This window comes from Sarcophilus harrisii, chromosome 4, assembly GCF_902635505.1.
Source record: "Sarcophilus harrisii chromosome 4, mSarHar1.11, whole genome shotgun sequence".
Classification (NCBI taxonomy): domain Eukaryota; kingdom Metazoa; phylum Chordata; class Mammalia; order Dasyuromorphia; family Dasyuridae; genus Sarcophilus; species Sarcophilus harrisii.
In genome coordinates this window covers 163,624,699-163,768,877 of record NC_045429.1, presented here as the reverse complement: position 1 = coordinate 163,768,877, position 144,179 = coordinate 163,624,699, and the positions used below count along the sequence as shown (strand labels likewise).

The 144,179-nt window shown below is 33.9% G+C and overlaps 3 protein-coding genes and 1 pseudogene across 4 annotated transcripts; 3 read left to right on the top strand and 1 right to left on the bottom strand.

Moving 5' to 3' along the window:
* Nucleotides 1-45,910: 45,910 nt before the first annotated feature.
* On the bottom strand, nucleotides 45,911-94,392 carry STX7 (syntaxin 7). 2 transcript variants are annotated; one of them, XM_003769441.4, is made up of 10 exons: nucleotides 94,261-94,392; nucleotides 84,332-84,489; nucleotides 64,003-64,072; nucleotides 55,414-55,507; nucleotides 54,194-54,331; nucleotides 53,035-53,087; nucleotides 52,370-52,466; nucleotides 50,357-50,429; nucleotides 49,154-49,236; nucleotides 45,911-47,216 (listed from the first exon to the last, which is right to left on the bottom strand). In XM_003769441.4, the coding sequence occupies exons 2-10, from the start codon at nucleotides 84,414-84,416 to the stop codon at nucleotides 47,118-47,120; spliced, it is 792 nt and encodes a 263-aa protein (XP_003769489.1). In that variant the 5' UTR covers nucleotides 84,417-84,489; nucleotides 94,261-94,392; the 3' UTR covers nucleotides 45,911-47,117. The 2 variants fall into 2 exon arrangements, with proteins under 2 accessions (XP_003769489.1, XP_031820109.1); XM_031964249.1 differs by lacking the exon at nucleotides 94,261-94,392 and adding an exon at nucleotides 94,062-94,227 and having other exon boundaries at nucleotides 46,670-47,216.
* A 33,727-nt stretch (nucleotides 94,393-128,119) lies between these two features.
* Nucleotides 128,120-129,139, top strand: LOC111720691 (trace amine-associated receptor 7a-like). Its single transcript, XM_023503210.1, has one exon. It carries the CDS (start codon nucleotides 128,120-128,122, stop codon nucleotides 129,137-129,139), a length of 1,020 nt encoding a protein of 339 aa, XP_023358978.1.
* Nucleotides 129,140-137,343: 8,204 nt separating this feature from the next.
* Nucleotides 137,344-138,054, top strand: LOC100928902 (annotated as a pseudogene).
* A 4,875-nt stretch (nucleotides 138,055-142,929) lies between these two features.
* Nucleotides 142,930-144,003, top strand: LOC100929157 (trace amine-associated receptor 9). The gene has a single exon (XM_003769446.2). It carries the CDS (start codon nucleotides 142,957-142,959, stop codon nucleotides 144,001-144,003), a length of 1,047 nt encoding a protein of 348 aa, XP_003769494.1. The 5' UTR covers nucleotides 142,930-142,956.
* The last annotated feature ends 176 nt before the right edge of the window (nucleotides 144,004-144,179 follow it).

Below are 144,179 nucleotides of genomic sequence, written 5' to 3'. Positions count from 1 at the left end.
ATGGTTATTTCTGGTTAAGCCACCAGATGGCACTTCAATTCCTAAACTATTATCTTGATTAATTGCATATGGGTGGACAGAAACTAGGAGGCCTTTGCTTCATGTCCCCCACCCTCATTCTTTCCCCTGCTTTTTCTAAAGTCCTTTCCTTGTGTGGACAGGATCTATTTGATCTCATTCCCCCAGCTTTTCTAACTAAAGTGATGAGTATTTCCTAAAGTACTTCATAATATCAAATGGACTTAACCTCTATTTCTATAAGTCCCCCCCCCACCTCCTCATTTGCTTAAGCCTAAAAGGATTATTTACTTACATACAGATCAAAGTATCTTTATTTAATTAAAATTGAAAGTAAAAGAAACAATGTTTGAATTCAAGAATAGAGGGGCTGCTCCTAATCAGTGAAGTTTCAGCTTCTCTAGTAAGACCTAGAAGGATTGGGGCTGGAGATGGGAGGAGTGGAGTTCCATTGGTCTCCCTTAGTAGGCCGCTTCTTTGGTGACTATATATATATATATATATATATATTTTTTTTTTTTTTCTCCCACTATTTCTGCCAACCAGATAACCTTCAGCTTTGACCCTCCCTTTCCCCAGATATGTCAAAAGTCAAGAATCCTTGATAGAAAGGGAAAATGTATCAATAGGTGTCCCTTTAAATTTTACTTCATTGTAACTTTTCACTATGAATCTCTGATGCTTTTCAGCCTCATGCTTCCTATCTCTTTGCATACAGACTATGCACAGTTACATATGTCTAGATCAAAGTGTAGAAGTCCATTAACACAAATATGGCATAAAAGTTTTTATTTCTGTTTCTACTCAATTTTCTTTGGAGGAGAAGGGAAGAGTAAGGAAAATATTAAACATATCTTAAAGCCTTAAGGCATTTAATGCTTTTTAAATGTTAAATCTCTTAAGAAGTTAGGAATATAGGATTGGCCTCATACACAAATGCTACTGTTCTTCCCTAAAATGACATATATGCATTATATATATTTTCTTTATTCACTCTTTTCCATTTCTTATGTTTTTAAAAATGGTTATAGAGTCCTTACCAAAGATATTTTCTTTGTTCCTTTGATTGAATTTTTAAATGTTCATAGAAGAAATGTTAATTCAAAGTGCTAAATTGTTGATACTTTCTTTTTTAAATATATCTTTATTTTGTTATATAGTTCATAATTACTAGTAAGACAAATTTTAAAATTCATTTTTAATATTTTGAGTTCCAAGTTCTGTCCTTCCCTTCTACTCCTTTGCCCTCCTTTAAAAGACAAGCTTTATCAAATTGCTTTTACATGACATCATTCAAAGCACTTTCATATTAGCCAAGTTGCAAAATAATATACAGGTAAAAAAAAAAAAGAGAATTTTTTTTTAAAGTATGTTTCAACGATCAGCAGGATGATTGTAGAGAGAACTGGAGAGTTACATGAACTGATGCTAAGTGAAATGAGCAGAACCCAGATTTCATTGTACACAGCAATGGCAAGATTTTACAATGATTAGTTCTGATGGATGTGGCTCTTGTCAACAATGAGATGATTCAGACCAGTTCCAATGATCTTGTGATGATGAGAGCCATCTACACCGAGAGAGAGAACTGTGAGAACTGACTGTGAATCTCAATAATGCATTTTCATTTCTTCAGTTGTTGTTTGCTTGAATTTTATTTTCTTTCTCATTTTTTTTCTTTTTGATCTGATTTTTCTTGTACAGCAAGATAATTGTATAAATATGCATGCTTATATTAGGTTTACATATATTTTTACCATATTTAACATATATTGGATTATTTGCTATCTAGGAGAGGGAATAGGGAAAAGGGGGGGAAATTGAAACACAAGGTTTTGCAAGGGTCAATGGTGAAAAATTATCCTTGCATATGTTTTGAAAATAAAAAGCTCATTTAAAAAAAAAGTATGTTTCAATCTGCATTCAGAGTTTCTCAGTTTTCTCTCTGGAGATGAATGGCATTTTTCATGTGTCTTTAAGAATTGTCTTGGATCATTGTTTTGATTAGTCTTTTACATATGATTTTTATTTGATAAGTCTTTTACATATGATCATCCTTATAATCTTGCTGTTATTGCATATTCTCCTGCTTCTACACATTTTAATTTCCATGAATACATATAAGTCTTCCCAGGTTTTTCTAAACTATACTGCTTGTCATTTCTTATAACACAATAGTTTTCCAGTACAAATACAGCTTGGTTAGCAATTCCCCAAATGATGAGCATTGCCTTGATTTCAAATTCTTTATCACCATGAAAGGATCTGCAACAAATCTTTTTGTACAAATATATCCTTTTTCTCTTTGGGATACAGATCAGTAGTGGTATTGCTGGATCAAAGTGTTTGCACAGTTTTATAGCCCTTTGTGCACAGTTCCAAATTATTGAACTCGTTCACAATTCCACAAACTTTTAGGTTAGTATTAATTTTACAACATTCATGTCTTAATTTTTCAACATGTCCACCAGCATTTGCCATTTCCCTTTTCTGACATATTAACTAATATGATAGATAGAAAGTAATGTTGCAGAATTGTTTTAATTTTCATTTCTCTGAGCAGTAGTGATTTAGAACATCTTTTCATGTGTCTATATACATAGCTTTGATCTTCATTTATTTTTTTTATTGAGCCCTTTGATATTCTTGATTCTAAATGAATTTTGTTATTATTTTTTCTAACCCTATATAATAATTCATTAATAGTTTGATTGAAACAACACTGAATAAGTGAATTAACTTAAATAGAATGGTCATTTTTATTATATCGACTTGGACTACCTATGAGCAATTGATATTTCTCCAGTTGTTTATATCTGTCTTTATTTGTGTGGAAAATGTTTTATAACTGTGTTTCTATACTTCCTGGGTTTTTCTTGGCAGGTAGACTCCCAGGTATTTTATATTATCTATAAATACTTTAAATGCAATTTCTCATTCTATCTCTGGATGCTGGTTTTGTTGGTAGCTTATAAAAATGCAGATAATTTATGTAGGCTTATTTTATACCCTGCAACTTTACTTAAATTCTTAATTGTTTCAACTAGGTTTTTAAGTCATCTTTGGAGTTTTTGAATGTGACCTGAAAAATTACAATTTAAAGAAAGCTTCTTTTAACTTTCAGCCAAAGGCTCAACTTTTTCTTATTAGTATTGTCAGACCAAATGGAACAGTTAGTACATGTTTTACAATCTACAATTATATATCAGAGACTAGAGTTGTTGGTTTTTTTTTTCCTTTTGAGGATACTGGTACTTAAAATTTATTGAGGTTCATTCTCTTCTCATGGGAGGAGATGAAGCTGCCATAAACTCCTTTGAGAGTTTACACAGAAATTGTATGTAGGCCAAAAGTGTGTGAGTATATCTGAGAGACTATTTGAATACTAATATCTTTTATTTCACATCTATAATTTAAGATAGTAGTTCCCTCTTTTCTACAAACTACTTTTTATCATACAGGTTTTTTTGTTCAGGTTCTATGTAGCCAGAATAATTCAAGTGATTCTTCTGTTATGATAAAAAAAAAATAAAAAGCCTACAAGTATATTCATGTTTCTGCATGCTTTTATCTGTTCTGCAGTCAGCATGTGTACTTTTCTGGGAGGAAAGAGTGTCTTTTATTGTTCTGTTCAAAGCTATTTCTTCTTTAACTTATGTTCTCTCATTCCCTCCTACTTCTTTCTTCATGAATTAGCTATCTCTTCCTGTAGCTTCAAAATCTCCCATCCCTTTTCTTCTGTCTAAACAAACACAAACATACCTATGCACATGTTTGGTATTTCAAAAATAACTTTTTGAAAGTGTGGTTTATATCTAATGCCTCTACTCCCTCACTTATTCCTACACTCCTCAAATCCTTGTCATCTGGCTTCTACCTTCCTGCTCCCCACCAACATACCACTGCAGTGATACAAAGTTCACAAAGTCTTTTCCCAGTCACCAATCTTCCGGGAGGCCTTTTTTGCATTTGATGTTGATTATTCCTTTCCTTGAAACTCTCTTGCTGAGTTCTTGATCAAACAAGGTATAGAGAAAATCATAAAGTTAGAATTACTTAAAATTGAAATGTTTTTGCACAAACACTAATGCAGTTTGAATGACAAGTCATGGAAGAAAAGTTAACAAGTTTATTTGATATCTAATATTCAAGCTATATAAGGAATTGATATAAATATATAATAGTTGTTATTATAAATATAAGTATTCATAATTACAAATTTCATTTTCCAATAGATAAGTGGTTAAAGTCTATGAAAAGTGATGTTTCCAAAGAAAATTGCAATTATTAAACACATAAAAAAGTGTTCCAAGATACTGTAAGAGAAATGAAAATTCAGGCTAAATGCAGATCAAAGCTTTTTTTTTTTCTTTCCCATGATTTTTTTCCCAGTTGTTTGGATTTTTCTTTGACAAAATGACTAATGTAGAAATATGTTTAAAAAGATTGTACATGTATAACCTGTCTTAGATCATTTGCTGTCTTGGGGAAAAGGGGAGTAAGGGAAGGAGGGAGGGAGGAAAATTTAGAGCTCAAAATCTTACAAAAATGAATCTTTACATGAAATTGGAAAAATAAAATACTATTAAGAAAAGAATTTTAAAAAGATAAATACAAATTCAAACAATTGTAAAGTTCTATAACATCCCCATCAACTTGCTAAAAATGACCCAAAATAGAGAAAATAACAATTGTTGGAGGACTTATGAAAAGGCAGATACAGTAATGCTCTATTGGTGCAGCTGAGATTTGGCTTTGGAAAACAATTTGGAACTAAATCCTGAAGGTCATTAAATTGTACATATATTTTGATCCAATGATATTACTAGTTAATTTAATACTAGTTACATATTGTAGAAATCAAAGACAGAATAAAAAAATCTATATGTACCAATATATTTATAGCAGTATTTTTTATTATATCAAAGAATTAAAAACAAAGTGAACATATTTGTCAATTAATAAATGGATGAATAAATTATAGTATAAGAAAGTAATGGAATATTATTGTTCTAAAGAAATAATAAAAAGGACAGATTCAGAGAAAAGTTAGAACTTCATGAAATGATAGAAAAGAGAGCAGCATGAGACAATTTATGCAACAGTTTCAGTATTTTGAATGAAAAGAATTTAGAAAAACTTAACTTTCAATGACTAATCATAAATCAGAAAGGCTCATGATGAAGCATGTTTTCTACCTATCGGCAGAGAAATGATGGACTGAAAGTACAAAAGGAGACAAGATTTTCAGATGGCCTATATGTGAATTTGTTTTGCTTGGCTGCACTTAATTGTTACAAAAGAGAGCTGCTTTTTTTTTTTTTTTTTTTTTTTTTTTTGGTGGGGGGAATTGTTTTTGGAAGAAAGAGTTGAGTAGGAGAATGAGAGTTATTAATAGTAATACTAGAAATTTAAAGAAAAAATTAAAAATCATTAATGAAACATTAAAATATATAGAGGGAAGCAAAAAGAAGTTCAGAAAGGGAACAAATAAGTGGAGCAATGAAAATAGTATTGTATTAAATTGAATATATATAGCATGTCTCAAAAATCTTAGTGCAATTATAAACTCAATTTAAATTTAATATCTTTACATTTATTTTTAAAACAAGCTATAAAAATAAGGAGAAATAGTTTTATATACAAAGCCTCTTTCCTGTCCTTTGTGTATGAAATGTACATGGTTTTTATCAGTTTTATAATATAAAAAAAGAATTCTCTTTTCCCTTGGTTCTCCTCCCACTTGTCAACATCATCATCATCATCATCCTCTTCATCATTACCACTAATATTTATTTGGCACTCTAAGATTTCCAAAATGCTTTTCATATTATCTCCTTAGTTTCTTAGCACTACCCTGTGTAATAGGTACTACCAATTTTATCCACTTTACAGGTAAGGGAACTGATGTTAAGAGAGGATGAATGGCATGATTTGGGTTGTATAGAGAACAAATGTCTAAGATAGAATTCAAATTCGCCTAACCCCAAATTTAGAACTCTAACCATTATGCCAAACTTTCTCAATGATTCTTTGTATTTTCACTGATTCTTTTTCCTCCTCCCACAACTTAATGTCTAAATGTTGGCTTCCCCTGAATTCTATTCTTGTCTGTTTTCTCTTCACATTGCTTTCCATTCTTTCTTTGTCTCTCTTTTTGTCTCTTTTTTTTCACTGACTGTCTCTCTCTGCCTCTGTCTCTGTCTTTGTTTTTCTGTCTGTCTCACTATCTCTGTGTCTCTGCTTCTATATTTCTGTCTCTGACTGTCTCTCTGTCTCTGTCTCTGACTCTCTTTTTTCACTCTGACTCTCTTTTGTTGTCTCTCTCTCTCTGCCTTGGTCTCTGTCTTTGGGTCTCTATCTCACTGTCTCTTATGTCTCTATGTCTGTATCTCTGTCTTTTACTCTCTCTGTTCCTGTCCATCTCTTTCCACCTTTTTCTGAATCACTCTTTCTCTCTCCCTCTCCTCAGCAAAGGAGTTAAGAGAAAGCTTTGCTTAGGTGAAAAGTACAAAGTAGATGGAGCTAGAAAGGGAATACAGGGACAGCTAGTTGTCAAATTTGGCCTTAGGCACTTAACACTTCTTGATTGTATGATGTTGGGCAAGTCGCTTATTTTGCCTCAGGAAAAAAAGAAATAAAAAGAATACAACTTTTCATTTAATCAGAAATAGACTGAATCCCAGTCTCTAATTAGAAGCATCTCAAATTTAGGGATTTCTAAGTAAGACATCACCAAAGCTGGACAAATTTGGACTTTTGTATCTACTCGTTTTATTTAGTGGTCTATTTATGCATAGTTTGTCCCATTAAGAATCTTCATGTAATTCTATTAATATTTCTATTTATTGTTGCTATGAGCTGGCTGGAGCTGGGGAGACCTGAGTTCAAATCCAGTCTCACACACTGACTGTGTGATCCTGAGCAAATTGAGTCATCATTTCTGTTTGTCAGTTTTCTCAACTATAATATGAGGATAATAACAATCACTTACTTCACAGGGTTGTTGTGAGGACTAAATAAGATATTTGTAAAAGTACTTAGTTTCTGGTACAGAGGCTGTTATTTATTCCTTGTTTTTGAAGAGGACAAATCCATCATAGGTGATGTCTTGACTCATGCATGAATTGCATAAAGTCATCAGCCTTACTCTCCTAAAGTCAGTAAAGGCCAGTGACAGTTGGGATATTAAGATGACTTGTGATGACCCATGATGCAGCGGATGACCCTGGCAACTTCAGTGTCTGATCAAACTCTAAGCACTCTAAGTATCTGCTTCAGCTACTTCTATGGTCATTGGAAAAAAATATTTTCATCTGCCTTTTGTGAAAGGGAAGTCTTCAGATGCTTGGGGTAGACATCTCCCTACTTCGCTAGTGGGTTTGAGGCTAGTTGGTTACCCTCAACCTGATTTTGCCTGTTTTTTGACAGTTTTATTTGGGGGTGACTGCTTTGCATGTTACAGCTTCTTGGAGCTATACTTTAGAATTGAGTATCAGATGGACAGCAAAAGTGGATTGGTAATCCTGAAAAAGGCTCAATAAGCCCTCACACCAGAGGTGCTAATCCTCCTGACTTATTCCATGGCACAGTTATCACTGTATAATTATTTATTCCTTCCTTTCCCCCATCCTTCTTTCATCGCTCCCAAAATAACTGTTTTAGAAGCATTAGCCTTGCAGGCAAGAAATAAAATGCGTTTACATTTCTGAAGGCTAATTGCAAGAGAGTTCCAATCCATTGGGTGATAGCAACAAAGATAGGAAGCAAAAGAACCTAATACCCATCTCTCCTGGTATAACTGAATATATATCTCAACTTCCATGAAGATTCCAGAATGTATCATAAGAAGGATAATTTCCCCCCTTTATAACTTTCAGGGAAGAAGAAAATGGTTGTTGAACCCTGAAGAACCAAAATAAGAAAAATAGTTACCTAGAGAGCTGCATAGTAGGTATAGGTTAAAACGAGCCTTAGACATTCAATTGTCACTCCAAATTGTGCATTCTGATTTTAGTGGAAAAAATTTTAAAACAAACAAAAAGTCAGGCTTCAATTACTGCACTCACAGATTATTTTCCCATTCACTAGAATTACTGGCTTCAAATCAAACTGGAAGAGAAAAAGCATGGATTGAGGGACAGTATTAGAATCAGAAAGTTGTGAGTTTCAGTCTTATCTTTGGTAACTACTAATTGTATGATCTTGAGCAAGTCCTTTAATCTCTTAGTGACCCCAAGCAACTATCCAACACTATAAATTAGAGACAAGTTGGCACTCCACATTATCTTTATTGATGGAAAAAGTTTTCCTCAAAAATAAAAATACAAATAAATGGAATAATGGAATTATTCCTAAAAATGGAATAATAAGTTTAGCAATGTTAAGTTTTTCTTTTTTTATGTCATCCATTTCAGTCTACCAAATCTTTGTATTCAAATTTATTCATTTATTATGAAGTATTGCATCATCATCATTTTAAGTTAGTATACTTTTAAACCTCCTCTTATTTTAAAAATCTTTTTGCTTAATTTTAATATTCTTGAGCAACTTGCCTAACATCTGTAGGCCTCAGAACTCAGAACTTATTACACTACCTATAAGGGTCTTTCCATCTCTGAATTTGTGATCTCTATGTTTCTTGAAAAATTAAGATGTAAATTAAAATGTGAGAGAGAATGATACTGTTTGCTTATTCTATGCATATGGATTCATTTATGGTGCTGATTATTGTTGAGCTTTGGGAAAAAACATAATTGAAGCAAAATAATATGAACATAGACTACAGTTTATATAAATGTTTGTGGATCTCATTAAATTCATTAAAACAATTGACAGCACATTTTCTTGAATGTAAACAATATTGGTTTTCCAATGTCAAATGTTGTTCTGAGGTAGTCATCATATCCATTCAAAAGGAGTTAGCCCCTCTGAACCAGCAGTTAACACTGTGCAATGTTGCTATGAATTAAGTATCATGCTACAATCTTCAATAGATGCTTTCTCATTATTTATTCTTTTCATTAAAGATTTCCTTTTTTTAAAAAAAAAAAAAAAGGCTTTTAAGATAATTTTGGAATTTTTTGAGGGTTTTGGGAACCATTTTTATTTAGTCTTATTTTAGGTATGTGGCATTTCCTAATTCTCTGATGTTAACCCAGTGACTATAAATAAATATACACATGTTGCAAGGATACACACACATAGACATACATATACACATCTATCTGCAATAAATGCTTACATAATTTTGTAGATTAAATTTATTTATTTTCTATAAAACCATTTTATTAGTTTTTTTCCCTGTTTAATCCCAGTTTGATAGTAACTACTATTAATTTTCAATCTTAAAAAAATGTAGGATTTATGATGAGAAAGGGGCAATTTAGCTCACTATTCAAGTTTTCAAGTTTTGTTTTCAGGAGGAAACAAAAGATCATTTTATGTTTAAAGGTAAACTTTGTATTAACTATTCTAATAATTTTACTCTATTCTTCCTAAAAAAGATCAATTTTGTAGATCACCTTGGTCTCAGGAAGAGTGTGCTCAGATTTAATATGGTTTCTCTATAATATCATTCCAACAAAACTTGTGTTCAAATATGACATTATGGCTAGAATTCCTTCTTAACTACCATTGGGATGAATCTGCTCCTTACTCCTCAGAATATAAATGCTGTATTAGTTGCAAAATCCATCATGAGGTTGGCTTTCAAACTTCCAGATAATCAGGCCTCTGGAAGACCACTCTCCTTTTCAACTTACCAACTGAATTCCCTTTGTTTAAAATGGAAAAATAAATTGATGTTTTTTTAAAATAAGACTCATGTACTGTGGTACATGTAAAGGGGTTAAAGGATGAAAGCTTCTCCCTTTATAACATTATCTATCACTGGATGCCATCATTGGAATTAACCTGAGAGAATATGTCCTACCCAGAATAGAGGACAAGAGTAAGATCTTTTGAAGATGACTCCACACCCAAAAAGTTTCTTATTTAGTTTGCAGCCAGGACTATGAGACACTCTATCTAGATAGGGAGTTAACAAAATACTGCAAAATGTCCTAGGTTAAGATTAATCCTATTTTATAAATTGCTTTTGTCTAATGCTGATTCAAGATGCATGAACATTGAGACTTTGCATTAGAAAATTTCTTGTAATCCTTTTAAATTCTCCCCTTTTGGACCTGTGTGTGCACGAATGTTTGTGGAAGCTTTCTTTGTAGTGGCTAGAAACTGGAAACTGAATGGATGTCCATCAATTGGAGAATGGCTGAATAAATTGTGGTATATGAATGTTATGGAATATTACTGTTCTTAAGAAATGACCAACAGGATGATTTCAAAAGGCCTGAGAGACTTACACGAACTGATGCTGAGTGAAATGAGCAGGGCCAGGAGATCATTATATACTTCAACAACAATACTATATGATGACCAGTTCTGATGGACCTGGCCATCCTCAGCAACGAGATCAACCAAATCATTTCCAATGGAGCAGTAATGAACTGAACTAGCTATGCCTAGAGAAAGAACTCTGGGAGATGACTAAAAACCATTACATTGAATTCTAATCCCTATATTTATGCCCACATGCATTTTTGATTTCCTTCACAAGCTAATTGTACAATATTTCAGAGTCTGATTCTTTTTGTACAGCAAAATAACGTTTTGGTCATATATACTTATTGTGTATCTAATTTATATTTTAATGTACTTAACATCTACTGGTCATCCTGCCATCTGGGAGAGGGGGTGGGAGGTAAGAGGTGAAAAATTGGAACAAGAGGTTTGGCAATTGTTAATGCTGTAAAGTTACCCATACGTATATCTTGTAAATAAAAGGCTATTAAAAAAAATTAAATTCTTCCCTTTTGATCTGTCTTTTGTCTACCCTAGCTTCCTTCAAATCTAGGTAAAATATCACTCTTTACAAAAGTCTTTCCTAACTGATGCTGAACAAAACAAGCAGAACCAGAAATACATTGTACACAGTAATAGCAAGATTGTGCAATGATCAACTATAAAAAACTTCGTTCTTCTCAGTGATTCAATGATACAAGGCAATCCCAATAAACTTTGGAAAGAAAACACCATCTGCATCCAAATAGAAAACTATAGAGATTGAATGTAAAGCAACACATACTATGTTTACTTCTTTTGTCTTTTTTTCTCTAGTGGTTTTTCCCTTTTGTTCTGATTTTTCTTTCCCAACATTGTTTATAAAGAAATGTGAATTTAAAAAGTTAATGTTCTTGTATAACCAGGAAAAAAAACCAATTAATTAAAACAATGTGTTTCCTAGTCTTCCATAATTGTAGTGCCTTCACTTTGTTCATTATTCCTAAAGATCAGGGACTGGTTTGTTTTTTGTTTCTATTTTGTTTGGTTTGGCCTTCTCTGTATTCCTAGCAGTTATCATAATTCCAGGCACATAGTAGTCACTTAATAGACACTTTTAAATGCCCCAAATTTATTTCAAGCACTCAATCTAGAAAACATTCATAATATCTGAGTGGATCATGCAACACAGAGGTAAGGCTTTGTTATCAAGGTAGTCTGTGACAGTTTTGCAAAAAGCGACAAGTGAAGCAGAGTTCACATTACTACCTGAAGTGGGTGTAGCAGGAAAGCCTCCTTTAGGGTATGGTGATTTGGGCAACCCTAAACCTGGCTTCTTTCCATCCAGTTATCCCAGTTGCCTTATTTAGTCTTTCAAATACATTTTCATAAACATGTTGACTGCCGCTTTCAACTTTTTTTTAAACTTTATTTTTATAAATAAAGCTTTTTATTTTCAAAATATGTGCAAAGATAGTTTTCAACATTGACCCTTGCAAAACCTTGTATTCCAAATTTTTTTCCTCCCTTCCCCCAATCCCTCCCCTAGATGGCAAGTAATCCAATGTAGGTTAAACATGTGCAATTCTTCTATTTATCTTTCCATAATTATTGTACAAGAAAAATCATGTCAATAAGGGGAAAAGGAGAAAGAATAAAAAAACAGCAAAGAACAACAACAAAAAAAAAATGTAAAAATATTATGTTGTGGTCTACACTCAGTCCCCCACTCTTTGGATGCAGATGGCTCCCTCCATCACAAATTTATTGAAATTGGCCTGAATCACCTCACTGTCAAAAAGACCATGTCCATCAGAGTTGATCATCACATAACCTTGTTGTTATGTACAATGTTCTGGTTCTACTCACTTCACTTAGCAGTACTTCATGTAATTCTCTCCAGGCCTTTCAGAAATCACCTTGCTGATCATTTCTTTTGGAACAATAATATTTCATTACATTCATATAGCAGAACTTATTCAGCCATTCTCCAACTGATGAGCATCCACTCAGTTTCCAGTTTCTTGCCACTATTAAAAAAAAAAGGCTGCTACAAACAGGTCCTTTTTCTTTCTTTTTGATCTCTTTATTTATATATAATTATAACTTTTTATTGACAGAACCCATGCTTGGGTAATTTTTTACAACATTATCCCTTGCATTCACTTCTGTTCCGACTTTTTCCCTCCCTCCCTCCACCCCCTCCCCCAGATGGCAAGCAGTCTTATACATGTTAAATATGTCACAATATATCCTAGATACAATATATGTGTGCAGAACCGACAGTTCTCTTGTTGCACAGGAAGAATTGGATTCAGAAGGTAAAAATAGCCTGGGAAGAAAAACAAAAATGCAAACAGTTTACATTCATTTCCCATTATTCTTTCTTTGGGTGTAACTGCTCCTGTCCATCCTTGATCAATTGAAACTGAGTTAGATCTTCTCTTTGTCGAAGAAATCCACTTCCATCAGAATACATCCTCCTAATTTATGACCAAAGAAGAACTAGAGATCATTACTGATCACAAAATAGAAAATTTTGACTATACCAAACTGAAAAGTTTTTGTACAAACAAAACTAATGCAGACAAGATTAGAAGGGAAGCAATAAACTGGGAAAATATTTTTACAGTCAAAGGTTCTGATAAAGGGCTCATTTCCAAAATATGTAGAGAATTAACTCTAATTTATAAAAAAATCAAGCCATTCTCCAATTGAAAAAATGGTCAAAGGATATGAACAGTTGATGAAGAAATTGAAACTATTTCTAGTCATATGAAAAGATGCTCCAAGTCATTGTTAATCAGAGAATCAAATTAAGAAACTCTAAGATACCACTACACCCTTCAGATTGGCTAAGATGACAGGAAAAAGTAATGATGATTGTTGGGATGCGGGAAAACTGGGACATTGATGCATTGTTGGTGGGTTTAGATGAATCCAACCATTCTGGAGGTAGTTTGGAACTATGCTCAAAAGTTATCAAACTGTATACCCTTTGATCCCAATTTATACTGGGCTTATTCCAAAGAGATCTAAAGAAGGAAAGGGGACCTGTATGTCGAATGTTTTGGCAGCCCCTTTGTGGTGGGAAACTGGAAACTGAGGGATACTTGGAGAATCTGAATAAATTGTTAAAATATTATGGAATTTTGTTCTTAAAAATGACCAACAGGATGATTTCAAAAGGCCTGGCTTTCACAAGAACTGGGTGGAATGGCAGGACCAGGAGTCTTATATCTTCAACAAAATCTATATGTGCCAGTTCTGATGGACCGCCATCCTCAAATGAGATCAACCAAATCATTTCCAATGGGAATGGAACTAAGCCACCAGAAGAAAGAACTTGGAGATGACTAAAATCATTACATTGAATTCCCAATCCCTTTATATTTATGCCCACCTGATTTTTTATTTCCTTCACAAGCTAATTACAATATTTGGAGTCTGATTTTTTGTACAGCAAAATAAAGTTTGCATGTATACTTATTTATTAATTTATATTTTAATATATTTAACATCTACGGTCATCCTGCCATCTGGGGGGGGGTGGGGGTAAGAGGTGAAAAAATTGGAACAAGAGGTTTGGGTTTTTGTGTAAAGTTACCTATACATATAACCTGTAAATAAAAGGCTATTAAATAAAAAAAATAATCCTCCTAATTCATTGTTGAGGTATATAAATTCCTGGTTCTGCTATTTATACCAGTTCGTAAGTCCCCAAATCCCTCTGTATTCATCCTGCTGGTCATTTCTTCAGAACAATAATATTACATTTCAATACACAATTTACTCAACCATTCTTCAATTGATGGGCATCCATTATTTTAATTTAAAAAAGGGTTTCACTCCACAAACATTTCTTTGGGTCCCTTCCTTCTTTGTATTTTTTTGGGTAAAGCCATGAAAATGTGGACAAAGGTTGTCATTTGATCTTTGACATATTTAAATCCTCTAGTGATGGATTTTCAAATTCACCCAACAAAATTGTCCCTGTTTTCCCACATTTCAAATTTTAAATTATTTTCCCCAAATTTAATCCCCATATGGAAATATCTCAGATTGCTTAAATTTCATTTTTTTCTATTTTGGAATATTTTGTGGTGTAAAAATTTCTTTCATTTAAAATTGCTTTCTATTTTGACCATTTATCAATTGGAAATTTTTTCTTAAAATTAGAGTCAATTCTCTATATTTTTAAATAGGCTTTATAGAACCTTTGACCTTAAAAATTTTTCGTTTATTGTTTCCTTTTTCTTCCTCTTATTTTTTTAAAAATTTTCAATTGATTTAAATCAAAATTTTTTTTTGTAATCAATGGTTATTTGTTTTCTTTGGCTAAATTTTCCTTTCCACAGGTCTAAGGTAAACTTCCTCTGCTTTAATTATTTTAATCTCATCCTTTATGCCTAGGTCATTGAACCCATTTTGACCTTATCTTGGTGTACGGTGTTAATGTCAATGCCTAGTTTCTGCCATACTAATTTCCAATTTTCCCAGCAATTTTGTCAAATAGTGAGTTCTTATCCCAAAAGCTGGGGTCTTTGGGTTTGTCAAACACTAGAATATTAAAGTTATTGGCTGTTTTGTCCTTTGAACCTAACCTATTCCATTGATCAACTAGTCTATTTCTTAGCCAATACCAAATGGTTTTGGTAACCACTGCTTTATAATATAATTTTAGATCTGGTACAGCTAGGCCATCATCATTTGATTTTTTTTTCATTAATTCCCTTGAAATTCTTGACCTTTTGGTTTTCCATATCAACTTTGTTGTTATTTTTTCTGGGTCATTAAAATAGTTTTTTGGGAGTCTGATTAGTATAGCACTAAATAAATAGATTAGTTTAGGTAGTATTGTCATCTTTATTATATTTGCTTGCCCAATCCAAGAGCATTTAATATTTTTCCAGTTGGTTAGATCAGACTTAATTTGTGTGGAAAGTGTTTTGTAGTTTTGCTCATAAAGTTTCAGATTTTCCCTTGGCAGATAGATTCCTAAATATTTTATATTATCAGTAGTTATTTCAAGTGGAATTTCTCTTTGTAACTCTAACTGTTGTATTTTGTTAGTGATATATAAGAATGTTGATGACTTATGTATCCTTTTTATGATCTCTTTGGGAGAATCAATTCTCTATATATTTTAGAAATGTGGGTTTTATCAGAATCCTTAGATGGAAAAATTTTTCCCAGTTTATTGCTTCCCTTCTAATTTTGTCTGCATTGGTTTTGTTTGTACAAAAATTTTTTAACTTAATATAATCAAAATTATTCATTTTGCATTCTACAATGTACTCTAGTTCTTCTTTGGTCACAAATTCCTTCCTTTGCCACAGATCTGAGAGGCAGACTATTCTTTGTTCTTTTAATTTGTTTATATTATCACTCTTTTGTCTAAATCATGGACCCATTTTGATCTTATCTTGGTATAGGGTGTTAGGTGTGGGGCAATGCCTACTTTCTGCCATATTAATTTCCAATTTTCCTAGCAATTTTTGTCAAATAATGAATTCTTTTTCCAGAATCTAGGGACTTTGGGCTTATCAAACACATAGATTACTATAATCATTAACATGCCTTGTGAACCTCACCCATTCCACTGATCAACTATTCTATTTCATATTCAGTACCAAAATTTTGATGCTCCTCTGGTACAGCTAGGGCACCTTCATGGAAAAAGAGTATCTTAAGAACAAAAGCATCTTATTTTTAGAAAATAGAAAAAATGAGTATTTTTTTTCTTTTGAATATTCCTTAAAATTGACAACCAATGTCAGTGTGGAAAACATAGTTACTATTCTATTTTAAACCAGTACTATTATAGATAAACCAATAGATAGATAGATATAATGTATCATATATTATATGTTATCATATAAATAATGACTTTTTTGTTTTGCAACTTTTTTTTTAAAGACATGACTGAATTGAGTTTTTAATTTGGGTTTTCAAGTGTTCAGATGATTGCTGTCTTGTGCCTGAGGGAGAAAAACATGTTGAGGCATTTGTCATGCCTGGAATGTGATGAAGGTTGTCTTGCTAGTGAAAAACACAAATGTTCTGGCAAGGAATCAATGTGTGTAAGTGATTGTGGGAGGCAGTTAACTAATGTGGAAAGAAGCCTGAATGCTTCCCTTTGTAGGTAAAGATGATGCTACTGATCTTTCTATAGCAGATCATATGCTTTTAATTACTTTTTAAAAGGTGATGATGGATTTCTGTCATTTCACCAAAATGCCAAACCCACATCCACATTTATAAGCCGGCCAGTTGAGGTGAAAGGTATAAACTATCATAAAAGCAAGTTAAGCCAACTTTCGCCACTGAGAATCAATTTGTACTTTTAGTTTCATTAACACCAAGCTCTAGCTAACTAAATAACTGCCCATAGAAGCAGATACATCCCCACCTAATCATTTATACCTTAGTTTGATAAAACGTTTAACTCTTTATGAACTATATGGAAGCAGAAAAAAAATCTGGAAAACACAATGTTCTTTGCAAAAGTATTATTCATTTAGAACCAGAAAAGAAGGATTTATTAAATTCCTATTATGTGCCGAACACTCAAATTCTTTACAAGGATTTTCTCATGTAATTCTCATTAAAAAAAAAACAAACCACCTGAGAGATTGGTGCAATTTGCTATCTCCATTTTACAGTTGGGGAAACTGAAGTAAGTAGTTATTATCTATTTTTTCTCAGATATTCCTGATTCCAGGGTTGCCATTCTTATCACCTAACTGCCCCTAGAAAAAAAAGTAATTTCACTCTTAGGAAGAAAATACATTTTACACATTTAGTTTTAGAACTGGAAGAGACCTTGGAAGCCAATTGAGGTCACCTTCCACATTTTATGGATGAGTAAATTGAGGCACTGGGAGCCAGAGGCAGGATTTAAACCTAGGTGTCCTTACTCCAGACTCAGTACTCTTTCAATTGGTATCATGTTGCTTCTCAGATGATAACATAGGGAATGCCTTCACATTATTCTGTCAAAAATGTAGAATTTTTTGTTGATTTGTTTTCCACTCTCCAGAAATAATGTGAATGAAAAATACATTACCTATGGAACACAGACAGGCATCCCTTTGAGTAAAACCAAAAGTATGTATAATTTGCCAAGGTGGCACAGATGGATCCAAAGTTGAGGAGAAGGCTAGGTTGGATTGCATTCAAGAAATTACACGATGTTTCACTGATCACAAAGTAGCTCTGCATGAACTCATCTCTTTTATATAAATATTCTACCAGGGATGGTTATGAATCTCAAAACATAATGATCTTAGGAGAATCAAAATTATATATAACCCAAAAAGAAGGAAGCACAGTGTACATAAGTAGGTTACAAACATTAAAATATGTTGATGATGTGGCATAAAATATGTTATCGGTTTCACATGACTGATAAATAATATGACTTCAATATAAGACAAGAGTGAATAATAGACAATCTGGATGACACCTAAGACCTCCTTTTTTAATAAGAGAAAGACATTCACATTTTGGGTGGGAAATTTGTGGAAATACAAGAACAAGAATTACACAGAATGATGAGATGTTGAGATGTTGCAATCTGCATTAGTGAAGGGAACATGCAAATATCAAGCATATCTACCCAAATATCAAACATTTTTACAACATAATATTATTTCCAATTTTCCTTAATTAACATTTTGTTCAATATTTTCAGTTACTGTTTTGACCCCAATTCAAGAATTTTATTCTTTCCTGTTATTAAAAAAAAAAAAAAACATGAGCAACTAATTTGAGATTATCCCTCAAAACTTCACAATTTTTTCCCTGTGAAAAATCACTACTGAAAATTTATTTATTAAAAATTGATGCTGAAAACTATAATTTTAATGATCAAGCTCAGCACAATAGAAAAAAAAATAAGAAAAGGTATCTCCTTCTTTCCTTTGAAGAGGTAGGAGACCATAACTGAATATAGTACATGGGTTAATTTGGTTGTTGGTTAATTTTGCTGACCTATTTTTTTTAAATTTCAAAACAAATCATTGTTACAAAATATGGGCTGAATAGAAGAGGGGAAAGAGATTAATTTGTTAATGAAAGTCATGTAAAAATAGGATATTTAATAAAACATGTAGCTAACTATTAAAAAAAGAAAAAAAAATAGCTAATTTTAATAAATAGAGGAGTATTTAGTTACTATTCATTCTAATAATGCAATATTGTTTCTTTCAACTAACATAACTGCTAAGATCTTTGAGTCTATTTCTTGTTTGAACTCTCTTTAATCTTTATTTTCTTACCACATGAAAATAAAGAGGTTAATTAGTACAAACAAAACAGGTCTGGAAGTCAGGAGATTTTTGTTATTACCTTGATGAATGAATGACCTTAGACAAAGTCATTTATTCTCTGGGAGTCTCATTTTCCTCATTAATAATAAAAAGCTTACATTTAATAAACATTTGTGATTACAAAGCATCTTAAGAAAATATATTATCCTACTTGATACCTATAACATAGGTTGACATAGTTAGGGAAAATATTATTACCATCATACACATAAGGAAACCTAGTCTTAAAGAAATCCTAGGTCATAATGACTAAGCATTGAAGCCAAGACTTCACTTCAGTCTTTTGAATCCAAGTCTTGGCCTCTTTCCATTAGCTAGTACTTTTCCCATAAAATTGTAAAGAGGCAGACAAGGCAGCTAGGTGGCACAGTATATGGAGTATTTGACCTAGAGTCAGGAAGACTTAAGTTCAAAATTAGTCTCAGATACTTACTAACTGTGTGATCCTGGGCAAGCCAGTTAATACTGTTTGCCTCAGTTTTCCCTCATAAAATATGATGGAAAAGGAAACTGCAAGCCATTCCAGTATCTTTTCCAGGAAGATCTTGTATTAGACCAGCTAGATGATGCAGTGGATAGAGCACTTGTCATGAAGTCAGGAGGACCTGAGTTTAAATGTGACATGAATTGCTTAACACTTACTAGCTATATGACTCTATGTGACCCCTATTGCCTCAAAAAAAAGAGTTAGAAAAAAGAAAATCTAGTATTTTTGCTCAAATGGAGCTACAAGGAATTGGACATGACTGAAACAATTGATCCACAATTTCAATATATACAAATACAAAATTTCCACAAAATGAGATTCTAACTTTCAGAATATGAGTCTATGAAATGAAATATTCTATGAAGTCAAAATTTTGATTTGGTTAGCACATTAATATATCTACACGAGCAAGAAGAAACCATAAATATCAAAGACCAATATAACTTCCAAATGAAGATATCCAGGAAGAAAGAAGATGATGATGAGCACAGATTTAAATGTTCCACTTGTCCCATTTTAGTTAACTTTCTCCATTTTCCATTTATATTGGAAAATTACAGTGTAAAAAAAAGATCTAAATATTATTGGAAGAGAAACTGGAAACAGAGGCCTGACTCAAAGATTCTGACTGGTTTCCTACTAGTAACTAGTTACTGACAAAACAAAATGGACAGCTCAGTGAGAACAAGAAGTTTGTACCTTTCAAAGAAAGGTTGTACACTATGAATCCTTGATTCAATTTAGATGGTGGTTTATTTCTAAATAATCTGACCCTTCACATGATCTAGTGCCTTGTTCTGTTCTTTCCTCTTTCTGTGGGAAACAATCTGTCTGTACATTCTATTCCTAGGGTTCCTAACATCTTTCAGCTTTAATGGAATTTGGAACAAAGCAGTTCTAACAAAAGAGCACAGAATTCATTAGACTATCTACTTCCTGTCTTATACTCTATTCTGCTAGATACATCTTATTTTCATCTCAGCAGTATGTGCACCTTATCACATCACATTTCTGGATCAATCACCCTTGTCCAATTTGACATGATCCAAGATTTCTTGATAAAACAATTAATTGAATTAAATCATTAACTAAAAGTTACTTCCTATGTATAAAGATACAGCCATCATCATTTCCTCCTACCAGTTTGCTTACGTGAGAGGTACTGTGACTGGAGATGGCATCTTTAATGTCTAACCAAGCTCTAAGTATTCTGCTGCATCTGGTTCATCTGCCTTCACATCCACTGGAACAAAATGTTCTCATATGCCCATTCCACTGAGGAAGTCTTCATGTGGGTAGACACCCCCCCTCCTCCAATGAGTGTAAAGATCATTGATTACCCTCAACCTAGTTTTAACCCATTTGCTGAGACAGGATTACTGCTATGCATATTACAGCTTCTTGGAGGCACACATGAGAGTTTGGAGAAAGGTGAATGCCAAAGGTGGATGAGCAATCCTGAAAAGGTCTCAGTAAGCGCTCACATCACAGGTGTTAATTCTCCCGAGCCTCAGAAGACCCCTACTACCTCATGGTATCTACATGGTAGCCAGTGTTTGAAAGCTTATTTCCCTCCTTCCTCATTCTCCTCTAGAAAAGTCATTTTATGTCAGTCTCAGTTTCCTTATCTGTAAAGTAAGGAAAATATTAGCTGTAGTATCCAATTCACAGGGTAGTCATGAGATTCAAATGAATAATGTATATTATAATGCATATGGAACACTTTAGAAAGAGAAAGCATGCTATATAAATATAAGTTGTTAATTTGAAGTATGCAGATTTTTATCAATCACTGTGTGTATGTGTCAGTTGATATATATATATATATATATGTATATTTATACACACACATATATGTCAATTGATTCAAAGAATACAATAATTTGATCTATTATTGTGTTTATCTGTCACAGGATCTCAGAGTTAGACAGGAATTCAAAGGTCATCTAGTTTAGCCTGCACCTGAAAAAGAGTACTCTCTACCTCATATACAACAAGGGATCTTTTTGAAGACTTAGCAAAATGAAATCTACTACCTTGCAAGTGATAACTCCAATTTTTAAAACCAAGGCTAAATTCATCTCCTCACAACATCTAATTATTAATCCTAGTTTTGACGTCTAATTCCTTTTCAGAACAAGCATATTTCCCCTTTGTCATGATAGTCCTTATATAGTTGAAGATGACTATCACATTCCTCCTGTCTTCTTTTGTTTAAACTAAATATTCCCTATTTTTTCAACCAGTTCTCATAAGAAATAAACTCCAACTTCTTTTTTCTATTTTATTTCCCTCCTCTGGACATCATCTTCTCAGTTTCTTTTTGTGTTGTCTTTCCCCAATGGATGGTCATCTTCTTCCTGCCCTCCTAAGGGCAAGGTCTGTGTTTCTTTTATTATTATTATTTGAATTCCCCAGCATTTTGTGAAGCGATACTACAATGATTCATTGTTAGACAAAAACTCTTGGGAAAATCGTATAGTAGAACAAAATAATTTAAGACATCCAAAGTCAACAATTGATACAAATTCTCTAATGATGAGATCAAATAAAAATAATCAGTATCTCAAATGATTTTTTAAAAGAGATAGGCATACTTAGAATGGATTTGCAAAGAAAAAAAATTTTGAATTTGATAGTACAAATCTAATTATACTAAAATCATCTGTATCAGTGATCTCCAATTTTTTTTGATCAAATACACCCCATCAGGAAAACATAGTTGAGCACATATCCCATTCATACATATATAGATAGATTAATAAATTGTATACATGTACTATTTTCTAATATATTAAATACATTTTTAAAACTAAATAAAATATAATTTTAAAAGGATGAGATACATCTTAAAAATGGTTTTATATTTCTTAAAAAAGTTATTAATAGCATAAAAAATCTTTTTTGCTCTTACTAAAATGACAGTGTTTTAGTGTTCATGTATAACATGAGGATATTGCTCTATGTATTTGTGTATGTGTGTATGTGTCTCTCTTTTTTTCTCTCTGAAAGATAGATTTCTACCATGCTTTGAAATGTCCAATGAGTTGTTGGCATTCTGGCAGTTAATCTTAGGAAAGAGTACTGGTTAATGGCATCACAAGTCAACGCAAATAGTCCCTATGAATTTGGGATAGATTCTCTAACTTTGTGCATCTCACATTTCTTCTGAGCTAATTCAATTCTGCTTTGCTCATCGAGCACAGCACCTTCTCTGATGAGGGTCATGCTAGATAGTTCTATGCCAGTGTCTCCCAAATCATATAGTCAGTTCTAAAATTCTTAAGAGGGACTTTGAGAGTGTCCTTGTATCACTTTTTCTGACCACCCTGTGAGCACTTGCTACGTGTGAATTCTCCACAGTCCTTTTGGCAAGAATACATTTGGCATTCAAACAATGTGTCCAGTCCAACAAAGTCATGCTCTCTTCAGTGGGTTTAATGCTTGGCAATTTAGATCAAGAAAGTACTTCAGTGTCTGATATCTTATCCTGCCAGGTAATTTTCAGAATTTTCCTGAGACAATTCAAATGGTAGTGATTCAGTTTCCTGGCATGGTATTGGTATATTCTCCAGATTTCATAAGCATACAACAATGAGCACAACATCTCTGTAGACCTTCAGTTTGATGTATTGGGCGGGTTCAGAAAAGACTAGTACCTCTGGGGTGAGCTGCCAAATTCTTTACAAGGCTGCTTTCTACCTGATCCACCTAACTCTCACACGAAATCATAGTTGAGACTTAAAGGAAGATAGAGAGGTTAGCAGCAAAAGAGGAAGAGAAAAAAAGTACTAGAGAACAGCCAGAAAAAAATGCCAAGAGCCAAGAGATGGAATGTCTTAATTATGGAGCCCAGTGTCAGGATACAGATCAAGAAGAAAAAGTAAAAAGACTGGAAAGACAAGAGGGGACTAGGTTATAACGTGTTTTGAATGACAAATGGAGCATTTTGTATTTACCCCCAGGAGGCAATAGAAAGCCATTGGAATTTATTAAGTAGAGTGGTGACATGATTGAACCTGTGTTTTAAGGAAAATCACTATAGTAACTAAGTGAATAGATTAGAATGTTGTGACTTGAGGCAGACTCACTTACACACTGGCTATTGCAAAAACAAAGACATAAGGTAATGAGAACTTGCACTAAATTGGAGGTAGAGTCAGAGGAGAGAAAGGAGAATATTGAAGAGATGTTGCAAAAATAAAATCAACAGGCCTTGGCAACAATTTGGATATGGTGGATGAGAAATAGCTGAAGAATGCAGGATGACTCCTAAATTGTGAATCTAAGGGATTGGGAACATAGTATTTCTCTTGACAGTAATAGAAAAAAATAGGGAGGAGGATTTTGGGGGGAAGGATAATAAGTTATGTTTTGCTTATACTATGTTAAAAATGTTTACTGGAAGTCTGGTTCAAAATATTTGAAAGGCATGTGAAGATAGAATTCACAGAGAAATTGAGGCAGGAAAAGATGAGCATCGATATAGAGGTGGTAATTAAATCCATGGGAGCTTAGGGATCACTAATTAAAGTAGTGTAGAGAGAGAAGAGAAAAAGGTACAGAAAAGAATCCTAAGAGACACCTATCAGTAGAAAGCACAATCTGGAGGATGTCCATAAAGCCTAAGGAGAAAAAAATAACAAGGGAGGAGTGATCAACAGTATTAAAAGCTACAGAAGGATTGAGAATAAGGATTGAGAAAAGGTCATTGGGATTCAACTAAAACTTCATTAACAATTTTGGAGAGTAGTTTTAAGGAAAATAGGTCAGAAACCAGATTGTAAAACGTTAAGGAGATAGTGTGAAGAAATTAGACAAGTCTTTTCAAGGAAATGAATACAGAAAGGCAGAGCCATATACCTACAATTAGGGAGTGTGACATGTAGACTGGAAAAGTGTTCAAAGAGATAGAAGGAGAATCAAGAGAAAGGAGTATCCCAAAAATCCAAAGAGGAATATTCTGTTGAGGACAGTCAGCAATTTCAAGTGCAAGTCAGAAAGCTTGAGGATGAGCCACCCTTTCTCCTTTGGGGAATCTTTTTAATTCAATTCAACAAGAATTTATTTAATTTCCTTAATATTTATTATCTACTGTATGTCAGGAATTCTGCAAGGCCCTGTGAATATGAGTACAAAGAATAAAACCAATTATAGTCTTGAGCTTACATTCTCCTGAATGACAGAGGAACAGTATATATTCAAATAAACAAACATAGAATATAAACAAAGTAAAAATGCAAAATACACAGAAAATAAATAATAAAGGAGTGTAGCATAGTGAGAAAAAGCTGGCCTCAAAGTAGGAAGGTCTCTGACACAACCTGCCTGGGTATTCTGGGTATGCACTTAAATGCTCATTGCTCTGAACAACTCTCTAAGCTTATATATTTTAGTAAAGGGGGTATTTTGCTTTGGTAGAATTCCTACATTTAGAGATGCCTGAGGAAATCACAAGTTTGGTCTGCCCCCCCAAAAAATAATAGTTTTGTGATATATGGGATAGCAACCACTAACCCAAAATAATGTTTCTCAGAGCCAGAGCAGAAAGCAATTTATTCAATTTCTGCAGAAAAAAGGCTTCACCTCCATTAGTCTAATGGAGTGAGGCAAAACATAGGTAGTAAAGCATGTTTTTATACCCTAAAACATTTTTTTTACCCCATCTTGGCCCCTAGCTGTCCCTGATTTATCAAGGCTCACAGTCTATCTGAAGAATCCACTTCACTGTCAGGGTAAAAGAAAGGGGGACTATAGATTACAAAGTGGTTTGTGCAAGATTAAGCAAGGAATACAAGCAAGGGGAGTATTCCTGGAACTGTAGCTCCAAACTATGGCGAAAGTCAATACATTGAGAAGGCCTCAAGTCCATCCCTCATAATCTCTCCTCCATTTTGAGCATTTGAGGACTTCTCAAGTCAATCCCAATACAATTTTTCAACTTCTGTATCTATTTCACTTTTAGGACTTCCCTAACCTCCTGATTTATAGGCTTTCATTTCTGATTCCTCATCAATTGGATGTCATAGAAGTCACAGGACATGAATCTCCACCTTTCACTACATAGCCAGTCCCTGCTCCAAGGAACCTACATTCTTTCGGGGGAAAATAAACTCCACTCTTGATTATTATTTCCTGATGTCCTTGTGAGCTTCAGCCTTCCAATTCAAGCTTCATCTCTCCAATCCAGTTTTCACAACCATGAAAAAACAAATGCCCATCCTCACAATTCCATTTTTTTCTTTTTAATAATTTGGTTTCCACATTCTTTTCTAACCCCTCACATTTGGCTAATAATTTTTTTACATCCCACTTCATAAAAGTCTATTAACCCCTGCACAGATCTTCTTACACAAGATGGATAATTAATTCCTAAATTCTCTGCTAATTCTTCTGTTAGGGCTGTACTAGAAGTGAAATTTCCAGTTGTAACACATGTTCTTCCTCTTCCTGTCATTAAGCTTTCTAGAGTCATTCTATTTTTCCATGCCATGTGCTAGTGGCTTCTAACTAGTCTGCTATTCTCTTCACTGCTTCTCTGGTGTAAGTTATCCAGTAATACATACTCACCAGAGCAGGAATGACCCAAATCCAGAACTAGATTTCTAGCCTTGAATTCATCAGTTAGTATCCTTGACTTAATTATTCCTGATTCAGTCTTTCTTTCTTCACCGAATGCCAAGGTAAAAGGAATAGCCAATTGGATCAGTGCATAGGTGGCCCCTCAGTTCCCAAGTAAAGCAGGTGTGAGAGTGCTGCCTCCACAATATCAGATTTGCTTGGGGTATGCTCATCAGAGAAATTGCCAGAGCTACCCTCAGTTACATTCCAGACACTACTGTCCCTAGATTTTGGAATCTTTCACCTTGCCATGAGAAGCAAGCTAATTAATTTCCAAGGGTAAGGGACTAGTATAAAGCATTGCAATTCTCCCCAGGAATGGTACTTTTGGAACAGGAAACATTCACTCTTGTATTTTTTCATACCCAAAGGGAATGGTATTATCTGGCCATGGGGCAACCTATAGTACAGGTATAGTAATTGCTTTTTGTTCAGATTCTTTTATAGAGTACTTTACCAATTCTACCCAGGCATTGGTGTCTATTACTTGCCTTAAGTCCTTAACTTGATTCCAGAACTTTCTAAAAGATCTATATCTATTACATGTATAATCAACTTACTCTCTGATCAACATTTTCTAACTGTCTAGCCCTTGTAGCAAGCCAAACATTATTTCAAATTGGACAGGCAGTTCTATAAAAACTCCTTTCTCTATTAGGACACAACTATACTTATTTGTCAAGGCTAGTCAAGCCTCTACAATTTTATAATTTGTCAAACATCAAACTTAATTGTTTGTGCAATATCCTTTCCCAGTAATATTAACTCAAATCTTAACCCAATGTCCCCATCTTAGGCTCCAAATACTATTGCAGCAGGGGATAGCATTAACCTCCCCCCTTCACAGGATTGATGGACTCCTCACAAGGAACCCATTCAGACACTGAGTAGTTTCAGGTCCATTCACCAATCAGTTCCAGTTCCTTCCCAAACAAATGGAGCCCAAATTCTTTTAGGATATAGGGTGATGATCTCATCTTCTGAAACTACTTCCTGCTGAGAATGTATGCTGAGCTGAATCATCCTACAAGATCCCATTTTAAGGGGCTTGAATTTATTGAAGATCCAGTGAATTGAGTAAGATCCCAGAAGCTTTTTAATACAGATTCTAGGGCTGGTCTTTTGAAGAAGAATTGCTCAAACCCTAGAGGAAAACAAATCTAAGAGAACTAGAGAGAGAGCAAGTATAAAGAGCAGAGCTTTTATACTTGGGAGCTGTCCTTATACCTTCCCTGAAGAAATGTAAATAGTTAGGCAACCTCTCTTTTATAGAGACTACATTATACCCCAAAAGTAATTTTCAGAAAGGAGGAATTCCATCAGAATAACAGAAGTATTGATAAAATCCTTCATCAGGTCTCATTTTTCTATCAAAAGCAAGATTGTGATAGAGATTAACTCAGACTTCTGCATGAGGCATATGTGTAAAGTCTCTGCATATATATAATTTAAACAAGTATCTCTATAATTCTAAACAGGTATCAGAAGGATTGGTTCTATGGAATTTTCAAGAATCATTTGGGCTCTTAGCCTGAGACCAGTGAAAATAGATTTCACAAAAGCTTTGTAGACTGCTGTAGGTTTTAAGAAGTTCCACTAATGGCTCTGGGATTAGAAGCTGGCCTGAAAGTTCTTAAAAATCACTCAGAAATTTTATCTGAATCATTCAGAAAATTAGAAATTTTCCCATTGGTGTAATGAAACATATCTCTCTAAGAAAACTTGAGTACATTAAAATCCTCTTCTCTAAAACATATGAAAGATAGTTCAGCTTCAGTTTCAATAATCAATAAAAATCAAAAAAATAAAAATAAAAAAAATCAATAAAAACTGTTTCACAAACAGTTGTGTCACTTGTTTTTACATTTATATAATATTCTTTAAAGACCTTATTTCATACAGACACATCCATCTAGCAACAGATAACCAGGTCAAATACGTGTTTATCTAAGTATAAGATATAATGACTACCTATTTCCAGATAAAAAAAATAACAAAACATTATATACTTGATCTGTGCTTATGGCTTCTATTGACCACTTACCCTGTAGAAATTAGCTATAACAAGAAAAATCAGGGGCATGGTTATAACAGCATCAAAACTGATTCTTCAGGGCCTCCGTCTGAGGGCAACAGTTTGACAACTAATCGTGTAGTAACAATCCTATTTTAAGCCAATTCAACTTTCAGGTGGTGGGTTACTAACAATTCATCAGATAATCATTCCCAAATTCAAAACTCAAGATTTCATCTCAATAGCAAGTTTCACTAATCAGATTTTAAATTCTAAAATATCTACCCCAAATGCCAAGATCAAGAAAACTATAGATTATATTCATTAAATAATGAGACCATGATGCACTTAATAAATGTTAGATAATTTGCTGAACAAGTGGTTTTGAAATAACCACTTTCAGAGAGATTGCAGTTAACTAGAAATCTCACAAACATCTCTTAGAAGTTTCTTGCATTGCTAAATGGTTGAACCTTTGATATAGCATCACACATGACTTCATCTTAAAACAGACTTGAAAAATAAAAATGAATATTTAGTTATTAACACTATGTAAGCTATTTATTTAAACAATAAAAGCAATTAATGTTAAAGTAATTTCATTTAACCAGAAAGGAGGATAGCAGAAGTTGGGAGGGTGAACTCCACTGAGTGGGTTTGTTCTGTCACTTCTAAGAAGCAGATACACCCAAAACTTATAGTTTTAAAATAGTTGTATGACTGTTCCTCTCACCACCACTCAGGATTTTCCTCTTTTTAGTCTGTTGGAACTTCTTCTGGTTTCTGCTCTGGTGAGTCCATCTCTTCAGGCTCCTACTTTTCCCATAGTGGGATCCCCCCCCCCCCCTTCAAGTCCAAAGACTATCGGGGCTACTCCCAACAGGTGCCTGCCTCGGGGAGGGATGCCAGTGAGAGAGAGCACAATCCCGGATGAGCTCCCAGAAAACTGTGTGAAACAACAACCACTAACCCAAAATAATTCAAGTTTTAATAATAAATCTTAAAATTTATATATGTCCAGTAGAACTGAATAAATTTTAAAGCATAGCTTATAATTTTCACAAATTATTCAATATACAATTTTGAAAGCAACATATTTTATCTATTTAGGAAATATATACATGTGACTTCTTTAGGTGTTACCAGAGAACTTTGTTTTAATAACCATTTTTTTTAACTTAAGATCAAATCAAATACAGATTTAAGCTTCTAGTAGTAATACTACAATATTAATGCTCACATAAAATCTTATTCTAAATCTAAATCTAAAAGTAAATCTAAAATCTTATTCCCAAATGTATCCATTGAAAGTAATTCTAGGGGGCAGCTTGGTGGCACAGTGGATAGAGCCCTAGCTCTGAAGTCAGGAGGATCTGAGTTCAAATCTGGCCCCAGACACTTAATACTTCCTAGCTGTGTGACCCTGGGTAAGTCACTTGACCCCAATTGGCTCAGCAAAAAAGGCAGAAAGAAAGAAAGAAAGCAATTCTATCATGTAACATTTAAATTTAAACCCACAGTAGTTTAGGACATGTTTTTGAGAGAAAACTCCTCTTCTCCCTCAAAAAACTCTATTCTCCTATACTGCCTGAAATCTCTGAAATCACATTAAACTATTTGAAATCTGAGATGGAGACACCAGCTCCTGGGAACAAAATGGCAATGGCTTCTATGCCCCCCCCCAAAAAAAAAATTAATACTCTTCCTTATGTGGACTGCTGCTATCCCCAAGACACATGGAAATAGACCACAACCTTTTATGGAATCCAGAGTCCCCTGAGAAATTGGGACTCTGGGGGGTTGGGAAACACAGGGACTCATCTAGAGTGAAACTGAAGCTGACTTCAGAGTTTTGGGGGAGCCTACTATTCTTTGGAGAGGCTGGACTGGATATAAGTCTACACATTGCAACCCTGGACATTCCCAGTCCCTTCTAGTGAAAGAGCTTGAAAGCTTAAGAAAAAGTCAGGTTACTTTGCATCAAGATGCCTTACAAGCACTTTTAAATACCCAAAATGCCATTTCTTTTACTTTGCAATTCAGCTGACTGACAAAAACATTGAAGATAAAACACAGACTCACACCCATATGCTGCTTTCAAATTCCTTATATTACATAAGAATTTAAGTTTTAACATACCCAATCCTTGGAGGATCAGTAATTGGGCCAAATAGTACCTCCTCCTAGCATACACCTAGGGGATTCATCCCAATTTTCAATTTGTTTCTTAGGTTCATGCTCCAAATTTATTACTGAAGGTCAATTATACAGGGGTCTACATCTTACCTCAAAGAAGCTCACTAGATGTTGCCCCTTTCAAAGGCCCTTTTAAGCTTTTATACTAGACTATACATGTATAGTTGCATGACTGTTCCTCTCACCACCACCCAGGATTTTTCTCTTTTTAGTCTGTTGGAACTTCTGGTTTCTGCTCTGGTGAATCCATCTCTTCAAGGTTCCTACTTTTCCCATAGTGGGATCTCTCCCATCAAATCCAAAGACTATCAGGGCTATTCCTGACAGGTACTTGCCTTTGGGAGTGAGGAAAGAGAGTAGCCAGTGAGAGTGCACAATCCTGGACAAGCCCCCAGAAAACTGTGTGGGACAGCAACCACTAACCCAAAATAATTCAAATAAACATTTCTCAAAGTGAGAACAGAAAGCAGTTTATTCAATTTCTGGGGGAGGGGGGGAGAAAGGACAGTTAGCATAGTCTAATGTACAGCAAAGCATGTTTTTATATCCTAAACAATTTTTTTTTAACCTCATTTTGGGCTCCAGCTGTCCCTGACTTATCAGGACTCACAGTCTATCATGGGAATCCACTCCACCTTCAGGGTACAAAAACAGATTATAGTTTACAAAGCAGTTTGTGTGAGATTAAGCAAGAGTACAAGCAAGGGGGATTTTCCTGGAACTGGAGCCCCAAATTATGGCAAGGGTCAGTTTTCTCGGATGGTCTCAAATCCATTTCACATGGTGAGAAAACAAGAAACTGGGGAAACCATGTAAAGATTGTCATGGTAAGTGACATTTGAGCTGAGGTTTGACCAGAATTAGAGATTCCAGGAAGTGTTTTTGTTCAGTCATGATTTCTTCATGACATCCATGTGGGTTTTTGTGGAGGTTTTCCTGGGGGCCAGCCTTAGTCTTAGTTGAAATAAATAATTACTTCGAAATCGCAGCCAGCTGCTAAAAATGCAAACGTTTATTTCTCCTTACAAATTAGCCCGGTTAGTTGATGCCTATCTCTCTGCCTGGCTCCAAGAGATCTTGCCACTTTGTCCTTGGCTTCTGCCTCTGCTTTCTTCAGCCTCCAGCCAGCTCTGACTCATGGCTTCTCAAACTCCAGTCTGAGGCAAGTAGTCTTTTCTTCCAGAGTGTTCTGTCTCAGAGCCCTGTTGATGTTCCGGAGAAATTCCCCTTTTGCTCCAAGAGCTTCCTTCATTTATGTGATCTCCCAAAGGTTAACTCCGCCTTCTGGAGGGAGAGGGATTCTGGGTTATCTCCCAGAATACTCTCTGGTCCTGAGAGAGGTGTGAATTCAGACTAAGCCAGCCCTGAATTCTCATGTGAACTCCATTGAGTACTTAGATACTTGAGCTCTCTAAAGGTGTGAACACAAGCATTGTTCAATCAGTTCCACTTAGTATCTTGTTTCAAGTTCTGGCCCAAAATAACTCTAAGATTAAATTAACTCCAATGTCTTTAACACTTTGTAAAGAAATGTCTTAACACTTAGTAAAGATTCCAACAGGTTTTCTTGGGAAAAATAATGGAGTAGTTTGTCATTTCCTTCTCTAGCTCATTTGACAGATGAGGAAACTGAGGCAAACAGGATTAAGTGATTTGCCCTGGATCACACACTTAGTAAGTGTCTGAAGACAGATTTGCACTCATATAAAGGAGTCTTCCTAATTCCAAGGCTAGCACTCTGTTCACTGCATCAGCTGCCCCTGTTTCAAAGAAAAGCAGGGAGGTGGCATATCAATCTAGGCAGGAGGATCTGGAGATAGGAGGTGATATATGGAGAAACTACAAATTGGTCAGTTTGGCTGGAACACAGAGTGGGTGAGGAGGAATGTAATTAGCCTGGAAAAATAGGTTGTTCTTTTATTATGAAGGGCTTTAAAAGACAAATAGAACTTGTAAATAATAGCAAATTGAGATGGTCAAACTAGTGCTTTAGGTATATCAATTTAGATGCTCTCTTGGGGGTAAAGTGTATATATCTGTGAGAAATGATGAAGATAGATCAATTAGGTTTCTCTCACAATGAAAAGGCCATTTCTATTGTTCCTTTTTATGATGAGACTGTTGTCTGGAGCTTAGAAAAAGATAATACCTTGGATTATTTCTCTACTTATAAAGAATGAGCCCATTGTTCTAAAGGTTCAATATCATTCTAAAAGAAAACAAAGAGAATTATGGTTCATGTTCCTGGCTAAGGAAAAGTTTATTGCAAAATGGGGGATTCTCAAATTACCGAGAAAAAAATTGGGCAGAGACCAGAAAGTGGTTTCAACAAAGTAAAAAGACTACCTCTGATTTAGAACAAGCTAAATCTTAATTGAAACAAAGATCAATAGAAAAAAATGCTATAATACTTGTGCATACGTACAATTTTCTTAATAAATCTCCTTAAATTTCTCACAATGAAACATTGGTGAAATATCAGAACAAGATAAACTTTCATGGAGATAAATATAATTTGGTAATGTGAAAATAAATGAGTTGTAAATTCTTTTAAAATATTCATCACTAATCATGGCACCTAGATCTGGGCAGAGAGAGAAAATAAAGTATTCAGCTCCCTGTTAATTGTACTTTGGTCCTGTGCTCAAAATGTCAATTTTGACCAAAAGTATCTGTTTTGGCCTGAAAATTATTAATAATTTTTCAGCTGAAGAGAGCAACAACTTCTTGAAATGTAAATTGGAAAAGGTTAAAAACCTCCCGAGAAGTACAGGGAAACAGAATTTATGAATTGGAAAAAAAAATAAATAACTCACTAAAAAAAAAAAGAGTGAAATGGAAAAAAATTCCATAGAGCAACACAACTCATTTTCAAAACTCAATTGGACATATACAAAAAGAAGTAAAAAAAAGAAAAGCTAATGAAGAAAATAACTCACTAAAAATCAGAACTGAACAAATACAAATGACTGATTCATTGAGACATCAAGAATCAGTCAATCAAAACCAAAAAAAAAAAAAAATGAAAAACTAGAAAAGAATGTCAAATACTTACTTGGAAAAACAACAGACCTGGAAAATAGATCTAGGAGAGATAACCTAAGGATCACTGGACTACCCAAAAATTATGATTAAAAAAAGAGCCTAAATACTATTTTCCAGGAAATCATCAAAAAGAACTGCCCAGAAGTAATAAAACCAGAAAATAGGCATTGAAAGAATTCATCAAACACCTACTGAAAAACACCCTAAAATAAAAACTCCAAGAAATATTGTGGCCAAAATTCAGAACTATCAGACTAAGGAAAAAATATTACAAGTAGCCAGGAAAAAGCAAATTTATTTATTTATTTGTTTTTAATAACTTTTTATTGACAGAACCCATGCCAGGGTAATTTTTTACAACATTATCCCTTGCACTTACTTCTGTTCCGATTTTTCCCTTCCCTCCATCCACCCCCTCCCTCAGATGGCAAGCAGTTCTAAACATGTTAAATAGGTTATGTTAGATCTTAGATACAACAAAAGTGTGCAGAACCGAACAGTTCTCTTGTTGCTCAGGGAGAATTGGATTTAGAAGGTATAAATAACCCAGGAAGAAAAAAAATGCAAGTAGTTTACATTCATTTCCTAGTGTTCCTTCTTTGAGTATAGCTGTTTCTGTCCATCCTTGATCAATTGAAACTCAGTTAGATCTTCTCTTTGTCGAAGAAATCCACTTCCATAAGAATACATCCTCACACAGTATCGTTGTTGAGGTATATAATGATCTCCTGGTTCTGCTCATTTCACTCAGCATCAGTTCATGTAAGTCTTGCCAATCCTCTCTGTATTCATCCTGCTGGTCATTTCTTACAGAACAATAATATTCCATAACATTCATATACCACAATTTACTCAACCATTCTCCAGTTGATGGGCATTCATTCATTTTCCAGCTTCTAGCCACTACAAACAGGGCTGCCACAAACATTTTGGCACATACAGATCCCTTTTCCTTCTTTAGTATCTCTTTGGCATATAAGCGCAGTAGAAACACTGCTGGATGAAATGGTATGCACAGTTTGATAACCTTTTGAGCATAGTTCCAAATTGCTCTCCAGAATGACTGGATGTATTCACAATTCCACCATCACTGTATCAGTGTCCCCGTTTTCCCACATCTCCTCCAACATTCCGCATTATCTTTCCCTGTCATTCTAGCTAATCTAACAGGTATGTAGTGGTATCTCAGAGTTGTCTTAATTTGCATTTCTCTGATTAATACTGATTTGGAGCATATTTTCATATGGCTAGAAATAGTTTTAATTTCTTCATCAGAGGATTGTCTGTTCATATCCTTACACCATTTATCAGTTGGAGAATGGCTTGATTTCTTATAAATTAGAGTCAATTCTCTATATATTTTGGAAATGAGGCCTTTATCAGAACCTTTGACTATAAAAATGTTTTCCCAGTTTATTGTTTCCCTTCTTATCTTGCCTGCATTAGTTTTGTTTGTACAAAAACTTTTCAATTTGATATAATCAAAATTTTCTATTTTGTAGTCAACAGTCATCTCTAGTTCTTCTTTGGTCATAAATTCCTTCCTCTTCCACAGCTCTAAAAGGTAAACTATCATATGCTCTTCCAATTTATTTATAATCTCATTCTTTATGCCTAGGTCATGAACCCATTTTGATCTTATCTTGGTGTACGGTGTTAAGTATGGGTCAATGCCTAGTTTCTGCCATACTAATAGGAAAAAGCAATTTAAATACCGAGATGCCACAATAAGGATCACTCAAAATCTGGCTGCCTCCACATTAAAGGATCGATGGTCTTGGAATCTGATATTCTGAAAGGCAAAAGAACTTGGAATGCAGCCAAGAATAAACTACCAAGCTAAGCTGAGCATTTTCTTCCATGGAAGAAGGTGGACATTTAAAGAAACAGAGGAATTCCATTTGTTTCTAAGGGAAAAAACCAGATCTAAACAAAAAATTTGATCTCCAACCATAGAATTCAAGAGAAGCAGAAAAAGGTAAAAGGAACTCTTGAGAACTGTATTTCTGTCATGGATATACCTAAAGACCACATGTATAATTTGATTTTACGGATATAACATTTAAAAAAAGGGAAGTAGAAATTAAAGGGGATAGTGTCAGAAAGAGGGAGAAGGGGAGATAAAAAGAGGGAAACTACATCCCACGATAAGGCAAAGGAAACCTATCATATCTGAGGGAACTTAGAAAGGGTGAGGAACATTGTGCAAATCTTACTCTCATCAGAGTTGGCTCAAAGAGGAAATAATTGACATGTTTGTTTTACAGAGAATCTTCTCTCACCTCATTAAAAAGTGGGAGATGAAAAGGGAAAAGGATAAAGATTAATAAGGGAAGGGTACAAGAAAGGGGAAGGGATTCAAAGGGAGGAGGCAGGAATCCTAAAGAGGGAGAGCTGCATGACACAAGTGGAACCCGTAAGTTTCATACTAGGAAAGGGGAGGGGGGGGGCAAGAAAAAGAAAAAGCATAATCTGGGGATATTAGGATGGCAGGAAATGCAGAATAGTAATTTTAACCATAAATGTGAATGGGATGAACTCTCCCATAAAGCAGAGGTGGATGGCAGAGTGGATCAAAAGTCAGAACCCTACAATATGTTGTTTACAGGAAATACATTTAAAGCAGGGAGATACATACAGAGTAGAGGTAAAAGGCTGGAGCAGAATTTATTATGCTTCAGGTGAAGTCAAAAAAGCAGAGGTAGCCATCCTTATCTCAGATCAAGCAAAAGCAAAAATTGATCTGATCAAAAGAGATAAGAAAGGAAACTATATCTTGCTAAAGGGAACTATAGACAATGAAGCTATATCAATACTAAACATATATGCACAAAGTGGTATAGAATCTAACTTGCTAAAGGAGAAGTTAAGAGAGTTGCAAGAAGAAATAGACAGCAAAACTATAATAGTGGGAGATCTCAATCTTCCACTTTCAGAATTAGATAAATCAAACCATAAAACAAATAAGAAAGAAATTAAAGAGGTAAATAGAATATTAGAAAAATTAAATATGATAGATCTTTGGAGAAAACTGAATGGTGACAGAAATACTTTCTTCTCAGCAGTTCATGGAACCTATACAAAAATTGACCATGTATTAGGACATAAAGACTTCAAAATTAAATGCAGAAAGGCAGAAATAGTAAATGCTTTCTTTTCAGATCACAAGGCAATAAAAACTACATTCAACAAAAAGCTAGGGTTAAATTGACCAAAAAGTAATTGGAAACTAACTAATCTCATCTTAAAGAATGATTGGGTAAAACAGCAAATTCACTCAAGATAAAGACAACGATGAGATATCATACCAAAATTTGTGGGATCCAGTCAAAGCAGTAATAAGGGGAAATTTTATATCTTTAGAGGCCTACTTTCATAAAATAGAGAAAGAGAAGGTCATTGAATTAGGCTTGCAACTTAAAAAGCTAGAAAAAGACCAAATTAAAAAACCCCAATCAAATACTAAGTTTGAAAATCTAAAATTAAAAGGAGAAATTAATAATATTGAAAGTAAAAAAAAACTATTGAATTAATAAATAAAACTAAGAGTTGGTTTTATGAAAAAAAAAAAAACCAATAAAATAAATAAACCTTTGGTAAATCTGATTAGAAAAATGAAAGAGGAAAATCAAATTGTTAGTCTTGAAAATGAAAAGGGGGAACTTTCCACCAATGAAGAAGAAATTAGAGCAATAATAAGGAGTTACTTTGCCCAACTTTATGCCAATAAATTTGATAACCTAAGTGAAATGGATGACTACTTCCAAAAATGTAGGCTTCCCAGAGTAACAGAGGAGGAAGTAAATTGCTTAAATAGTCCTATTTCAGAAAAAGAAATAGAACAAACTATTAATCAACTCCCTAAGAAAAAATCCCCAAGACCACATGGATTTAAATGTGAATTCTACCAAACATTTAAAGAACAATTAGCCCCTATGCTATATAAACTATTTGAAAAAATAGGGAATGAAGGAGTCCTACCAAATTTCTTTTATGACACAGACATGGTACTGATACCTAAACCAGGTAGGTTGAAAACAGAGAAAGAAAATTATAGACAATCTCCCTAATGAATATTGATGCTAAAATCTTAAATAAGATATTAGCAAAAAGACTACAGAAAATCATCCGCAGGATAATACACTATGATCAAGTACGATTTATACCAGGAATGCAGGGCTGGTTCAATATTAGGAAAATTATCAATATAATTGGCCATATTAATAACCAAATTAACAAAAACCATATGATCATCTCAATAGATGCAGAAAAAGCATTTGATAAAATCCAACATCCATTCCTATTAAAAACACTTGAGAGTATAGGAATAAATGGACTTTTCCTTAAAATAATCAGTAGCATCTGTTTAAAACCATCAGTAAGCATCATATGTAATGGGGATAAACTGGAACCATTTCCAATAAAATCAGGAGTGAAACAAGGTTGCCCACTATCACCATTATTATTCAATATTGTATTAGAAATGCTAGCTTTGGCAATAAGAGCTGAGAAAGAGATTAAAGGAATTAGAGTAGGTAATGAGGAAACCAAACTATCACTCTTTGCTGATGATATGATGATATACTTAGAGAACTCCAGGGATTCTACTAAAAAGCTATTAGAAATAATCCACACCTTTAGCAAGGTTGCAGGATACAAAATAAACCCACATAAGTCATCAGCATTCTTATATATCACTAACAAAATCCAACAATTAGAGTTATAAAAAGACATTCCATTTAAAGTAACTACTGACAGTATAAAATATTTAGGAATCTATCTGCCAAGGGAAAATCAGAAACTTTATGAGCAAAATTACAAAACTCTTTCCACACAAAGAAAGTCAGATCTCCACCAATTGGAAAAATATTAAATGCTCTTGGATTGGGCAAGCAAATATAATAAAGATGACAATATTACCTAAACTAATCTATTTATTTAGTGCTATACCAATCAGACTCCCAAAAAACTATTTTAATGACCTAGAAAAAATAACAAAGTTGATATGGAAAACCAAAAGGTCAAGAATTTCAAGGGAATTAATGAAAAAAAATCAAATGAAAGTGGCCTAGCTGTACCAGATCTAAAATTATGTGATAAAGCAGCAGTTACCAAAACCATTTGGTATTGGCTAAGAAATAGACTAGTTGATCAATGGAATAAGTTAGGTTCAAAGGACAAAATAGCCAAGAACTTTAATAATCTAGTGTTTGACAAACCCAAAGACCCCAGCTTTTGGGATAAGAACTCACTATTTGACAAAAACTGCTGGGAAAATTGGAAATTAGTATGGCAGAAACTAGGCATTGACCCACACTTAACACCGTACACCAAGATAAGGTCAAAATGGGTTCATGACCTAGGCATAAAGGATGAGATTAAAAATGAATTGGAAGAGCAGAGGATAGTTTACCTCTCAGACCTGTGGAAGAGGAAGGAATTTATGACCAAAGAAGAACTAGAGATCATTATTGATCACAAAATAGAAGCATTTGATTATATCAAATGGAAAATGTCTTGTACAAACAAAATTAATGCAAAGATTAGAAGGGAAACAATAAACCTGGAAAACATTTTTACAGTCAAAGGTTCTGATAAAGGCCTCATTTCCAAAATATAGAGAATTGACTAATTTATAAGAAATCAAGCTATTCTCCAATTGATAAATGGTCAAAGGATATGAACAGCCAATTCTCAGATGAAGAAATTGAAACTATTTCTAGCCATATGAAAAGATGCTCCCTGTCATTATTAATCAGAGAAATGCAAATTAAGATAACTCTGAGATACCACTACATACCTGTCAGATTGGCTAGAATGACAGAGAAAGATAATGTGTAATGTTGGAGAGGATGTGCAAAAACTGGGACACTGATACATTGTTGGTGGAATTGTGAATACATGCAGCCATTTTGGAGAGCAATTTGGAACTATGCTCAAAAAGCTATCAAACTGTGCATACCCTTTGACCCAGCAGTGTTACTACTGTGCTTATATCCCAAAGAGGTTTTAAAAAAGGGAAAGGGACCTGTATGTGCAAGAATGTTTGTGGCAGCCCTCTTTGTAGTGGTCAGAAACTGGAAATTGAGTGGATGTCCATCAATTGGAGAATTGCTGAATAAATTGTGGTATATGAATGTTATGGAATATTATTGTTCTGTAAGAAATGACCAGCAGGATGATTTCAGAAAGTCCTGGAGAAACTTAGATCAACTGATGCTGAGTGAAATGAGCAGGACCAGATCATTATTTACTCCAATAACAATAATATATGATGATCAATTCTGATGGACGTGGTCCACTTCAATGAGATGAACCAAATCAATTCCAATAGAGCAGTAATGAACTGAACAAGCTACACCCAGGGAAAGAACTCTGGGAGATGACTATGAATCACTACATAGAATTCCCAGTCCCTCTATTTTTGTCTGCCTGCATTTTTGATTTCCTTCACAGGCTAATTTCAAATATTTCAAAGTCTGACTCTTTTTGTACAGCAAAATAACTGTTTGGACGTGTGTGTGTGTGTGTGTGTGTGTGTATATATATATATATATATATATATATATATATATATATAATGTAGTATTTAACTTATACTTTAACATATTTAATATGTATTGGTCAACCTGCCATCTGTGGGAAGGGGTGGGGGAAAAGAGGGGAAAAGTCAGAACAAAAGGATTTGCAACTGTCAATGCTGAAAAATTACCTATGTATATATTTGTAAATAAAAAGCTATTAAAAAATAATTTTTCTGACATGTTTCAAATAATATTTAACAATTTTTACTGTCAACTTTTAATAATTTGTTCTTAGGGTTGCTACCCTTTAACATTTACTTAAAAATCCAGTTTAGTACTAAAAGCTCTCCTTCTAAAGCAAATCAAGGTTTTCTTTACACACAGAGTGCACAGGAAATTGTGTTTACTTTCCACCACTCTGACACAAAAAATGCTTATCCTACACAAAACCAACAAGAAGCCAACTCTCACCAATTAATTGACCAACCTTTTAAGAGTTTGCCAGGAGCATTGGTGCCTGATTTTTCTTTTCTTAAAAGAAAGCACAGCATGTTAGTTATTCAATTCTCATATGGGTGGTGGTTTTTTGTTTTTGTTTTTTGTTTTTTTTTTTTGGTACTATTAAAATGTTGTGGAAAGATTATTACTATAGATAGTAGTTGCTTGTAATTGGTATTACATCTGCAAAGTGTGAAAAGAATGTCATTTCTTTCAAAGGTGTTGTAATGCTGGAGAAACTGAGGCAAAACAGAGATTGGAGGTTTTTAATATTTTATTAGTGGAGAGCTTTAACTACTTGGCTGGATGGGACTCTTGTCTCAAAGCATCCAGCATCTAGCAATTAATTTCAGAGACTTTTATAGGGCTCCAACTTTCAGGAAAACAAAGGCGGAGGGGGGGTCGGGGGGGGGACATTTAGTAAGTCATAATGTCAGGAAAGACCATAAATTCTGAGAAGTTGGAAGTGAAGAAAGTGGTCAAGCAGCAGTCAACAAGTCTGGGCCAGGAAAGATGGAGGGTGCTATCTAGGTATTTGAGATAAACCATCTGGAGTTTTAAGACTCTTTAGAATGCTGAGTGGCCAGAGCTCCACAAGTCCTAATTATCACAGTCTTCATGGTCAGGAATGGAGGACATAGCATACTAATTCAGGGAAACTGAGATATAATCCAAGGAAACTAATGCTGGTGATGTAAACTGTCTTCCTGGATCTTTGGGGGAGGAAGGGTTGGAAAGGCTCTGAATCAAAACTCCTCCCAGCTTTCTCCTACTTCCAGATAAAGTAATCTTTTCCTAAGATTCAATTGCAGATATTAGCCTGGGGCCTAATCACTACCCTCTATTGGATTGAAAATTAGTCCCTCAAATTGCTCCCTAGCTGGGGTAAGCAAAAAAACAAAAAAACAAAAAACAAAAAAAAAAAAAACAATAAAATCAAATGCTGTGTGCCCAGACCTTTGCAAATAAACCTAACAGGATTTTGCCCGTTAAGAAAGCTGTTTTCTTAGTGTAATAAACCTACTTTTGCCACAAACTTCACCATTTGCAAATTCTTTCACAAAGAATCTGCAACATTGATCAGGGGAATCTCTCAATCCTCATTTTTCACACCTCAACTGAGGTATTACAATTCAGGGAAACTGAGGTATTCCAATGCAACCAAAAAGAGTCAATATTATATGTTTTGCATTGAAAAGGGTCAATTGATACAATGTTTAATTGAGCAAAATTAAATTGCTATTGGCTATCATAAATATTTATTTCATTTCATCTTGTTTAGACAAAATGAAAATATATCTATCCACTTTAAAATGTTAACCAAAGTAAGTTAAAATAACTTTAGGCATATTTTGCTAATAACTTATTCCAATTGCTATGCTTGTATATTTTTGTGCATATTTTTCAAAATTCAATGTAACAATGTTATTCCTGGTCCCTAATACTGTACCTATAACTGTGAAAGCTTTCAGTAAAATCGGGCTCTAACAACCACAACCCTCTAAACCTAAATTCTGGCTACTATCTCAAAACAAAATTATAACTAATATAGGGCAAATGGCCCTTTTTCCATAAGCTCCAAAATCTAAGAGAATGTTTCTTCCTTCCAGTTACTATAGGGAAGAAACTACCACCCTTATATCCCCATTCCTTTCCTCACAATTTTCTAGCACACTATTCTCCCATCCTAGAATTCCATCACCAAGGTACTTCTCTCAAGAATTCCTCCTTACTATTTCATTTTCCCTAAGGTAGCAGGGGCTGAACACCCCACCACCACCCATTTCCTTGAAGGAACACTATCATTATTCAGATTGTTCTTCATGTACCACTTCCTCAACTGTTTTTGCTTCAGATGAAAATATGGTCCCATTTAAGATCCTAGTGGGGGTCTGTTACTGCAGTCAGTAGGACTCAAACTTTACATGCAAATTATCATTTTAGGAAAGTTGGTTAAAAAAAAGTAATATCTACATTTTGATTTGTTATATGCGGGGAATTAAAGCATTGAGCTATGTGACCCTGGGCAACTCACTTCATCCCATCTACTTCAGGTTCCTCATCTGTAAAATGAACTGGAGAAAGAAATGACAAACTATTTTACTGTCTTTGCCAAGGAAATGGAGTCATGAAAAATCAAACATGATGGAAAATGAACTGTACAACAACAAATGCAGAAAATTAACACTTATCCTAGAAATTAAGCATATAAAGGAAAGAATTTTTCATCCAAACAACCCTCTGGTCTCAGTGCTTTGAAGGGCAGGGATTTATCTCAGAAAGGGCTTTTGATAAACAGAATTACAAAAACTCAGATTTGGAATGGACCTAAACTAATGCATATTTGAACATAATCACTTCTACAAAATTTTCCCAAAGTAATCATTTTGGCCTTTGTTTTAAAGATTTTAAAGGAGAGGAGGACCCATTTCCTTCAAAGACTCCTCATTCTACTTTTGTATCACTCTAATGATGAGGAAGGTTTTCCTGGCTTTAAGTGTACATTTGCTTTTTTGTAACTTTCACACTTCTTACTTCTTACTTCTGCTCTCAGTGCCTGAGAAAAACAAGCCTAATCCTTCTTCTAGGTAACAGCCTTTAAATACTTGAAGACTGCTATCAAGTTCCCCAAAACCTTCTTCTCTTCAGGACTGCCCTAAACTCAAAGCATAAATGTTTGTCTTAAGTGGAAAATTGAGTTTAAATTTGGATCTCAAAGTAAAGAACATACCTTAGTTTTGGCCACATAGCTAAGATACTGTTGAGGTTGGGCGCAGGGCAGAATTGTGGTGCAGTAAATAGGTGCAGTAAAAGAATTTATGAACCCCAAAAGTTAGACTGACAAAAAGAAGTTTATTGGCACTGAGAATTCAGCCTTTGCTAGGAAGACTGACTTCCTTTGTGGCAAGGTCCTGACAGAGAGAGATAAAGTAGCTAGCTGAGAAATCCTGACAGAGAGGTAAAGAAGGGTGTAATCCTGTTAGGGAAACAGGTGAGAAAGATAAAGAGAGGTCAAGGATGAAAAGAGAATGCCTTCTCAGCGGACAGAGGGTCCTCAAAGGCAGCTATGCCAAGGAGAGAGAGAGGTTCCTTGGCATGGCATGTTCCTACTTTGGGCTTCTGCAAAGATTTGAGCTAGCAAATTATCTTGACTGGGAGCTGGGGGCTGAGTTGAAATCAGACCCAAATCTTCCAACTGAATAGAAGATTTTCAGTGGAATGAGTGTGCCTGGACTAATCTTCAACTCAATAAAGGGTGTAATCAGTAGTTTTATCAATGGGGGTATGGCAGTCTCTTCTAGGATAAGAGAATGAAACTACTTATCTTGATTCCCTAGGGTGGGTCTTTCTCAGGGAAGAGCTTCTCCAAGGGTTCAAAGAGTTTCTCGTGTTCCACCCGAAGTCAGAGATAGTTTCAGGGTTCAGGGTTCAGTGACAGGGTTCCCCTGTCAATACCACCAGGATACTATAATTACAAAGTATGGGAAGATGATATTAAAAACACCATCATCTTAATTAGACCTAGAAAACTGACAATGAAGAGTGATATATAGAATTATAGAACACAAGACCATTTAAGTAGTCAAGTGGAAAGGTTGAGGATCAAGACATTCATGTTTTAGGATATCCACATTTTCATGTATTCAAATCCTGCTTCTAACACTTAAAAGCTATGAAAATGGGAGAAAGTCACTTAACTTTCCTGAATTTTCTAATTCATAAAATGATGATAATAACTTTGTAGAGTTGTTGTAGGTTTCAAATGCATGTGCTCTGCAAACTTTGTGGAATTCTATGTTGGTGACTGTGATCAAATGGGTGGATTGTAGGATTCAGAAACAGAAGAAGATCACTAGCCTTGCTTTCTCATTTCACTCCTTGAGAAAACTTCAGCCCCAGAAAGGTTGAAAGGCTTTCTGAAGATCACCTGATATTTACACAGTAGGGATTTACACAAAAGTACTCAGAGAACTTTGAACTCAAATATTCAAGGTGTAATCGAGTTGGAATCCTACTTCCTGTGTGACATTTCTGCTCTCAATTTCTTTATCTATAAGGGGATTGGACTAGATTGTAGTCAAAGATTCCTTCCAGCTCTAAATTTTTGATCCTATGATCCTCTGATTCTGATGTAAGACTTTCTTCTATGTCATGCGATGGCTACTCTTCCAAGAGGTCCTATCCATGACTAGAACATGACTAGGTATCAAGTCTTGGGAGCAACTTTTCCTTATGTTTACTTGCCCAGGAGCAACACCAAAAATAGAAAGGGAAAAGGTATATATAATTTTAATGCTGCAGAAAAGGGAACTATGAAGAGGATCTGCACCCAGATGCAAAGAGAGTAAAATACTCATTTTTGTAAAATTAAAATACTGTAAATATAATTCAAATAATCTGGAGTTTATGATTTTAATGACTTTTAAAAATTTGATATGCTAATTACATTATTAGGTTTAGAACTTTTAAAAATGTAAAAAAAAAAAAAAAGTGATAATTATGCTTTTTTTTTTTAGCTCCTAATAGTCAATCCCTAGTGAACATAACTCTGCATGAGAGGGAATAATGTACAATAATGAAAGAGTAGTCACTAGAGTAAAATGTGGCTAAGAGTTTGTGAAGGATTGAGAATTGAGGAAAAAAGCTGTTGGTTTTGGCAACCAGATGACCACTGGTAACTAGGAAAGACTAATCAGGGTTAATTGAGTTGTTAGAGTCACATAGCTAAATGTAAAGTGTAAGAGGCTGGGTTTGAACTCAAGTCCTCCTGACTGATTCTAGGGCAGGTACATTGCTTCACGCAGGTGCCCCTAGATCACTAATACCTTTGAGCACTTTCAGATAAGTGATAAACTCAAGAATATAAAAATATTTACTGTAAAAATTATCTTAAAATGCTTTTAGCAGTATTCATTTGATTCTAGGGAAAAATATTAAATGCCTATCTGTGCTAAGCACTGGGAATACAAAGATTAAAAAAAGAGTCTTTGACTACAAAGGGATCAGAGTAGGGACATATTATATATACATATATACAGATACAAACACATATGTGTATAGGTATCCCTATTGTGAGAAAGTCATTTCAATATGTGTGGAAAGTTCCAAGCATGGGAGAGAATTTGCATGTATATCTGGGACTGAAAGAAAGCAGGAGGAGACTGGAGAAGGACACAGAGTCCAGTTTGAGTGATACAGAGTGTGGAAAAGGAGGGAATTTTCCAAAATAAGGCTGGAAAAGATTTGTATAGAATTCATTTCTGGGAACAAATTAGCCTTATTATTAAAGTATGTACAGTGGAACCTATTTAACAACATTTGGTGATTGTTTTTTTATTTATTAGAAAAAAGTATATTTCTAAAAGCTCTATAAATTATCTTCCTAGTTATTAAATGCTTTACTCTTAATTCAAAATAGTCAAAGAGTTTTACTATGTCCTTAGTAAAAAAACAACAACAACAACAACAAAAAAAAACAAAAGCAAAAGATTTTTAAGTAAATTAATCCTGTTATTTATTTTTTTGTCTCTGCCAGCTTCAGCCTCCAGCCAGCACAAAGGTGGAAAATGGAATGAATCTGTCTCCGCCTCCGAGAGCGGGCTTCTGCTCTCTGACTTCTGAATGTCCCAGACTGAATCCTGGTTGAGGCTCCTAGCTTACATATGCTCTCTTAAAGATGTGAATCTTGTAGAACTCTAATAAATACTAAGTACATTAGTGAACTAGAGAACTATTAAGTACCATGCTAAATTAGATAACCGACTTAGCACCTTGTAAGAATCCTAATACCCAGCAATGTTACTTTTAAAGAGAAAAAGAATCAAGAAACTGATTCCAAGACAATGTAAATTATTTTTATTTTGGCTGCATAGTTATATTTCACTAAATTAATTTTGTTTCCAATTAAAGTCTCATAGCTTGCCATGTAAACAGTGCATTCACTGTTAAACTGCTGTACAAGAACATTATAAAACACAGAATCAGAATAGAAAGAATCCACTTTACAATATTTCAGATAATTGCACTAAAACAAGATTGATCAAAAAGGCTATTGGGTTCATTGGCAAAACACTCAATCCCCATTCTAATGAAGTCTGGTGAAAAATGGCACAAATGAGAAAAAGCAAAACAAACCTGGGAAAACTAGCCATTGTGTTAGTCAATGATGACAATTTTGATCATGAATAATCAATCCCCAGTCAGATATGAGGAAAGGTAAATAAAAACCCATCAAAAAAACTTGGGTCGCTGTTTTCAGTGTAGTCAGTTATAAAGAAAGTTGAGCTCTCTGGAATCCAAAAATTATTAGCTACAGCATTTTCATAATTTTTTTTTCTTCAATACACAGTAAACATTTACAAAAATTATACTTCTCCAAACAGAGTTAAGAGTTAAATACAGCCTAAGTAATCACCACCACTCTTCACAGTAGAGGTATTTACCAGGTACACTACAGCAAATGCTTAATAAATACACATCATACCTTTGAGACAAATTAAAAATGTGTCCATATATTTTTTTCTGGGTTAATACAGTTATCAAAAGAATTAATCATCCAAGAAAGAGTGTGTTAGCATTTTATATCTTGACCTAAGCAATGCAGAGATCTGTTAATCAAGTTTTAAAAGTTGTTTGACAATATTTCCTCCATTAGCCCAAACTAAAATCAAAACCAGGTATTTTCCTTGGGCCAAGATAAAATCAGGTACAAGCATGTACAGCAATACAGATGCACACATGATACAAGAGTTTGTAATAACAAAAACTAAGTTAACTGTCAACAACTTAAATAACGAGCCAACAGTAAATTTAAATATGGACAAAAATTCAGTTAACTGCTAAATTTAAGAATATGACAATGGCAGAAAAATTTAGAAAACATTTCAATATTAGAAAATATTGTATTGAAACCAAAGGAAATGTTCCCTCAAATAAAAATGACAAAGTGTTCATCTACTCAATAACTATACAATGATAAAAACTACAATTAGAGGAATTTTCCTACATAATTTAGATGATATAGTACAACTGTTCTCCTTTTAACTTTTTTTGAGAGATCCCCAAAGGATGAGTCCAAGAATCACCAATCCAATGACAACAATAAAAAGGATGATGCACAGAGTTTTTCGGGACTTGCGCTGCAGGGAGAAAATAAACAAAAACACAAGATGAAAACAGTCATCTCGTGGCTTATCTTTGTAAACTTAGCATATATTCCTTATATTGCAACTAACAGAAAAATAAGCCTCAGGTGTTGAGCCTATTTTATTTGAAGAAAAGATACCTTAATTTTGGTATTTACTTCTTCAAATATTTTGAACAACTCTGTTCAATTTCTATATTATTCTCATTCCACCAAAACAGAAATTATGCTTCAATCAAAATTATAAATCAAGTTTCTAGTTCTTAATTGCAACAGTTTCTTCAAATTTAACGAACTTGTAGGCAGAGATTGAATAGATTTAAATAAAAAAAAAATTAGGAAATATTTGAATGGAAAGTGGACCTAATGAGATCAGATTTCAGACTATATTTAAATGAAATAACCATCAAAAATAGTTGATACTGGCTCACAAACAGAAAAGTTGATCGGTGGTAAAGATTAGATATGTAAAAGAAAGCAACTTTGAAAATCTTCACAAGGCAATAATAAAATTAACCTATTTTTAATCTTAACTTTTTCTTCTGTGAATTTTTTTTTTTGCATTTTATTGATATCTTTTTTTTTTTTGCAACTCTGTCACTTCCTACTATTTCACCTCCTGCTCCTAAATAGAAGTCTCTTGTAACAAGCATAAGTAGGCAAACACATTTCATTAGCCTTGTCTAAAAATGTATGTCTTGTTCTGTATTCCTAGCCTATTGCATCTTTGCCAAAAGATAGGAGAAATGGTTCATTTCTCATCATTTGAAGTGAAGCCATGCTTGCTCATTGCATTGATTAGAGTTGTGAAGATTTTCCTTCATTAGGGAAAATCCTTGGCTATTATTGTAATGAGGATTTATAACAATTTCCAAATCACCTGAGAGTAAACTTTCATAGCAGAATAGGTTTAAAATCTGGGCTCTAATGGAAAAAGATGAAAAGCCTTCTTTCTCCCTCTTCTCTCCCAAATCTTAAAATGTTTTTTATCTTCCTGAATTGCTTTTAACCACTTAGAGAATTGTTTTCACTTCAGGATTTTAGAATATATATATATTTTTAAATAAAAGAACTGTTAGCTTGAACATCAGGGCTTTGAATGAAACATTGCATCAGATTCAAAACCTTAAGTGAGAAAACCTCCAATAAAATAAATATGGCTTTCTTTCCAGGTACTTTTTAGGACAGTTTAGGATCAAATCTATCAGGTTACAACATAGTTCTCTGTATATGTATGGACCAGAATTCAAGCCCCTACATTGCAATGATTCACTGATGTGCTCTTCTGCCTTTGGACACTGCAAAGGATTCTAGAATCAATGTAGTGGTGACTTTTTTTTTTTGAAAGGGGGAGGGCACTAAAAAAATTAACTAGTAAAAAGTTCACCATTCAATGACCAAACTAGTAATACTTGGTTGGGTACCACAGAATTTATCCATTTATCTGTCTGCCAGGGTGATCTCTGGATAGCTAGAGGAATCATTCTAAGAAAGAAAGTAACAATCCCTTTAGTCCTTCAGGTTATTAAACAATGCTGTGAGTATTAATATTAGACCTAAGGGGATAGGGAAAAAAAAGAAAGGAGAGAAAAAGAGTAGAAAAAAAGAAGAGAGAAAGGGAAGAGGGAAAAAAAAGAGAAATAAAAATGATTTATTAACAATGAGTTTTGGAGTATCACCTGTATTTGCTAGAATTAAATAAGCTACCCTCATATATATATGAGCTTTGTCTTCCAACCAACTACTGTTAATAAGTATATTTATAGTTAGCAGCATGACCAGTTCTTTTTACAGGCGTTTTTCTATTTTATTAAATTCTAAATCTCCAAATCCCCTACTTCAAGTTTAAATTTTTTTTAAAAGAAATAAATATATAATTAGAAAGATTAATATTGGTTACTGTAACAGAGATAGGTAAATTTGCATTATTACCTGATAATCCGCAGCTCTTGATAGCTGCTGGTTTGCCTGCTGGATATGTACCTCGGCATTTTCTACATTGGCTTCTATGCTGTCTTTAGAAAAACACAGACATGTATAAATTTGTTATGCTCTCCAAATGTTTGTTTTCCAATGCTGGAGTGGCCCCAAGCATTCCTCTTTACTCAACCAAGTTCACAGAGATCTCTGATTTTCAAAAGCAGCAGCTTTACTGAAAGCTGACCTAAATTTGAGGTAATCTGGATATCTGGTTTTCAAAATCTAATCCTTATTGTTGTCACTGACATACCTTAACACAAATACTGAATAAACTGAATAGAAAATTTAAAAAATATATGATCATTCAGATTTGTAATAAAGTCTTCATTCTCAATCTTCAATAACTCCTTCAAAATAGAATATTAAATGTGGTAATTAATATCAGGGCTCATCACTACCTGCAACTATTTATTCCCATCTCTTTTCCATCACTGAAGTCTTTACTGAGTAGAAATAAAATAATAGATTCCTTCCAAGAATAATACCTCATTCAGGACAAAATATGGACATCAAATGGAAATGTTTAATTGTACCAAACAATAAAATATGTAATATTCTCTGGTTTTTAATAATAATCATTAACAGCTAGCAATTATGTTACTCTTTAAGATTTGCAAAGTGTTATCTTTTAAAGAACTAAATGCCTATCTATTAAATGTAGCCTATTTCAGATGACAAATTCCGGTATTCAAAGGATTATATTTTATTTAATTTGCTCTCTTTCATCACACACAATGTATATATGTGCATGTATGTATGCATGTATATATTGGGAGATACCCTATTTTTCAGAGCTAAGGCACAGCAAGCAAGCTATGCTCTTCAAAAGACCTGACTCCAAGCTACTTAAAGTCAGTTAAAATTGTGCTCTCTTAGAAGCAGCAGTAGCAAAAAGCTCTCTCACTGCATCTCATGACTGATGCCATTCACTCTGCTAGGAATAATTACTAATATCTCCAACAAATACAAGCCTAAACAAAGTCAGTCCCAATACAAGATAAGTGGTGGAACTAAACAGAACAATAAACATAAAGTACTGTGAGATTCAAGAATGGAATTGATATATTCCCCCAAGGAAGCCAAAGAAGAAGGAAAAAAGTCAAACCATTTGTGAAATCAACCTTATGTTGACACATCTAAATTGCATGTGCTTACCTATCACATCTCCTTGTTCATGAATCATCATTCCTAAATCCTTAAATATTTCATTTATATCCATAATATCAGCCTGATGAGGAAAGGATAGAGTAATTGGTTAACAACAGAAACTAAGATCTCACACCACCCCATTCCTATTACCTTATCCCACAAAATACACACAAAAACACATTTTTTTTTTTTTGTATCAGCATATATCCAAAACCTGCAATCACATAGATAATTCCAGAAAACTACTGTACTGATTAACTGAAAAATTCCATTAGATTGTGTTCCTTGAAGGCAAAATCTTTGCTTTTCTTTGTGTCTCCAATGTTAAGCCTCTGGTGGGGCTTAATAAGTGCTTTGTTGTCATCGTTGTTGGAGATGAAAAAACAAACAACTGAGGTTATGGTCTATGTGGGAACTCCCTCTAAGAACAAAGATTACTCCTTATCTATGAATCAGGTAAATCCTAGATATATAGAGACTGAATGATTCACCTAGAATCACAAAATTAGTATCAATAGTAAAATATGAATTCAAATCTTACTGATTATTAGCTTATGCTAGATGCCTCTATTATGAATTAAGACTAAGGCAATATTACCTGTAATTATTTTAAATTAAGTGATTTTAAGATAATTAGTACATTTAGAACATAAAAGTTCATTATAGGATTATTGTAATAACAAAGATCCTAATAATTCAGATTTATATAGTATAACAAGGTTTACAATGTATTTTGAATCTTTGAGGAATCTTAGAGATCATCTAATTCCCCTCTGTATTTCACAAAGAAAAAATAAAGATGCCGAAGACAAATAGTTTGCTCAAATTCACATAGAAAGTAGCAGAGATGAGATTTGAGGTTGTGTTTTTTGATTCAAAGTCCAGTGCTCTTTCTACTATCCTATCCTCTATGTGATATCTTCCAAAGTACCTTAGTTTTTATTATTAATAAAATTAAGACACCAAAATGTCTTCTGATCTTATTAATCATCACAGTTATAAAATGCCCCTCAGATAATCTACTCTTTACAACTGTTAAAAGGTTTTCAAAAAAGAATGTTTTAAATCTATAGATTTTTTTTTTTTTTAAATTCACCTAAGCACACACATTCTCTATTCCTTAAAGATCTGACTCAGATACAAGTTTCCTCATGAAGTTTCTTCTAAGGTTTCTCCCTATCAGCTTCTCCCTCTTCAAAATTCTCCTAGCATTCTCTGGAATTCTTTTTAATCTCTATAACATTCTACTCTGTACCATATTTATTTACATAAATGTCCTATTTTTCATCCCACACCCAAACTCCTCACCATTAGATAATAAGCTTTTTGAGAATCAAAGCTACCTAATTTTTCCATTTGTGCCTCCCCAATACATACAATACTGTTTTGTTTTGTTTTTTAATATAGTAGGTGCTTTAAAAGAATGTTTGGAAATAATAACTAGTAGAAGAAAAATAGATTCCAACAGGGGCCACTTGGAAATTTTTATATTTCTTTGTACCTTAGTTAAGTTATATACATATATAAGACAACATTGTGCTGAATAATTTGTAGCACTTGTAAAGATACAAGCATATATATGTATATGTATATGAAGCATCAGAAGAATTATACAGTAGCAACCCAATGTAGATAGTATAAACTACCTAGGAGTCACAGATTTTTCATTTGTACAATTATTTTCTTGTGGCTTTAAATCACTAGGGATTACTGTGCTCAGCTGACTGAAAAATATCCAATAACATGACTCTTGCATTTTTTTCCATAAATACCCTAAGGCCTTGCATCTTTTGTCTAAGTCGTGCTTGCTTTCAAAGAAAAACAGTCCATTTCTTCAAAAAGGAATTATTTTAATGCCTATACTTTAAAGGTGACTTACTTATGTTTTTTCCCTGACACCATTTTGCATCCCTTCCTTTCTTAACTCACTGCTCATTTTTAAGGCAATAAAACAGCCCTGAGAAGGCCTTACTGCAAGTAGATTTGGCAGTTGTAGATGAAGAGGGAAGCACAGCTTACTTCAAGTTGTCTAATAGAGGATTCTCTCTCTTGAATAAGGTGGAGATCATCTTCTGTAATGTCTTCATCCTGCAGCTGAGCTTGAGGTTGGGTTTGACTAAAGAAAGAAAGAAGAAAGACAAGTGAATTTAGGGGGAAAAAAACTAATTTGATTCATATTTTATGTATGAAAATTTATTAGTTTAGAATTCTTTATGTAAAAGTTTTGTTAACATAATGTAAACATTAAACAGGCCAAATTAATCTGTTTCTCCAAAGATGACACATTAAGCTATTTCAATCCACGTTGATCTTAAGTCTCATTTTTGTGATTCTAAAAAATATATCTGAAAATGGTATATTTCTTTATGATTTAATTTACTGTTGATTTATTTATTTATTTATTTATTATTTATATTTAATGAAACAAGGTCAGTTATCAGTTTGTCAACAATTATTTAGGCCTTATGAATTTTCACTAAACCAAAATGTTTTCATCCAAGTTTTTAAAACTGATAATAGTTTCTGAAAATTTTTCTTTAAGGAATGAAAGCTTGATACTTCTCTTCAAGTTATTATCATTTTTGTAAGACATGATATTCAAAGTTTTAATTTTGGATCATTTCAATACAATAGTTACAAATTTGAACATATTTTTTAATTAGCATAATGGCATAATCACTTACCTTTCCCAAGATACAAGATTTCTCTCTTTAGAACTATCTTCAGGAAAACCACCCTGTGTGATTTAATGATAAGATGGAATGACAGAAGAGAAAAAAAAAGGAAGAGGGAAGAAAAAGTTATAGTTCTTATGAAAGTTATTATAAATTGAAAGTATATGTTACAAACCAACATTTTTTTAAAAATTGCTATTCTATAAAAAGAAACACAAAAATTTTAACTCAGCAATGTAATTCACAACATATGCTATGTAGAACAAGTGATAAATATTAATTTGTTAAACATGAGTACTTCTATGAAACCATTATCACCACTGGTACTATCACTTCTTTTCTTTTTCTAGAACAACTTAAAATCAGATTAACTCTGAAATGTTTTGAGCTTTTTATTTTGGATTACCAATCTATCAAAAGGAGTCTTCATGATTATATTAATTTTATTTGAATCTAGGTAATATCTTTACTCAATTTACTCGAAAACTTTTCATAATAATCATCAAGCAAAAGGGCAGCTAGGTAGTGCAGTGGATAGAGCATCAGCCCTGAAGTCAGGAAGACCTGAGTTCAAATCTGGTCTCAGACACTTAAGACTTCCTAGCTGTGTGACCTTAGGTAAGTCATTTAAACGTAACTGCCTCAGCAAAAAAAAAAATCATTATCATTATCATCATCATCATCATCATCATCATCATGCAACCTGGAGAAACAAATGTTAGCATCATTAGTTTCATGCAGAAAAATCTTCACTGTGAAATTCAAGTTTTGGGCTGAATCATCTCCAAGCAAGTTGTGCTCTATGAAGGACAAGTTATTTGAAAAATTCTGAAATGTACTGACAAAGGAACAGACAAACATAATACATATAAAATACATTTTATTCCCTTGGTTCTGTAATTAGTCAGGGAAGAAGAAAAAAATAAAGGAAGATGAAAGGCTTTAACTTTCAGGATGTACTTAGTCCACATACTTCTGAATTTGAGAACTTGATTAAGAATAAATTCACTAAAATCTTCACTCTGCACATGGTAGATGCTCAATAAATATTTTCTCAACAGATAAATTTTTTGTTACCATAGAATGATAAAGATGGATATACACACTAAGCAATCCTCAGAAAGGCTCATAATATTTTTATTCTACTCATGAATTTTTAGATACTTACAGAAACCCTGGAACTGGCTCTTACTCTGGCAACAAAATCTTTCTCTTTTTCAGCAGCTTGTCTTTGGACCTTCTGGAAATTTGTTAGTGAAGCTGTGAATTCAGCAACTAGGCGATCTTTCTGTATTTTCCTTTGACGCTACAGAAAAGAGAAATAGGTTTACTAGAATTAAGTTGTCCAGTCTACTCTTCAGTCCAGCTGTGCTAAAATTTTTGCCAAGTTTTGTTTTATTTTTTTTTACTATTTCCATGCTTATAGTTAGTCACCTAATGAAACAACTTTCCATTGGCAAAAAACAAAGCGATCCTCAAGAGCATGAGGTCATCATTTGGCTTTGAAAGGTCTCTAGCACCTAGCACATTCTTTGTATGATTTAGTAACTATTAAATGAAGAAATGAATGAATGGCTTTTACTAGCACCTTCATGTACTATTCATTTCCACATTGTTGGATTTTTTTACCCATTGCCTACTATGCAGCTAGGTGTAACAGTGGATATAGTGCTGACTCTGAAATCAGGAAGACCTAAGTTCAAATCTGGCCTCAGACACTCTAGCTGTGTGACCTTGCATTAGTCATTTCTCTGTTTATCTGAGTTTTCTCAACTGTAAAACAGGGTTAATAACAGCAAAGTTTTTGTGAAAGTCCAATGAGATAATGTTTATATAACACTTAGCACAGTATGTGGTACACAGTAGGCACTCTATAAATGCTTATTCCTTTCCCTTTCCATCTGAGTTCAAATTTTGCCTCAGATACTTACTAACATTACTAACATAAGCAAATGACTTAACCTCTCAAGTATCAGTTCCTGCATCTGGAATCTGAGAATAATAATTGTACCTATCTCACAGATTTTAAGGATCAAATGAGATAACTCATAAAACTCTATGGCAAACTTAAATTTTCTATGTAAAAGCTAATTGTTAATTTATTACTACAAAACAGAGTAAGCACCTTTTTCTTAAAGACAAGTTTTTAATAAACTTATCTTGGTGACACCTTCCAATTCCACATTATACAAAAGCAACAAGTGAAAAAACAAACCCTATGGAACAGGGCCACTGCTTGGTATAAGATTTTTTTTTTCAACTGTGAATTAACCTGCAATAATATTTTTTTTTAAATGGTAGTCAATATTCTATTAAAATAGATCACAACACATTTTAATAATTAATTTTATTGTAAATATATTACCAACATATCTAAAAGTTCAATACCTGTTCACTTGGGGTTGTGGGCAGAGATCCAAACTCTTTTATGTACTTATCTGTTTCTTTGGCAAGTTGGTTTGTATACTGTTGCTTCTGTTGCCTAGTGAAAAAACAAAATTATTAGCCTAAACCAACTCAAATTAATAGTTTTCTACAGAACAATTATTTAAAGATGGTCCCAAAAGATTGCAGAAAAACATATTACAAAGTCTATGTATAGTAAATACTGTTGCCATGCTGGTTAAGGTTATTAAGTATCACAAGGTGGAAATAAAAACTAACCAGTAACCTAAGAATCATAGAATATGAGAGGTGGTAGGGGCCTCAGAGTTTTCCTAGACCAGCTCTTGTCATTTTACAGATAAATTAAGAGGCAGACAGGACAAGTGACTTACCTCAGTACAAGTATCTTGTTACTAACAAATTCTGGACTAAATCTCATTACTCATAGTGCAGTTTTCTTTTTCCTACATGATTTTCAGAGAAATTGTCAAAATTTTCATTTGATTTGTGCAATGTTTGCTAATAAAAATTACATTAATATTATCTGTATATAGACACTGATAAAAGCAAAATTACCTTATAAGGAGATGAGACTCTGGAAAAAGAGGACAGGGAGCTGGAGATTGAGGTGTTAAAAATGCACATGTAAGTAATTTTTTTCAACTACCTCGTAGTCTTCCTGTAGTTAGCCAAAAGTATCTAAAACCTGGCCCTTAGCTCCATTTGACAGAAGGAAAACATTCAGGAAGTTTACTCAATTTCTAAAGATTAAGTTATTTTGAATTGGATTGTTGTTCCAATGGAAAATATTGTGGAATTCAGGGACTTAATATTATAACTTTCTCTGCATTTCTAAAGACTAAATTATTTGAGTACAAAGACTGGCTCAAATAGAAACCATGATGATACTAGAAAATTCAAAGTTATGATATTCAAGGATGCCAGTAACTGTTATGATCTGAACAGCTGTTATGGTGTCAGGGAAGTATTTCAGTTGGTTATAATTGAGTATTTGGGGGTAACAAATGATGAGAACCGACATATGCATTATCAAGTTTGCTAAAAAGTTTATATGCATTGTCTCAATGAATCTAAGGGAGGCAGTACTATAGATATTATCCTAATTAAACAGGAAGATGAAGAAACTGAGGTTTAAAGAGTTTAAATGACTCACTCATGGTCCCTCAGATAGTATCAAAAGAAGGACTCAATGGCAACTAGGTGACACAGTGGATAAAATGCAGAGCCCGGAGTCAGGAAGACTTGAGTTCAGATCAAGCCACAGATACTTACTGGCTGGTTTACTGAGATACTGGTGGGCAAGTTATTTAGATAACCATCTATTTGACTTAGTTTTTTCATCCCATTACAAAATGGGATGGAGAAATGGCAAATTGATCCAGAATCTTTGCCAAGAAAACCCCAACAGGGTTATAAAGAGTTAGACATAACTGAAATAACTCACCAACAGCCAACAAAACTTCCTGACTTCAAGTCTAACTATCTATCCATTATACCATGTTGCTTCATGTTTCTGAGAAGTGGCTATATATATTTTGCTTAAAAACCTCCAGTGATAGTGAACCTATTATCTCCAAGACAGCTAACTTTACAAAGTTTTGTTAGTAAGTTTTTCTTTACATGGAACTTTTTCTCCAAGCCTCTTATCACTTAATTGTGCATTATGGAGCAAAGAAGTACAACCTATTTGTCCCTCTTGCACATGATAGTTTTTTAAAAATACCTATATTAAATACCTACAGAGAAAACCTTAGTTTTCTCATCTCTATTCTTCAATTAAAGAATGCCCCATTCTTTAAATTAAATGAGATGATTACAAGATCTGCCTCATTGGAGAGTGGTAGAGACTGAAAACAGACAAAACAGAAAAGCTGTTTTGTATGGTGTAGGTATTCCTGAATGGACCAATGACATTAAAGCCTGTAGTGCAGAGTTGTAAATTGTGCTGAGCACATGGGTTTTCTTCCCTCACATGTTTCCCTAACAAAGTCCTATACGTGTGTGACCAGTCTTCTCCATGGTAGCTAAGTAATAATAGGAGAATGTGAAGTAGGATTATATGCAGATCATAATGCCCTTATTACTGTATCTGCTTTAATAATTATCTATAATATTTTCTTTGCTTATTGTTAAAAAAAATTATGTTTAAATCCAAGAATGTTATTGTATCATCTGATATTTGTAAAAAGAAATTTATCAGTAAAGATTTAAGGGTTAAATTGAAGAAATTGAGGGATTGTATTTTCCCTTAACAAGGTTGCTTATCCCTAGGGCCTTGAGAAAATTCAAATGATTTTTCTTTGGAAAATCAGACCTGCTAGTGAGATAGCAGGTTGGAATGACTGAGCTATCCTAAAAATAGATAACCACCTCTTCTTATGAGAGAAATAAGGCAGTATACAGTGGGTATAGATGTCTCACATACACAAATCTTTTACATGGAGTATTTTAACTTTTTTTTTTTTTTTTTTTGCTGTCACATTATTGAGATTATAGTATACTTAAAATCCCTTAGATTCTTTTTTCACTAATGCTACCATACTTTTCCTATATTATACCTATGTATTTGAGATTGTACTAAGATGTTGAACAGGTAAAATTTGATTTTTGTCTTATTAGACTGGACCTTTCGGTTGTAGCCTATCTAGGTCTTTTGGGAATACAGATTTTTTTTTTACTAATGTGGTAGCTGTCCTTTCTAGTTTTGTGCTATATGAAAATAAGATAAACACACCATCTATATAATGACTAACAACACAGGGCCAAGAAGAGATTATGATCATATTCTGCTAAGGCTCAGAATGCAATACTTAAAGAGATTATTCAGTGAGATGATTTAAGCCACAAATGACTATTTTCTGAATCTCACCATTCAACTAATTCCAAGTCTACTTAAATGTATAGCTGTCTTTCCACATCTCTCCATTTCATGAAATAATTATCAAATGCTTCAGTGGAGACTAGGTATAATATCCCCCTGATCTTCCAATAGTCAAAGAAAAAGGATTGGTCTGGCCTACCATGTTCTTGAAAAAGATGTAACATTTCTTTAGAATCTCATTAACCATTCCTTTACTAATATACTCTGCAATTTTTTTGAGGAATTGAGCCAATAAGCAAATAATGTATAGCCATAGAAAAAGAAACAAATGAGTTGGCCAGTTCTTCCTTCTCTTACTCATTTGTTATTGACACATTGACCCTGGGTAATGGCCCTTTGTCTTTCACTCTCATTTCCCCCAAAATACCATTGTTTTTTCCTGGTAAGGCAGTTGGGATTAAATGACTTGCCCAGGGTCACACAACTAGAAGTGTTAAGAGTCTGAGACCATATTTGAACTGAGGTCCTCCTGACTTTACAGCTTATGATCTATCCACTGCATCATCTAACTGCCTCTAAAAAAGCATTTTACAAGTATTTTCATTCTTTAGGTTTCCTTGCCAGCTACAGTTTATTTCTGAATTTACTAAGCCTGCTATTATTATTATAGAACCAATTCAAATTTTTGTGAACATCTTCCAATGACTGCTATTGCTTCCACCTTCTGTATAGGTCCTTAAAAACTACCTAAGATTGGAGCGGGTAGGTGGAGCAGTAGATAGAGCACCAGCCCTCAAGTCAGGAGGATCTGAGTTCAAATCTGATCTCAAGACATTTAACACCTATCTGTATGATCCTGGGCAAGTCACTTAACCCCAAATGCCTCAGCAAAAACAACAAGCAAACAAACAAACAAAAACCTTCTTAAGATGATTGAAGATTTCTCAGTGAATCTTCACCATCTCTTTAGATTTATTTATTTTTTTTATTTCTTCTTCTTCTTCTTTGTCTTCAGAATCTCATTCTTGAGAGTTTCTCATTCTTCCCAACTAATATCCCTGGCAAAAATTCAGCACAGGAATCCTACCTTTTCTTTATTTTTACTTTTTGAAATCTGATTTCCCAAAATCTAGAGTGAATATAACTATACTGTATCTATTAATATTACATCTGCATATATATTCTTTTTCTAGCACAAATTCTAAAGTAGAATGGTTTTTTTCCTTGCCTATATATTAATATCACCCCCAATAATAATTTCCTTGTTGAGAATCAAACCCAAAATAAATTTACTCATAGTAGGCAATTTTCTATTTTTTGAGGGATAATAGAATCATTAAGGAAAGTTAAATAATTATTAGCTAGTATGTTACTGGTAATGAGAACTCCAATTAATGTACTGGTAACTGAAGTCCATCATCACTATCTATCATTCCTCTCTGTTGGGCTTGTGATCTGTTTCCCAAATTCATCTACTTTTTTTTTTTTTCCTGTCAAGATATATCTGTAAACAGACAAATGAGTTCATGGGACTTACTGAATTTCTTGGAGTTTTACTTCTATGAACTTCTGGAAATTACTAATGGAATTCTCCCTATAATAGTCTCCTTCCTCTTTTTTTTTTTTTTTTTTCCTTTAGTTTAAAAGCTTTTTGATTAAATTTCAAGGCTCCAGGGTAAAAATTCTTGGGAAAGATTTCCACTCATTGTCACATGCATTACTAAACACAAGATAAGTGACTGATGAGTTGCTACATGAAAATGTTAATCAACTTGCTAAGGCTTTGTTGGTGTTTCCTAATCATGCCAAGAAAGCCCAACAGGAAAAAAAGATGAAAGATAGCTTAAACAACTTCTAAGAAACATACCATCAAATATTTCTTGTCACTTACATATATTTTACTTGTCTAATACGCCAGAACCTTAAAACTTGAGAGTAGATTTTTAAAAAGCCCCAAATAAATATTGCTTTAGACAATAAAAATGAATATATATTTTAATTAGTTGGAATGCATGTTCAATGTGAGTAATCCTAAGAGAACTGCTGACAATGTTAGTTTTTCAATAGAATTAATTGTATGTAGAAAACTGATTTTCTGATTTTGAGGTAGAGCACAGGGAATTTACTCTTTATGTGCTCATATGTAATTGTTATCTCCTCCATTAGAATGTAAGTTCTTAATGGGTAGAGATTATTTTATTCATTGTATTTTTATCCCTAGTGCCTGTAGTCACAGACCCTATTCACATTTAAATTTCTCATACATTATAAGAAATAATATGATTGGATAAAGATCTGGAATGCAAGGCTAGCAATAACCCATCCTTCTATCTTGGTATTATGGTAAGCTCATTGGTGCTATCTACCTGCACAGTTAGTGTCATAGCGATAACAGATCAGGAAGAACAGTCAATGTTGTAGAAATAAGAAACTAGATTCCCTGGCACCCACCTGTATTTTTCAAGGCCAGATTTCTTCTAGTCATATAAGGGCAGCTGATGGTACAGAGATAATGATTTTCTTTCAATTAAAGTGATTTATAGAGAAAACAACTTTTAAAATGTAACTCAAAAAGGAAAATTGAACTTCTGGACTCATGAACTTCTGAACTTAATTCAGAAACAAAGAAACATGGCTCAGGCAGTTACAGAACAGAATAAAGTATAAAATGGCAACAAATATAAAAATCATTGTTTGATTTTCTCATGATATAGAAGATAATAAGTATGTACACATACATATACAGAATAAACCACCCATTTTCTATATCAAATAGGATTCTATAAGTAATTCACTCTCTTGGAAACACTAATAATATTAAACCAGAAATTCTCTTGGTATTATTCACATTGAATATGTTTCCAACTAATTAAAAATCTGATGACTTCTACTATCAAAAGCAACATTTTGGGTTAGAATAAATCCACCAGTATTATAACACCACAACAATAAAATATATGAAAATGGCAAGAAATATTTAAGTGTGTAATTAGTGAGATGGCCACCAGTTGTCTCCTACTCTTCTTTGTGTATGAAGAGAATACAAGTAGTCTTTTTATTCCTATTATCTACTGAATGCTCCCATTTGACCTTTAGATCCTTGCCCAGAATCTAATTACATCCTCATAAAGTGTATAGCAGCCTAAATAGAGAAAGCCCTTCATTACCTTCAGGCATAATGGGTTTCTTTGGAACCTGCCAGAAATCTTCTAAATGGTTCTTCAAAGCAGTCCCTGAACAAGAGGAGAACTTACACGGAAGGTGACTCAAGATGCATGTGATTTTACTATAAGAATAAGCACCTGTTTCAAAAGCAAAGACCTACTAATGGCCATAGGTAACACAATCATTTGTTTAAAAAGACTGTTTAAGAAGATTCTGGGAAAATGGTGGATTAGGTTGGTAATCTCAAGCTTTCCTGATTTCCCCCACAAATAGAACAAATTTACACCTAAAGGAAAACATAGACTGGTGAAAAATCAAGAAAACTTGGGGCAGAACACCAGTCTTCTGGACACGACTAGAGAAAATTTGATATGAAGACTTTTTAAGTGTGAGGTGTAAACACCCTGGGGCTATCTGGGTTTATCTCGAGTCTCAGCAGGAACCAAAGAAACTTTAACCTCCCTGACAATTTGTTGAGTTGGGGCCTAAGTTTGGAAAGACTGAGTGAAGCTTGGCCGATTGGGAACAGCAGGCCAAGCTATGCTGCTGAGACAGCACTGGGAGAGAAGAAATCAGCACACCAGTGAATGCAAAAGTAGTGGGGAAGGGAGGCTTCTGGCTGCAATCACCTGCTAGAGGGCGGAGCTTTTCATTTGGGGTTCTAGGTCAGAGGAGAGAGCTGAAGTGAAGACAGAGACACTATCTGCCCCAGCGCCGCTGTCCCCCCCTCCCCCCGATGAGATTCTTATTAGATTCTTATACTAATACTTCTTGTTTAAAAAAAAAAAAAATGAGCCAGCAAAGAAACATACTAAGGAAATAGGGAAGACCTGGGTTCATCTTCACACAAGGACACTGAAGTAAAAAAGCTTTCACCACAAAGAGTAATGTGAAATGGCTCCTTGCCCAAGAGAGAATTTATAGAACTCAAAAAAAAAAAAAAAAAAAAAAAAGGAGTCAAATAAGAGACACTGAGGAAAAAACTAAAAAACTAAAAAATAAAAACCATTCAAGAAAAACAAAAAGATTATGAAAAAACAATTAACCAACTAGAAAAGAAGACAGAGTCTCAAAGACAAAAGTAACTCTTAGAAAATTAGAATTGGACAAGGGGAAGCCAGTGGAGCTATGAGAGATAAAGAAATAACAAAACAGGGGGTAGCTAGGTGACACAGTGAATAGAGCACCAGTTATGAAATTGGAAGGATCTGAGTTCAAATCTGTCTTCAGACACTTCCTAGCTGTGTGACCCTGGGCAAGTCACTTAACCCTAATTACCTCAGGGAAAAAAAAAAGAAACAAAGAAATAACAAAATAGATCATAAAGAATGAAAAAAGTAGAATAGAATGTGAAACATCTTTTAAGAAAAATGACAGATCTGGAGAACAGATCAAGAAGAGAAAATATAAGAATAATTGGACTGCTAAAAAAAGGACCTTTCACAATAATACAAGAAATAATCCAAGAAAATTGTCCTGGAGTGACAGAGCATGAGGGGAAGATAGAAATAGAAAAAATCAACGAAAGATCCTTTGTGGAAAGCACATAGAAACATTATTGCCAAATTTGGAAATCCCCAGATCAAAGAGAACATTTTACAAGAAACAAGAAAAAAAAAATTCAAATATTATGGAGCTACAATTAGAATTATATAGGACTTAGCAGCAGCCATAATAAAAGACCACAGGTCTCATAATCATACCTATTGACAATCAAAAGACCTAAGCCTGTGGCCAAAGATATCATATCCAGCAAAATTATCTATAATATTGATCAAGAAAAAGTGGACATTTAATGAACTTGCAGTTTTCAGGACTTTCTATCAACCAAACTTGAACTTAATAGAAAGTTTAACATATAAGAGCCAATTTCAAAGAGCATTTTCAAGTAACTCAACACGGATAAATTGCTTTTTTTTTTTTTTTTTTTTACACTGGAAATTTATAGCATATGTTCAAGACTGACATCAATAGTATAACAGCTCAAAAGAAAGATTGGGGCAGAATTAAGGTAAAAATAGTAATTATGTCATACAAATGAGGTGCAGAGACACTAGAGACATTAGAGGGTAGAGGAGGGCTCACAGTTCGGAAAACCTATTCACATCCGAAATGGGTTAAGTATGTAACACTACATATGAAGAGCTTAACACCCTCCAAAATCTATAAAGAAATATGAAGGTGACAGATGGGCAGACAGGAAAGCAAAGGATTAGGGAAGGAGACAAGGGTGGGATCCATGGGTGGGAACAGGTTAAGTAACAGCAAGGCAAGTCAGGAGCAGAATTACAGCAAAAGGTCAGCAGGGATAGGAAAAATATGTGTGTCTATGTGTGTATATGTATATGCATATGCATATCTATATATGTACTTTATCCTAAGTCATTTCCTAAATAAAAGCTTTGTAATCCATTTTGGAATCATGTAATTTTAAAAGGGCAATAATGGATTTCAATGAAAAAGTTTGCATTTAATTTCATATATACTTCTCCTTAAATTAAGCCCAAAATAATATATACTACAAATAACAAAAACATGTTATTTCTTTGGTTATTGGGACAAAGGAAAAAAAAAAAAACACTTACAGTTGTTGCCTCAATTCAGGTGAGTCTTGAGGTGTTCCAAGTTGATTCAATGATCTTTGTATTTCCCCAGCTATTAGAAAGAATGAGGGAAAAACCCATCAATAAGTTATTTTATATAGAATATTGCTTTATTGTAGCAACAAAAAGCTTTTTGAATAATAGCTTTCAAATTATAGTTATCAAGCAAATGGCACAAGTCATGTGAAATATTCAGTTAAATAAATGTTGAAACACCATGTTGTATTATGAATTCTCTTTCACTGAGGTCTCCATTTTGCAAATAAGCCAACTGCTAGTTAAAAAATATTACTTCAGATTCATCTTAAAACTATAAACACACAAATTTAACTCTGAACTAAAGCTCAAACAGGCAGGTTTTATGTCTGAATCATTAAACAGAACTAATTTTCTATTAATACTAGGATTGTAAGCAACTTTGAAATTTATGGAGTTCAATCTCTCATCAACCCCCCCCCCCCCCCCCCATCTAATTCCTCTATCACCTTGATTCCATTTTCTCCTGTCTTTTGGGACCTAACTATAATACACATATTCTTCTTCTTTGTCTGTCTCTCTCACATACACACACACACACACACACACACACACTCACATTCTTAATTTCAATTCCTGTCTGCTTCTATAATATGCTCTTTTCTAGAAAAGGGGAGAATTTTCTTCCAACTTTTCTATGAGATCAATTGGCTGCCCCCTCCCCCACACTAATAAATCTAGTTTCCCAAAGATCACCAATAATTTATTTAGGAGTAAAATAAGAAGTAAATATCATCCTGGCTCTCAATTTCTACATTCATAAACTCAAGTAATGTGGTAGAATGGAAAGAATATTGGATCCACTTACTGGATTTTGAAGTAGGGCAAATCACCATTTTACTATTTATTATTATTATTTTTTAAAATCCAGCCTGCAGGTGACAGACAGAAGCTATACAAAACAAGCTCCAAAGTTGCCAGTGATCTTCCATTTACTAGCTGTATGGCTAGTCCCTTAACCTCAGTTTCTTTGGGATAGTAATAGCTGTATTATTCATAGGGTTATTGGAGAATCATGGTAAAAATGGTGAAGAAGAAATATATTTGATCACTTCCACTTAGGGTTGGATGACACAAAAAGAAATTTAATTCTGTCTAATTTTGCTATTTTTTAGTGTTTCACTTCATCTGTGTTATAAAGAAAGAATTTAAAACTAATAAGAGTTTTGAGTCCTTGTGGATGTGATTTCTTTGTTACCTCTGAGTCCTACCTACCACAAATATAAAGTTGGCAGATCAAAACTATATGAATGCTCAGACACATTTCTTATAAACTTCCTTCATCTTTTTCATTGTTTTTTCTTAAATAGAACTTAAAATAGATATTACTGAGCAGTGATGCAGAACTCATGGTAATAGAAAATTGGAACATGAATGTTTATATTTGAGGAAAATAATGCAATGCTTCCATAATTAATGCCAAGATTATAAAATATATAAATAAGACAATCTAACCAATAGTAATAAGGTGACAGTTTTGCATTAGATGCTTGTGTGCATCCTGTATCTTATGAAAGTTAAACAGAGTAAGAGAATTTAAGTTAAAAATAGCACTATGCTTAGGTACCTATAACTTACAAGTGTTTCACCAGTGTCAGCTCTCCAGTAAATGGCAAGCCTTCCAGTTTTATATGTGCATAAATAAAATGTCACATGGAAATAAGCTGTTAAAAACCATCTTCAAAGTAGTTAGATTTCACTCATTTCTAAGAAAAAAAATTCCATACCACCTTTTCTTTTGAAATAAGTGATTCATATGGCTGAAATACTTCATAATAGTCATTACCTAGTCATTCATTTGTAAGATAGAGGGAATGGTAATATATTAACTTCCATTTTTCCCCCTCTCTGAACACAGGGCAGAATTTTTTATAAAAAATTTTGCCCTATTTTTATGTTTAGTATCTTTCCTTGTGACCCTAATATATATATATATATATATATATATATATATATATATATATATATATATATATATATCTTTTGAAAGATTGGTATTCTACTATGCAAAATGGTACCTTGACACACATATAATTTAGAGCCTTCATATAGATACTATTCCATACTATTTCAAGATGGGAGATGGTTGAACTAGTCTTTCATTCCAACATGAATTCCAACAGGTTTTTCTCCTTGTAGTACTGACTTATAACATGATCATTATCCACAGACAAGATAACGACTATATAATTCCATGGGGGAGAGGGGGCTGAGAGGGGAGGAAGGGAAGGGAATCAAAAACAATAAAGGCCAACATATAATACTTCAAAGTTTGCAAAGCATGTTACAGAACTAGTTAAAAAGATTAGGTTTCCTTTGCCATTCCAATCAACCAAAGAATAAAAGACCTCTGAGACAGTACACTGATTAAATCAATTCAATAAATATTTATTAAATGGCTACTAGGACTCCCACTCTCAAAATTGGAAAAATATGTCTACACCAATGCTTAAAAGCTCTATGATTGTGTTATGCAGATAGTTCTAGGTACTTCAAACATTAATATTATCAAATATAACTACAACCCTGCTTATATTTACTCAAAACACCCCTTTTCTTTTCATCCTTAATATTTCCAAAAGTAATATCGCAATTCACTCAGACATTGTTGGTCAAAGATCTGATCTGAGTTTTTTTCTTTCTTACCTCTCAGAAACTATCTACTTCCACAGTCTTTCTCTTATCTTCCCCAATATCTATTCCCACTGCCAAAAACAAAACAAACAAACAAAAAAACCAAAACAAAACAAAACAAAAAAAAACTGGTTCATGTCTTCCTCACTACCTGCCTCATGTTAGGTGAGGAGGGTTCTGTTGCACTAGGTATGGAGTGGACTATATTCAGCCTTCTCAAACTTTTTCTACTCATGACCCTGTTTCACCTGAAATGTTTTTATGTGATTCTGAATATAGGTACATGTAAAACAGGCTTACAAATCAAACATTTAATGATAATAAATCAGAATTTCATTAACTTCATATTCAAATATGATTTCCTATATGGGGTCATGAACCACAGATGAAAAAGCTGGGGACTAGATGGCCTTTCATCTCTTTCAACTCTGAGATTGTCTTTCTACTTTGTAATCTCATTTACTACTCACCTTCCCAATCAAACTGCTAACAATGTATGGTCCACACTTTCCTCTAAATCTTTGTTCATATTGTTCCACTTGCTTAGAATGACATCTCTACAATCTCCCCACTACTGAATTTTTACTTGTAGGATTAACGTCAGCTCAAATACCACTTCTTCCATGAAGCTTTCCTTAATTTCCTGAGAGTTGGCAAAGTTAATAATAATAGCTACCATTTATATAATGCTTTATTGTTTTAGATATTACTTCACAAATATTATATAATTTTATCCTCATAACAACCTGGGGTTTGGGGTGGGGGAGAATGTTATTATTTTTTTCTATTTTACAGATAAGAAAATTGAGTCTGAGAGTGATTAAATGACTTGCCCAGAATCATACAACTAATGTCTGAGGCAGGGTTTGAACTTAGGTCTTCCTTATTCTAGGTCCAGAATTCCATCTACTATGCCATTTAGCTGTGCTCTATTTTTCTTATGCATTTATGTAATATTTTACATGATAGTTTATTCTGTATATTTGTTACATTACCTATCTACTATGTAGTAAATTCCATTAGGGCAAGGAACATGTGTTAGCTTGATTTGATATTTTCACCTAATGCCAAGAACAATTTTCAGCACAGAATGAGCATTTAATAAATGTTGAATTCTTTTAAGTGAAAAGTTTAAAATGCCTGACAAGTACACCAGATACATACAAGAGTAGTGCATGATTAAATACTACATGAGTATTGAGAATAATAAACATTATATTTTCTAAAGGGACTAGAGAAATAGTAAACCATTCCAGTATCCTTCCAAGAAAACCCCAAATGGGGTTGTGAAGACTCAGACCTTACTGAAATGACTGGACAACAACAAAATGTAGTAGATACATTCTCATTTACCAAAAAGTTGCAAACCTAAACTTACATCCTTAAGTAATGAAAGGTTTTCACAAGAGGTACCACATCTTACCCTGAAAATCTTTTGCCCAATAATTCCCCTCGATAAATCCTTGCCTAAAAAAGTAATATAACTTTCATATTAAATTCTATAAGAAAATTATCTTTGAACCCATGTCATTCTTAATAAGGGAATTAACTTCACCTACTGATTTCTCTAAATAACAAAGACCTTTAAGATTTCTAATAGATCCATCACACTGACCTTTACATTTCTGCCTGTATCTAAATATCCTAATAAAACTAAAAAACTCAAGTTGTTGGCAAGCAACTCTGATGGGCCACATAGAATCATAGAATTTAGAGCTGAAAGAGGCTCAGAAGCTCTCTAATCTACCTCTTTCATTTTACAAATAAAGAAACTCGGACTGCATTATGTTACTTGTTCAAAGTCACACAATTGATAAGTATTGAGAGCTTCCAGCAAATAACCATACACAGATAAATACTAATAAGTTAATAAATTATTATCATCAACAAGCAACAAATACTTATTTAGCTTCCACTATGGATATATACATCCACATGGATCTATATGTTGTTAGAAATAAACAGATAAATTCAACTTAAACTGCTACTGTTATTGTTGTTGTTCAGCTGTGTCAGACTGTCATTCTATTTGGGGTTTGTTTTATAGATGGACGATAAATCCAGAACGGCAAGTTATGCCCGGAGTGTTGTCTTGAATGACAGACCAAAGAGTTTGGACTTTATTCAAAGTGGGATTATCCATAAAGAAACTGATATTATCAGAAAGAGTAGTGGGATTATCAATAAAGAAACTGATATTATCAGAAAGAGTACAATAAAAAAATTAACCTACAGAATAGAATACAGAAAAAGGGTAAAAGAAAGGACAAGCTAGGTGGTAGAATAGATAGTGCTAGGCCCAGAATCAGGAGAACTCTAATTCTTACCTTATTGGATTGTTGTGGGAAAAAAAATACTTTGTAAACTGTCAAATACTATATAAATATAAATTATTATGAATTCCAGAACAGATTTATTCAAAGTATTAATGAAAATTCTAATGAAATCTAAGAAAATCAAAATTTGCAAATAAAAAACTTAATTTATTCATATGGACACAAAAAATCCTGACCTTACAGGATTCACCATTGGATTCCTTTAATTAGCAAGCTCTTCAATGCAGTGATTTAATCTTTCTCTACAAAAGTTAGTGCAACAATTCTAATTTTTATAAGTCACTGTTTTACACCAGTTATATCATTACTTCCTTTCCATTAAGAATTTGCTTTATAAATGGAATCACTGAAAGAATATTTTTATGATCACAAAGCAATCATAGCATTTGCTACATAATTATTATTATTATTATTTTAAAACCAACATTATAAGACAGGAGTGTTTAACTTGGGATTCACATCTGTGTATTCATGTAAAGATTTTCAGGAGTTGGTGAACATATATCAGAAAAAAATACATCTTTATTTCAATATAGATTCCTTTGTTATCTTAGATATTTTATTTTACATATTTAAAGATATTATTTTGCGAATGTGTTTGTAGATTTAATCAGACTGACAAGGAATCACATAATTCAGCCCCCCCCCCAAAAAAGTTGAGGAATTCCTGCTTTAAGAGATTTTATATATATATATACATATATAAAATGTCAGTGACTTTTATACTAGGCAGAATAATATTCTTGTGCATGTGTCTGCTGCCACCTGGTGGCACAACTAAAAAACACATGCTAGCTAATAGACAATTTGCTACTAATAATTGTAACTAGAATAAAGGCCTCAAACACTAAAGTAGATCAAAGTACATACAATCCCTGGACATATTCCCCTCATCTCTACAAAAGCCTGGCTATAATATCACAGTATATAAAAATGGCATTAAATTGTAGGGAAAATAGACTCTTTCCCATGATACTCTACCATTTGTACCTAAGCTAACTCTGGCCTTAAGTAGGCTCCCTTAAGCAGGATTTTGCTTTTGGAAATTCCAAAAAAACTACCACAAGATAAGACTTCTCCAAATAAATAAAAGGAAACTACACTGATTATCTTAGATTATCTTATCTTCCATATTTTAGAGCAGGGGTCCTCAAACTACGGCCCATGGGCCAGATGTAGCAGCTGAGGACGTTTATCCCCCTCACCCAGGGTTATGAAGTTTCTTTATTTAAAGGCCCACAAAACAAAGTTTTTGTTTTTACTATAGTCTGGCCCTCCAACAGTCTGAGGGACAGGGAACTGGCCCCCTATTTAAAAGTTTGAGGACCCCTGTCTTAGAGAATTGTGGGGATTCTATGAGAAGACACAAACAAAGGTCCTTGGTAAACCCTCAAGTAACAGAAATTTCAGTTATTAGCAGTGCCTCTGCTCCAGAGGTATGAGGGTTAGCCTTTCCTTGATAATATTTCTAGAAGCTTTCAGCCACTGATAGAAACAGAATTCAGGTGCTTTGCTTAAAATATATAGTTCATAGTGAGAACCAAGACTGAATCTAGGTCTTTTTTGACTCCTAGCTTGATGCTGTTGTTCTTTCTTCATAGCAATCTATCTTCTATTTCCTCTCTCACGGTGTTAATGAAGATTAAAGGAGATAAATGTCCTTGAAACTATTTTGAAAAATACATGAAATGAAAAAAAAAATATTCATAATAACACCTAGCATTTTATAGGTATGGTACCTATATATTGTGCTAAATGATTCACAAATATTACCTCATTTGATCTTCCTAACAGCGCTAAGTGTAAGCTGCATTTATTATCCCATTTTACAGTTCAGAAAACTGAGGCAAACAGGAGTTAAGTGACCAGCCTAAGGTTGTATAGTTAGTGTCTAAGCTCAGATTTAAGAGCAATTAGGTGGCACAATGGATAAAATGTCAGGATTGGAGTTGGGAAGATTTGACTTCAAATACAGCTTCAGATACTAGTTGTGCACATCAGTTAATCCTATTTGGCTAAGTTTTTTCAATTGTAGAATGACCTAGAGAAGGAAATGGCAACCACTCCAATCTTTGCCAAGAAAATCCACAAATGGAGTAACAAAAAGTTAGACATGAATGAAACAAATAAAGAGCCACAACTAAAATTTGAACTCAGGTCTGCCTTACTGCAGGCCCAGAGATTTGTGCCAACTTGTTGTCTAGAAATATATCATTCTTAATAGTAATTTTATTAACACAGAACTTCATGAGCAAGTCCTGGGGTTTTATCTAAGAAGAGGGGAAGGGAATAAGCATTTCTGTAGTGTTTACTATGTACCAAGCACTATACTAAAGGCTTTAATAATATCTTGTTTAATCCTCACAACAACTCTTTAAGGCTGGATGATGTTATTAACCCCATGTTATAATAGAAAAAATAAAGGAAGACCAGAGACAAAGTGATTTGTCCAGAGTTATACAGATAATAACTAAGGCTTAATTTGAATTTAATTAGTCTTGCTGACTCCAGATCTAGTGCTCCTGCCATTGAATCACTCATCTACCTCTAGATATCTGACTGAAAATAAGAATGAGACTATTAATTTTTCTAATGTGGATTAACATACAATAAAATTACAACTTGGCTACAACTTAAGTAAAATCACCATGGAAAAGCAACATAATTCTGATCAAATATAACATTAAGTACTATGTTATCAAAGTTAAGGGACATGCTCATTTTTTGTTGTTAACAATTAACTATACTTTTCCTGAAACATATTCTATAAAGGGGATTGTTAAGAGTTATTTTCTCCTCACCTCTGCCTCATAAAGTTTTAATTTCCTTCAAAACTCAGTACTAGGCCTAACCCAATAAAAGACCTACACTGATTTCTACTCCCCTCCCTTCCCTTGTAAGTCCTCTCACCTACAGAAATTACTTTGCATTATTTTGTATTTACTCTCTTGTTATAGCTCAGAGTTCCTGTTCCCCAATTCCTTACAATGTAAATATCCTGAAGAAGCTGATGATAGTGCATTTGTATCTTTCAATACTTGAAATAGTAACTTAGACATAATAATTGCTTTAAAAATATCTGAATGGAATTTGTAAGACATCTTTATAAAACACAATGTATCAAGTTTAAAAAAAACCCATAAATTAAATGAAGTTAGCATTTTTTAATTTAAAAAATCTGGAGGTAATAAAGTTAAATTAGGAACTAATTCAGCTATTAATTTAAGAGAAATGAATTCCACTTTGAAAAAAAAAAACTTTGCAAGTAGAAAAACTTTTCAAAAACATAGGAGCATTTGTTAAAGAACATGAAAGCTTTCTATTCATACAATTATAATTCCTTCATACTATCTCTATCCCATGACAGGTCTTATGACACTATCAGGGAGCAATAACTTCGCATCTTTATATCTCAAAAGAACTGGCCTGACTTGTTTAGTGATAAAAAGAAGCAAGCTTGAATAAGGAAATGAGTAGAGACTTGCAAAATCTCAGCGTTCCGATTCACTGAATTATAGGTTCCCATCTAACATGCAAGACAACCTCAAAAGGAAACATCTAGCTTTTTATAGCAATACAATATTACAGCCTGAGCCTTGTTTCACTGCCACCCCCAACTCAAGCAATCTAAATATTGTCATGGGAGAAGGCTTCCAGTTAAAAGTTACTTGATTTTTTTTTAGAAATTCAGAGTGGAGAAAGAGATTGTTGGAAATGAAAATTTTTTTAAGCTTTAAAGTTATGGTTTACTAAGATAAGAGGCATATATAAGACTTATGTATAAGTCTTTCAGTTAGAAATATCTTAGGTTCAAATCTTGCCTCTGATCCTACAAGGCAAATTACTTAACCTCCCACGTCCTAGATAAATTTCTAAGACTATAAATTGCAGATCTGTAGATGTGCACTAGTAGAGAAAATGTCTTAAATCAATGCAATTCCAGATCCAGATAAAATAAACAATAAGAATAATATATGACAGGATTGAATCCATTAGGAAGCCTATGTCAGAACACAAAATTATAGAGAACTAAGGCTTATAGAAAAAGTTACTGAAAACCACACAAATTGGATGTTTACATATGATGACTGCATTTCCTCTTAGTATGAATATTCCAATTCTAATGTTACTTTGAACCAACTTTTAGAATTCATTGGGGAGGGATAATCAGGAAGGGAACAACAAAAGGTATTGGATGACTGTTATTAACAAGATGTTTAGGTGATTTAAATGTATTTGAAGGATTGGAAGCAAAGGATACATGATTTACACATAAAGGTTGATATCATAAGCAAATTAAGAGAACATAGAATAGTTTACCTGTCAGAATTATGGAAAGGACAGAATTTAGAACCAAAGAAGGTGCAGAGAGCATTACAATATGTAAAATAGAAAATTTTGGTTATAAGAAATTTATAAACATTTTGTACAAAAAATGCCAATGCAACCAAAATTATAAGAATAGCAGAAAAAAATTTGTAAAAAAATTTCTAACAATTATCTCTGATAAAAGCCTAATTTCTCAAATACATAGAGAATTGAGAAATTTATATTTTTGTTTATAGAATTTTTTTTACATTTATATAAATTAATAAAATTTATAAAAATACAATTCATTCCCCAATTGATAAATGGTCAAAGGATATAAAAATAGTTTTCAGACAAAGAAATCAAAGCTATCTAGAGTTATATGACAAAGTGCTCTAAATCATCAAAACAACTTTGAGCTATCACTTCACATCTTGGCAAATATAACAAAAAAGGAAAATGTTAGCTGCTTAGAGAAGATATGGAAAAACTGGGACACTACTACACTGTTTGTGGAATTGTGACCTGATCCAATCATTTTGGAAATATGCCCAGAGGTCTATAAAACCATGAATACCCTTTGATCCAGCAATACTACTTCTAAGTCTATATCACAAAGACATTCAAAAAAAGCAAGGGAGAGAACCTATTTATACAAAAATATCTATAGCCGTTCTTTTTGTGGTGGCTAAGAACCAGAAAATAGAGAAATACTCAACAATTGGTGAATGGTTAAACAACCTGTGGTATATGTTGTGCTATTAGAAATGACAAGTAGGATAATTTCTGAAAAGTCTGGAAAGGTGTACATGAATTGATGAAGTGAATAGGAGAATGCTATATACAGTAACAGCAATATTGTTCAATGAAAAACTATGGATGATTTAGCTATTTTCAGAAATGCAATGATTCAAGATAATCCCAAAAGACTAATGATGAAGCATACTATCTGCCTTCAGATTAAAAAGTGATATTCTTTGAATACAAATTAAAACATGCTATTTTTCCACTTTCATTTTTTTTTCTTTTGAGTCTTCTTGTACAAAATGACTAATGAGGAAATGTTTTATATAATTGTATATGTAGAACCTATATCTTATTGCGTATTGTCTCAGGAAGGCATGAGAGAAGGGAGGAGGTGAGAAACAGAATCTGGGACTTAAAATTTTAAATGAAAATATTAAAAAAAGATGGATAGGGAAGAATGACATATCTAAATATGTGGCTCAGAGAGGTGAGTGACCATCACATAATAAAAAAAGCTGGAGCTATTTCTAGGAACAAAATGAAGGTTTATTATACAGTTTATTATACATTCTTGCAAGAAGCGGGTGTCACTCCAGTCAAGCAAGAAATTCAAGGGAGAGGGCAACTTAAGAGACAAAACAGCAGATTCAATGGTCCCAAACACAAAAATAACTTCCACCATTGACCCTCATCCTCATTGGCTGAGGGTCTTACATTCTAAACATGGGTACTAACCCAGGAAACTGAATTCTGGCCAATAAGAGCATAGCAACTAGGTTGAGGTAGGAAGCAAATGATGTCATGGAAAAATATCAGGAAGGGAAAGTAATATGTCCTAATGGGTGTTGGTTCAGGCCTATACCAACTCCGGAGTTGATGAAGCCTTACTCAATTTTCACAATTGTCTTGAGAGATCTTACTCCATTTCATCCATAAAGATCCTTTTGCTTCTTGTTCTTGATCTTGAGCCTACTCCCACCAAATCCATTAAAATGTAGCTATCACTAGGCTTATTTCTGGGATGGATTTGCTGTCAGAAGAAAGGATTACAATTTGTCAAACAAGATTCAACTACTATCTCTAATGAGGGCTGACAACAAGGAAAAAACATTATCTTTAGTTCTGACCTTTTACCAGTTCTTTAATTCTCAAAAGTACTCCAGTACATGGAATGACTGAAAATATGGTACATACTTTATACATTTATAGTACTGTACAGATATAGTACATACATAATACTGGTAAGAAGCATGGAGATTATCTAGTTTTAAAATAAAGGATAATAACCTCCTTGCCAATGATAAGAGTGTATTTAGCAAGAGTTGACTAAAAAAAACCTTTCTATGTATTTCAGCTAAGTGATACAATCAATAATTACAATGTACAAAGAGAAATCAGAAATGTCGAGTATTTCATTAAAAAATAAACATAAGGAATAAGCAATAAAAAACCTATGGATCAAATTTCCATATGGGAATGTACAAAATAGAAACTAGGTGAACTGTGGTCAATACAAGAAATAAAATTTGTTTCCTTAGATGGCACTGATACTTATGAAGAAAAGCAAAAAAAATGACAGCAATATTTCTCTAGGAGCATATAATTTATTCAAAAGCAAAAGATTTTTAAAAGTGGCAGGGGGAGTAGAGCAATTGCAAATCAAGAAGGTTTGCTCATATAAGTAATCTAGGTAACCACAATGGGGAAGCATAGAATTAATGGCTTAGGAGATAAATACAAACAGAAGTGAAGTGGCTTGTTCAGGTTTACAGAAATAGTGTCTGAGGCTGGATTCTGAATCAGGTCTTCCTGACTCCTGATCCATCAAGCTACTTAGCTACCTCCTAGGCAAAAAGAGGTGGAATAACTTGTCTTGGGTCACATAGTTAGTAAGTATAGAAGTCAAATTTGAATTCACTGCTTCCTGACTTCAAGTCCATCTCTCTATCTACTGAGTCATTTAGCTGCCCCAAATGTACAGACTACTACTATCAGATTGGCATAGAGGGAAGGACTTTAATTCATTCTCTCTCCCCATTCCCATCCTTCTTTTTCTATGGCTAGCTCTGTCACTTTATCTCTCTGTATTGCTGTCTATCTTTGCCCTTTCCTCTCTCACATCTTTTCTTTCTATCATCTTATACTGGTGTCATTTTTTGGACAAAGCTTGGTGAGTTAAGTAACATATAAGACCATAGCTAAGATTTGAGTTCAATCACCATCTACTACCCACCACCCACCCCAATATAAAAGCGATAAAATAAGGCAGATTATGTCTCAGAGGCACTGAGGAAATCCTATGCCAACCTGTTTGCTTAGAATGCCTTCCACAGCTTACAAAATCTGTGACTTGGAAGGGATCTAAGACTTCATCTGGTCCAACTTATACTTGAACAAGAACAACATTTGCTACATCCCCAACTGCCTCCCAAGGCAACAGATATCACTTTGGAATAGTTACACTCGGAAGTTTTTCCTAGCATTAAACCTAAATCAATTGCTGTAATAACTCCTACTCACTAGTCTCAATCTTGTTCACTGAAACCAAGCATAACAAACATAGTCTCTCTTCCACAGAACAGGCCTTTTGGTATTTGAAGTAAGTTAATATCATCCTCATGGAGCAACATGGAATATAATGCTAGCCTGTGAACCAATGACAATAATTAGTTGTCATTAATTAAATGCCACACAACAATCTCTATTTTGTATGAAACTTTCCTGAATTGTTTAAACATAAACATTTGTTCAGAGTACTTATACTTGGATTACATTTAACTTAGATTTAATAATATAAAAAAAAATAGACAGTTTAAAAAAGTTTCCCTACCTAAGGATTGATTAGCTCTGAAAGGAAATGATATGTCTGTGTATGTATACATATTCATGATATGTGATCAAGCCAATTATGGAACGATTCAATAGAACAATGCTTTCTAGACTTTGTTCTACAAAACTCCTATATTCTTGGATAGTAGGAAATATAAAATAATTGCCATTTATATTCAGTTTTAGATTTGCAAATACTGTACATGTCATTTCACTTAATCCTAATAATAACATCCTTTTGTAGAACATTGCCAATCCATTCATTCTTATCTTGCATGATTCTTGTCCATATCTTTCTAATAATCTTGGATCTTGGTAAATCAATTCCTTAACCATTAAGTAAAAATTGCACATTCTAAGTAGCTACCATTGGCTGTAGATGATCTAAGAACTCAGTAGTTCTTAGTATGTGTCTTGTCCTTTCAACAACACTACTTACCAATAGATAAAAACTATTATTATAATTATTATTATTATCCCAATTTTCCAAATGAGAAAAAAAACAAAGATGATAGTTTAGATGATTGTGCCAGGTTCACATAGTTAATCTAAGGCAGGACTCATACTTGGGTTCCCCTAATTCCCAATCCAATACTTTACTTGTTCTATTACCTGTCTGAACAATGTGAATAGTGACTCTATAAGAAAACTTCTATGCAAATAAAATCTCTCCTCTCTAAAATAATAAATGTAGAAATTGTGTGCATATCAAAATGTTTGTTGCATAAGCCATTTTCCCTCAAGATAAAAATGAAATTCCTTTCATCTATTGTTTCAAAATTCCTTCATTACTTCCTCTTTTCTAAGGCATGTTTCATACTCTTAAGAAAAGCACCTGTAAATATACTTCAAACTGAGAAAAATGCTGTAGAGTCAAAATGGCTTAGGAAATGATAACTTAGAATTTTCAAAGAAATTTCAAAGACAAATAAGTGTATAATTTGCCAGAGTTGGAGGCTAGAACAAGAAAATAATTCTGATGAGGTAGAGGTAATTTTGTTTTTTGTTTTATCTTTGCTGGGGTGATGATGATGTAACTTTTTTTAAGTCTAAAATTAAATCAATATGTAAAACTAGATTGAGGTGTAATTAGACTTATTTCTCCCATCACTTTTTAAGAGAAAAAAAAAGTGCTGTCATTCTGGAAATGTGTAATCAGATTGCTTTGCAAATGCAACAAAGAAATTATGTAATTGGCATTTTAAATAAAATCTCATTACCACAGTGAAATTAAAATTGCATTAAAAAGTAGCTTATATTCAGTCATAAGCAATTTCTGAAGAACCTAAAGTATAAGGCACATTTACAGAAATCACTCAAATATTCCATGTAAGTCATCTGACGAAGTATCCAATTTGCTAAAAATTCAGATTGCCATTTTCTCTTTAAAATTTCCACAGAATTAAGATAACAGCCTTTATTTTGAGGTGTATCAAACTGATTATAAGACAATGAACTAATTAAGTAAATAAAAGGGAATGAGAATACTTGGAAGTCAAACTCTACTGATACTGTCTTAGTATAAAATGAGCTCTTTAGCCTATCATGAAATTTGCAAACTGAATTTCATCAATTTGCTGCTGCATTTGAAATACAAAGAACAAATAAACAAAAATCATATATTCCATGTTATTGTATATCTCTCCATTAAATCTGAGTATTTTACAAAAGGTAATATGTCAATACATCAATGAAACCTTGATCTCATCATAGTCTCTTCAATTTATGTAGAATATTATCAATTCATTCATTCTTATTGAACATGATTGTTGTCCATATCTTTTTAGTAATCTTATTTCTTGGTGAATCAATTCCTTAATCATTAGGTAAAAATTGCACATTCCATATAGCTACCATTGGCTGTAGATAATTTAAGAAATCGGTAGTTCTTAGCATGCATCTTGTCCCTCACACTTTTTCAACACCACCACTACCATCACTGTAAGAGTTGATTAGGAACTCCAAGAGACTGAGTGCCATTTTTTATGGTTGCCTATTTTATTCCTCCAATAAGTATATAATAAATAACTGTTGCATTCCAGATACTCTGCCAGGTATGAAGGTCACAAAGAGAGAAATGAAACTGTTCCTGATCTCAAGGAGTTCACATTCTCTTGAGGAAGCAACATATACTCAGAAAAGCAAACACAGTTTGACTTTAAATGTGATACAGATGTTTGTATTTTACTCTAGTAAGCAAAGGAAACTAATAAAAATTCTTGAACAAGGGAATGACATGGTCAGATCAATGCTTTAGAAATATAAATTTGGGGATATTATTTTGGCAGGATGATTTGGGAAAAAGTGAGAATGGGGACAAGAAAACCAATTAGGAGAAACCACATAAAGAGGACAGGGAAATATAGGGATGAATTTAGGTCCTCCCTGTACTTCCCTGTCCTCTTTATGTCATTTAGGTCATAGTGAAGGTGAAAAGTCCAAGACCTACAAAACAGTGATGATATTTACCCCATAGTTTATCTGTCAAAGTAAAAAATTCAGTGATAAATTAAATTCATTTCCTCTAGATAATATGTCTGCTAATACAATTAAGAAATGATTCAACTCTAACATAAGACTACTTACACTCCACTGCTCAGAATAGGTCTATTTTGTTTCCTGTCACAGGGGTTATGGACTGAGACAATATTTTTGGATTTCATAAGTGATGGAATTAGTTTTGTTCACTGTATATTTGTTACAAGGTTTTCTTGCTCCATCCTCTCCTTCCCCCACCCCATGGGGAGAAGAAAGGTACTAGGAAGAGAAAATAATTTTTTTTTTGTTAATCATAAAAAATTAAAGAGAATTTTTAAATGTTAGAGAATAACTATTCTGTAAAGCAATATGCATCTATATGACAAATGTCTCAGTAAAAAAATAATTTTCAGAAAAATTATAAAATAGCTAAGGCAAAATTCTCTTAAAATTCAATAATTTATGACAATTAATACTTTATCAACAGGATGGACTTCTGCTTTCTCTCTCCTCAAATTATTACAAATTCACTAATTTATGTATTCTCTTTTCCTGCCAGTAGAATGCATGGTCCTTGAAGATAAAGACTTTTGTTTTCATCTTTATAGTCCCAGTATAGTATCTTGAATGTAGAAGACAATAAATGCCCATTGAATTGAATCCTAGAATCTCAGGACCGAAAGACTTATAAATTATTTAGCTCAACCCCTTTATTTAAGAAATAAAAAAAAACAAGCTTCCTTCATTGTCAAGCTTAAATAAATTTTAAATTATTAAAATAACAAAGTTCCCCAGAGGACTTATTAACATCCAGTCTTCCCAAGATGATCAACCAAAAATTGTTTTTAAAACACTAAAAATAGTTTAAGTTAATACCATGATTCCAAAGCAGAAGTGAAAAAGGAAGGTTGAGAGACATATTTTATCATTTGAATTTAAAGTGGGTGTGTCTGTCTAAAGAATTGAACTTTATACCAAAATTTTAATGGCTTCACTATATGAAGCAGTAGAACATTATTAAGTTTATTAAATTTCACAAGAGAAGATCTCTGTTATTTTATAAGTGCAATCCTTATGCATATAACCTATCTTATTTATTATGTTCAGTTCACAATAATTCAAATATAAAGCCTCTCAGCTTTAATTCAGAAGAAAGGATTAAAGTAAGGAAAGGGTAGAAGAAGGAAAAAGAAAAGAAAGAAGGAAGGAAGAGAGAGAGGGAAGAGGAGGAAAGGAAGAAAAAGAGGGGGGAGAAGGAGAGAAGATAGACAGAAAGAGTATTATCTGCCCTATGCTTTATATACAGTATTATACTTGCTATTTCTTCAGGCTTCAGTGTTCAAGAAATCCAAATATCTAATATTGTGAAATGGAAGGTCTGATTACTTATCCTCATGCAGTTTGACTATACTATCTATGTCTATATAAACCAGGCTGGACAAAAACTTGAGAAAAAGTATATCAATTGTCTTTTGCCCACTAAAAACAGTAAGAAAAGTTAATTGGTCTAAAGTGAAGTGAAAGTTCACACTTCTTTTCATTTCCGCAAGGTTTCTGTATTCAATTTATGTCACTGTTCATTTTCATTGGTTCAAAAATTTGAATTTTCCATTTCAGTAGTCAGTGAAGAGGTTCAGGGTAGGGGTGGGGGTAGGGAGGTAGTATCTGAATGATGCTAACCAAAGTCATAAGACCCGTTACCTAGAATGTCAATTTACAATAAAAGATGATAATAACAATCAGCATTTATTTAATTTGAGGTTGACATGACATTTTTTATGTTAGTTCATTTGATTCTCACAAAAACTTTCTAAGGTAAATACTCTTATTCTCATATCCATTTTACAAATGAGAAAGTGGAACTGAAGAGATTATCTGCTATACCAATCACTAAAAAAAGTCCATTCAGGAAATGCAGAATAGAAGATGTTTGAGGGAACGCAGAATTAGAACCAATTGATCTAGATGTTATAAAGGGATATTTCCACTGAGATAGGTAACATGATGGATTGCCTTCCTCTAATTCTAGGTGTAGTTAGGTGGGAAGGCAGATAGAAGGCTGGGCCTGTAAAACAAATCTGACCACAGACATTTACTAGCACTATGACCCTGGGCAAGTCACTTAATCCTGTTTGCCTCCGTTCCTCATCTATAAAATAAACTGGGGAAGGAAATAGCAAAGCACTTCAGTACCTTTGGTAAGAAAACCCCAAAAGGTCTCACAACTGAATAATAATGATAATAACAATAATAATAAACCCTGAAAACTCTAAGTATATAGCTATGTCTTTATATCCCTAGGACTAGCATTGTATCTGCCACTTAGTAGGCATTTAACAGACCTTTGTAGATTGATCAGATTACCAGCCTGATTCATTAGCATTAGCATGCTCTTTCCTTTGAATTACAGGATTTAAAATGGACAGGAATATTTAGGAATCCTTCAGTCATAATCCCTTAATTTATATGTGAGAAAATTAAGGCCTCCCTAAGATCAAGTCACTTATTCAATATACAGTAAGAAAGAAGTAATAGACTGAAAAATATGTAACAGTAACTACTTAAAAAAAATAGTAGACAAGCTATATGGTACACAATATCTATAAAGTTGTTGATTGTTCAGGATCATGACAGAGAGATAATGCTATAACATGCAAATGAGTTGGACTTAAGAGAGGGAGGGTGGTACAAGGTCACCTGCCTCACTTTCTCTCTAGAAACATCTGGTTCCAGTGGTCACATAGTGATCAGGATGACTGCAGATGGCTCTGGATATAATGGGAGACCTTGGCCTTTTATTGCTAAGGTTTTCAACGGGCCTTAGTTTGACTGAGAGTGTACCCATTCAGTGATTAAGGATAGATAGTAACTATAGGTAAAGAATCTTCTCTTACACTTTCTCAAAAAAAAATCTAAATGAACAAGATGAGGTAACAACCCAAACCATTCTGAATCTCAATGATTGGCCAGGAATAGATACCAGGTCAAGCCCCATTTGGTCATTGTTTTGGTCCTGATTGATTCAGATAGAATGTAAATAGAAATCATTTCTGCTTTGGCCAGAACCCTGAGGTCTCCTCCCAGATTATTTAATATCTATCAAGTAATTCAATGGAAGGAAATCCATCCATTTCTGATTTTCTCTTCCACTACAAAAAATGCTAGATATACACAGACCTATCTTTATAATCTGATATTACCTTAATTCCAGACTTCTTGCAAATCTTCACTGGTATTAGCTTACACAAGACTAAGGTTATAATTGATGAAATCATATCTTATCTTTTGCATTTTTTTTTTGAAGCTGGGTCTCCAAATGAGATAAACTTTCAGATTTCAATATGTTCACTTTCTTATTGTGGTAGTTTTTCTCCTACGCATACTGTTTGTTAGCCTCTACTTCCAAGATTCAAGATATACTTGAAAGATATACAAAGTATATCTTTGTTTGTATATAGCTTCCCCACTCCCCCCAAAAAATATCTTCTCTGTTAGACTGTGATCTTGCTGAAAATGCAGATTGCTTTTTTAAAAACCATTCTTTGTATTCGTGCCTGACACATAGTAGGTTGTTTAATAAATACTTGTGAACTTGACTTCTGTGATTCACTGAACTAGATCTTGAAGATTTTACTTTTTAAGCCTGAGTTATGTTTCAATATTTTTTTACATTTTATATACACTACACCATCCTCTTAATCATTTTTTATCCCCCTGTGAATCTCTTTTTATGTGGGTTATGAATTGAAAACAAAATCAACTTAAAGATACAGCTTGAAATATCATTATTGAGCCATAAAAAATGGCATGAGAAAATTTCAAAAAATCTTAGGTGGTAGAAACTGATGCAAAGTAAAGCAAGCAGGACAATTCATATGAGAAAAGCAATACTGTTAGGGAAAACAATTTTGAAGTGATTAACTTTTGCAATACAATAATTGTATCTCCAGAAGACATATGATGAAACATATTACTGATGCGGTTCTAGTGGTTGAGAACTGATGTGAGAATCCCCTCTTTGGTCGGAGTCGCAAGTCCCATGTGAAAGAATTCATGAACCTGAAATCTGAATGGCAAAAGGAAGTTTTATTTTTCACTAAGAAGCCTCTCTTAGTGGCAAATCTCTTAATGAGGAAATTTGCAAGGAATGTGTTAACAGAAACCTATTTTATGAGCAAATCTTGGGGGCCAGAGGCAGTTTGAGCTGGTTATCAGACCAAGATCTCCCAATAGAATGAAATCACTTTGAAGGCTTTTTTTTTCCAGAGCCTGGAATTTCCTGAAAGGGGATCTGGCTACCCCCAAAAGATCAATGGGGGGGGAGGGGGGATTTTACCCAAGATCTACAATTGAATGACACTGCTTATCTTAGAAAAGTCCCTTCTGGAAATTATGCCTCCTCCTAGACTCTCTGGAGTCTGAGACCCCAAATCTCCCTTCTTTTACAGATTAAAGGGGACACAGTTTCAGAGTTCACCAGAGTGAGGTAACACTCGATATAGTACAGAAAAAGACATACTTTTTTTTTGGTCATAATCACTGTATAGATTAATTTTTCTTGATTATAATAATTTATAATAAAAATCTATCTCTCTCTTTCTTGGTTTTGAATTGGATCAGGAAAATGAGAAGGGGTTAAGAAGTCAGGGGAGTTATCAATAGCGAAGTCAAAAAATAAAAAAATTGAAGAAAGGAATTAAAATTATTCTCAATATATGAAACAGAGGAAATTTAAAAGGAAGTACAGAAAAGCAGGATTATTTCAAAAGTAATGTATAGAATGTATTATATTGTAAACTGCATGAAATGGAGATTTGTGGTTTCACAGAGAATTCCTTTTTGTATTCTGCTATGACTGAAAATATATCCCCATTCTCCTTGGTGTCTAAGTTAATAATAAATGTTTTAAGTGCATTAAAAAAAAATTTCAAATTCTAACTTACAACATTGTGTGATCTTCTGGATATTAGAAGAGATGCGTTGAGCCAATTGGGCTGGGTCGCCACCAATTCCCGGAGTATACGACATAGCTGATCTGTTCACTGACCAATTTCATCAGATGGGAGAGAGAAAAGATGAGAAATTTTCTCTAAATGACCATCTAGGATGAAAGCAAAACAGAGTTGCATGATTAATATAAGAATAATTCATTTAAAAGTTAGCATTTTAAAAGCATCAACCAGAAAAGTGAAACTGATATCCTCAAATCAGCTTATGGGGTAAAAATACAGAAATTCTGAATAACTAACAGCCCGAACTATATAGTCATACCCAATGCAAAAAATAAAATAAACTGTCAATGAAGACTAAGGATACTGGCCTCTAAGGGATAAAGCAACAAATTATATATTCACTTGATCTTAAGCAAACTTCAAACTTTTGCATCCAGTAAGTCTCTTTAAGACAAAGACTTAAAAGACAAAGTCTCTTTAATAAATAAGGTTAGTGATTTCTTTTATGAGGAAAGGGTATTTAAGACAAAGGATTGCTAGTTAATATCAGGAAACTCATACACCAGCCTGAGTGAGCTTACCAAATGAGGTCACCAAAGGGCACACAAATTTGAGATTTTCCTCTTATGTTACACCATTACCTCAATCAATCCAGATTGGGATGTATGAATAAAGAGCTTAATGCAAGGCTTTCTCAGCCACGCTAGTTTTGTGTTTCATGTTCCCTTATAATTCACCTTGGTATGCCTAAATTACTGAACCATGAAAAAGCACTGAGATAAAGGCTGAACTACAGTGATGGCAAAGATAGGACAGATTGAGACAGGACATAATAGCTATCTCTAGGGAATAAAAGGGATGAGTCAAAGATGAATTTACAGTTTCAAGATTGGGAATCAAGAGACTAGCTTTGTCATTAATAGGAACAGGCAGGCTGCTAAAGAGGAAGTCTAGTTTTAGAAGAAGATAATAAATAATTTTTGGCAGTCTGAATCTAACATTATAGCATGTTGCTCATAGAAATGCCCTGGAAGCAGCTGATAAAATGTGGTAAAAAGGCTGAAATGTCTAGATTACAGAAGTAGCTTTGTAAGTTCTAAGTTTCAGAAAGAATTTAAAAGATCAGTACCAATATAACAAAAATTTATAAGACTTTCCCCCCTTCTTTTATTGCTTCTATGAAGAATTCTTGGAATTAAAAAAAAAAAAAAAAAGGCATTGGAAGAATTTGAGTTACAATGATAAAAATGTTGTAAGGTGGGAAAATGTTATAAAATCTAATTTTATATATGTATGATCCAATTAGAAAGTCAAAGGATAATGTCTATGATAATGAGAAATGAAGAATAAAAAAAAAGAAAAAATGAGGGTTAGAAATACAAAAATGTGTCATTTATACATAGATGGTTAATTGAAATCACATTGTATGAATATAAACATGCAGAAAAGTCTGAAAACAGGGCTAAAGTTCTCATCTTTGGAGACACTTCCAGATGAATTCTGGGAAGAAAAGAAGTACATAGAGACATATAAGTAGGAGAAACAGTCGATATAGTGTCCCCAAAAATCAAGCCTAAAAAGAATATCAAGAAGGAAGGTTTGTCTTAAGTCTTACAAAAATAGAGAAGCTGGAAATTTGCCTAAGAAGAGGTCACTGAAATTAACATTTTCCACAAGGTCATGATGGAATTTCTTTTTTTTTTTCTCCTGGAGATAAAATTTTAAAAGAAAGAAGCAACAGAGACAAGGTTGTTAGCAAAATGTTCAGAGTTTAGTTATGAATTAAATAAAAGATATGAGAGCATCTTTCATCCTAGTCAGAGTTATTTCTAAAGAAAGTCTCAAGTCACCATGCCTTTATCTCCTGGGGAGTATAACTATAGTTCTCAGGACAAATCTATCAGCCACTTCAGATCTGAGGCAGAATACAAGCAGATCAAAACTGATTATTTGTAAAGCACTTTAGTGGATCATATGTGCTCACCACCCTATTAAATCTTTAAGGCAAATCTAATTTTACTTGGATTCCATAGGACTAGTCCTGTCAACTGAAGCCAAAGTTCTGCAGTGTGTAGAACTGTTGTTGTAATATGTACCAAGGTGGCTAAGTCATCACAGGGGCTATTTTTCTGCCTCCCAATGAAGTTGGTGTGGGAACTATCTTTGAGACCTAGGGTGACTTCTCAGCAGACTTAATTAGGTCTATAAAACATTCAAAAGGTATGAAGTATCTTTGGTCTATTTCAAATTGAACCAGAAACACTTAGAGGCAGCTGGGTGATATAGTAGAGAGATCACTGGGCCCAGAATCAGGAAAACCTGAGTTCAAATCCAGCCTCAGCCACTTCTTAGCTATGTGATTTCTGGACAAGTCATTTAATGTCTAAATAACTAACATTTTAGTGAATAAAATTGTAAAATGAGGATAATATAACAAACCCAAAGGGTTTTTGTGAGGATAAAATGAAATAATCTTTCTAAAGTACTTAGAACAATGTCTGGCACATAGTAAGCTCTTAGTAAATAATTATTCCCTTCCTTTCCTCTCCCCATTGAGGTTGTCAGAAGAATCCTGATATTCTATTTCTTATTAAAATGCTGTCAAGTTGTAAGCTCATCCTCTCCCCAGTCATTTCTTCAGCAGTCTAGAAGTTCTTTTTTTATCCTCAGTTCATTCCCTATCCTTGTAACTTCCATTATCAATATCTTTTTCACAACTTCCTCTCCTACTTCTAACATCCATACTACTAATACCACAGACTTGCTAATATTCTAGACTTGTAAACTTGGAATTATATTTCTACTTTTTCCATGAATTCATTTTTTAACCCACATCTTATGGAATCTCTTTTACACCACAGCATTTCTTTAAACTTTCAAACTGAAAGGAAAATCTGGGTATTAGCCACATCAAAACTAAAATCCATTAAGCTTAATGGTTAGCCTTCTGATTCTCCTCATTCCCTTTCACTTGCATATACTCTTTAGTTGCACAATTCTACCTTTCAATTGGGGAAATAAAATATAAACCAAAGAAATAACAAAAGGAAGAACATAACTGAATGTTGACGATGAGGTCAAGAGTATTTTAAAAATGGATGTTTCTGGAGGAGTATCATAGGTAGAAGCTTCATAGAAGACATGAGATTCTAGCTGGGACTTGAAAAATAGGCTTTCATACATAGAAATTATAAATGCAGAGAGGAGAAAGTGGACAGAAATTAAAAAGGACATAAGCTGTGCTTCATTCTTCAGACAATGGGATTCCTTTGACTTGGAAACAATCTATGTTAGACAATGAAAATAAAGGCTGTTTTACAGAGACAATTTTATTCAAGTCCCTTTGGACCCACTTATTAGTAATCCTATGATGATTCCCCAACACATTTATCATAAAATTTAAACTCTTGATCCCAAGATTTGTACCAATTCCCTTGCCTTGCCCTTAAAAAGGACAACTAGTCTTTTTTTAAAAAGCATAATTTGAAACTAATAGGAAACAATGGGCTAAATTTAAACTAATGGGCTTCAGAACAAATTCAAGACTAGGAGTAACACAGAATGTAATAAACAGATAGGTTAGAGCAGGACGTCTTAAATTTTTTTTCCACTCCTAACTCCTCAAGAAAAATTTTTATGTGACCCTAGGCATGTAGGTATATAAAACAGACATTAAAATCAAGCATTTACTAATAATAAATCATAATTTTTCCATCCCCATATTCAGTTACAAGCCCCCATATGGGCCAGGAATCACAGTTTAAGAAGCTAAGGCTTGGAGGACAAAAGACAAGTCATTTAAACTGAGTCCATATACTTGCTTCTCTGCTTAAAAATAGGCACAAAAACTTACATTATCACATGACACAGTCTATTATTTAATGCTTGCATAAATTCACACCCCATAAAATGCAGTGATTGGTCAAAGTGATTTTTTACCTAAAAGTACTTTGAGATTTTTTTTTTAAACTGAGACATCAGTAATAAGAATGAAGCAAACTAAAGAAGAAAAAAGTAAAAAAGTGTTGTGTGTATGTGTGTATATTTTGTAATCTATAGGAACTAGAAAAACAGTTCTAACAAAGAGAACAATCAAATAAAATATGTTCTTTTCTTGATAAATCTATGTATGCATATAGAAATTTATATTATTTTATGTTAATTATTAAAGTGTGGATAGTGCATGGGAGCCAGAATGTACAGTATTCTGAGCTGAACCACTGACTGACATCATGAATAAGCAATTATAATAGCTGGTATCACATGTCACTTTATGATTTTCAAAGGACTTTACATGCATTAGCTCATTTAATCCTTACAACAACCCTGTGAGATGGGTGGTAGAGGTATTATGATTTGCATTTTATGGATTAGAAAACTCTAACAAAAATTGAGGATTACATAGCTAATAAGTTGCTGAGTCAGGATTTGAACCCAGGTCTTCTGAGTCAAAGGGGAGATATAAAAAAAAGGAGAGGAGAGGACAGGTAGGAGGGTAAGAGTGAACAAAGAAGAAAGGAGGAAAGGAGATGGGAGAAAATGGGAAGAAAAGAGAGAAGAGGAGAAAGAAGGAAAAGGGGGAGAGAAGAGAAGAAATGGAGAGAGGAAGGATGAGAAACAGGAGGAAGGGAAGTGGGAGAGAAAAAGAGAGAGAGAGAGAATACCATAAAAACAATGTTCCCATCTTCAACTAAGAAACAGCATCAATTATATCCTGTGGCTTTTAGAATAACAGGATGTACAAGGCTTGGTAATTATTATAAACTACTTTTTAAAAAATGAACATGTATACAGTTCCTTTGGTCTACACAGTTCCCAAATGCCTTTTTTTTTAAGTTAACTTTTCCAGTTTTTCTTTGTGGAAAATTAGGATGGATATGATAGAAAGAAGAGGAAGTTAGTGGTTTATAAGACTATTAGAAAGGATTGGAGATTTTAAAAAAAAGGCTTCCTCCCTGAAATATTCTAAGTCCCATTATCCCCTAAAGTGGTTAAAACTTCAGCCAATATGGGACATTCAAGAACTCTAAACTTTTAGGGTCTATTTTTTCTTAGCTAAAAAACTACCCATTTTTATATTTAATAGTATAACCAGTAAACACACTACCCCAAGAGTCCTTCCCGATTCCGTATTAGGCAGAATTCCAAAGTAACAAAGTATCACACGAAGAACATTTATCAGATAAAGAGGCTATGTGGTGAAGGATAAAGTTACCAAATTAGCAGACAAATGAAACAGATTAATCAATTGAGGCTTAGTAATAAGTTGTATCAAAGCTTGAGAACAAGTTTCCCTTCAGAAAGTTTAACCAGGTTGTATTTTTATAAAGCCCATGGTTAGGTAAGCAATAGGATAAGGAACAGGGTAGTTTGGTGGGGGCCACTTGAAATAAATTGATGCTCACTGCCCACAGCACAGAATGGAACAAAATGCTGACACATGTCTTCGGCCACTATCCATTATCAGTTTCACTTAATTTTCTCCTTTACTGTCAATGCTAACTTTTCTTAGTTATGAAATGAATGAAGATTGATCATAAAGCTAAGTTGTTGGACATTATCTATCCTTAGCTACTGTTCATCTCAAAATAAGAATGTGAGAAATGGAAGAAAAAGGAATAAAAGTTTTGCACAGTGCAATCACTGGCAAGAAGAAAAATAATTAAATGATGATAAAAATCTAAATGATCATAAAGTTCTGGAAACTTGAATATCAGGAATTCAGAAAGCTGGAAAATTTTCAAGGTAGAAACAAAAAAGTGGCAAGAAATGATTAAATATATTATAGAGAGAGATTATTGAAAGTTACTTTTAAAGCTGGCTACCCTAATCAGTGTATACATGTTATTGTTCTGCCAGTTTACTTAAAATCATGATGAAATGCAGTCTCCCATGACTGGCAGAAGTTCAATTCAATAAAGCATTTATTAAGTACCAAATATGTGCTTAATAGAAGGAAATACAATGGTAAAAGGAAAAACAATTTTAAAAAATCCCTCCAGACTATCTTGGCTCTAAAAACTTTAGACATTAATTTCACAAAGAATTTTTTTTTTTTTAGAATTGAAAAGTTCTTATTATTTTTCTGAGATAACTTTTGGAAATATTTTATTTAGAAACTGAACCTTTTCTCTTTTGTGACAAATTCATCAGATTAGGAAACAGAATTTCCAATTGCACATTCTCTATTAGGGACCTTAGAAGCCATGTGATTTCACCTCTTCATTTTATAGATAAACAAATTAAGGACTGGGGAGGATAAGCAACTAGTTTAACGTGGAATTAAAATGCTAAACCTAGCTCCTCTAATTCCAAATCCAGCACCTCCCCCCCCCAAAAAAAAAAAAAAACTTAAAAAAAATAATGATGCCAAAGACAAGACTAAAAGGCTGACAGAGGTTTAATGCTCCAAATAGCAACCATTGCTCTATTTTTCCCTTAAGGCATTTCTAAAGAGCATTTTCAAGATATATTAAAAGCGGATTTTTCAAACAAAAGATTTTTTTTTTTAACTAAATAGTACCTTTTAATTAATAGACATGTGGTTTTAAAGTTTTGGTAAAACTATTTATGCTGAGGTACAAAATTTTCATGGGCATTTTAATTCAAAAGCATTTATCAAGTGTATTTACAGAGTGAAATGCCACCATTAGAATTCTAATCTGAACCTTTACCATGATATCAAGATGATCATAGGTTCTTGAAGACCAAGACAGTATATCTTAGTATATGTTAAAGGGTTTTTTGTTATGGGCCTGGGCAGAGATTACAAGTCCACTGGATAAGAAAAAGACTATTTAAAATCTTTGAGATTGTCACCAGCATTACTAGAGGCAGCATAGTGAATTGTCTTACTATAGAAACTCATGAAGATACCAAGGCATAAAATACTTGCGATCAATGAAAGGGGAAACATCTCATACCAATACAAGTACTGATCTTTTAAGTATTGAGGCATAGGTAGGGCACTACACTAGGTGCTCAATTATAGATATAAACAAATGTACTTAAAGGAGCTTACACAATGACTAAATCAATTTCACTGCTTTCTTAGACTCTAATGTTTGTTTGTTTGTTTATTGTATCTCAGCTCCTAATTCAGGATCTGTCACACAGTTAACACATAATGAATGCTTGTTGTTTTATCAGAAAGACAAAACCATCATGAACTAGGATTTATATGCCCCTTCCCCCTTTAGGTCACTGAATTCATAACAACTATAGAAGAATGGCTACCAAAGTTAAGTGATGAAGTGGAGCTAACAATGAATACGGAATTAGGAAGACTTATTTTGAGATCAAAACTAAACTCCAGATTGTACATAATTTGCTGTTTCATATGCAATAATTTTCTTTATTAGACTATGTTATGAAAATGTTTGTTTTTTCCAAAAAATTAAAAACAAATCCAGTCTCAAAATTTATTATCTGTGTGAACCTGGGCAAGTCATTTACTCCTGTTTGGCTCAGGTCTTCATCTATAAAACGAGCTGGAAAAGGAAATGGCAAAAATTTCAACATCTTTGTCAAGAAAACTCCAAAATGGGGTCATGAAGAGTTAAACACTGCAATGACTCAACAACTACATAGGACCAGTATTTAAGATTACCTTGAAGAACCAAAATGTCTCATTTGATGAATTTGATTCTGATAGGTAGAATAATATGCTTTATTTCCTTTGTTATTTGAAAAAGCTTTAAATGATAGCAAAGATAGAGAGAACAGCATGAAGAATGAAGAAGAAATACCCAAGCCTTATCGAGTTTCAAATGTCCTTTAAAATGTATCAATTGTACCTGTTTCTTCTACTGTTTATTATGAATGTTCCCAGTGAAAAAACAAAACAAAAAAAACAAAAAATGAATATTACAATGGTAGCCTGGTGTAATGGAGAGACCTGGGTTCAAGTCTCACTTCACATTTATACACCCTGAACAATTCATTTAATCTATCTCTGTTCTAGGCAATTCTAAAACTATAAATTTCATGGAAAATGCTGATATGCATTGATACAATTACTTTCCATATATGGAAATTCCCTACATCAGTGAAATGACAGGTCCACTAACTATTCCTTAATGTAATAATTCATAATAATAGATAGTTGTCCCCCAGTATAGAAGCTATCAGACTATTTGGGGATTCTCTCCCTAAAACTTTTTAAAAAATCATATTTCACTTTAGAGTTCTAGAATCTAAGTGCCCTTAAATCTCAGCTTATATTACCACAGGGATTGTTCATGTTCCCCACAACCTTCACTCCAATAAGCACCCAATTCTGGGATCAATTAGAATTCCATATTTAAGTTCATACTTAATTTAACTCTTCCCATCTGTATTACTTGTGTAACTCAAGTCTAGGGTTTGTGTCATAAGGAAGAGTAAAATTAAAGTGAGAGGAGGAAAAAAAAAAAAAGCAAAGACAGGATAGTAGGTGTTAGTGAGTTAATATGGTCTCTTATTAACTGATGTGAAAACTAAGAATCCAGAGCATAATCCTGTAGTCACAAGTTTGAAGCAACCTGCTACTAAGGTTCATTCGCTATCACAAGACATAACTCAGGACCATTATCAATCTTTGGGCAGGTGTGGTATGGGCTAAACCAGAAGGGTTACTTACCAAGCTATCAAGACATGAACCAATTGAGAGCTATTTCACAAACCTGAAAAATTTTTTGCTTGAATCTGCCTATAAGCAGGAAATAGTTCTGAAGAAGTCTTGGTGGAATATGTTGGAGGCAGTGCAAACAGTCAATTTCATTTTAAGATACTGTATGTCAATAACTTGAACGGTTAAAAAAAAAAGTGTGGCCTGACTTGGGCAATGGATTTTTCTATTTATAAGAAATGCAAGAAAAAGTGAGTAGGGGAGAACCTGGAAGGATTCTGTTTTCTTTGTTTTCAAGTTTTTGATAATCACTTTTTTAAAAATAAGAACGTAACTGAAAATTTAAGTCAATAAATGAACCTAACCCAACTGTGTGACTTCCTGACAATATGAACTATGGTTCATTTATTTCCGTACAATATTCTTTTTCAGTTCCTGAATGTTCAGAAAGGATACTTTGAAATTTAATTATTAAACACGAGTTGAAAAAAAGGAACAGGTCAACTCCATCCCTCAGGGGCAGTTATGAATTTCTGGTTCATCTCAGCAGCTAACTTTTTTAGGGTTTGTGGCAATGTTTCCCAGTAGAACTTTCAAAGCACACCATAAGCTTTTCCCCTACCTCCTAACTTCATGTGTGCATGGTGCTCATGCCAGGATGAACTAAGAAAGAAAAGACCTGGAAAGATTAAGGAAGGGATAGGAGTGTTAGACTATTTTCATACTCCCCTGGTGCCCACATGAACACTGACATTACTCTCCAGTGTCCTCTCTGAGCAACAGGTTCAGGTGACAGAGCTTTGGGAATACGGAGGCAACAGGAAAGAGAAGCACAGGGAGAAATCTGGGTACACAATTGGGGTTAGCGCCAGCTTGCCAATACGGGGAGAGGGAAGTCCTAGGTCCCCAAGCCAGCTGAGCTCGCCAGGAATGCGGAACTAACGCCCCCCATCCCCCTCCCTCCCAACACACCCCCTCCTTATGCCAGGTCAGGAAAAACCGCCCCTCAGCCCCCAATATAGATAGAAACTGCTCAGGCCTCCTCCACCCTAGCAACTGGGAAGGGGGAAGGGAAGCAAAGAAAAGTAGCGCTCTCTCAGTAGCTGCGATTACCGGAGGCTCAGTCTGTCCTTCCCACAGCTGCAGCTTCTGCTGCTGCGGCAAAACCCAGGGCGGCGGCCAAGGAATACAACGTTACACAAACAAGAAGGAACGCTGCAGAGACCCCCCCCAGACACTAGGCAGGCCGCAAAGGCATCGACACCACTCCATAGGCGCTCTGACGGCCAAGTCGCCCCAGATGTCCTCTTACCAAGACCTCCACCTTTTCCTTTTCCTTTTCCTCCTCCTCCTCCTCCTCCTCCACCGGCAGCCACCCTTAAGCGTCCCGGAAGGCAACAGACTGAATTTTTCAGCTGATGGGCGGTGGTTCGCAGCAGCCACCTCCCTGCTGCGCTTGCCCTGCTGCAGAGCCCAGGAAAAGAGGCGGGGCCCCGACCTCTCTCATTGGCCCCAAGTGTTGAGTGACACCCGCCCTTTCCCTCCCACCCTTCCCTTTTTTGTGTGCGAAATAATGGGTTCTAACCAGAGGGAGCCGGGACAGAGTAGTGGAGGTAGGTTAGCCCTTCAATCTGTGCATTCAATGTCACGCGGAACAAGGTTGCTTGTCGGACTCCTTTACCAGGAAGAAAGTGGCTGTCGCCGCCGCTCTCAGCGAATACAAAAGACCCTAATTTGTATTAATTTTTGGTATGATAAATTGCATTTCAGTCCTTAAAAAGTCCCCTTTCCACGGACCTTTGGGTAGTTATGGCAATGAACACGCACCCAGAACTTCCATTCACAAATTTACCTTTAAGTAGGAGAGACACACAGAGGCCAAGGGAGGAGCAACAGATCCCGCCCTTTCTGCTCTTTTTTCTGCGCCTATAAAGGGGAAGAGCGAAACTATCATTGTTTTTTGACTTCGTTCAGACGGAGACAAAGAATTCCGTTTTGTCTTGAAAATATAAGGGCACATACCATCCCAGAAGCTGAACTCAATGGTTAGGTGAAAAGTAATATCCAGGGTATGACTGTAGTCAGATAATCAATAAGCATTTATTTATCAAGTTCTTACTATGTCAAGGGAACGTGTTAAACCTTCCATGCAAAGGTTAAAAAAAAAAGAATCAAACCAACATATCAAAATCAACAACAACAACAGAAATCCTGATCTCAAGGAGCTAAATCTTGGGGGAGGGGAAGAACATATGCAAATAACTACATGGGAGAAATATATTAGTGTTAATATATATTATAGATACATACATATATAAAATGTGTACACACACATATATGGTATGTGTATACTGTTTATATCTTCTATTTACAAAAATCTACATATATATCTATACGTGTATAAATGTATATATTTAAATAAGTTTACATGTTTTACGTATATTACACATATGTATAGGTTTGCATGCATGCAATCTGAAAGGGTAATCTGGGTCAGTAATTGGAATAGGCAAAGCCCTTATGTAGAAAGCAGAATTTAAAGTGAGTTTTGAAAAAGGAAGGGGGAAGAGGGGAACTAAAAGTTGGGAGTGAGGGAGCAGAGCATTCTACTCATGGGGGTGCAGAGGTACCCTAGATGAAAAATAGAGTATGTACTGGATGGTATAGGGTAATGCCCTGTAATTGGACCAGAGTGAATAGAGAAGAGTAAAATATTAGAAGCCTAAAAGCATATAAAAGATTCAGGTTGCAAAAGGTTTTAAATGCCTCAAGAAAGGAGTCTTTCTAATCTTAATGCAAAATTGCTATGAAAGTCAGGAAAGCCAGGAGAACTTCTGTTGTGTTTGAGAAATGCTGTCTGAAATAGAAATAGATGAAATGAAATAGATGCTTTGCTCAAAATAAATAAAATGTAGATGGTCAATGAAAAGGTCAGTTTGGAAAGGTTACTGGAATGAGGTCATTGTTTGGGACTTTAAAATGAAAGCTCATTGTTAGAAAAATATTTTGATTGCATCTCCCTTTGAAAGGTAAGACATATCTATTCACAGATTTTTTGGTGGCCACTGATTGACAAAGGGAACAATAAGAAATATAATTTCCTGTTTGATATCAGGCTCTCTCATCCTAAAGTACAACATAATGAGCATAAGCAAAATTATCTAATTAATTAAAACAAATCTATCGTGAAGATGAAACTTATGCATTAATATCTGTTAAGGAAAATAAAGTAGATGAAGTAGGAATAGACATTTATATGCAAATACATACTTATAGTACTATTCATGAAGTTCAAGAGAGAGGAGAAAAGAGAGGAGAGAAAGACACAGAAACAGCAACAAAGACAGAGACAAGGAGAGAGAGACAGAGACAAAGAGAGATAACTTTATATAAACAATGGATATATATATATATATATATATATATATGAATTGAGTATCTGACTTCAAGACAAAAGTGGGTACTAAGGGAATGGTAAAATAGTGTAAAGAATATTATAAAGTAATAAGTAATCAAAAGGCACAGAGGCTTATAAACTACTCAATAGTTTCATGCTTATATGCTAGGAATTCTTTCTTTTGAAAAAAAATTATTTTATAATGATGAATGTTGGAGGGGATGTGGGAAAACTGGGACACAAATACATTACTGATGGAGTTGTGAATTGATCCAGCCATTCTGGAGAGCAATTTGGATGCCCACAGAGCTATCAAAATGTGCATATCCTTTGATCCAGCAGTGTTTCTATTGGGCTAATATCCCTGAGAGATCTTAAAAGGAGGGAAAGGGACCCAGATGTGCAAAAATGGCACATTTCTGGCAGCCCTTTTTGTAGTGGCAAAAAATAGAAACTGAGTGGATGCCCATCAGATGGAGAATGGCTTAGAAAGTGTTATGGAATATTATTGTTCTATAAGAAACGATCAGAAAGATGATTTCAGAGAGACTTGGAGAGACTTACATGAACTGATGCTAAGTGAAATCAGAACCAGGAGATCATTGTACATGGCAATAAGATTATAAATGATTAATTCTGATGGACATGGCTCTTTTCAACAATGAGATGATTGAGGCCAGTTCCAATGATCTTATGATAAAGAGAACCATTTACATGCAGAGAGAGGGTTGTGAGAACTGAGTGTGGATCCCAACATAGCCTTGTCACTCTTTTTGTTGTTTTTTGTTTGCATTTTATTTTTTCTCATTTTTCCTTTTTTAATCTGATTTCTCTTATGCAGCATGATAATTATATAAATATATATGCATATATTGGATTTAACATATTTTTACCATGTTTAACATATACTGGATTATTTGCCATTTAGGGGAGGGGCAAGAGGAGAAAAATTGGAACACAAAGTTTTACAAGGATCAATGTTGAAAAATTATCCATGCGTATGTATTAAAAATAAAAAGCTTTAATTAATTAAAAATATTTTATTTAAAAAATAAGAAAAATACAGAAAAGCAATACAAAACAAAATGAAACAAAACAAAAGAACATTGTCGTGTGCTCAGCAGAACATCAGAGAGAATTCAAAATATATAATCACAAATTACCAGTGCAAGTATATGTAAATAGAAGAAATTATATTTATGACTGTCCATCTCTTCTTTCCTTCTTGTAAATTGTATGTTTGTTCTCAACTGCCCACCTTTTTTTACTTCATTCTTTTTTTTCCCTTTCATCCCCCAAGCCCCAAGCAAGCTATAGTTAAGTAAACATATATTCATCTATACATATGTAGATATATACACACACATACATACATAGACACATTCCCCCCCCTACACACACACACACACACACACACACACGCACACAAATACCTTTCCTATCACTGCTGACTGCTTTAATTCTGCTCCTTAAATTGCTTTGCTATTATTTAATCCCCTCACCATGGATCCCTTCCTTGTCTTCTTCTCTCATCCTCTGCTTGCCTGTCTGCTCATCCCTTCCCCTTATTTTTCTCTATAGATTTTGGAGGGTGTTATACTCTTCATAATATATAATGTTGCCTATTTTACCCATTAGGAATGCTTTCTTTAAAAAGCTGAAGGAATTATTTTTTTAATGATCATCTTTCAATGGCCAAGGAAATGTCTTCCAGCTCTTAAATTCTGTAATTGTATTCATCTTGTATCAGCAAATCATTGAAGAAGAACATATGTGAATTCTTGGGAAAAAACCCAAATAGTGTTAAAATACACAAAATGTTGCATGACTTTTTTTTTTCTCAATCTCATGGCTTATCCTAGAGCAAACTATTGACTTTTGTGCTGATGGTACAAAAGTAATTCTGGGTTAAACTCCTAATGCCATAGTACAAATAAAGGGATGGTCTCCTAATTGTATTAGTAGTCATTGCATTCATCACCCCATTCACTTAAAATGAAAAAAAAGTTTAACTTAAGAAAGTCCTTGACGAAGGAATAGGAAGTATTGATTTTATGAAATCTCAACACTTAAGTAATATCTTTTTAATGTTCTGTTTGAAAAAAAAAAAAAAGGGAAGTATACATAATGCACTTCTGCTGCATACTGAAGAGCCATGGTTGTCTCCAAGAAAACTACTTGTGCAATCATGTGACTTGTCAGATGAGCTAGCACTTTTTTCATAAATCATCATTTTTAGTTGAAAGAATAACTGCAGACACATTGTGATTATCCAGACTTAGATATTCAGTAATATTTTTAAATGAATTCAGTGAATTTCTTACTTCTAGGAAAACATTAGAATTTATTTCTAAAGACAAAATTTATAATTTCAACAAAAAAAGAGAATTTTGGAAAATGTGTATTTACCACCATGACTTTGACAGCTTTCTGATACTTAAAAGATATTTCTGATGAGATCAGGGGGTTATATTAATAAATGTAATTTTTTTTAAATATTGTATAATGAAATGCATCAACAATTAGAAGATATATATATATATATATATATGTAAAACCATTATCAAATTCAAGAGAAGCATTAAAAAAATAAACAGGAAAGATAAAACATAAAGGATTCAACTAAGTTAAACAGATTATATTTCTACATGGGAAGATGATACTTGTAAGCATTTTATCATAAGCATTTTATTAGGTCAGTAAGAAAGAATATTCAAGTCAGAGAGCATAGGTATAAGTTGACTTTGATAAGATGATAGTAAAAAAAATTAAAGGGAGAGATAGAGGATTGCACTGGGAGAAAAAGAAAGGGAGAAGTAAAATGACAGAAATTTTTTAAAAATGACATAAATTATCTCATGTGAAAAATCTCCTACCATGGAAGGACATATGGGGGAAGGGGACTGGTGCGCAATCCTTGAACTTTACTCTCATCAGAATTGGCTCGAAAATGGAAAAACATACACACTCATTTTGGTTCAGAAATCTATCTTACTCTATAGAAAAAGAGGAAGGGAGGGGAATAAGATAGGAGAGAGTAACTGAGAGATGGGATGGTGGATTGGGGGAAACAGTGGTCAAAAGCAAAACACTCTGAGTGTGTGTGTGTGTGTGTGTGTGTGTGTGTGTGTATGCGCCCACATGCTTGAGAGAGAGAGAGAGAGAAAGAGAGAGAGTAAATAGGGGGAAAATAGGATGGAGGGACTCACAGTAATCATAACTATAAATGTGAATGGGGGGAATTCACCCCTAAAACAGAAGCAGATAGCAGAGTAGAACCCTACAATACCTTGTTTACAAGAAATACATTTGAAGCAAAGACACACACATGTAAGTAATGGTGAGGGTCTAGAGCAGAATCTTTAATACTTTAGCTAAAGTTAAAAAAGAAAGCAGGAGTAGTAATCATGATCTCAGAGAAAGCAAAAATGAAAATAGATTTAATTAAAAGAGATAAGGCAGAACATCTTGCTAAATAAAAGGCATCATAGCAAATGGTGTGATACCAATAATAAACATATGTGCATTAAATGGTATAGTATTCAAATTTTTAAAGGGAGAAGTCCTGAAAGAAGAAATGGGGGGACCTCAACTGTCCCCTCTTAGAACTAGATAAATCTAAGTAGAAAATAAGCGATCAAGAAATAAGGGGATTAAAATTTTAGAAAATTAGATATGGTGGATCTTTGGAAAAAAATTGAATGGGAATAGAAAGTAATATGCCTTTTTCCTCAGTGGTACATGAAACCTGCACAGAAATTAACCACATATTATATCATGAAAACTTCACAATCAAATGCAGAAAAGCAAAAATATTGAATGCATTTTATATGATGATGCAATAAAAATTACATGTAATAAATGACATATGATAAATTGCAAATCATAGAAACAATCAGTAATTACATTACATTGTTCATGAAACAACATATCAAAGTTTATGGGATGAAATCAAAGCAGCACTTAAGGAAAAATTATATCTCTACATGCTAACACCAAAAAAAATAGAAAAAGAACAGATAAATGCATTGGGCAAGTAAGTTAAAAAAAAAAAAAGAACTTGAAAAAGAACAAATTAAAAAATCCCGACTAAACACTAAATTGGAAATTTTAAAATTTAAAGGAGAAATTAATAAAATGGGAAGTAAGAAAACCATTGAACTAATAAATAAAAGATGCTAATTTTATGAAAACACCAATAAAACCATTGTTAATTTGATTTTTTTTAAAACAAAAGAATATTAAATGAATAATATCAAAAATGAAAAGGCTACATTCACCATCAATGAAGAGGAAATCAAAGTAATTATTAGATGCTATTTTGCCCAATTATATTTCAATAAGTTTGAAAATCTAAGCTATTTTGCCCAATAACATTACAATAAATTTGAAAATCAGAGCAAATTACTCTGATTAGCAGAAAAGGAAATAAAATACTTAAATAAGCCCATCTTATGAATGTTGGAGGGGATGCCGAAAAACTGGGATACTGATGCACTGTTTGTGGAGTTGTGAACGAATCCAACCATTCTGGAGAGCAATCTGGAATTATACCCAAAAAGTTATCAAACTGTGCAGACCCTTTGATCCAGCAGTGATATTACTGGGCTTATATCCCAAAGAGATACTAAAGAAGGGAAAGGAACCCACATGTGCCAAAATGTTTGTGGCAGCCCTGTTTGTAGTAGCTAGAAGCAGGAAAATGAATGGATGTTCATCAATTGGAGAATGGTTGGGTAAATTGTGGTATATGAATGTTATGGAATATTATTGTTCTGTAAGAAATGACTAGCAGGATGAGTATAGAGAGGCTTGGAGAGACTTACATGAACTGATGATGAGTGAAATGAGCAGAACCAGGAGATCATTATATACCTCAACAGAGATACTGTATGAGGATGTATTCTGATGGAAGTGGATTTCTTCGACAAAGAGAAGATCTAACTCAGTTTCAATTGATCAATGATGGACAGAAGCAGCTACACCCAAAGAAAGAACACTGGGAAATGAATGTAAACTGTTTGCATTTATGTTTTTCTTCTCAGGTTATTTTTACCTTCTGAATCCAATTCTTCCTGTGCAACAAGAGAACTGTTCAGTTCTGCACACATATATTGTATCTAGGATATACTGTGACATATTTTTTTTTTAATTTAATAGCCTTTTATTTACAGGATATATACATGGGTAACTTTACAGCATTAACAATTGCCAAACCTCTTGTTCCAATTTTTCACCTCTTACCCCCCCCCACCCCCTCCCCTAGATGGCAGGATGACCAGTAGATGTTAAATATATTAAAATATAAATTAGATACACAATAAGTATACCTGACCAAAACGTTATTTTGCTGTAGAAAAAGAATCAGACTCTGAAATATTGTACAATTAGCTTGTGAAGGAAATCAAAAATGCAGGTGTGCATAAATATAGGGATTGGGAATTCAATGTAATGGTTTTTAGTCATCTCCCAGAGTTCTTTTTCTGGGCAAAGCTAGTTCAGTTCATTACTGCTCCATTAGAAATGATTTGGTTGATCTCGTTGCTGAGGATGGCCTGATCCATCAGAAGTGGTCATCATATAGTATTGTTGTTGAAGTATATAATGATCTCCTGGTCCTGCTCATTTCACTCAGCATCAGTTCATGTAAGTCTCTCCAGGCCTTTCTGAAATTATCCTGTTGGTCATTTCTTACAGAACAGTAATATTCCATAATTTTCATATACCACAATTTATTCAACCATTCTCCAACTGATGGACATCCATTCAGTTTCCAGTTTTTAGCCACTACAAAAAGGGCTGCCACAAACATTCGTGCACATACAGGTCCCTTTCCCTTCTTTATAATCTCTTTGGGATATAATCCCAGTATATACTGTGACATATTTAACATGTATAGGACTACTTGCCATCTAGGGGAGGGGGCAGAAGGAAGGAGGGGAAAAGTTAGAACAGAAGTGAGTGGCAAGGAATAATGTTGTAAAAAATTACCCAGGCATGGATTCTGTCAATAAAAAGTTATAATTTTAAAAAAATAAGCCCATCTTAGAAAATAGAAATTAGACAGGTCCAAAAAATTCCCTAAGAAAACTTCTCAGAGCCACATGGATTCACAAATGAATTCTATGAACCATTTAAAGAATAATTCATTTCAATATTATATAAACTATTTGGAAAAATAAGGAAAGAAGGAGTCCTACAAAAATTTTTTATGGGACAAATATATTGTTGAAACTTAAACCAGGAAGTACAAGAAAAAAGAAAGAAAAGTATAGATCAATTTCTCTAATCAATATTGATGTGAAAATTTAAAATAAAATATTAGCAAGGAGATTATTGTAATATATCACATCAATCACAAAGTACTGCCAGTTGTAATTTATACTGACAATGGTTCAATACTAGGAAAGCTATCATTACCTCTGTGACAACCACGCTAGCACCCCAGACACATCAGAATCAGCCAGAGTCAGGATAAGCTAAAGTCCTTAGTCTTTATTCTTGGTCTTTAGAAGCAGGATTGAACATGATGGAAGCAGAATCTCTGTGACCACCTTCTTCTTCGTCTACCGCAACAAGTGACTCTGGTTTATTTTACTCCACCTCCTAGTCCCTCCTACAATCCTCTGTATACACCAATCATTGAGCCAGCACAGGATAGTGGGAAGGACCATTTTTCAAGCATATGCCCATAGAGTATTATCTAATCAGTAATTAGCCCTAAGTGCTTGAACTGACCTCAGTGCAACAACTCTACAACCATTAATAACAAAATCAACAAAAATCATATGATTGCTTCAATAGATGAAGAAAAAGCTTTTCTACAAAATTCAACACTCATTCCTATTAAAAACACAGGGAAAATAGGAATAAATGGAGTTTTCCTTGCCATGAAAAGTAATATCTAATACCATCAGGAAACATCACCTGGAATGGACATAAGTTATGTCTTCCCCATAAGATCAGGAGTAAATCAAGGATGCCCATTATCACCACAGCAATTCAATATTGTTAATGTACATTAATATTATTAACAATATGTTAATGTAGTCATAAGAGAAGAAAAATAAATTGAAGGAATTAGAATAAGCAGTAAGGGCGGGGGATAATCACTCTTTGCAGATGATATGATGGTATACTTAGAGAATCCCAGAAAATCAACTAAAAACTTGTAGAAAGAATTAATAGCTTTAGAAAAATAGCAGGATATAAAATAAACCCATATAAATCATTAGCATTTTGGTATATTGGCAGCAAAGTCAAGCAGCAGCTCTCAGCCAGAGAAATTACATTTAAAATAACTGCAGAAAATATAAAATCCTTGAGAGTCTACCTGCCATGATAAATCTATCAAGTGAATGAACATAATTACAAAATATCTTTTACTCAAGTAAAGACATCTAATAATTAGAAAATATCAATTGCTCATGAATAGGCCTAACCAATATAATAAAAATGAAAATTCTACCCAAATCAATTTACTTATTCAGTGCCATATAAATCAAGCAATCAAAAATTATATAAATATATATATATATAAATATATATATATATATATATCCAGTAGTAACACTGCTGGATCAAAGGGTATACACAGTTTGATAACTTTTTGAGCATAACTCCAAATTGCTCTCCAGAATGGTTGGATCCGTTCACAATTCCACCAACAATGCATCAGTGTCCCAATTTTTCCGCATCTCCTCCAGCATTGGTCACTATCTTTTCCTGTCATCTCAGCCAATCTGACAGGTTTGTAGTGGTATCTCAGAGTTGTCTTAATTTTCATTTCTTTGATTAATAATGACTTGGAGCATCTTTTCATATGTCTAGAAATAGTTTCAATTTCTTCCTCTGAGAATTGTCTGTTCATATCCTTTGACCATTTATCAATTGGAAAATGGCTTGATTTCTTATAAATTTGAGTAAATTCTCTATATATTTTGGAAATGAGGCCTTTATCAGAACCTTTAACTGTAAAAATGGTTTCCCAGTTTAATACTTCATTTCTAATCTTGTTTGCATTAGTTTTGTTTGTATAAAAGCTTTTTAATTTGATATAATCAAAATTTTCTATTTTGTGATCAATAATGATCTCTAGTTCTTCTTTGTTCATAAATTCCTTCCTCCTCCACAAGTCTGAGAGATAAACTATCCTATGTTCCTCTTTTTTATTTATAATCTCAGTCTTTATTCCTAAATCATGGACCCATTTTGATCTTATCTTGGTGTATGGTATTAAGTGTGGGTCCATGCCTAGTTTTTGCCATATTAATTTCCAGTTTTCCCAGCAGTTTTTGTCAAATAGTGAATTCTTATCCCAGAAGTTGGGATATTTGGGTTTGTCAAACACCAGATAGCTATAGTTATTGACTATTTTGTCCTGTGAACCTAATCTATTCCACTGAGCAAAGAGTCTATTTCTTAGCCAATACAAAATGGTTTTTGTGATCACTGCTTTATAATATAGTTTTAGATCAGGTATAGCTAAATTACCTTCATTTGATTTTTTTTTTTCATTAGTTCCTGTAATATTCTCTGTAAAATGTAATGTTCTCTGATGAGGTTTCCTTGGGGTCTCTGGGAGCAGCCTTCATTTCAGTTCAGTAATTACCACAAGTACAGCCAGGTGTTAAAGTCCAAATCCTTTATTGTCTCCTTCAAAGTCTTGTCTTCTTCACTTGGGGCTCGGCTAGTTTTCTGGAAGCCTGCCGGAGTTTTGGCTTCAGTGGAGAAGCAAAGGAGGAGAGTCTGCCATCAAAGTGGTGTGGGATGGGATTAATCTGTCTGAGTCCAAGGGCTTGTGCTTGTGCTCCAGCCTTCAGCCTCTAGTCTTATGTCCACTTGTCTCTGAATCTCCCTGGATGAGGCTTCTGGCTTATATTCCCCACACTGAGTACAAACCAATCATTATATCACTAGGAAACCATTATTTGTTGTAGGATTAAATCAGTGCTAAACTAGATTTAACCATTGTCTCCTCAATTCCACTTAGTACCTTATTTCAAGTTCTGGCCCATAACATCTCCTTATAGGATTAAATCATTTATACTGAACCATGTTAAATTAGGTAACTACTGTCTCTATCAATTCCACTGACTTAGTACCTTGTAAGAATCCTTTGTTTCAAGTTCAGAGTTCTGAACCATAACAGTTCCCTTGAAAATCTTTACCTTTTGTTCTTCCAGATGAATTTTGTTGTTATTTTTTTCTAGATCATTAAAATAGTTTCTTGGGAGTCTGATTGGTATAACGCTAAATAAATAGATTAGTTTAGGTAATATTGTCATCTTTATTATCTTCGCTTGGCCTATCCAAGAGCACTTAATATTTTTCCAGTTGGTTAGATCAGACTTAGTTTGTGTGGAAAGAGTTTTGTAGCTGTGCTCATAAAGTTTCTGATTTTTCTTTGGCAGATAGATTCCCAAATATTTTATGCTATCAGTAGTTACTTTAAAAGGAATTTCTCTTTGTATCTCTTGCTGTTGGATTTTGTTGGTTATGTATAAAAATGCTGAGAATTTATATGGATTTATTTTGAATCCTGCAACTTTGCTAAAGTTGTGGATTATTTCTAATAGCTGTTTAGTAGAATCTCTGGGGTTCTCTAAATATACTATCATATCATCTGCAAAAAGTGATAATTTGGTTTCCTCATTATCTATTCTAATTTCTTTAATCTCTTTCTCAACTCTTATTGTTGAAGCTAGCATTTCTAATACAATATTGAATAGTAATGATGACAGTGTACAACCTTGTTTCACTCCTGATCTTATTGGGAATGGTTCCAGTTTATTCCCATTACATAAGATGCTTACTGATGGTTTTAAATAGATGCTCCTTACTATTTTAAGGAAAAGTCCATTTATTCCTATAGTCTCAAGTGTTTTCATTAGCTTTTTCTGCATTTATTGAGATGATCATATGGTTTTTGTTAATTTGGTTATTGATATAGTCAATTATGCTAATAGTTTTCCTAATATTGAACCAGCCCTGGATTCCTGGTATAAATCCTACTTGGTCATGGTGTATTATCCTGTGGTTCATTTTTTGTAATTTTTTTGTTAATATTTTATTTAAGATTTTTGCATCAATATTCATTAGGAAGATTCATGTATACTTTTCTTTCTCTGTTTTCAGTCTATCTGTTTTAGGTATCAGTACCATGTTTGTGTCATAAAAGTAATTTGGTAAGACTCCTTCAATCCCTATTTTTTCAAATAGTTTATATAGCATTGGAGTTTAAATGTTTGGTAGAATTCACATGTAAATCCATCTGGTCTTGGGGATTTTTTCTTAGGGAGTTGATTAATAGCTTGTCCTATTTCTTTTCTAAAATGGGACTGTTTAACCAATTTACTTCTTTCTCTGTTAATCTGGGCAAGCTATATTTTTGAAAGTATTCTATTTCATTTAAGTTATCGAATTTATTGGCATAAAGGTGGGCAAAGTAACTCCTATTTATTGCTCTAATTTCCTCTTCATTCGTGGTGAGTGCTCCCTTTTCATTTTTAAGATTAACAATTTGATATTCTTCTATCCTTTTTTAAATCAAATTTACAAAGGGTTTATCTATTTTGTGGGTTTTTTCATAAAACCAATTCTTACTTTTATTTATTAATTCAATAGTTTTTTTTTTTTTACTTTCAATTTTATTAATCTCTCCTTTTATTTTTAGAATTTCAAGCTTTATATTTGACTGGGGGGTTTTAATTTGTTCCTTTTCTAGCTTTTTTAGTTGCAAGTCCAATTCATTGAACTTCTCTTTCTCTATTTTATGCATGTAGGCCTCTAGAGATATAAAATTTCCCCTTATTACTGGTTTGGCTTCATCCCACACATTTTGGTATGATGTCTCATTATTGTCATTTTCTTGGGTGAAGTTATTACTTGTGTCTATGATTTACTGTTTCACCCAATCATTCTTTAGGATGAGATTATTTAGTTTCCAATTATTTTTTGGCTCATTTACCCTGGCTTTTTATTGAATGTAATTTTCATTGCATTGTGATCTGAAAAGGATGCATTTACTATTTCTGCATTTGAATTTGAGGTTTTTAATGTCCTAATATATGGTCAGTTTTTGTATAGGTTCCATGAACTGCTGAGAAGGAAGTATACTCCTTTCTGTCTCCATTTAGTTTTCTCCAAAGATCTATCATACCTAATTTTTCTAGTATTCTATTTACCTCTTTGAGTTCTTTCTTATTTATTTTGTGGTTTGATTTATCTAATTCTGACAGTGCAAGGTTGAGATCTCCCACTATATAGTTTTGCTGTCTATTTCCTCTTGCAGCTCGCTTAATTTCTCTTTTAAGAATTTAGATACTACCACACTTGGTGCATATATATTTAATATTGATATTGCTTCATTATGCTACCCTTTAGCAAGATATACTTTTCCCCCTTATCTCTTTTAATTAAATCAATATTTTGCTTTTGCTTGATCTGAGATCAGGAGGGGCTACCTCTGCTTTTTTTTTTTTTTTTAACTTCACCTGAAGCACAATAGATTCTGCTCCAGCCTTTTACCTTTACTCTGTATGTATCACCCTGCTTCAATATTGTAGGATTCTGGCTTTTAATCCAGTCTGCTATCTGCTTCTGCTTTATGGGGGAGTTTACCCCATTCACATTTATGGTTAAAATGACTAATTCTATATTTCTTGCCATCTTGTTAACCCCTGCTTATGCTTTTCTCCTTTCCTTCCCCCTTTCCCTTCTTTCCAGCATTAAACTTGTGAGCACCACTTGTCTCTACAGCCTTCCCTTTTTAGGATCCCTTCCCCAACCTTAGAGTTCCTCCCCTTTTCTTACCCCTTTCCTCACAATTTCTATATTCCCTTCCGCTTAGCTTACTCCTTCCCTTTTCACTTTTCCCCTCCCACTTTTCAATGAGGTGGAAATATGTCTAATATTTTTCTCTTTAAGCCAATTCTAATGAGAGTAAGAAACACACTATGTTCATTCCCCTCCCTTCTTTCCCTCAGATATAATAGGTTTCCTTTGCCTCTTTGTGAGATGTAGTATCCCCACTTTACCCTTTTTCTGGTACAATTTCCTTTCCACCTTTAGTTTTTTTTAATATTATAACTGTAAAATCAAATTATACATGTTTTCTTTATGTATATTCATAACAGAAATATAGTTCCCAAGATTTCTTTTTACTTTTTCATGCTTGAGTCCTATATTTGGAGATCAAATTTTTTGTTTAGTTTCAGTTTTTTCATCAGAAATAGATGAAATTCACCTATTTTGTTGAATGTCCATCTTCTTCCCTGGAAGAAAATGCTCATTTTGGCTGGGTAAGTTATTCTTGGCTGCCTACAAAGTTCCTTAGCCTTTTGGAATATCCAATTACAGGCCCTTCAGTCCTTTAATGTGGATGCTGCTAGATCCTGAGTAATCTTTATTGTAGATCCTCTATATTTGAATTTTTTTTCCTAGCTGCTTGTAGTATTTTTCCTTGGTTTGATAATTCTGGAATTTAGCCACAATATTTCTTAGAGTTTTGATTTTGAGGTCTCAGTAGGTGATTGATGAATTCTTTCAATGTCTATTTTACCCTCTGTTTCTATAACATCTGGGCAATTCTCTTTTATGATTTCCTGGAAGATAGTATCTAGACTCTTTTTTTCATCATAATTTTCAGGAAGTCCAATAATTCTCAAATCATCTCTCCTAGCTCTATTTTCCAGGTCTGTTGTTTTCCCAAGAAGGCATTTAACATTTTTCCCATTGTTTCATTTTTTTGGTTTTGCTTGACTGATTCTTGGTGTCTCCTTAAGTCATTCATTTTCATTTGTTCAATTATAATTTTTAATTAATTATTTTCTTCATTTACTTTTTATTTTCTTTTTGCAATTATCCAATTGAATTTTTAAGTGAGTTGTTTTATTCTATGGGATTTTTTTCAGATTTGCCAATTTTATTTTTTAGAGAGCTATTTTCTTTTTCCAATTCAATAATTATGTTTTCCTTGGAATGGTTTACCTTTTCCAGTTCATTAATTCTATTTTTTCAGAGAGTGGATTTCTTTATCCAATCTATCTTTAAATGAGGGGATGATTCATCCAGACCCTCTTGCCAATCTTCCCTTTCCTTTGTCCATTTTTCTTCTAGCTCTCTTGTAAGAGCTTTTCTAATTTCTTCTATCAGAGTCTTGTGTGGTGGGGATCAGATCATATCCCCCTTTGAGGATTCATCTGGAGATACTCCGTTTCCCTGTTTTTAGTCTTCTCAGAATTTGAAGTCTGCTCTCTATCCATACAGAAGCTATCTATAGTTCCAAGTTTGCTTTAGTTTTTTGCTCATTTTGACAAAAAAGAATCAAAGAAAACAAACAAACAGAAAAGCAAATGCGGTCTGCTTTTTGGGCAGTATGGTCTTACCAAGCTTCCTCTACAGACTACAGGAGGTAACAATGCAGCAGCAGTGGAACAGCAATGGCTGCACTGTCTGTACAACAGCCACTCTCTGAGACTCTGAGAGCGTGCTGAGTCACTCTTGGTTTTGGGTGGGTGTGGTCAGGTTCTGAGAGACCCCAGTGCTTCAAGACTGAAGTCTTTACCCATTGTGTTTATAGCTTCTCTGCTGATCTACTGGCTTAGTACCAGGGCAAAGAAGTTCACACTGGGTTAAGTTCTCCCCGCAAATTTTCCAATGACTGTGACTACACCCTACCCCCTCCAGTCTCCTCAGTGTGAGCTGTCATCCATGCTTTTGCTGCCTGCCTGCAGTCTGCACCTTGTCTAACTGTCCCCGCCCACAAGCAAAAACAGACCTTTTCTGGTGAATTTCAAGGATATCTTCTGTTGGTAATGTATTTGTGGTTTTTTTCATTCAAGTACTAATTCCAAGGCTGTATCATGAAAAAAAAGTATTCTGAGGATAAGAAAGAGCTTAGATAGATGTGTGTGTCCTCTCTGCCATCTTGGCCAGAAGTCCATATTCAAAAGAATCTTGAGACTAATCATTTTGAGATTATTTGCCAAATTTTAAGTAATTTATCATATTCTGCTGTTAGAGAAATAGAAAAATTAAATTGAAAGGAAAAGAAAAAAATGAGAAGATGGCTCCAACATGAGCTATACAAAAAAACTATCAATATAGAAAAATAGGAAATGAATAAAGAAGTTTTTATACAAAATTTAATTTATCTTTAATTTTTATAGGTTTTTAAATTATCAAGACTTCATCAAAGTTACTTGGAAAATATAAAGGCAGCACAGACATTGGTGGCTATATCATCATCACAAAACAATATAAAGTTTTGGAGGAATATATGCCAAAATTCATAGCAGTATTTGGGATATAAGGAGAAGAAGAGGTAAAAAATGGTGATAAAAAAAGAAGAAAAAAGACAAAAATTGAATGAATCCCTTGAAAGTAACAGAAGAAAATAATAGAACGAACTAATAAGTGATAAGAACAAGTTGGGCAGTATGAGAACTACCATGTTAAATATAAATATAAAAAAATCTCAAGAAATTATAATAGAAGTTCAATTTCATACAGTCTTCTTTATTTTTTTCTCTACTCTTTGTTTCCTAATTTTCCAGTAGTCCTTCAACCAATGAGAAGTCATATTACCCCATGTATATATATTGTACTGAAGGGCTGTTTTTCAGGAGACAACTAAACTTACTTGAGTGGGTGTGAATGTTTTGGCTATATAAAACATATTTGTCTACATATACCTATATAAATATGTATGTATATTATAATAAACATTATATATATTCCATATATGCATATAGTTATATATATATGTATATATATATATATTGTGTATTTGTATGTATATGTGTTTATACATACTGAGAGAAATGATTTTTCCTATTATATTAGTAACCAATTATTAAATTAGAATTATGTTTTTTTTCTTTCAGTTTCCTAATTTAGGGACCAGCCTTTGTAGGTCATTCAGCCAGTTTCTGAAGGACATGGCTAATAGATGAGATAAACCAAATTCTCGGGATATATGCTCCATAATCTTGATTGAACCTAACCCAACAGAGGGACTTTACTTTTGTTTGTAATATAAATAGGATCTAATCTAGGTGCAGTAGAGCTCTAAAATTTTTGGCCCATGTTGTTGTATCCTTTTGTTAGAGTCCAGAGGACCCAGCTTATGAACAGAAGACCAATTTGACTAGTCTAGATAGAGATGAATTTCTTTGTCCAGATTTTTGGAAATGACTGAGTCTCATGATCAAACTGTGTTCTCAGCAGGAGTTGCTGAAGATTTTTAGCTCATTTTCTCATTTGAAAGTCAACTTCTTTATCAATTGCTTACAAATCAATATTGATTTTTACCTGTCAGAGGCACTCTCTTTTCTAAAGGTATTTAAGCACACAGGAATCTTCATGGTTTGGTCTTTGGTTATCAAGAGAGACCAATGATGATCAGTTTATTGATTATTAGCTTATCTAATTAATAAATTGGTTATTAATTACCCAAAAACTTTCTCTCTTGAGATTTTAATTTGTAACAATACAAATATCTTATGTGGGCCTAAAGCTGAAGGGAAAAAAATGGATATATAGATATGAGAGTTCTGACATATAGGTACCAACAACATATCTGTTGATTAATTTATTGATGGATAACTGATTTGAGGTTATAGTTAAATAATAGTGCTGATGCAGTCACAGAGAGAGTATAGATTTAGAAGAGAAGAGTGACTAAGAGAGAAGCTTAGGGAATATCCACAGTTTGAGAATGAGGAAATATTATTGTAATTTTCACTATTATAAAAATTCTATATGTAATGAATATGCTAATAACTTATATTTCTCAGAGTTGCCTGTTCTAGTTTGGAAGTCACAGCCTTACAATGTAGTCTGAAATGATTATTCATTTCTTGACAACTGCGTATGCTAAATGAAATAAATAAAAAATGGTAGAACCTGTTCCTGTCACAGAACTCTGGTCCTGTCCCCCACCAAGTAACTACTCCAGTGATTTGAAACAATCACTTATAGACTGTTCCCACAAGACTGGAGAATACCCATATTGTTCTGCACTTGTGGGCTTGTCAGAGGAAACAACTCAGATCCTGAAAATGATTGTATTGCAATCTACTTTTCCTCTCTCATTTATGATTTATGTATATAATCTCTATTTTTCTGTTGCAACAAGGGGAAGTCTCCTGCCCAGGAGAACTTTCAGTTTGCAAACTGTTTTCCTCACTCTGAAAATGATTAATTAAACTGCTACTGAATCTCTAAAACCTGTCTGCTTTGTATGGCTCCAGCTCCAGCTATCCAATTTAGAGACCAAGACAGTTAAATTCAGTTAATAAGGGCCTGATATTGATAAAGAGCCAGCAAAGAAGTTTAAGAAGAAGTAGTCAGGTATATAGGAGATAAACCAGAAGTAGTATCATGGACAAGAGAGTATTTAAGATGAGAGAGGGATCAAAAAGAGTATCTAAGAGGAAAGGGTGATCAACAGTTTTAAATTCAGTAGATATGATGAGAAGAATGAGGAGTGAGAATAGATCATCAAATTTGGCAATTAAGAACTTTAAGATTTGGCAGTGGTAAATTTGGAGGGAATAATTTCAATTGAAATTTGCCAGTTTGCAAAGGATTACAGAGTGACTAAGATGAGGGCAAGTGGAGACAGTGAATGTAGACAGGTATTTCTAAATGTTTGACCAAGAAGAGAAAAATGGATGAAGAAAGATACTTTGAGGCTTCTAGTTTTCCATTTTACTTTAAAGTAGACAGATTCAATCTGAACCAATTCCATTCAATTGCAACTGGGTATAAAGAGTAAAGCTTTTCCAGAACTGGGAAGAACAAAAGGAAATGTTGTCAAGACCTAAAATAATCACTAACTGACTTACAGTCTATCCATGTATGGACCATGGAAGCAAGGTGAGAGAATTGTTTTGATCACTGAGCTTCCAAGTTAGGGGCTCAAGGAAAATTTGTTGAGAAATAAAAAAAAAAATAAGCAAATTTGCTTCTCCTAGAAAGACAAAGGAAGATGATTCCTGACATCAAAGCAGTATGTTGCAAGGAATCCAACAGCAGAACACAGAATCCCAATAGGAAAATACAGTAAAAGAAGCAAAGCAGAATTATTTTCTTGAATCAGTATAAACCATATGGTCACCCAAAGCAACTTGAATACATTTGATGAGGTCCTGTATGGTGGATGTGAGAGAAACTGAAGAACTGACTTCTGAGGCAGACAGGAAGAAGGGTCTGATAGAAATGAATTTTGCTTCATAGTCCCAGTGTCTGGGGAGGTCATCCAGTCAGCAATCCAAGTCATATCAAACCATTGAGTCCCACCCTGTATAAGTCTTGCACAGACTTACTTTGCCATGTTCTATCTGAAATCTCAGTCATGTTCCTGAGATTCAATTTCCCCTGTACGGTCTACTTATGGCCATGTCTTATTGTCCTCTTTTGGGTCAGTTTGCCACAGCACTCTGTCTTATGATGTCTTTCTCCTTCCCCTTTCCCCATCTCTCATGGTATTTCCTAACACCATTATGTCTTATGATGTCTCTCCTGATCCCATTACATCAGCCACATCACATTTAATATAAGAATGGAGGTTTGTTTTATCAGAAATCTAGTGAATTGAATCTTTCATCTTCCTGAGTTCAAATCTGGTCTCAGAAACTATTAACTGGGATCTTGAGCAAGTCATTAACCTCTGTCTATCTAATTTTCTCAACTATAAAATGAGTATAATAATAGAACCAACCTTGTAGGGTCATTATGAGGATCATATAACATTTGTGAAAAAAAATAGTTTAGTACAGTGCCTGATACATTACAGATATGATAGAAGTGCTTATTCCCTCCTTTTCTCTTCCCTGTTCCCATCCCTACAATAACTGAGTTTCTTGGGGTAGATAAAATGGAAAAAAATTGCCATATGATTGCTATTTATTAACATTGTTATATAGGTGTTTCATTGAAAACCCTTTATAATTCATCAATATTTTTTTTTACAAGAATAAGGGCATTGGAGCCATCCATCCATTAGGGTTTTTCCCCTAGATCTGCCATTAATATATTGTATTATTTCTAGCAAACCATTTAGATTGCCTTAGTCTCAGTTTTTTTCATTTAGAAAATAGGAAGACTGGACTAGATGATTTAAGATTTTTTCACTTCTTGAGTAGAATCAGGAGAACATTGTACACAGTGACAGCAAGATTATGTGAGGAATAATTCTGAAGGACGAGGTTCTTTTCAAAAGCGAGGTGATTCAGGCCAGTTCCAATGATCTTGTGATGAAGAGAGCCATCTATACCAGAAAGAGGACTGTGGGGACTGAGTATGAATACCACATCTTTCTCATTTTTTCTTTTATGATCTGATTTTTCTTATGCAGCATGATAATTGTGGAAATATGTACAGAAAAATTACACATGTTTAACATATATTGGATTTTTTGCCATTTAAGGGAGGAGATGGGGGGAAGGGAGGGAAAATTTTTTGAAACACCCTTGAATTTGCAAGGGTAAATGTTGAAAACTATCTATGCATGTGTTTTGAAAATAAAAAAGCTTTAATTAAAAAAAAAAAGAAAATGCAAAAAAAAATTTATTCATTTCTGAGTCTATGATCTTTTCCTCCCTCCCTCCCTTCCTCTGTCTCTTCCTCCTTCCCTCCCTCTCTTCCTCCCTCCTTCCCTCTCTCCTTTCCTCCCTCCCTTCCTTCTTTTCTTTCTTTCTTCCTTCTTTCCTTTCTCCTTTCCTTCCTTCCTTCCTCCCTCCCGCACTCTCTCCCTTCCTTCACCAACATGCTGTGTTTCATAGAGAACACTAGAGAGCACTAGAATATAAGGAAATGCATGAGGAATATAAAGAAATTAGTCAACAAAATTCTTATTAGAATGAGTGTGAAGTTATATTTAATCCTACTCTTTTAGTTAAATAACCTTTAGTTAAAAATAAAATATACATAATTATCATGCCTTCTTTGGAAGAATTTTGTGTTTTCTTTACATCCTATTCTACATTATAGCTATTTTTAGAGAATTGCATATTATATCCTCCAATAAAATATTTTTATGTCTCTCCTAGCACCTAGCAGAGTTCTTTGCAAATATGTGGCACTTTAATGAATAGTTATTGATAAAATGAAAGAATAAATGAACAAATACTTTATCTACTGTTTTTAGGAAATGATCTTCAAAGTCATTGTTAGTATTCCCCATTGCTATACAGTTATACAAATGGCATGCATTTAATTCCTTATAGACAGTATGGATAATACTATATAAAGAACCCTACCCAGAATCACATGGCCTTCATCTTTACTTTACCTCAGTCACACACAGGTTATCACTCATATGAATTCTAACTCCATGATCCAGAACTTTAAAATGTGTGTGTGTCCTTCCTTCCCTCTCTCTGTTTTTATCACTTTTTCTCTCTCCCTCTTTCTCTTGTCCTACTTATATTCTTCTTTTCTATAACCTGAAATCATATCTTCTATTTTCCTCCCACTTCAGCTATATTCTTCCTCCATTAGTGTCACTTAATATCACTTTTCTTTACTCTCTGTCCATCCTTCTGCTCTGTCTTCACCCTGCTCCCTTTGTAATCTAGACTTAATAGGTAAAGAGTTTAAGTGTATGCTTATACATTTTTAACCTTTAAAAGCAGGTAGGTCAGCATTGGATAGAATGTCAAGCTTGGAGTCAGAAACATTTGAATTTAAATTCTGCCTCAAACACTAACTAGCTATGTGATGCTGGATAAGTTACTTGGTCTCTGCCTTAGTTTCCTCAATTGTGAAATAAGAATGATAACTCCCATGATTGTTTTGAAGATCAAATGACATGATAATTGTAAAATACTTAGCATGGTATCTGATATAAAGGCCTTACATAAATGATTATTCCCAATCTCCAATCTATGTCATATAATATTATCAGTGAGCCTCAGTGTTCTGATCAGTGAAGAAGAGGGAGTAAGAAAAGGTAGATGTACTAATTAAAAAACAAACAAGCATTTAGTGAGTGTTGTACTGCTTTCTGTTGATGCTTAAGCTTCAATTAAACTTTCTTCTCTATTTGGGTAGGCTCCCTTTGATTATTTACATAAAAATCAGTGTTTTTTTTTTTTACCTTAAATAAAACATTTTTTTCAATATTGTTGATGTTTATTTTCATTAAATAAATTGCCTTAGATTTGGTGGTCTCCTTTTTTTTTTCACATGTTGAAAATCCCAAATTTCATCAGAATATAGTCTCTTTAGCCCAGACTTGCTCCTTTTTAGATTAAAGAGTGATTCCTTGCTCTTTGTGAATATTTAACTCAAGGACAGCATTAATTCTGCTTGATTCTGGAAACTGAATGGATGTCCATCAGTTGGAGAATGGCTGAATACATTGTGGTATATGAATATTATGTAATATTACTGTTATGTAAGAAATGACCAACAGGATAATTTCAGAAAGGCCTGGAGAGACTTACACGAACTGATGCTGAGTGAAATGAGCAGGACCAGGAGATCATTATATACTTCAACAACAATACTATATGATGACCAGTTCTGATGGACCAGGCCATCCTCAGCAACAAGATCAACCAAATCATTTCCAATGGAGCAGTAATGAACTGAACCAGCTATGCCCAGAAAAAGAACTCTGGGAGATGACTAAAAACCATTACATTGAATTCCCAATCCCTATATTTATGCACACCTGCATTTTTGATTTCTTTCACAAGCTAATTGTACAATATTTCAGAGTCTGATTCTTTTTGTACAGCAAAATAACGTTTTAGTCATGTATACTTATTGTGTATCTAATTTATATTTTAATATATTTAACATCTACTGGTCATCCTGCCATCTAGGGGAGGGGGTGAGGGGGGGTAAGAGGTGAAAAATTGGAACAAGAGGTTTGGCAATTGTTAATGCTGTAAAGTTACCCATGCATATATCCTGTAAATAAAAGGCTATTAAATAAAAAAAAAATTCTGCTTGATTCACTTCCTCTCAGCTACCCATATTCTTCAAGAGCATAGTGAGTACTCACACATATTTCTTAAATGAATGTTAAAATAAAGTTGACAGCATACAAGATTGACTCCAGACCAAATTATGAAGTGGGTAAATTTTTTCTTCAACATTCTTTCTTGTGTAAAACTATTGCTCTCAGTCTATGATCACTTTCTTCTTTTTTTCCTTCCTCCCTCCTTTTATCCCTCCCTAATTTCCTTCCTTCCTTTTTCCCTTCTTCCTTTTCTCCTTCTTCCTTCCTTCCCTTTCTTCCTTTCTTCCTCCCTCCCTCTTTTAGACAGCAAATAATTCAATATATGTTAAACATGCCCAGTTCATCTATATATATTTCTACAATTATCATGCACACAATTCTTTGAGTTACTTTAGATTAACAAATGAGCCTCAACTTCTTCACCTTTAAAATAAGGGATGAGAGTAGGGCGTTGGTTGGTTGGTGTTGTCCTTCGTTCTTGAAGAGGACCAAAATGATACCAATATGTTAAACTCAAGTGAGTATGTTTGACTGTGACTGCTTACACCAATATGAGCACATAATGCTCTGCCACAAGTTGGATATAAATAATCAAGTAGAAAGATTAAAGATGGAAGAGGAGAGTTAGCCAAGTTGAACCCTTCCAATATATTCTTATTATTAAATAATTAATTAAACTAAGTAAATCAAATTTCAGAGTGACAGAGACAACTAAAAGTCAGAATGTGATATTTTTACAATCCAAGACAATTTAGGAGATTGGCAGAAGTCAACAACACTGGAGTGCCCAGAGCATGTGTATTAGCAGACTCAACAGTGAGACTTGGAGGCAGCTGTGGCAGTGGCAGCAACAATACCTGATGGAGCTTCAGGTTGGAGATGGTAAGGAGTTTGAACAATTAGTCAGAAAGAGATTATAAAGGATCCTTTGCTAGGTGGTGCTTACACTAACAGGCAACTTAATTGCTTCTACAAAATTCTGGGATGCAGTACTAGGTCGGTCACAAGGGAGCAGGACCCCTGGTCTCAGTTTAAAGGCAGAAAAGAACACTGGTGCTTATGACTGCAGAAAAGCAGGGGACCTGGATACAATTCTAGAACTAAGAGAAACTCTAGCACTTGCTGGGAAGCAGGACTGCTTCCTGGATAAAGACAAGAGTGCAGACCATGAGAATTCTGATCATATGTCCCCAGAGAGGAAATGAACACTGAAAATGTGCAAAGTTTTAGAACCACTCTGAAAACAGTAACAATTGGGGACAGTGCCTTCCCAAACTCAGGTGAATAGAACCCAGCTTTAACATAAGATTCAGAGTCAAGAAATAGGCTGGAATAATAAGCAAACAACCAAAATAATTTGATCACAAAAAGTTACTACAGTCACAGGAAAGTGCAAGACATAATCTCAAAAGACAAGAATATAAAAATTGTCACAACAAAATCTCAAAGAAAAAAATACTAACTAGACAATTACTTGTAATTCCTGGAAGAGTTAAAGAAAGAGATGAGTAGAGGAAAAATTAAGAAAAGAAATGAGATTACAAGAAAATTATGAAAAGATAATTAATAGCTTGGTAAAAAAGAGTAACAACAATTCACTGAAGAAAATAATTTTTAAAAAGTAGAATTGGCTAAGTGGGAAAAAAGGCACAAAAGCTTATTTGTAAGGGTCTATAAGAGAGGCCAGGCAAGCACAGTTAGGATATAAGACAGGCCTATGACCTGAAGATCCCCGGACGTGATTGGCTATGAGTACATAGGGACTACCTTTGTGGGTGGGATTTCCAGCCACATTGGGAACCCTGAACACTCTGAAATCTTGTCAGGAATGGGAAGTATCTCCGTCTCTGATTGCCTGTGCCTGTGACCTTATGGACCCGATATAAACTCAGTGGGGGAGGAGTCTGACCCTTTTTACCTAGAGTTCTGCCAAGGAGAAGGAGCTAAGACAGTGGAGGAGGTCTTAGAGTAGGATGTGAACCACGTAAATAAAGTTCCTAAGCTTGCCTGCAAAAACTCTTGGGTGCTCTGCTGTGCTTAAACTGCATCCATATGAGATAGCAGCCAGAGGATTTTTTTAAGGCCTCAGGAAAAGGTAAACTTGATATTAATATTTACCAGAGATTTCTCTGACGCTGTGGGAATTAGGAGAGACTGGCAATAGCAAATGCAATTATAGCATGTTGCACTTATTGAAGAAAATAATTTCTTAAAAATTAGGACTGGGTAACTGGAAACTGATGACTCCATGAGACATCAAGAAATAATAAAACAAAGTCAAGAGAAGAAAAAATAAAAGTAAAAGTGAAATATCTCTTTGGAAAATCAGCTGACTTGGAAAATAGATGCAAGAGAGATAATTTAACAATTATTGCACTTCTTGAGAGCCATGATCAAAAGAAGAGCCTAGACATCATATTCCAATTATCAAAACAATTGTCAAAGAAAAGCACCCCAATATCTTAAATCTGGAGGATAGAAAAGAAATTGAAAGAATCCATGGATCACCTCCTGAGATTCCAAAATGAAAATTCCCAGGAATGTCACAGACAAATTCCAGGTCTTTCATGTAAAGAAGGAAATATTATAAGCAGCCAGAAAGAAACCATTCATATAGTGTAGCTCCAGAGTCAGGATCACACAAGATTTAGCAGCTTGCACATTAAAGAAGTAGAGAACATGGGATATAATATTCTGGAAGGCAAAGGAGCTAGGATTATAATCAAGAATCCCCTACCTAGCAAAAGTGAGTACAATCCATCTGGGGGGGAAATAGATATTTAATAAAAGAAGACCTCCAAGAATCTAGCTTGTGACTCTGGGCAAGTCACTTAACCCCAATTGCCTCAGTTTAAAAAAAAAAAAAAAAAAAAAAAAAAAAAAGGTAAGACCAGAATTGAATAGAGATTTGCCATTCAAACATCAGAAAAACATGAAAGGTAAACAAGAAAGAATAATCTAAAGGATTTAATAAAGTTTAACTATTTACTTTCCCATATAGAATATGGGAAGTCTTCCTAAGGGCTTTATCATTAGTAATACATTTAGAAGAGTTTATATAGACAGAAGGCATGAATGTAAATTGAGGATGTTGGGATGCTCTCTAAAAAAAAAAAAAAAAGAAGGGATGGAAAAGAGTAGTACTGGGAGAAGTAGAAGAGAAAAGTAGAACAGGGAAAATTTTCTCACATAAAAAATATGCATACGGAAAAGCTTTTTTAGTTTAGGGGAAAATGTAGAGTGGGGTGGGCAATGCCTAAACCTCAATGTCATTGGAATTGTTTCAAAGAGGAAAGGAGAGATACATACACAGACTTAGTTGAGTATAGAAATCTATCTTAATCAATAGAAAACCATAAAGGGAAGGGAATAAGAGATAAAATAAGAGGTGGTAACAAAAAAGGTAAAGGTAACAAAAGGGAAGTGGATTAAGAAAGGTGGTGGTCAGAATCAAAATAGATTTTTGAAGAAGAATGGGATTAAAAGAGAGAGAGAAAAGAATAAATAGGAGAAAATAAGATGAAAGAAAATACACACTTAGTAATCATAACTGGGTGCAAATGGGATGAACTCACACACAAAGTGAATAGAGTTGAGCTTGGATCCAGAGATAGGAAGACTAAGGTTCAAGTTTTGCCTTTGCCACATAATGCCTATGTGACATTGAGCCAATCACTAAACATCTTGGTGTCCATATTTCTAAGATCATAACTTTCAGAGAATGTATCAAACTATATCAGTGGGCAGAGTTCTTTGCTCAAGTGATCCTTATGCCAGTCATGGAACTAATCTTTATCCAATTATGTGAACTATATACCTGCTAGAGTTTCTTTCATGAGATTATGAGATTTTATAGGTCTAAAAGAGGGTAGCAAATAGTGGAAAGACTCAAAACTATGACAAATGAACATAGATTGAAGAAGGGGATAGTTAGACTGGAAAAGAGAAAATTTAGAAGAGAACGTGATAATTGTCATGGTATGTTACATGTTGTTTTTCAATATCCTTTACAATCTAATCAAAGCCTAGGGTATATTTTAAACTATGCTCATCTTCTTTCTTTCTACATTCCTAAATTTTAAGATGAAGTGGCCATTAGCCTCAGAATCTCTGCTTCCAAGGTTCCCAATATTTATATTTTAGCAAAAAGTTCCTCCTTGATTCCAGGGGATCAATATTGAACCACTTTATCCATTTTAGAGAGGTAATGAATTTAGGGCACAGAAATACACATAAATTCATGGTCTAAGGCATATTTGTTTTTTTGTTTTGTTTTGTTTTGTTTTTTTGTTTGTTTGGTTTTTTTTCATTATAGTAACTTTTTATTGACAGAATCCATGCCAGGATAATTTTTTTTTTTTACAACATTATCCCTTGCACTCACTTCTGTTTCGATTTTTCCCTCCCACCCTCCACCCCCTCCCCTAGATGGCAAGCAGTCCTATATATGTTGAATATGTCCTAGTATATCCTAGATACAATGTATGTGTGCAGATCCAAACAGTTTTCTTGTTGTACAGGGAGAACTGGATTCAGAAGGTAGAAATAACCCGGGAAGAAAAACAAAAATGCAAACAGTTTACATTCATTTCCCAGTGTTTTTTTCTTTGGGTGTAGCTGCTTCTATCCATCATTGATCAATTGAAACTGAATTAGGTCTTTGTCAAAGAAATCCACTTCCATCAGATTACATCTTCATACAGTATCGTTGTTGACGTATATAATGATCTCTTGGTTCTGCTCATTTCACTTAGCATCAGTTCATGTAATTCTCTCCAAGCTTCTCTGTATTCATCTTGCTGGTCATTTCTTACAGAACAATAATATTCCATAACATTCATATACCACAATTTACCCAACCATTCTCCAATTGATGGGCATCCACTCAGTTTCCAGCTTCTAGCCACTACAAACAGGGCTGCCACAAACATTTTGGCACATACTGGTCCCTTTCCCTTCTTTAGTATCTCCTTGGGGTATAAGCCCAGCAGAAACACTGCTGGATCAAAGGGTATGCACAGTTTGATAACTTTTTGGGCATAATTCCAGATTGCTCTCCAGAATGGTTGGATTCGTTCACAGCTCCACCAACAATGTATCAGTGTCCCAGTTTTCCCACATCCCCTCCAACACTCATCATTATTTTTTCCTGTCATTTTAGCCAATCTGACAGGTGTGTAGTGGTATCTCAGAGTTGTCTTAATTTGCATTTCTCTGATTAATAATGATTTGAAACACTCTTTCATATGAGTGGTAATGATTTCAATTTCATCATCTGAAAATTGTCTGTTCATATCCTTTGACCATTTGTCAATTGGAGAATGGCTTGGTTTCTTATAAATTAGAGTCAGCTCTCTATATATTTTGGAAATGAGGCCTTTATCAGAATCTTTAACTGTGAAGATGTTTTCCCAGTTTGTTGCTTCCCTTCTAATCTTGTTTACATTAGTTTTGTTTGTACAGAAGCTTTTTAATTTGACGTAATCAAAATTTTCTATTTTATGATCAATAATGGTCTCTAGTTCATCTTTAGTCACAAATTTCTTCCTCTTCCACAAGTCTGAGAGATAAACTATCCTATGTTCCTCCAATTTATTTATAATCTCGTTCTTTATGTCTAAATCATGGACCCATTTTGATCTTATCTTGGTATACGGTGTCAAGTGTGGGTCCATAAGGCATATTTGTTTAAGGGGATTTGTTTTTCCTCTCTCTTTTTTTCCCAATTAGATGGAAAGGAGGAAGAGAAAGAATGTTTGTTTGTTTTTTTTTAATAGGATGTTGAGATGTTGCAGATGGAAAATGTATGATGTCTCAGATGATGTCACTGGTATTAATACTTTTATTTAACTAGTTCACTTTGCTATAAGAAACCTCTCAGAGAATAATAGTAATTTATATATTTTTGTGATGGCAAAACAAAATACAATACAACTTTAAGAAAAAAAGTGTTATTTAAGACAAATGAAAAAAAAATCCTCCTTGGTGAGAATCAGGCTAAGAACAGAATTTCCTCACTGACTCTTCCATCTTTTGAAGGATGAAGCTATCTATATGGAAATCAACAAATTATTATTAGTTACACCAGATCATTGAAGTTACCTCATTACTATCTAAGGGGGTGAGGATGAAGATTCTTGTGACCCACACTTAATGCTCTTCTCAGAAACAACATTTTGTCAAAGTATGCAGCTCCACCTGTCATGTACATTACATAACTGCAGAGAGCACACTAGGGTAATTTTCAAGTTCAGTTGTCTCAGTTCTAGACCTTCAACAAACTGATTGCCACTTAGCTGTATATATGTATATATACACATACATATATGTAAACATATATGTACATGTACATGTCCCAAAACCTCAGTACCCATTTGATGCTGCTTCAACCAGGTTTTGGGGCCTTGAGCTCATCACCTCTGAGGGGGATCTGTAAAGCAGGCTCAGCTTTATGCCCCCTTCTCCCTTGAAGCAATTACAGAAGAAGCCACTGTCCCTACCCATTAGAAGAATTGGGGAAATGTAGAGGACATGTTGGGCCTTAAACCTGCACCCTAGACTAGTTTATGAAAATTATTATTTTCTTTTTAATTTTTTTAAAATAAAACTTTTTATTTTCAAAATATATGCATAATTTTCAACATCCATCTTTGCAAAATATTGTGTTCCAAAATTTTTTCCTTCTCTTTCCCACACCCCTTCCCCTAGAAGGCAAGTAATCCAATATGTTAAACATTGCAATTCTTCTATACATGTTTCACCAATTATCATGGTGCACAAGAAAAATCAGATAAAAAAGGAAAAAAGTGAGAAAAAACAAAATGCAAGCAAACAACAATAAAAAAAAGTGATCCACACTCAGTTCCCACAGTCTTCTCTATGGGTGCAGATGGATTTCATCTTCACAAAATCTTTGTAAATGGTCTCAATTTCTCCTCTATTGAAAAGAACCATGTCCATCAGAATTGATCATTGTATATTCTTGCTGTTGCTGTATACAGTGCTCTGGCCTCTTTGAAATCATGCTGTTAATCGTTTCTCTCTTTTTTTTTTTAATTAAAACATTTTTTTTTTAAAAAGAGAGACATATGCATGGATAATTTTTCAACCTTGACCCTTGCAAAATTTTGTGTTCCAATTTCCCTTTCTTCCTACTCCCTTTCCTAGGTGACAAGTAATCCAATATATGTTAAACATGGTAAAAATATATGTTAAATACAATATATGCATACATATTTATACAATTATCTTGCTGCCCAAGAAAAATCTGTTCAAAAAGGACAAAAAAAACTGAGAAAAAATAAAATATGAGTAAACAACAACATAAAACAGGAAAATGCTATGTTGTGATCCACACTCAAGTTTCCACCATCCTCTCTCTGGGTGTAGATAATTTGTCTTTATCACAATATCATTGGAACTGGCCTGAATCATACCACTGTTGAAAAGATCCATGTCAACCAGAATTGATCATCATATAATCTTCTTATTGCCATGTACAATGATTTCCTGGTTCTCATTTCACTTAGCATCAGTTCATGTAAGTCTCTCCAGACCTCTCTGAAATCATCCTGTTAATCATTTCTTATAAAACAATAATATTCTATAACATTCATATATCATAACTTATTCAGCCATTCTCCAACTGACGGACATACTCAGTTTCTAGTTTCTTGCAATTACAGGACTGCTACAAACATATTTGCACACATAGGTCCCTTTGTTTGTTTTATGATCTCTTAGGAATACAGGCCCAGTAGAGACACTGCTGGATCAAAGTTTGATAGCTTTTTGGGCATAGTTCCAAATTGCTCTCTAGAATGGTTGGTTGACTCAGCTCACAACTACATCAATAATGCATTAGTGTCTCAGTTTTCCCACATCTCCTCCAACATTCATCATTATCTTTTCCTGTTATCCTAGCCAATCTAAGAGGTATTTAGTGGTACCTCAGAGTTGTCTTAATTTGCATTTCTCTGACCAATAGTGACATAGAGTATTTTTTCACATGACTAAAAATAGTTTTAATTCATTATCTGAAAACTGTCTGTTCACAGACAAGATGTCCTATATAGATGAAAGAAAAGGGCCGTTTTCTCCTTGTTTGGTTATATTTCTTCCTTTATTATGCAGCCACAAAACTTTTTAGAGCTTTGAGTCTACCCTAAACACATATAATTTTCTTAATTATAGTCTTACCAACATTATCAGGGGTTTATTACCTGGACAGGGAGCCCTAAGAGAAGATATTCAAATAGATATTATGAAAGCTGAGTGCTGAAATACTCTGAAACACTGCAAAAAGCCTTTTGTTAAATGAGATCTTTCTCAAATGTTCATCAAATTCATATCACATTTTAGCCTAAAGAAATGTCTCTTTTCCTAGAGGGCAGGTAGGGGTACAGAACATAGTGATTCATCTGAGGCAAGAGTTTGGAAAATAGTGAAAAGACATATGATGGAAAAAAGCAGCCAAAAAAAGAGAGTTTTTCCTAAGTAATTCCATGAGAATTTGTAGATCATGAATTTCCTTCTTTCTCTCTTGCAGTGACACATTCTATGATGCCATAGACTATCTATCCAGGATAATTCTGGCTACACATTATTAAAGACATTCTTATGCTAATCAATGCTTCTCACTCAAACATCAAGATAATCTTCAGGGTTATCACTGAGGCAAGTTTTTACTCCATTATATGATGTAAGCATTGGACTCCATAGCAATAATAAGGAGCCATGGCCAGGTCACAGGACTGGAATATAGACCTCATTAAACTTAAACCTACCAATCATTGGGAAGATGGAAGATGATTTGATTTAGGCCATTGGCATTTTACTCCTCTACCACTACAATTAGTATCATATGATTAATAAAGTGACTGGTTATTAGGATGAAATAAAGAGGGGATGGAATTTTAAAGCATTAATGAGAGTAGATATGAAATCAAAATTATTTGAGAACTGGAATGAAGCAGTGGGCTATTATAATAATAGCTAATGCGTATCTATGCCTGTCTCTCTTTGTCTATTATGTTTCCTTTGTAATGGATTTATGCCTTTCCAAAGTTATATGCAAATCATAGGGCATATCTGATCAATTTTCAATGATGTCTATCAATCATATTGGCTTGTTTTTGTTTGATCTTTATATACCTTGTTTTGTTATTTATATATCAAATGCCAACATCTATATAATGATTTAAGTTTTGCAAATTGTTTTTTACTTATTATCTCATATGATCCTTACACCAACCTTTTATGATAGATACTATTATTATCTTCATATTACAGATGGGGAAACTGAGAATGGGAGTTTTAAGCAATCACTTATGGACTCAGGAAGGACTGAGTTGGTATTTAAACCAAGTGTTCCTGATTCTAGGTTCAGTAGCCTGCCCTTATGCCATGAAATTATATTTTATTGAGAATTTGATTACATGGATCTTATGACTGGGTCTTTTGTCTCCTGTGGATTTCTGAGAATCTCATTTATTATTATTTCTATATTATAGCTAATCTATATAATCTAATCTTTCTAGTTTTGTGGATACAGTAGGTGTTATTTTTCTGTCTTTATTCTCTTTTACTTTAAAACCTTAAAAAAAACTAGGTTTGTTATAGAAGTAGCATGGTATATTGGCAAAGTTATGTAACTTCTCAGTGCTTTAGACATCTGCCTAAATGACAGATTGCAGAGAAACAGCTGACCTATATTTGTAGGGACTTTCCTTATCTGAGAATTCTCTATACCAACAAAATCATAGTTTCATTTTTCATCTTCATCCTTACAAGACTCCAAAAAAGTAAATTCTCACCAGTCCTATTTAGATAAATGCCATTCTTAGCAAAAAGCCCATTATTCTTGTATTTTTAATAATTCCATATTGCAATAGCAATAAAATCATCAATGTAGGTAAGATTTTATAAGCACTTTGATTCAGGTGACAAAACTGTATTATTATTATTATTCATATTTTGTTGAATTTTTAACTGTCATGGTTTTCTTCATTAATTAAACCATAAATAGTTTAATTTTTACAATTTTATTTAGGAATCTACTCCTTCTTTGATAGTATTTATACTCCACATTATTTATGTCATAAAATAGAAATAAAATAAAATAAACTTTTTGGTTCAACTTAACTTTTTTCTAATAATAAACAAATGATATTAATCTTTAAAATTAACAAATTTAAATACTCAATAATTCTTGTTAGGTATTTGTTTCTTAGAGCTCACACCTCTTCCCTAAGGGAATGTGTCATATGGGATGATTGTTGATTGCTCTGAACTTTCTGGTTTTATACTTTTGAGAGATAGGACGTCCTTTGGAGAGAAAAGAGGTTGTGAAAAAAATAAGTCAAGGGGAAATGTATAAATACATGTAAAATACTTTTGCAATTATTTCAAATACTATTTAATTGGGAAAAATAGGGTTTCATGAGACTAAACATAAGGTGATTCAAAGTAATTGACTTCTACTAAGTATATAAAAAAAAGCTTTTTGTTTTATTTTGTATCTCTTTAGTTCCACAAATTCTTTTCTTCTGATGATTTTGAAAGTTTATATTTATGAAGTTTAGACATTCTGTGTAAGTTTGACTTTTTAATGCAGTATATCCAAATCCTAGGAATTACATATCAGAAGAAAATGAAGATTTTTCTTGTGTCTTGTGTTTGAAAGGATTGCATGATCTTATCTTAACTTCTGAATCTTAAGTTGCAACTGGCTTATTTGTATCATTCTAGAAACTGGAGAATTTGATATCAAGAGAATTGCAAAAGGGAAAAAATATGACTTCTATCAACCAACAAAATGGAGATGTTCAGTTCTGCTTTCACAACATCAGTGGTTCTTGTATGATCACTCCATGGTCTCCTGGAATTCGAATCAGTCTCTATGGAATCTTGAGCTTCATCACAATCCTTACAGTAGGTGGAAATCTTCTGGTAATTTTTTCAATTATGTATTTCAAACAGCTTCACTCTCCTTCTAACTTCCTGGTTGTCTCCTTGGCCTGTGCTGACTGTTCTTTAGGATTGATTGTACTTCCTTTCAGCACAATACGGTCTGTTGAAACATGTTGGTACTTTGGGGACAGATTCTGCAAGTTTCACTCTGCTTTAGATATTTGTTTTTGTTTAGCCTCCATGTTTAACTTGTGCTTTGTGTCTATTGATCGATATGTAGCCATTACTGACCCTTTGCTTTACCCGATCAGATTCACAGTAACTCTGTCAGGTGTGTTCATAGCTCTTAGCTGGATATCTGCCTTCTTGTACAGTTTCTCATTACTATACACTGGTGCAAATGAAGAAGGTCTGGAGGAAGTAGTGCATGCTCTCCATTGTGAAGGAAATTGTCAAATACTGTTTAACAAAACTTGGGTAATTATATCTTCTCTCCTATACTTTATACCTTTCTTTATCATGATATGTTTGAATAGCAAGATTTTTGCTGTAGCTAAACATCAAGCTAGAAAGATTGAACAAATGGGTAACAAAATGTTTTCAGAGGGTGACAAGGTATCAAAAAGAGAGAGAAAAGCAGCTGTGACTTTGGGAATAGCAGTGATGGCTTTTTTAGTATTCTGGTCCCCTTATTTTATCACAGTAATGATTGATTCTTTTTTCAATTCCATAGTCCCGCCTCTTGCTTCTGACATTATGATTTGGTTTGCATACTCAAACTCTGCCATCAATCCTTTGATATATGCTTTTTTTTACCCTTGGTTTCGGAAAGCCATCAAAGTGGTCTTAAGTTGCAAAATTCTATGGATAAATTGCTCCTCCATGAACTTATTTTCAGATTGAAAAATCTACTTCATTTGAAAGAGCCCCAGGCTTTGAGTCAATAAAACTGGGTTCATGTCCTAACTGAACCACTTTCTATTTGAGTGAGCACAGAAAAATCATTTAATTTCTTGATCACAGATTCTTGATATGTAATGTGAGCAAGTTGGGTTAAATGATCATCAAGGTTCTTTACTGCTTTAACATTTTTTAGTTTAGTATATATCTTATACACAGTTCCTACCCCCTTCCCTCCAAATCTGAGATTTTACTAGTATTGGAAACTCCTAGTGAGACTGCAAATCAGTTGCTCTTATAAAGTCTGCAATCTCATAATATTGAGAGGTTAAGTGATTTGCTCATGACTGTCCAGTTAATATATGGCAGATAGGGGACTTGAACTCAGATCTTCCTAATTCTGAGGCTAGTTCATTAGCTACCACAGTATATTGAATTCCACTAGTATAAACTTTTTATTTATTAATTCATTTATCTATTTATTCATTCATTTGTTTGCTCATTATTTATTTATATACTTATTTGTTCATTCATTCATTTAATGAAGGCAACCAACGTTAAATAACTTGCCAGCATCATACTACTAATAGGTGTTTGAAATCATATTTGAACTCAGGTCCTTCTGATTCCAAGTCCAGTGTTCTATCCACTGCACTACCTAATTGCCCCATATAGTATAATAATATCTGCCTTACCCACCTCACAGGGTTTGTTGTGGGGTAACCTATATGAGCATACTTTGTAAATTTTGAATTCCTGTGAATGTTATGATTTTATACTACCGTTATTCCAGCTGCTGCCAATAATTTTGTCAATAATTACAAACACTGTTTCCTTTGCATATACAATTTGAAATGTTTGCTGTATAATATCATTTATTATGTCAGTCCTATAATTCATTGTTACTGGATGTCATTCTTAAAATATTAATTAATGTTTTTAACATATTTGGTAGAATTTCAAGGAATAAAGACAAGAAAGAAGTGAAATTTCTTTTCATGTACTTTATTATGATGGTAATGCTAATAAATTTAATTTGATATTTCTAGTCACAAAATGAGTTTTTGTTTTTAAATTTTGGCTAGCTTTTTAGAGCAAAGAGTAATATAGAAAGTTAAAAGGATCAAGTAAGATCATGGAAGTAAACATGTTTTAAAAAGTATAACAAACCATACAAACACATTAAATGATAAACATCTTGAGTTTTGCCCTTTACTTCCCATTGTACAGGATGAAATCTCCCTGTCTTGCTGAACTCTCAATTCTTTATATTCTTTCTCTACAATGTATAAAATTAATTGGAAGAAGATGACCAACCTTCCTACATTTATTTAATCCTTGATAAAGAATATAGAAAATTGTTTTTGAAACACACTTAATTATTTTTGTATAGATTAATTTCTTTGAAATTATTTATCCATCAAATTTTATATCATGTTTATCTCTCAATAATTTCTCAAATGTCCTGTCCTAAATAAAGAGCCCCTCTTTGTAAGAATGATTTAAAATGGGGGAGGAAATTAAAAAAAAAATTTCATCCACACTCGAAGACTAACATACACAGAGACAGACAGACACACATACCTTTATATAGTATTCATATCCACTGTTTTATACTTCTACAATAAAGGAACGTGCATTTTATAAATTCTTTTCAGTTTTCTTTTTAAATAACTTTATGTTCAGGATTACAAAGTATTTACTAGGCTATCTGTGACATAGTGCTCTATCTTAGTCTTATACTTCTCTCTTCATAAACACATAGATAAATATGTGTGCATGCAATTTGTATATATGTTATATATATATCACTGATTATTAATGATTACCACTAAATAACTTGATTTGTCTATTTCCACACAGACATAAAAGTATTTATTATGGATGAAAAGACTATTGTGCTAAATTTCCATCTTCATCACTGAGGCAATTAGAGGTTAAGTGATTTGCTCAGGATCACACTACTAGTGAATAGCTGAGGCCAGATTTAGACTCAAATTTTCATGACTCTGGGTCTGCCTGAGAGTAAGAGTAAAAGTGGATAAGCATGCTGGTTCATGGTAAGAAAAGAGAATCTCAATGCTTTTCTAATTTTAATTTATTATAGTTTCTATCCTGGAGGAGATAACACAATGAAATTGAGGTGGGAATAAAGAAAGTGTGTTTGTTGCCTTGGGAGACTGAAATGTTATTTCCATTCACACAACAGCAATATACAGCTAATGCATATAATGCAATAACTATTGGTGTTATGAGACTAGTCTCTCACTCCTAAAGCTATAGAAGGCCATGGTACAATGGAAAAGGAAGACGGGGTTGACTGGGACTGTGTTTTCTTTTTTTTTTATTTTTTATTTTTATTTAATAGCCTTTTATTTACAGGTTATATGCATGGGTAACTTTACAGCATTAACAATTGCCAAACCTCTTGTTCCAATTTTTCACCTCTTACCCCCCCACCCCCTCCCCTAGATGGCAGGATGACCAGTATATGTTAAATACATTAAAATATAAATTAGATACACAATAAGTATACATGACCAAAACGTTATTTTGCTGTACAAAAAGAATCAGACTTTGAAATATTGTACAATTAGCTTGTGAAGGAAATGAAAAATGCAGGTGGGCATAAGTATAGGGATTGGGAATTCAATGTAATGGTTTTTAGTCATCTCCCAGAGTTCTTTTTCTGGGTATAGCTAGTTCAGTTCATTACTGCTCCATTAGAAATGATTTGGTTGATCTCGTTGCTGAGGATGGCCTGATCCATCAGAACTGGTCATCATCTAGTATTGTTGTTGAAGTATATAATGATCTCCTGGTCCTGCTCATTTCACTCAGCATCAGTTCGTGTAAGTCTCTCCAGGCCTTTCTGAAATCATCCTGTTGGTCATTTCTTACAGAACAGTAATATTCCATAATATCCATATACCACAATTTATTCAGCCATTCTCCAACTGATGGACATCCATTCAGTTTCCAGTTTCTAGCCACTACAAAAAGGGCTGCCACAAACATTCGTGCACATACAGGTGGGACTGTGTTTTCAATGAGGCAGCCACTCTTGGATTCAGAGAAAGTGAGTGACATTTGTGAGTAATCTATAGTGGCCTTGCACCTCTTGGTTCAATGGAAGCTTCATTTTTTTTTTTTTTTTTTTTTTTTGGCTGAGGCAATTGGGATTAAGTGACTTGCCCAAAGTCACACATCTAGGAAGTGTTAAGTGTCTGAGACTAAATTTGAACTCAGGTCCTCCAGACTCCAAGGCTGATGCTCTATCCACTGCACCACCTAGCTGCCCCAGAAAGCTTCATATTTCTTAAAACAATCAACGAACACTTGTATATTGTGTGCTTAGCAAAAGTTTGGCAATCATATCATATTTGTAGGTACTTTTTATATTTGTGTCTATCTTGTTATCCTGTTTTCTAAAAATGATCATGAAATAAAAACCACAAAACTCATCCACTTTATCAGTATATATGGAGTATGTATTATAGACCCAGCATATTTCAAAATGTTATGGAAATGTATGCATATATATATATATGAATATATATAGTATTATAGTTATTGTGAAATATATATCACAATAACTTGAGAAATATTGAGGCACCTACTTTGACAGAGCACTGAGGAGATTAAGAGTCTAGATAACATCTGATCTCTGTCTTCATATAGTTTATAATTCAGTAGAGGGGGGGAACATAATAAATAAAATACAAAACTACAAAATAAACAATTAAAATATAAACATTTTAATACAAAACAGTATAATGTAAGTGCCAAAAAGAATACCAATAAATTACTTTATAGGTCTCAAGGAAGAAAAAAATCACGTAGTTATGTAGATATAGATAGAAAGATATAGATATAGTCATGGATTTTTAAGATAAAACCTGTCCCACTCTGTGGGATTTTTAAATAATGAAAGAGGTAAAAAAAAATTGTTAGTTGAACATTTTTTTCCCTCTTGTTTTTCAATGGGAACTCTGCAGAAAAAAAAATGAAAACAAAGAACTTAGGTCTATGAAACCTTGTTTCAGTGACTAGTCTATTGTTTGAAAGCACCTGTTTGCAGCAGATGTTGTTCTAAAGAAAAATTAAAAAGGTAGATCCTGATTAAACTTCTTTGGCTCTGTAACTCACACCAGAAATTTATTCAAAAGCACTTCCTAGAATTCATTGGAGAAAAAATAATTTGACATGTATTTATGAGCACCTACTTTGACAGAGCACTGAGGAAATTAAAAATCTAGATAAGACCTTTCTGATTCTGCCCTCAAATAACATAAAATTTGATAGAGGGAAGAGGAATATGATAAATAAAATACAAAACTACAAAACAAATAACTACAGTATAAACACTATAATGCAAAATAATGTATTATAAGTGCAAAAAAGAGATGCCAATAAATCCCTTTGTGAATTTCAAGGAAGGAAACATCATTATTGTTTAGGAGAAAATCAAAAGAATTTAAGGATATAAAGAATATATTTACATTTGGCTCTACAGGATAGGTATAATTTCAAAAATCAAGGATGGAGATATATGAGAATCATTTCTAGGCAGAGAGAAGAAAATGAAGGAAGGTACAACATAGGAAAGATAAAAGATTACTGTATTTGGGAGGAGTAGAGATGGGCAAGAGCCAAAAAAAATATATATTTGGCTGGATCATACAGTATTGCAAGAAACTATACTGCATAAGGTCAGTCTGGAAAGCTATAATGGGTGGCAAGGGGCTGATTAGACTGATACTTGGTCCATTTAGGTTTGATATTAGAATGAAATGAGATACTATACAAATCACAGGTCATTTACCAGTTGACAAAAGGAGGTTTATTCATCCATAACATAGAAAGAATAATCAACAAAGATACTGCAGCGGTTAGAGTAGATAGATGTATCACCATCAGTCCTTTTTGTCTTTATATAGAAATAAGTCTGATCAGCGAGTGGTGACTCAGGAGACCTTAGGATAGTTGCCATGTCTGGAAGACCTTGACCCTATAGGGATGAATATTTTTTATATTCTTAGCTGACCATGAAGCCACATCAATATGTCCAGAAGATATTAGAAAACTTCATTAAAGTAGTAATGGCTTGAACCTTAGGTTCCTGGACTAATAAAATCCTGATTAATCCACAGATAGCACTGTCACCTTTCAGGGAAAAACAGACTGACCCTACTAACAGTGGTTTTGAACTGCGAGCCAAGTTGGTAGAGTAGCAGGAATTCTTCCATTATTCCTTCATAAAGATCTAGAAAAGATACCAGAAGGAGTTCTGATCAGGAAATTGAAACAAAAAAATAACAGTGCCTCATATTTCCAAGTCAGGTCAAAACAGAGAGACAGATTGAGAGGCAAGGGCATTCTTCTTGGAGCATTTCTAGCATTTTAGACCCAAAAGAAGACTGAGACTTAATACTGGAGAGAAAAAAATCCCCAGATTCACATGGAAAAACTTCAGTCTAGAAAGAAGACAGAACCAGGTTTCAATTGGTTGTTCTATCATTCACTGCCTAGTCCTGGGTCAGAGATCCAAGGCATATTAAGGAAGAAACCTGTGCAAAGGGGGAACAGTGTGAAGGTCTGGGAGGAAAAAAGTAGAGCAAGGTGGGAAGTATTCACAGTCCTCAGGGTGTGTATAAGTGAGAAACAAATTCAGAAGCAAACAGTAAATGTGTAGCTCTGAAAGTGAAGCAAGATCTCAGTTCTCCTTCCAACCCAAACTGAAGCCATCGGTAGAATAGAAAGGATAGAAATTCCTGAGCAAAGATGGAGCCTAAAATTCTGTAACTTTAAATCTGCAGAACTTTCTAACGAGCTAAAAGAACTTTTAAAAAGTTTGTTTTTAATTTTATTATAGTATTTTATTTTTCCAAATCCAGGCAAAGATAATTTTAAACATTCACTTTTGTAAAACCTTGTGCTCCAAGATTGTCTTCCTCTCTCCCCCACCTCTTCTCTCCCCAAGACAGAAAGCATTATGATATAGGTTAAACACATGCAATGCTGAGAGAATTTTCTAGCTGGTTGAGAGAACTTTGTAGCTGGTTGAGTTCAAAAGCAGTCTCAAACTTCTTACCAGAGTAGAGCCAAAACGAGAGTTCCTAAGACCTACATCCCAAGTCAGGAACTTGAAGAGCTCAGAAAAAGAGGGCAGTAATCAGACTTTGTCCTGAATAAGATTATTTGGGTGCACTAAAAGCTTATAGTTCTATTGTGAAGTCACTTAGATGTTGGGGCAACTTTATTTCTGGATAGCTCTAATTATTAAAGAATCCATAACATTCACTATCTCCAAAAAAGAAGATGAAGGCCTCAGGAAAAAAAGAAACTGACCCCATAATTCTCCAGAGACACAGAAGAGACTAACAAAAGAGTAAAGAGAATAACAAAAGATATAAAGAAGCAAGAATAATAATCAAGCCAAGAAATAAATAACAACACAATAGTTTCTCTCCTTAAAGAGGTTTTATAGTGACAGGGAAGGTCAAGATCTAAACCTAGTAGAAAATGACTCCAAAACATTGACAAGCAAAACTCCAAATTAAAATGTAGCCTGGACATTAGTCCAATCAAAATTCAAGCATGAAGCAACTTTTGTTTTAAAGATAAAAAATAATTTTTACATGTATATTGACTTTTAAAATACACATTTATTTATGAATCATGTTGGGAGAGAAAAAATCAGAACAAAAAGGAAAGCCAGAAGAGAGAAAAAAATAGAAAAAAAGATGTGAACATAGCATATGTTGATTTATATTCAATTTCCATTGTTCTCTTTCTGGATGCAGATATTATTTTCTATCCAAAATTTATTGGGATTACCTTGGATCACTGAACCCCTGAGAAGAACCAAATCTTTCGTGTTGAACATTGTTGCACAATCCTGTAACTATGTGCAATGTATTCCTTATTCTGCTTGTTTTGTTCAGCATTAATTCATACAAAAAAGATTTTTTAAAAGCAAATGAGAATACAAGAAAGAAACATGGAAAAAGAAAGAAGCAGCTACAAAAGAAAGAAAGATTTGGAAAGAAAATTTACAGTTCAGAATAAGAATAATATCTTAACCAAGAAAAAATGCCCTTAAAATTACCCAAATAAAAGCTAATGCCTCTATGACACAAGAAGTATCAAAATAAAGTAAAAAAAAAAAACTGAAGAAAAACAAAATAAAATAAAACTTGGGCTTCCATCTGTTACTTAGACATAATGGTGGTGGTGGCAGCAGCAAGACCTGGGTCCTGCCTAGTGCTAACTGAGAGAGTGGGGATTAGATCTCAGACCAGAGTCAGGTATAGGTCTGTGATGGTCTGATCTCCCATGGGGAATCCCAGTGGGCAGCTGCCTGGCCTGGTGCCTGTACTAGTGAGGATGAGCACCAAGTGGTTGCTGCTAGAGGATCACAGAGAGGTGACAATTGGTAGAAGATTTGATATCACATACCAGCTTCTTTCAAAAATTTGTCCATTGATGATTTCTTGAAACCACTGTGTTTTCTTTTTCCTTTTTTTGGCTGAGGCAATTGTGGTTAAATGACTTGTCCAGGGTCACACAATTAATAAATGTTAAATGTCTGAGGCTAGATTTAAACTCAGGTCTTCCTAACTTCAAAGCTGGTACTCTATCCAATGGCCATCTAGCTTCCATGAAACCACTGTATTTTCTTACATAATACTGAGGTCAGTGGACAATGATAGCAAGTGTGAATGAGGTTTGACTGAACAAGGAAACCTGGAACCTTTACAGGAATGAATCCAGCTTGGAGTTCCACTAGAAAATGAGATTGCAGAATCTGAATGAGAAGTAATAGAAGACTTGGACAAGATTCACTTATATCTTACTCTGAGAAACAGCAAATCAGTAGTAAGAGCTCAAGAACCAAAAAGAAATGTAGTTTAGAGGAATTGAATAGTCCTAGATCAGAGGACTCGCCAGACTCAGAATCAAATAAAGTGTCCATTGACTTATGAGCAGTCAGGGAAATCCCGTGGAAAAGCCTAAATGGCCAAACAGGTCCCTAAAACATGGATCTAAAAGTTGGCGTCTCCCGGACCACGTAGAAAGAGAGCAGCAGAGAATGACCTTCACTCTGTTCAGAAAAAAAAAGCAAATCTTATAGAGCAAGGAGCACAAAGACCCCAGCTTGTCACAGCCCCAGAACAACTTGGACATACAATGTCCAAAAGACAATGGTGAAAATCCTTAAACTGAAGGTCAAGGTTCAGGAGAAGCAGGTGGCTCTTCTGAGCATGAATCAGCAAAGCCCCAAGGGGGCTCAGAAGGAAATAAGATTGTGAAGATGGAGTAGGAGCTCCAGGAATTACAGGACCAGCTGTTTACAGAGCAGGTCCAGCAACAGCAGAGAGTAGAGCAGCTAGCGAAATTTTTTCAGGGGAAGGAGCAGCACTTAGAGGGTTTGGAGAAACAGCATGGGAAATGGCTCTGAAGGAGCAGCTGTCATAGGTCCTGCAGGAACGTCATATTCTAATAGAAGAGTTAATTAAATCAGAACAAAAAGGACTTTGAAGCAATCATTCAAGCTAAGAATAAAGAGCTGGAACAGACCAAGGAAGAGAAAGAGAAAGTGAGTGCACAGAAGGAAGAGGTTCTAAACCAGATGAATGATGTCCTAGAAAATGAGCTTCAATACATTATTTGCTTGGAACACTTCATTGAGGCTGTCACCTTGAACTGTGCTCATAGTTTTTGCTCCTACTGCATTAATGAGTAAATTAAGCAAAAAGTGAAATGTTCCATCTGTTGAACAAGATATAGAATCTGAAACATGCTCCCTAGTGCTATTCAAATGCATCAACAAGATGGTTGAGAAACTGAGCTCTGAAATGAAAGAAAGAGGATAAATTCTCATTAATGAAAGAAGAGCAAACAGCCTACCCTGAAGACTGAAGGTCCCTGCAACATATGCAACAAGGAGACTTCAATGAGGATCTGGAGGGACATTGTTCAGAAGTAACTCATTCCTGCCTTTGGAACAGAGATCTAAGCATGATGCTCTGAATTCCTGCCTCAATCACTATCTGTATCATGATCTTGTTTACCAGAGCAGCTCCCCAGTTTGAGTGTTGTTTTTATTTGTCACTTTGTGGAGGATGCATTATCATAAGCACTTCATCACATAAAAATGGGGTTTGGGCAGTAATGGGGATTTTGTCCTTTTTATCATCCACATTGACTTTTTGAGGAAGCTGTGTATTACCCAAATGCCTGGTGTAGCTAAGCTGTCTTGCTGCAGGAGATAGACAGGTATATCTCTCCTAGATGGACTTAAATATCCATTCACAAAAAGATGTCATTTTCCAATAATAAAATGTATCAGCTGCTTAGCTGGATTTTGGTGTGTTTACCTTCCTTCCCTTTTAGCACCACTGTAGCTTCACAAGCAAACACAGGCAGCTCATTGACTGCAACAAAGCAGATGTATCCAGGAGCAGATGTTACTCCACTAATGAACATTAGTCAGGGAGACTAAGCCATATCTCATTGACTTAGAGCAGATGTGCTCTGTTAAAGTTTCACACAATCATGTTTTCCTTTCTGCTCCAATATGTGGTAAGTAGACCAATTGTTCTGTCCTGCTGAAGTCCTATTGAAGGGTTTGTCTTCCTTCAGCCATACATCTGGAGTTACCAATACATTTTACCAAATGTCATAGAAATATGATCTGTCTTCTTAAGAATTGTATATATATTTGTAAATGTATTTAATTAAAACTTAGTTTTTTATGTGAAAAAAATTGAGGAAAACATGTTATATCAAAATGAAAATAACTAACCAAGAAACTAGATAGAGAACTAATTTAATAGTCACTGAATTATCTGAAAGTTATAACCCAAAGCAAGAGCCTCAATATCTTATTTTAAGAAGTCATAAATGAAAAGTACCCAGTATCTCTGAGAACTAGAAGGAAAGGTAGAAATAGAAAGATTATACTGGTCATCTCCTGAAAGAAACTTTATAATAAAAGAGTACTAGACTGCATTTATTCAACTTTTGAATAATTTTTTTCAACTTTTATTCAAGTAAGTTTTATCCAAAATATTAATCCTTACACCCTTTTTTTGTTTATTGACCAGATAAAATTAATATTTATTTATTTATGCATAAGCAGATCTATGTATAAAGATAATATGGATCTAATGTAAAAAAAAAGAAAAAAGAAAACCATTAAATCATGTATAAAAGCTAATAGAAGGAAAGTCAGAAGAATATACTAACAAACAGGACAAGTTTTGAAATGTGCTGCATTTATTATATACTTCTTAGAAAGCAAGATCTATGGAATAGAGATTAATAGTTTTATATACAATGCTCATTTATGATCTCTATTGAATATGGATATGCTCATAGGTTTGTTTGTGTCTATCTATGTGTGTGTACATGCACACATATGCCTTAAATTCAGAATAAAATTATTATTAACACTATTATATATGATATTGTTATTATTACCTATGATAAAAATTAGATATATAATATGGGACAAACAAAAGGAATAGCTTGAAAAAGATTAGGAGCTCAAGTTCCCAATGTAACACTTTCCAGACAGTTAATAATCAAAATTATACAAAGTCATGGTTAAAAGAAGATAGTGGTATAGTTAGCCACTAAGGCTTATATTAGACTGACCAAGACCCAGGCAAGAGTATCCTGGAGTCCCAGAATATATTCATAGGAGGCAAAAGAACATAGTATAAAGATTCAATAGACTGGTAATAAGAAATGTTACAATTTCACCATTAATCAGAAGTGTAATCTTTATCAAGTCACTTCATTTCCAGACTTGTAAAATGAGGTTGGACCTCTGTACTTTGTATCTTTGAAAAGTCTCTTAGTAACATCTGTTAGCAAAGGCAGGAATTCAAAGCCCTTTCCAAGTGGAAAAAGAATCAGACCTAGATTAATATGGCATGTTGATTTGGGGATGATAAGGATTTTAAATGGGATGTGGGGTAGTAACCAGGACTTAATAGTAAAAGCATTCTTACTTAGTTGATATTTTTATATAGTGACTGAATTAATATTTATTTCTTTGAAACTTAATGGAGTATGTGTTTGATTATAACATTAGCAGAGGAATGTAGTTACTTGAGTTGGCATGTGGAGCATGATTTATAGAAAACAGACATTGGCAGTAGAGATCCTTCTTTTAATAAATGAATAAGAAGAGAAAAGCTCCCGAATTAGGTTCAGTGTAGGAACAAAAGAAATAGTGGTGAAATAAGAATATTACTATAGTTGACCCTAATTGAGACTCATTTACAGTGGTTAAATTTAAGTTCAAGGCTTTTCTTTATTGTATAAATCTTCTAAAGTGAAAGTAATACACTAATGAAGCAGTGGAGGGAAAACACAAAATTCTGTGGTTTAAAGGAGCTGATGTTTAGCTTGGAGAAAAGAAGGCTCAGAAAAATATGATAGCTCTCTTCTAAGATTTGAAAGGCTATCAATAATATTGGAAAATAGTATGGCAAAAACTAGACATTGACCAACACCTAACATCTTACACCAAGATAAGGTCAAAATGGATTCACGATTTAGAAAAGTATAGATGATCTATAAGCAAATTAGGAGAACAAGGGATAGTCTACCTCTCAGATCTGTGGAAAAGGAAAAAAATTCATGGCCAAAGAAGAAATAGAAAACATTATAAAATGCAAAATAAATAATTTTGATTATATCAAATTAAAAACATTTTTGAAACAAACTAATGTAGATAAGATTAAAAGGGAACCAGTAAACTGGGAAATTTTTATATCTAAGGGTTTTGATAAAGCCTCATTTCTAAAATAGAGAATTGACTCAAATTTATTGGAATTAAAACCATTCTCCAATTGATAAATGGTCAAATGAACAATTTTCAGATGAAAAAATAAAAACCTTTCCCAATCTTATGAAGAGATACTTTAAGTCATTATTGATCAGAGAAATGCAAATTAAGACATCTCTGAGGTACCATTACACACCTCTCAGACTGGCTAAGATGACAGGAAAATAGAGTGATAAATGTTGGAGGAATATGGGAAAACTGGGACACTAATACATTGCTGGTGGAACTGTGAACTGATTTGACCATTTTGGAGAGCAATTTGGAACTATGCTCAAAGGGCTATCAAACTGTATACTCTTTGATCCAGCAATGTTTCTACTGTGCTTGTATCCCAAAGAGATCTTAAAGGAGGGCAAAGGACCCACATGTGCAAAAATATTTGTGGCAGCCCTTATAATAATAGCAAGAAAGTAGAAACTGAGTGGATGGCCACTACTTGGAGAATGGCTGAATAAGTCATAGCATATAAATGTTATGGAATATTATTGTTCTGTAAGAAACAATCAACAAGATGATTTCAGAGAGGCCTGGAGAGACTTCCATGAACTGATCCTAAGTGAAGTGAGTTGAATCAAGATAACATTATACACAACAACAACAAGATTGTGTGATAATCAACTCTGATGGGCATGTTTCTTTTCAACAATGAGGTGATTCAAGACAATTCCAATAGACTTTTGATAAAGAGATAGCTATCTCTCAAAAGAGGATTCAGAAAGAGGATTGTGGAGACTGAGTGTGTAGTAGTTTCATCTTTTTGTTGTTGTTGTTGCTGTTGCTGTTTGTTTGCTTTTTTCTATTTCTCATTTTCCCACTTTTTGAACTGATTTTTCTTGTGGCTCATGATAATTGTGGAAATATCTATAGAAGAACTGCACATGTCTAACATATATTGAATTACTTGCGGTCCAGGAGAAAGGAAGAGGAAAGGGAGGGAAAAAATGGAACACAAGATTTTGTAAATCTTGCATATATCTTTGCATATATTTTGAAAATAAAAGGCTATTATTAAAAATGAACAGATACATATAAGTTTCTATAAAAAGAATTTTCTTCTTGTAAAAAAAGGCCATCATTCTGAAAATGAATCAGATAGGCTCTAGATTGAGGTAAGAGCATTTAGTGGATGTCACAAAAAGCAAATGTGGGATTCACATAAAGAAAAATTTCCTGATGATTAGAATTCTATCAAAGTAAAATGGATTGTTTTGGGACACAGTAGATCTTCCAGGAGAGGCTAGATAACTACCTGGTAGTATACTGTACTTTTCCAGGACCACTACTTTTGAAAGAATTCTATGATTCTATGTTTATTTTAGTTTTGTTGTTTGATATACATTTCTGTAATTCATGTCACTGAGCTAGGCATACCAAGAAATGAGGGAACAACTAGTTTTACTTCCAAGAGAAAAAAAAAACAAATAACTTATTAACAATTATTATTAAGGATAAATTTAGTCTTCACACTTATACTACAGGGATTTCACAGTAATGATTAGGGGCAATTATTTATTTTTCTTTAGTGTATGGGATGTATTTTATCATTGATGCTGATGGGACAACTCAGGGGAAATCACCTTTTAAATAAACCTTCACAATAGGGCAACCTATTCAAATGCTCTTCAAGTTACAACTGTTTTGAACAAGGAAGTTTTTATAAGGTAAATAATAAGAAAAGACTATTTCCTGTGAAGTGTAAATAACATTTTCTATTACTTGTAAATATATTTCTAGCTGTTTAGTCATTTGCTTAGTTTATTTACCTCATAATAGACTGCTAGTATAATTTTAACTTCTAAATATACCAAAAGTTTTGAATATGATTTTCAGATATCAAATAATTCATATGCAAATGTAATAATTGGCAAAAAAAAAATCATGTTAACTTCTACACTTATGAGACTTTTCCTTCCTTTCCAGAATTGCCAGAATCAAGGATTCTTATAGAAAAGTAATGACCACTAATTTGTCTCAACCACCAGTTGTGCAACTCTGCTATGAGAATGTGAATGGATCTTGCATCAAAACCCCTTACTCCTCAGGATCTAGAGTCATTCTCTATGCTGTGCTTGGCTTTGGGGCAGTGCTAGCAGTATTTGGCAACTTGCTGGTCATTACCGCCATACTTCACTTCAAGCAGCTGCACACACCTACAAACTTCCTCATCGCCTCCTTGGCCTGTGCTGATTTTTTAGTTGGGGTGACTGTGATGCCCTTCAGTACAGTGAGGTCTGTGGAGAGCTGCTGGTACTTTGGGGAGAGTTACTGTAAATTTCACACATGTTTTGATACATCCTTTTGCTTTGCATCCCTCTTCCATTTGTGTTTCATCTCCATTGACAGGTATATTGCTGTCACCGACCCTCTGGTCTATCCAACCAAGTTCACAGTGCCTGTTTCTGGGATATGCATTGCCCTCTCCTGGTTCTTTTCAGTGACATACAGCTTTTCTATTTTTTACACGGGGGCCAATGAAGATGGAATAGAGGACTTGGTAATTGCACTTACTTGTGTAGGAGGTTGTCAGGCTCCACTGAATCAGAATTGGGTTCTACTTTGTTTTCTTTTATTCTTTGTACCCACAGTTGCCATGATCATTATATATGGCAAGATTTTTCTGGTGGCTAAACAGCAGGCTAGGAAGATAGAAAGCAGCAGCAGCCAAACCCAATCTTCTGCAGAGAGCTATAAGGACAGAGTGGCCAAAAGAGAGAGAAAGGCTGCTAAAACACTTGGGATTGCCATGGCTGCCTTTCTTGTTTCCTGGTTGCCATATATTATTGATGCAGTAATTGATGCTTATATGAATTTCATAACTCCCCCTTATGTCTATGAGATCTTAGTGTGGTGTGTTTATTACAATTCAGCTATGAATCCCTTAATTTATGCCTTCTTTTATCCTTGGTTTCGGAAAGCAATAAAGCTGATTGTGAGTGGCAGAGTCTTAAGGAATGATTCTTCAACAATGAATTTGTTTTCTGAGGAAGCAGAAATAGATTGAAAAAATTGCAATAAAACTAAATTAAATCTTGTATATGGAACAAGAGCAAAAATGTAAACTTTTGCTTAGAAATGTATGATCCATTCAATCAGGTGAAAATTACATTCAGCTACTGATGAATTTGGAAAAAATATCTGCATATGTACTGAGAGTTTTAAAATTGGCTCATATATAGC

Bases quoted from the DNA above. Each gene is read 5' to 3' on its own strand.
- STX7 (XM_003769441.4), bottom strand. From the start codon at position 84,416: ATGTCGTATACTCCGGGAATTGGTGGCGACCCAGCCCAATTGGCTCAA. The intron at 64,073-84,331 runs GTAAGTTAGAAT...TCTTTCTAATAG, and splicing joins CCAGAAGATCACACAATGTT to CTGGGGAAATACAAAGATCA. The intron at 50,430-52,369 runs GTAAGCTGTGCT...TTTCCTCATCAG, and splicing joins CCTCTATTAGACAACTTGAA to GCTGATATTATGGATATAAA.
- LOC100929157 (XM_003769446.2), top strand. From the start codon at position 142,957: ATGACCACTAATTTGTCTCAACCACCAGTTGTGCAACTCTGCTATGAG.
- LOC111720691 (XM_023503210.1), top strand. From the start codon at position 128,120: ATGACTTCTATCAACCAACAAAATGGAGATGTTCAGTTCTGCTTTCAC.